This window comes from Neltuma alba, unplaced genomic scaffold, assembly GCF_004799145.2.
Source record: "Neltuma alba isolate B1F8T4 unplaced genomic scaffold, ASM479914v2 tig00012312_pilon, whole genome shotgun sequence".
NCBI lineage: Eukaryota > Viridiplantae > Streptophyta > Magnoliopsida > Fabales > Fabaceae > Neltuma > Neltuma alba.
Window position 1 is genome coordinate 106,751 of NW_021636823.1, and position 123,827 is coordinate 230,577.

At 34.3% G+C, this 123,827-nt stretch overlaps 4 protein-coding genes, 1 long non-coding RNA gene, 1 other non-coding gene and 1 pseudogene across 9 annotated transcripts; 6 read left to right on the top strand and 1 right to left on the bottom strand.

The window, feature by feature from the left end:
* The first annotated feature begins 8,666 nt into the window (after positions 1 to 8,666).
* Positions 8,667 to 94,462, top strand: LOC114725935 (antifungal protein ginkbilobin-like protein 1). The gene is made up of 3 exons (XM_028912493.1): positions 8,667 to 9,076; positions 10,282 to 10,306; positions 94,301 to 94,462. The coding sequence occupies exons 1-3, from the start codon at positions 8,676 to 8,678 to the stop codon at positions 94,460 to 94,462; spliced, it is 588 nt and encodes a 195-aa protein (XP_028768326.1). The 5' UTR covers positions 8,667 to 8,675.
* Positions 53,731 to 53,836, bottom strand: LOC114725946 (small nucleolar RNA R71). Its single transcript, XR_003738458.1, has one exon. It is a non-coding gene; the product is annotated as a small nucleolar RNA R71 (small nucleolar RNA).
* LOC114725940 (putative cysteine-rich receptor-like protein kinase 16) lies at positions 78,953 to 85,797 on the top strand. 2 transcript variants are annotated; one of them, XM_028912500.1, is made up of 8 exons: positions 78,953 to 79,022; positions 82,593 to 82,789; positions 82,875 to 83,005; positions 83,577 to 83,702; positions 84,019 to 84,146; positions 84,292 to 84,508; positions 85,132 to 85,288; positions 85,407 to 85,797. In XM_028912500.1, exons 3-7 carry the CDS (start codon positions 82,879 to 82,881, stop codon positions 85,155 to 85,157), a joined length of 624 nt encoding a protein of 207 aa, XP_028768333.1. In that variant the 5' UTR covers positions 78,953 to 79,022; positions 82,593 to 82,789; positions 82,875 to 82,878; the 3' UTR covers positions 85,158 to 85,288; positions 85,407 to 85,797. The 2 variants fall into 2 exon arrangements, with proteins under 2 accessions (XP_028768333.1, XP_028768332.1); XM_028912499.1 differs by lacking the exons at positions 85,132 to 85,288; positions 85,407 to 85,797 and having other exon boundaries at positions 78,954 to 79,022; positions 84,292 to 84,603.
* Positions 94,463 to 94,464: 2 nt separating the features above from the next.
* Positions 94,465 to 111,622, top strand: LOC114725936 (probable LRR receptor-like serine/threonine-protein kinase At1g56130; annotated as a pseudogene).
* LOC114725941 (plasmodesmata-located protein 8-like) lies at positions 102,680 to 104,809 on the top strand. Of its 3 annotated transcripts, none has more exons than XM_028912501.1 (3): positions 102,680 to 103,222; positions 104,445 to 104,638; positions 104,760 to 104,809. In XM_028912501.1, exons 1-3 carry the CDS (start codon positions 102,828 to 102,830, stop codon positions 104,783 to 104,785), a joined length of 615 nt encoding a protein of 204 aa, XP_028768334.1. In that variant the 5' UTR covers positions 102,680 to 102,827; the 3' UTR covers positions 104,786 to 104,809. The 3 variants fall into 3 exon arrangements, with proteins under 3 accessions (XP_028768334.1, XP_028768336.1, XP_028768335.1); XM_028912503.1 differs by having other exon boundaries at positions 104,519 to 104,638; XM_028912502.1 differs by lacking the exon at positions 104,760 to 104,809 and having other exon boundaries at positions 104,519 to 104,723.
* On the top strand, positions 106,965 to 107,305 carry LOC114725944 (uncharacterized). Its single transcript, XR_003738457.1, has 2 exons — positions 106,965 to 107,005; positions 107,225 to 107,305. It is a non-coding gene; the product is annotated as an uncharacterized LOC114725944 (long non-coding RNA).
* Positions 111,623 to 117,286: 5,664 nt separating the features above from the next.
* On the top strand, positions 117,287 to 117,938 carry LOC114725945 (cold-responsive protein kinase 1-like). The gene is made up of 2 exons (XM_028912504.1): positions 117,287 to 117,374; positions 117,584 to 117,938. Exons 1-2 carry the CDS (start codon positions 117,306 to 117,308, stop codon positions 117,809 to 117,811), a joined length of 297 nt encoding a protein of 98 aa, XP_028768337.1. The 5' UTR covers positions 117,287 to 117,305; the 3' UTR covers positions 117,812 to 117,938.
* Positions 117,939 to 123,827: the final 5,889 nt, after the last annotated feature.

A 123,827-nucleotide genomic window follows, 5' to 3' on the forward strand; every position in this document is an offset into this window, starting at 1 on the left:
ATTAAAACTAAGAGTAAGATTACAGTAATACCCCTCACTTTTATTTTTTTAAAAAATAAATATTAATGGTCGCTAGAGTTCTGGCCACTGATGCTCAGGTGGCCGCCGCCAGAGGTTGGACCTTTGGTGGCCACTACTGTTGTAATATCTTGAAATTTTCATAATTAATTAATTAATACTTATATTAATTGTTGTAGCTTGAGTATTGAACGGAACTTGGAGATAGATGGTAACAAAGGTTGCGAAGGAGGTTAGAGATTCCAGGTTCAAACTTCAGCCTTGTTTAAAGGAGAATATATTTTTGCTCAGTTTTATAGGAAAATTACTTAAATACCTTTATTAAAAAAAATAGAGAGATTGTTGCGTTATTTTTCCCCCCTCTTCCGGTGCTTTCACTTCGACGAGAGAAAGGAGTAACTGAGGGAATGACTCATGAACTTTAAACCCTAACCCTCCACTCTCCCTCCTATGGTTCGTCGCTCCTCCCATCATTCCTTGCTATCAAAGTTGCCGTCACCGACATGGCATTGTGATTCTTTTGGCTTGCTTCAGTTCTGAATTTTTTCCAGCTTTGCTGTACCATCTTTGTTGCTTGCTCTAATCGATTTTTGGTGGTTAGAAGGTTTGGAGTTCGTCTTTTCTCTTACTCTTGTCTAACCATTGATGCGATCTTTATCTTCCTCTCCTCTAGATTCTTAGTTTGCTACTGTCGGTGATGGAGATAAGTTAATTCTCTTGCATTTTATTCCTCTGTTTTGAATTTAATGTTTATAATTGTGTTAGGCTGTGAAATTTTCGGTTTGTTGTGGCTATTATGAAGTTTATTAAGGTTGGAACAGTGGATTAATATGCTTGGTCATCTTGTTTAATTATTACTGCATACAAGGTGTTTGTAGAAATGTTTGGGGAAAAAGGTTTGCTTAGAAGTCATGCTTTATCTATTGAGCCAAGATGCTTGTTCGGTGGATGAGTTTGAATGATTACATGATCTTTGATGGATTGAAAGATTGATGACAATGGTGAATTGTGGGCTGTAACGTGAGTAGTTGGAGTTTATGCTTGCAATGTTGATGGTATTCAAGTAACGGGGGAATTGAAGATCAACCTAAAAATGTGATTTGTCATTTAAGGACCAAGTTAAATTGCTCTCTTGTGCGTTGGGTTTAATTAGATGAGGATGTTATGTTGAAAATGGCACCCAATACGGTAAATCTTGTGGCATAAATTTAAAAGTGTAATGCCCATCCTATAAGAGCTATTGGAATTTGGGAGTCAAAATAGTGAGTTCTATAGTTGTTAGAATTTTTATTTAAGATGGTTCTTGAAGTTTTATCTATCTAGTTATTGTGAAAACTTTTATATAAATTTTGACTTGAGTAGTAATATTTTTGTTTTTGGACTTTAGGGGATGGAGGAGAGTTCCTAATATGGACGTGATTAAATTTAAGTATTATTGTGGAAACTTGTCAGGTGAGCGAATAGCATCCCATTATTATGGTTTTTTAAAAAAGAGAGAGAGAGAGGGAGAGAGAAACTTTTACTGCTTGTTATTAATCTAGTTAAATTATCATTTTTGCTGCTAAATAGTTTATCCAGGAAATTTAAATTAAATTTTATCATTTTTCAATCTTAATTATTTAATGTCTTAATGTTTTGTTGTTTAGAGAAATACTTTTGCTTCTTATGTTGAATAAATTGCCACTTGTGATATGTTAATCAACATTTTGTAATTAACAAATATTTATGCTTGGAACTTGAACAGGAGTTTAAAAAATATTATTTGAGAATCTTCATGCTGGGATCATTTGTTAAAAAATTTTTTTTTTTAAAAGATTCCATTATTAGAAAACTTTAGATATATTTTTCCTCTGTTAAGTTAGTGATGAAGTGATCTCATGCATGCTTGTGAGGTTTTCTTGGAGGATCAGACACAGAACACTGATCACTAACAGTAGTACTATTAGTCCTTGGCACGCCATGGAAATCTCGAGCTCACTTGATATTCTTGGGCATCATTCCCGCACTTGTTTCGTGGCTTCGGTTACACTTGTTTCGTGGCCTCGACTGCACTTGATTTGTTACTCACCCTTGTGGACTGTGTGTCCATGCTTGTATTCATGGCTTCAGGCCGCACTTGTTATCCCATTCTCTTAAGGTCCTATGAAAAGACAAGATTTGAAGAAAATAATAATAATAAATAGAATGATGTTTTATATCATTTTCATGTATCAAGTTGTCCTATTATGAAGTTTGATTTGATTTAATTGTTTAATGAGTTCAGGTATATACTTACCCTTTTAATTTAGGATTGTATACTATAGAAATTTTAATTCTTGCCATTTATCTGTCAAAGTTAAATTTATTTTATTTAGTTCCTAATATTTTATTAAATATTATAATAGGATGTTATTCACCGGTAGATTATTTTTGGCTTCAGATAGCACCGCGGACCCTATCCCTCTAGCTAAGCAGTAAAGAGCCTTAGTGAAGATCCATAACCCATGAATCTATTTTGAGTAGTTGTTAACTAATGTAAATCTAAGAGTACACTTATGTGTTTAATTTTATAGTTACATGCTCCACGGAATCTATAGGTAGGTCCTAGTCTTTCAGGATAAATTGGCATGTAATTATATATATACTTGTGCTGGGGAGTAGAGCTCCAAATACTGTTTTAAACTTGAAGGCCATTGTAGAATTTTCGGGAAGTCTAATTTACTACGAAGACTTTGCCGAAATTTCTACAAACGGTTTATTATTTTGATTACATGATTTTTTTTTTATAGTAGATGTTAATTGTCTATGAAAGAGAAGGCTCAGGAATGTGAGATTTCTCATATTCCTTGCTGATTACCTCCAAAAAATTGGGGTTTAATAACTGTAGCTCCGTTGGCTAGAAGTTTTTTTTAAAAAAAAAAAGATGGTCAAGGGAAGGTTTGTACAGTTGAACTCATGACCTTTTAGCACACAAAAAGTGATGTAACCACCAAGCTAAGCAAGTCATTCAATCATGTGATGCAAATAAAAATATATATAACAAAACAAATGTAAGTGTCTAAGTATAAGTGAACAAGTGAAATTCGACAATTTACAAGTGAAATTCAGCAATTTATAATGAAAATTTGGCAATTTACAAATAACATAATAAAATTCACAACCCCAAATGTAGGTGTTTAAGTGCAAATGAGTAAGTAGGATTTGAAGATTTACAACAAAAGTTTATGGATTTACAACCTAAATTTGACAATTCACAAGAAACACAAGAGAATTCACAACCAAAAATATAAGTATTGAGTGTAAGTGAACAAGTGAAATTCAACAATTTACAAGTGAAATTCAGCAATTTACAACAAAAATTTGGTAATTTACAAATAATATAATGGAATTCACAATTCCAAATGCAAGTGTTTAAGTACAAATGAGCAAGTGAAATTTGAAGATTTACAACAAGAGTTTATGGATTTACAAGTAAAATTAAACAATTTACAAGTGAAATTCAGTATTTACATTTGCTTGGCTTGATAGTTACATCACTTTTGGTGTGCCAAGAGATCATGGGTTCAAACCTTTCCTTGACCACTTTGTTTTTAAAACAAAATTTCCAGTCACCAGAGCTACAGTAGTGGCCACTAGAGGTCCAACTTCCAGCGGCGACTACCTGAGTGCCAGTGATCAAAACTCTGGCAACCATTAATATTTATTTTTTTAAAAAAATAAAAGTGAGGGGTATTATTGTAATCTTACTCTTAATTTTAATTTCAGCTTAGTCCCTTTGTCCTACAGTGATATTTCAGAATGTTTTGGGGGCTGACTGATATAAATTGTCAACTGCGGTCCTTAAATGAAATTTTCCCTATTTTTATTGTTTGGGTGATGATCTGGTTTTCACTTTGTCCGTGAAAGAAAGAGTTATGGACTTTCCATGTATCTACAAAGGATGAATCCTGATCTGTTTTTCTAATTTTTTGAGAGAATTTGACTAATGTTTTTTTTCCAGGAGACATAACTGGTGCAAGCAAGTTGAAAGGTGCAATTCATTACAGTTACATGGATTTGAAGTACGCAACTAGAAATTTTAATGTAGAAAATAAACTTGGAGAAGGAGGATTTGGTGCAGTATATAAGGTAGCTATATCTTTTGATTATTAATATTTTCATCTAGATCATGTTCCCCAAGTAAGGATTTTCCTGTGTGAGTTTTATGTAGTGTTGTAAAAACTTGTATTTATACGCAAGGAAAATTAAAGGGACCACATATAACACTTTTAGGGAAATTCTTAATCATCATGAACAGGGGACTCTGAAGAATGGGAAAGTAGCTGCAATCAAAAAGTTAACTTTACGTCATTCCAATAAAGTGGAGGGAGAATTTGAGAGTGAAGTGAAGCTTATAAACAATGTTCATCATCGAAGTCTTGTTCCACTTCTTGGATATTGCAGTAAGGGTGATGAGAGAGTTCTTGTTTATGAATACATGAAAAATAACAGCCTTGACAAATTCTTATTTGATAAACTCCTGTGAACCTACCAAAATTGATGTCCTGTTCTTTAAGTACAAGCTGCTCGATGTCTTCATAATATTAAGACATGTGGATATATTTTCATTTTCGTATAATTGACTCTTCTAACAAGCTTATTCCCAGATGAGATTAAAAATTATTGAAGCATTTAGTAAAAGTCTATAGGTATTTCCTCTAGAAACATCTAGAGGATCATTTTTAATTCTTTCTTTGCCATGAGTAAATTTGTTAACAGGTAAAATGAAAGGTTCTCTTGGTTGTAAGCTAAGCAAGGATATAATATAATTTTAGGCACTGTAAGGGGTTTGGCCTATCTACGTAAAGAATTTCACATCCGTATTATACAGAGATATAAAGTCCAATAACATCCTCTTAGATGATCATCTTCAACCTAAAATTGCTGACTTTGGGTTGGCAAGAATCTCACAAATATCATTTTAGCACGAAATTTGTAGGAAAATTGTAAGTTGAAATAATTATATTTAGCTAATTTTTTTTTACTTTAATCACAATATATGCATGCAGCAGATAAAATATATGTTTAGGTAAACACAACACTCCTATCACATAGATAAATGATTTTAACATTTTTCTTCTTTTTTCCTGTAATTAAAACGTCGATACTACATGAAAGAGTTTGGTGACATATGGGATAAGAGAAAAATTATGGTTTAATTATATTTTTAAAATATTTGGATTATTTGGACCTATCATCATTTTAGGATTTATTTATTTTTATCAGTATTTTAGTTTTCTTATTATTATTAGGATTAGTTGTTATTATTATTTTTCTTCTTCTTATTATCATCATCTCATTATAAGTAGTTCTAGGGTTTTCATTTTACGGAGACTTAAGACTTTGGATTGAAATTTCAGAATGCAATTATTTTCTCTCTGGCGTCCCTTCTCTGCTTCCCTTTTCTCCTTAATTTCTTTCTTTTTCTATATTGTTTTACATCAGAATTCATATCTATGTTCCACATGACATAGTATTATGTTTGTTCCATCTATTTCCGATATTGTTGCCTTGAAATTTATATGGTTGTGTTTGTGTTCTTAATTATAACATGATGAATTATGTCGTAAATACTATTTGTTAGAGGATATGCAGCACCGAAATATGCAATAAATGAATAATTATCTGAGAAGGTTGATATCTAGAGTTATGGAGTTGTAGTTCTAGAGATTGTCAGTGGTCAAAAAAGTAAAAAATTGAATGTTAATGGTGAGGCCGAAGGTGAATTCCTCCTTCAAAAGGTAAAAAGATTTATATAAGCATTTAAAAATACTATTTTTGAAGGAGGTTTTGACGTGGAAATTCATTTAGGGTGTGTTTGGATGAAACCAAACCGTGGTTTGGAAAAGTGATTCTGGAGAATAGATTCTGTGAAGAATAGATTCTGGAGTGATTTTGAAAAGTGAGAGTGTTTGGATAGTTGTTATCAGAAGCACTTTTTATATACACAAATTACTAAAAAAAAAGACATAAGTTAATATGATAATTACAGAAAAATAGATTTTATGATATATTTTAATTTGAAGGAATAAAATTATTAATAATATATTTTTTACCAACATAATTAATAATACATAAGATAATATAATTAATATGTATATATATTTATAAAATATAAGATTAAATATGTTTATAAAAAAATATGTTTATAAAAAAAATAACAAGATACATATCCTATAGGCTCTCACACTCTCCCTCTTTTCTCCAAAAGCAAAATTTTTTTGCTTTTTTCAAAACCATGGTTTTGGAGTCAAAACCATGGTTTTGACCCAAAACCATGGTTTGGTTTTTGGGATGACTGTTTGGGTAGTTTTTTACCCAAACCATGGTTTGGATCCCCAAACCATGGTTTGGGCAAACATCCAAACGGTGCCTTAGTAAATCAACACATATACTGCTTTTGGGTTAGACCTTTTGAAATAGGTATTTTTTCTTTAATAACTGAGATTGGATTGCTTTGCACCCAAGCATCAGCGACAATACGGCCGACAATGTCCGAAGTGGTTGCCTTGCTCCAAGACAAATATTTCTCTGGTCCTTAATATAAGACTTATTTACCTAAATTGGTTAGATTAAGAAAGTTAGTTAAGTTAGTTAATTATAAGAAATATGACATGTTTTTCCTAATATACCATAATTATCTTCCTTAATATCCTTTCTTTCTCTTCTACTTGATTATGGTTGAGAAAATATCTATAGGGATAATTAGGAAAAACTGATAAATATAAGAAATAGGTCTTACATTTAGAACTAAAATTAACTCAATAATTAAGTCTTATATTGATGACTAGAGGAGTATTTGTTTGAAAATATGAGACCAACTATGCCTTTCTTCGTTGAAACTAAATAAGGGCTCATGAAACGAGCTATTACTTCTCCATGATTATGGGGGCGTTTGGCTGGAGAATAAAAGTAAATTTATGGAATATAAAGTAAATATGGAAGAGAAATTTTGTCTTGATTTGTATAAAAGCAATTTTTAAAAGTATTTTTTGAATTATATTGTCAGAAAAATACTTGTTTGTATGTTTTGAAGTTTTGAGTGTTGAGACCCACAGAACGGAATACGAACTAACATCAAACAAGAAGGAGAATGCTTGTCCTACATTCCATTATTATATTCTTCAATATGTGTTTGTAATCATATATGAATCCGTAAAAATTATATGTCAATTGATAATTTTAGTGTACAATTTCGAGTAAACTACATTAATCTAACTTAACGTTTTGGTTAATGTACATATGACAACCTCTTCTTTTTTTTCCTTCCAAATCCAATTTTATTTTAAATGATGATATGAATGTTAATTTTTCTACAATACACGACTTTGCGAGCGAGGTTATTTATTCGTCTTTATAGTCATGTTAAGAGTGAAATAACCGTATCATATCGGAGTTTAATAACAAGTTAATTGCCTAATTCTTAGTGTCAAGAAAATATACTAACAAGATGCACTATTCATAAGTTGTGAAAACATGGATTATTTTTTAAATTTTGTATAATTATTTACTTAAAACGAAGTTTAGTTTTGATATGCAGGTGGTGCATTTAAAAAATTCGTGATAATCTTTTTAGAACCTACTTGCTCTTTGCCACCTGGATTTTCATTATGGGCTGGATTTAAAGTCAGTGATGGTTTATTTTCTGTTTTGAACCATGGGTATTCAGAGCAGATAACGATGGAGAAGACTTTCTGAAACAGTATTAGTACTGATCATGACACACCACCAGTAAAATGTTAATGATAACTTTTTGCTAGTCGGTGTTGGAAATTTTCAAGTCTTGTCGCCTTTTTTGAAAAGGCCGTGTGGCCTAAGTTCAAACCCAAGCTCCGCAAGGCAAGGTGGCACAAAATCTATACACGCGTCGGTCAAAAACCTTTGATAAATTGCTTGGCCACCCCCACACAAATTGCTGTTGCGTCCTTCAAGACTGTTTAAATTTAAGAAACATGTTGAAAAACAGCTCTTTCCCACTGATATTAAGGGGGTGTTTAGATAAACCCAAACCATGGTTTGGAGAATAATTTCTGGAAAATAAATTCTGGGAAGAATAGATTTTGAAAGAATAGATTTTCTGAAAAAGTGATTCTAATAAAGTGAAAGTGTTTGGATAGTTGTTGTCAGAAGTACTTTTTTATATGTAGAAATTACTAAAAAGAACATAAGTTTAAATGATAATTACATATAAAATATATTTCATAATATATGTTAATTTGAAATAATAAATTTGTTAATAATATATATTTTGGTAACACAATAAATAAGACATAAATAATACAAATAATTAATAATTAATGTGTGTATATATGTTTATAAAATAATTAAATATGTTTATAGAAAAATTATTTATTTTGCCAATAAAAGATATTATGATTTCTTAAAAATTTTAAACATGAAATACCAAAAATTTTTTAACCGTTGGGAGCTACTGGGGAGTAATTATTATTACTCCAATAACATTTTTTATTGCTTAGAAGCTAGTGTTAGGTAGCTTATTTTAAAACTATGATTTCCATGGCCAAAACCTTGGTTTTGTCTGAAACCATGTTTCAAAAAAAGAGCAGGTGTTTTGCTGATTTTTTCCCAAACCATGAACACGAACCCTCTTCGGAGTGCGAATCAGTCCCAACAAAAAGATGCTTCAACGTCCTAATAATCTCTTTCTTCTCCTGGTGACCTTCTTCGTATTCTGGTCAGGCTGGACTCTAAACGGCGTCGTTTCAGACCCAGAGACCATTCTTCTGAACAGTGGATGCAGCCCGTTCTATGAATACGTCCTGTCCAACTTCTCGACGTTCAACGAAAACCTCAACACAACGTTTAGAGAAATCCGAGGGCAGATCGTGACTCAGAACGAGTACTTCGCGACGGCGCAGCAAGGGGGCGGAAATAACCCAGTTTCCACTCTTTTTCAGTGCAGAAATTACCTCTCCATCCCCGACTGTGCCGCCTGCTTCGACTTCGCTTCTGTTCAGATCCGCAACTGCTCCGGCGGAGCACACGCTGCCCGTGTCGTCTACGACGGCTGTTTCCTCAGGTACAAGATCAGACTAACCCACCTGATTCAATTTTGACTTCCCTCTTGAAACAGTGCAGGCTTAGGCCTTGGATATAAGATGTTTATTGCGTGATCATCGAGTAGTTTGTGACTGTGTTGTGAGGTTTACGACCGTGTTTTCTTTTTGGTTTTGTCTCTATTTGCATTGATTAATTAAACAGTAAAGACAAAGGAGAAATAAAACTTTGGTTAAGTATGATTACTTAAAATAGATGATAATATGAAATTAAAGTTTAATAACAATAGATTTAGAGGGGATCTCCAAAAAAAAAAAAATCATTGAATTTCAAAATTTCAAATCATTCTTATTTACTATAATTTAATAATAATTGACAACATTTAAAATTTTAGAAGTATGTTTTTGGGGATTTTTTTCCCATAGATTTACATATTTCTCATTTTAATGATACGGTATTAATTTGATTCATTAAATTTCTTAAAAATTTATTTACATATTTTTTTAGCGTTGGTAAACATTTCATATGAAAAAATTTATAACTTGCAAGGTTTTATTGATATAATTGATGAAATAAAAAGTTGATGATTTCTCAGGTAAATAATTTAATAGACAAGATTTAACAAATCATAATCAACAAGTTGTCAAATTTATCACCACACACGTCACACACGCAATACACACGCAATAAGTGAGTATAAATGCTCAACTGCCATTAGATCCCCTCTGCTGGCGGGTCCATGTTACCTAAATCAGTCTATAAATAATTCAATCTAGAAATATCAATTTAAGTCAAACAATTTTAATAATTAATGTTTTGATAAAAGCACAAGGAGAAGATTAAAGATAACAAAAGGAAGACTAGAAAGAGAAAACTATTAAGAATAAGAAAGTAGGAGCAGGACACAATTCAAAATGGCTTATGAGTTCGGGAAGCGGGTTAATTAGAATACCAGACGCTGGCAAGACAAGACATAAATTTGGTTAGAATTATAGAAAGCTTTATATGAATTGTGAGTTAGAGTCTTATTCCTTGAATAAATTTATGGATAATTTATTACCTATTAGAGACAAATGTATAAAACCTAAATTTACACTCTGCTTATTACCAAAATCATAGCTCCTATATTTAAACAAATGTACCACATCAAGTAGGTCAATAACTAATCAATGCAATTTTATAGTGATATTGGAAAGATGATTTGGTATTACTTTGTGGTATGCTAAGGCATGAGACGAGTGCCTTCTTTGACATATTTTGAATTTGAATTTGGATATTCAAATATATCTTTAACTTATAATATTATGATTTCTTGAATTCAAATCAGAATCAATCATAATTAATTCTATATATATATATCTAATATATATAATTTATACAATATAAATTAATTAAATTTATATCGTAACTAATTGGATTTGATTCAAGATTGAAATAATGCCCTTAATTTGTCGCCTTAGGATTACTCCAAAAATTAATTGAATTAATACAATATAGTGCACAATCCGGATCGTATTCATTGTTAGGAGCCGAAAACGAAATCAAATCCTAGTAAATAAATACACGTAACCTAAACTATAAAAAGGATTTTTATTTTGGTGAATTGCTAACTAAATGTCATGAATTGAATTGAAATTAAAATATTTTTTTTTTGTTTTTTTGTTTTTATATGAAATTGATTAAAATGAATGATGGTGAAAGAGATGAAAATGACACACACGAATAAACAATAATAATAATCAATCATCCAACTTAACAGCATAGGCAATCCTCACTCCAATAGATGTGGAAGTTAAAATAATAAATTAAGAATTATAATTAAGTGTTTAATCCAACAACTGGGTCACATCGAATTGCCACAAAATATTTTTCAAAATCCTAAATTACTAATTGCAATCAGAATAGTAAAATAGAATTAAAGATGCTAAAAACTAATGTTTAATTAAACTCTTAAATCCAAAACAACAGAATTAAAGCTAGCAAGAGACATTACAATCCAAGATTCCAATCTACCTCAAAAAATCACAATATATTAACTCCGAAGTCAATGTAAATGTCATAACCACAACATTATAATTAAAATTAAAGCTATAAATAGCCCAATGTCAAATGTTAAATAGTAATCCAGCCATAATAATCTCCAAATATAATCAGCTTAAACAATACAAATTTTTCAATAATCAAAATAACTATCCTAAGACCTAAGAATTGTTTAACAATTATTGGACCAGAAATTAAAGTAACTAAAAACTCCCCTATCCGAACTTCTGTTATTGTTACTGGATTAGAGAATTGTGAAACTCTAGCCACGATTTGCATGAAAAACGCTGCTACAGCAATCTTCCACATCGAAGATGATGATGAAATTTGATGGGGAATCAAACAGAGTTCGCTGGCGGTGATTCTCTATGCCACCTCTGGTCCTTCATTCTGTTTCGTCGAGAAGAAGAAGAAGATTAACGCGATGGTGATGTTGGATTTCGGTGAATATGGAAGATGATGATTCGAAGTGAAGAAACATAATCTGGAGGTATGATCGCTGTCAAGCTCTGGTCCTTCACTCTCAGTCGCCTCTCTCTCCTTTGTTCTCCCTCTCTTCTCTGCCGGCGAGCTTCTCTCTTCTTCGTTTGCTGTTTCGCCCTCGCTGATTCTCTCTACCACCAGAAAGATTCAACGGAGACGCATATTGGTGTAGACAGATCAAGCTTCTCTCGCCTGCCTCTGTCGCAATCCTGTTCGCTCCTTCTGCCGTCGCTCTCTGGTCTCCCTTTTCCTTTGGTTCTGTCACACCGAGAAGAAGAAGATGAAATCGATGGTGATGATGGTGATGAATCGATTCGGATTGATGGAGAAAAGGAATTGGCCGAACATGGGTGAAGGAATTTGGTGAGAATGAAGAGATGGAGGGAGGTGTTGATGAAGACGAAGAATTGCTGGTTTTTGGATTGATGGAAGAGGAAGGTTTTTGGCGAGAGTGGTAATGGAAGGATATGGGAGAAGTTTTTTGGCCGCCTCCCTGATTCCTCGTCTCTTTTCAGTCAAGCATGGAATAGGAATGGAGGTACAAAACTAAAGCCTTGTTTGGCTAGGGGAAATAAGAGATAGGTTTAGGGTTAGCTAAAAGAGTGTTTGGGATAAGTGTAGGTAAAATAGAAAGAAATTAAAATCTTTATGGCATAGAAAATCTATGAAATTTTGGTTTTCTTGGAAAATCTTTTCTTCCCCAACACAAAGTGATTCAACTTGCCCAAGTTCCTAATTATCACCTGAAAAATAATTCAACTAAATGCAATATCATATAATCCTCAGGACACAAATAGTTAGGAATTACAAATCACATAATTATTACCAATTAATAGCAATTAAGCATATAATTCCTAAAATGTCATAAGCATTCAATTAAACCAAATAATCATGATTTAAGCCATAAAAATGTCCTAAAACCCATAAAATAAATCATGAAAATACATTAAAAAAAAGGATTTGTCAATTTCTCCACATTCAGCCTTTTGCACTCCTGGGCAAAATATCAGCAAAGAAGAATCCAACAGAGAGACTCAATGCAAGCAAACATAAAATTGACTAAGCATGAATGTGCAATTAAGTCAAGCAACCTTTATTCCTAATCAATCAATAATCATAGAATACTTCATGCAAAGAAATTAATACAAGAAACATAGCAGGATAAAGGAAGAGAAACATAATAGAGCTCAAATAGAGTATAAGTGTTTTACTCATCTCTCAAATAGGAAAAATTTCACTCAATCCACCTAGATTAGCACTTACCATAAGCTTGTAGAGATTCTAATGTCTCCACCACTAACATATCTTAGACTTATGATCAAGGGGATTTGAAGGGTTGTAATGTTGGAAAGCAAGGCAAAGTAAATGAAATGAACTAACAAGTGAAATGCATGAGTAATGAAGTATCAACTCAGAATGAGCTAAAGTACAATTATGAAGGACACCAATATGCAGATTTTAAACTTTTGAAACAGAAATCTTTGCTCTTTAAACCACCATTAAAATGCCTTATTTCAAATTTTATTTTTTTGTTGCAACTTATTTTCTTTTTCTATGACTTTCTTTCTTTGGCTTTTTTTTTTATACATTTTCTTCTCTTTATTGCCTTTTTCTATTTCTTTTTTTTCCTTTTTTGTTTTTCTTTTAATATTGGCATCCAAATCCAAGAAGGTAAAGATATAGGCATTAATGATGTACTTTTTAAAGTGAAAAACCAAGTGCAACTCATGCAAAACACTTGCTAAAAAACAATGAATAGAATGAAAGTGAAGGCTCAAAGAAGTGAACAAGGGTTAAATGAAGTACCTTGTGTTTAGATAAAGGGTTTAAAAATGAATGCCTCTATCATCCTCACAAATCTAGGTATTAATGTAGCTTTGAAAAAGAATCTAGACAAATTCTAGACGTTAACCAAAAGTAGGTAAAAATCACACAAGATGAGAAAAATACACGGCTCAAAAATCCTTCCACTAAGGCTTTTCCCAAGATGTTTCCTCCTTAAGGATCAAACTATGAAACAAAGTTAATAACACTGCACCAAAGGCATTCTACTATGCTAACTGGCAAAGAACAGAAATTACTCAAATTAAATGCAATTAAATTCAGCCATGCAACATTCACAAGCATTGTGCAAAAGGATTTAAAAAAGGGATGTCCAAGGATTACAAAAGTCAAGTCAGCAGCAGAGAGAACAGCAGTGCAGAACACTGAGGCGAGTGAAAACAAGAGGACACAGAAAGCAACAGTGAAATTCCCAAGTAAGAATCAATCTCAAATCATGCGATACAATTCAAAAATCAACTAATGAGGCAAAGAAGAGAGCAATTACAACAGCAATACTTAGCAAATAAGAGCAAATCCAAAGGCAAGTTTTGTTTTTTGTTTTTAAATAAGCTCAACTAAAAAACGATCCCTCCCCCACACTTAAATTTTGCATTGTCCTTAGTTTAAAACCCAAGGGCAAGGTAATGACAAGAGAAAAAGAGGCTCAATAGGGGAGTAAACAAAAATAAGGCTACATTTTCTACTAGACCAGCTCCCCCAGACTTATCTTTTTTAATAATTCAATTAAGCATAATTAATCAATGCAAAGTTAGCAGAAAATAAGTGAGGAAAAAGACAACCTTACTCTTAAAGCACCTCAGACTCTTCAAAGAGAAATTCTCATCAATAATGAGAAACATGAAGTTTAGAAAAAAAGATTGCTCTTGATGATTGTACTTTCTTGGTGGTGGCTCAGGGTCAATTGAAAGAGGCACAAAAGCATATAGTGGAGTTTGGTGCCGAGAAGGTCCCTTCTAATTATGCGCCTACACAGAAAATAAGCCAGCATCAGTACCAAATCTAATAATAGAGATGTGAACACCTAATTTTATCCGAGTCCCACAAAATTACTAAATTAAAGAAAAATAAAAATAAAGGATTAATATCCTACTTGATTCTTTCTTAGAGGTTAAGTTTGAGAAGTCCACCATATGGCAAATCCAAAAAGGAAAATATCTCTCTTACAATAAATGGCAATAAAATAAAAGATAAGAATTAAAAGCCAATTTAGCAAATGTAAGGTGGACACATTAAGGAGAGAAATAAGAAAAATCAGAAAATACAAATAAAGATTTCTCATTTAAGATGATTAGCTCCCCAATTTAGGAATATATTTTGGAGTTATGATAGTAAGAAAAAACAAAAATTGAAATAAGAAATCATAATTTGATGATAATTTGGTGCTCAAATAGGAAGTTGCATTATGAGTCACAATTAATGAAATTTAAAAAATCAAAATTAGAGAAAAATTAGAAAAAACCTAAGTGGAGCCTATAAATAGGAGAGTAAGGGTTACAGGATCTAGGTCAGAATTTCCCAGTAAAGAAAGGAGGCAAGGTAGAGTGCTCTTCTATCATCTTATTTCATTGCAATAAGTTGTTTTGGAGAGAAAGAGAGAAGACCTAACTAAAAAAGAAGTCCTTTTTCCATCTTCTTCTTTCTTCTACCCAAGGAAAGTCTACGCTCTTGTCATTGTTATCACTTTTATAAGCTGGAGTAGTGATGGCTAGAGGGTTGGATCTAACATCATTTTAGTTAATCCTTACTACTCCCCTTTCTTTTTGGATTTATTCAAAATATGTCTTTATCTATTTATTCCCACATGTACTCATTTCAATATCCACTTTTTTTTTTTCTTTTTTAAATTTTCATTTTATTTTATTTATTCTATGTTTGGTTCATGCCTTCTTACCAATATGTGTATATAATTTTTATTTATTGGCTTATTATATAATGTATTTTTTTTTATAACCAATTGATAAGTAAGCATCAAGTATGAGTTTTCATTTCCATCTATTATGCTTAACTTGAGTTTCATATTGACTTTGTTTTTGGTGTTCTTTTTTTTTTTTAAAGTTTTTTCCTTTTTAAAATCTTTACGATGTGAGATTTTTAGAACCTCTGTAGGTATCTAGATTAAACCGTGTGAGATTATGAGAGTCTCCGCAGGAATACCAATATGGTTGTACAAATTTTCCTTTTGAAATAAAAAGAAAGAAAATAAGTTTGGCACCATCTTTATAAATAAATAATAGAACAGAAATTTTCTTTTATATACAAGTAATCTCAAAATGTTTTTTTAGAACTGTGTGAGGTTTTTAGAACCTCCATAAGCTCGAATGATTATTCTCCTGTGTAAGGTTATGGGAACCTCCACAGGGAGGGTAATCCAAAATTTCTTTCAAAAAATAATTTTAAAATAAAAATAAAAAACTTGTTTTCATATATTAAAAAAATACAAACCCACCAAAAACACTTTTTTTTTTTAATTGAATAAATATTTTCTAAAAAATATCAACCAAGTGACACACATTTTTGCCCTCGAACTACATGGGCTTTGATCCCTCTAAAGGGTACGTAAGCTCTAGATTCTTATCCTAGACCAAATCCAACTTTATAAATGATTTTTTTTTTCATTTTTTATAAATAATTGTTTTCTTTTTCTTTTTTTTAGAGTAATTAAAGTATAATTAAAAAGGCTATATTAATTTTGAGTAGTTGACTTAGGGTAACCGTTCTCTTGAACAGGTGTTGTGGGGTGCCTAACACCTTCCCCATGCATAATCAACTCCCAAACCCTATCCAGTTTTCGTAGACCACATATTTTTAGGTTTCCAAAATTAATCTTTTAAAATTTTGGTGGCGACTCCTCTTTCCTTTCCCTTTTACGAATGACCAAGATCCAGGACCGATAGTTTGGCGACCCCGCTAGTCACATTTTGAGAGTCAAGCCTATTTAAGTTGATTATTTAAAATGATATGGCCTAAATTGTATTGTTACTAACCTTTCTTTATTTGTTTATTTATTCTTTATTTATTTCTTATATTTATATATTACTTGTCTTCTATTAATGTGTTTTTTTATTTGTTTCCTTATTGTTTTTTTTTTGTTTATTTATTCTATAATCTGATTAACAGATGAGAGTTGGGTAGAATCTAGGCCAACAAGTTTATATGCTCTACACACACTGAGCACCTACATTATTTACCTCACACACATATTGGGCCCTATACTAGGGTCTGTGAGCAACTTAGTAAGCAAAAGTTTCTAACGGTTTCCCTATGGGGTTTTCAGAACCCTCAGAGGTTACTGTGAAGATTTCATCTTAGCTGTTACCTATTTAATAGAGTTGATCCCTGTGGAACTTTTGAGTTCTTAGAGGGTCAACCTCATTAAGTAGGGTCGTCATCTTTATGATGAGGGCAACTAGGATACCTTTACCTGTGAGGATTAAAACAACCCTAAAATCAGTACATGTATTAGGAGAAAGTTAATGACCCACCCAATTGGTTAGTACATTCCTCTCTTAGAATAAACCCCTAGCCTAGGATCCTTCCTAAAATAAGACAATAGGGAGCAAATTCATTTTTTTTTGATGCATCATCATTATCCATGCATAATTAATGTTGCCCTAGGATTAAGCGGCTTACTGTCGCTCCATCTGAGTATGTATCTCATATCACTCCGCATATAGATACATCATGATGACGATGCATGCATTAGATAACTAACCCTAGTCTAAGGGTCTCTGACCCTAACAGATCATGAGAACATCACATTCATCATTTTAGAAATATCTCCAAAAGGGATCACATTCAAAGCATATCTTGACACTCCATTCTTTCTCCATTCTTTTTCTTTTCCAGGATTGGCAAGTCATCTAGTAGTTGTGAAAAGTTGGCATGGGGTTTAATGGCACAAGAATTGAGTTTATATCAAGCCCCCCACAAGAAAGATATACAAAGGAAAGGATATTAGGCTAGTTGTAGAAATCGAGTTAGTACACCTAAGCCGATTCATTAAGGGTTCAATCAAGTTGGGCTTTAAGAACAAATACGGTAATATCCTCAATCTGTTATAAGTACTAGTGCATAAGGAGGCTTTAGTAGCATTGGGCTAGTATTGGGATGCCTCACTAAGATGCTTCATATTCTCCAACTTCCAAATAACCCTGACCATTGAGGAGTATGGAGAGATCCTTAGGATGCCTATTTAGAAAGACAGTCAAGTCTATCAATATCAAAGGCATTTACCTTCCTAAGGGGGATAACAAAGTTATTAGGAGTTCACACAAGTGAGATACGAATCATTTACCCTAGACAAATCATGCGAATTGCTAGAGTTGATATGGAAGCTCGCTTGACACACCTTGCAGCTCAACAAGATTAGGAAAGCTTTTGCAAAATCTTTACATTGGCTATTTACGGTACCATTATTTTTCCTTCATCAGTTGGGTTGATTGACCTTGGGGCCATCAGTGTCTTCCAATCGGTGGAGTATCATCGAGCCAATCCAATACCTGCGATCTTGGCATAGGCCTACATTTCGTTATCTCATTGTCATATGAAGAGAGGCTGGTGGATGAGATGCTGCCTCGCAATGCTTGATATATGGATGTTAAGCCACTTGTACAGTAAGCAGTTACTTTTCAAAAAGAGGGATGATAAACATAGCAATCCACTCACTTCATTCAAGAACTTACCAAGACTCAATGAAATGAATCAGAATGAGTGGAAGATTACCTTTTTACAATTGACAGAAGACTCCCTTTTGTGGAAGATAGATTGGTAGGAAGGCAACGATGTCATCTATTGTTGTGGGGACTTTCCAAATGTGCCTCTCATAGGACGTAGAGGCTGTATTAATTATAATCCCTCAATAGCATTAAGACAGCTAGCATTTTGACAAAGGGTTCCTTTTGAGAAAGAAGTATAGGCCATACACCTTCTCCACAAGAAAGACGATACAAAGATGATGTGCCAAAGAATCAAAGAAGCTTGGGGTAAGGTGATGTATAAGGGAAAGACTGAGCTTGGGAAACGAGAAATAGGTGTAACACAAGACTATAAAGTTTGGCTGAAAGAAAGAATAGAAGGGGTTAATCTTGTTTGTGCCCCTCAAGATCCCTTATTAACAAACAATGCCCAAGCAGTGAATAAAGAGTTGGCAAAGCATTTAGAAACAAGAGAGTGAGAATTAGAAGAGCTTGCTGAGATGGACTTAAGAAGCAAACAAAATCAAAGCCAATTGGAGAATGAGTATACTGCTCTTCAGGAAAAATTGGCAAAAAAGAGAAAGAGAAGAGACTTAGATGAGAGCTCAAGAATTATGTAGCTAGAGAAAGAAAATGAGAACTTAAGAAAGGCCATGCGGGAAAATGAGAAACAAATAAAGAATAATTGAGCTCGACTAATGAGGATGGCTAAAGAAAAAGAGTCACTCAAAGATAATGGCTCACTTAAACTTAAGGAGTTACAACAAGAAGTTGACAACCTTGCTCAACTCTTAGAGAGCAAGATGAATGAATTAATTGCCATACAGGGAAGCACAGCTGAAACAACTCAAAATCTCTTGAGTAAGTTGAATGAAGAAAGAGAGAGTCAATAAGATAGGAGACCCTCTATCATGAGTAAATGAATATGATAAAGAGGTATAGGGAGCTTATTAATTTTGCCACTACCAACATCCTAGAACTCATCAGAGCATTCAAGCGCGCAAAAGGCGTGATTAGCCCTCTAAATTCCCTTGAAGAAATATTTGAATTTTTCAATTTATGTAACCAAATCATGGGAGAATTGAAAAATGTAATGAAATTTTGATATTGTCAAGAACTTATTATTGAATAAAAGAATATTTTGGCATACACTTCAATGTTCATTTCTATACCTGTTTTTATGATCATCAATCAAATCTTAATTTGAATAGGATTCAAGATCCTTTCTATCTAACGATAAACTCCAAGTCTCCCGGTAGAGTAATGCGTTCTTAGAGGAGATTAGAGGTATTCTATGAACTAATAGTCTACTATGAGATTATAGGACTCAAGGTCCTTCTTAATGATCAACTATAAAGTAATGCATTCTTGGAGGGGGGCTAATGATAATAATTAAGGTCTTAGGTGTGATAGGATTCAAGGTCCTTCTCATCTAACGATCAACCCTTGATGTCCTTGTTGAATAATGCATTCTCAGAGGAGTCTAGGGGGTGCTAGAAAATCCCTATGCCAATGTGACTTCGGATGACTCGCCGCAACCCAATAAGGCATAAACTTAGTTAATCTAATGTAAGATTTTGTTTCCCCCCTTTCTTATCAGGTGATTCAACATTGCTCCATCCAAGCATCCTAACCAAAAACCCCCTACGCATCCTTATAATACACGTTCTCGTAGACGACAAATGGCAGCTAGTGCGAACAAGAATGAGGCTCTAAATAAATGCATGTCACACATGGAAGTGAACACCTAATTTTGTCCAAGCATGACAAAATTACTAAATTAAAGAAAAAGAAAAAAGAATAGTAAAAGACTAATATCCTCCTTGATTCTTTCTTGGAGGCTAAGTTTGAGAAGTCCACCATATGACAAATCAAAAAAGAAAAATATCCCTCTTACAATAAATGGCAATAAAATAAAAGATAAGAATTAAAAGCCAATTTAGCAAATGTGAGGTGGACACATTAAGGAGGGAAATAAGAAAAACCAGGAAATAAAAATAAAGATTTCTCATTTAAGATTATTAACACCCCAGTTTAGGAACATATTTTAGAGTTATCATAGTAAAAAAAATAAAAACAAAGATTAAAATAATAAATCATAATTTGATGATGATTCAGTGCTCAAGTAGGAAGTTACATTATGAGTCATAATTAAGAAAATTTAAAAAACAAAAATTAGAGAAAAATTGGAAAAACCCTAGATGGAGCCTATAAATAGGAGAGTAAGGGTTAGAGGATCTCAGTTAGAATTTTCCAGTGAAGAAAAGAGGCAAGATAGAAAGCTCTTCTATCATTTTATTTCATTGCAATAAGTTGTTTTGGGGAAAAAGAGAAGACCTAACTAAAAAAAAAAAAAAATCCTTTTTTTCCATCTTCTTCTTTCTTCTACCCAGGAAAGCCTACGCTCTTGTGATTGTTATCACATTTATAAGCCTGGAGCAGTGATGGCTAGAGGGTTGGATCTAACATGATTTTAGTTAATCCTCACTACTCCCCTTTCTTTTTGGATTTATTTGAAATATGTCTTTATCTATTTATCCCCACATGTACTCATTTCAATATCCACTTCTTTCTTCTTCTTCTTCTTCTTTTTTTTTTTTTAAATTTTCATTTTATTTCACTTATTCTATTTTGGTTCATGCCTTTTTACCAAGATGTGTATATAGTTTTTATTTATTGGCTTATTATACAATGTTTTTTTTTTTAATAACCAATTGATAAGTAAGCATCAAGTATGAATTTTCATTCCTATCTATTATGCTTAACTTGAGTTTTATGTTGACTTATTTTTTGGTGTTCTTTCTTTTTGTTTTCAAAAGTGCTTCTCTTTTTAAACTCTTTACCGTGTGAGATTTTTAGAGCTTCTGCAGGTATCTAGATTCATTGGTAAACTGTGTGAGACTATAGGAGTCTTTGCAGGAATACCAATATGGTTGTGTAAATTTTTTGAAATAAAAAGAAAAAAAAATAAGTTTGGCACCATCTTTATAAATAAATAATAGAATACAAATTTTTTTTTATGTACAAATAATCTCAAAATGTTTTTTTTAGAGCCGTGTGAGGTTTTTAGAACTTCCACATGCTCGAACGATTATTTTCCTGTGTAAGGTTATGGGAACCTCTGTAGGGAGGGTAATTCAAAATTTCTTTCAAAAAATACTTTTAAAATAAAAAAGCTTGTTTTCATATATTAAAAAAAATACAAACCCACCAAAAACCTTTTTTAAAAAAATTGAATAAATATTTTCTGAAAAATACTAACCAAGTGACCCATATTTTTACCCTCAAACTACGTGGGTTTTGATCCCTCTAAAGGGTACGTAGGCCCTGGGTTCTTATCCTAGGTTAAGTCCAACTTTATAAATAATTTATTTTGTTTTCTTTTTCATTTTTTATAAATAATTTTTTCTTTTTTCTTTTTTTAGGGTAATTAAAGTATAATTAAAAAGGCTATATTAATTTTGAGCAGTTGACTTAGGGTGACTGTTCTCTTGAACAGGTATTGTGGGGTACCTAACACCTTTTCCACGCACAATCGACTCCCGAACCCTATCCAATTTTCATAGACCACATATTTTTAGTTTTCCAAAATTAACCTTTTAAAATTTTGGTGGCGACTCCTCTTTCCTTTCTCTTTTACAGATGACCAAGATCCAGGCACGATAAGAGACATAGAGAGATTTCAAATAAAGTGAGTATTTTATGATCTAGGCTCTCCAAGTAGTTATACATCTAAGAAAGTTTATGATACTCACATTAGTAGGAGTCAAATAATCATTTAAAATTTCAAAACACTCAGGTTCATGTGACGTGGAAATTGAAGAATTCAACTAACAATTATTGGAGTACAACGCATCACTATCACGTTTACCAGAAGTGGGAGGTAAAAGCATGGAAGCAGAAGAAGATTCATGCAAAATACTACTATTGACACATGTAACTAAATCAAGAGGCAAATCAGAAGATAAAACTTGTTGGAAACTCATCTACATGCATAATTTTGTCAGTCAAAATTTCAAAGTCTTTCTCAACAACATTAGAAGCTACTAACTCAATGGAGCTATCATGCATTTGACTCTCAAGGCCATACTCATTCTCACGTTTATCATCAACAATGGCACTAAAACAAGATTTAACATTTTTAATATTCCCATGCTTATCAATAACAGCACTTCCAACACTAGAAAGAGAAGCATGATTGGCATTTGAATCATCACACAAAAGAACATCTTGATTCAAATCATTACCACTAGAAGCAACAGGTTGGGTATTAGCATTTTCAAAAAGATGAGGGGATTCACAAATAATTTCTTCATCCACCTCAGTATCTCTCACATTATCTAAAACTTCTAAAGGCATATCAGTAGTAAGAGGAGGCTTAATCTCCTCAAGAATGGGAGTATTATTACCTAGAGTAAGTGACAGCTCCCCTGAAAGTAGGAGATGCTCTTGCTTCACCTTAGAACTTTGTGTGATTGCACTAGATATAGGAGTTTGGAAATTATCCACAAATAAGGTAGCATTTGACTCTTTCTTTGAATATGCCACCCACACATTTTCAGGCAATAAAGCTCCTTCTCCTCCTCTTGTTCTCTTCTATAGCATGTGGTCAACAAATGCCTTGATGAAGTCCACTATATCCTCTAATTACTCTTCTATCTCCTTTCAATTTCCGTACATTTCCTTATACATGGATAACTTCTCGTGTTGAATCTTTACTTTATCATACATCCATCTTAGAGCATGGGTTTGGTCATCCATGTTTGGTAATGTAAGGAAAGCATCAAATCCAGAAGGTTCCGAAACAGGGGGTTGGGGTAGAGATTTATGGTATGAGGAGAAATATTTATGTGAAGGGTAAGTAGGTGTAACGTATGAATGACGGAGTTGGAATGAAGGCTCTTGGTAATATGAAGCGGGTGGCTCTTGGTGGTATATATATATGATGGAGATATATGATTAAAGTATGGTTGGTAAGGTTGGAGTGACGAGTTAGGTGATTGATGTAGAGGATAGTTCATCCAAGAGGGGTCATAGGTATAGAGTTGATTAGGCATTTGAGACTCTAGCTAAATTTGGAAGGAATCCAACTGTTGTAACAACGCTTCAATCTCTTGAGAACATATTGAATTAGAAGGTGCTTCAGACTCTAGCTGAGCTTGGAAGGAGTCCAACTGTTGTAACAACTCTCTTGAGAACATGTTGAATTAGAAGGTGCTTCATTCCACATACTATTTCCTGCCAAAAAGTAAGAATGAGAGGGTAGATCATGATTGATATTAAACCATGCCATGAGTCACACAATCAATTCCCAACAAAAACCAACCTAAAGAAACTCGAAACAATCTTAAAAAGCAAAAAAAAAAATTAGAAAACTAGCACAAAATCTCACAAATATAAAAATCTAGAAACATTCCAAAAAAGAAAGAAAATTAAAAAAAGTGGGGAAAACCCTTGAGTTTGGCCAAAATTCACTGGGGCTAACAGTACAACTATTAGTCTTGCTTAGAATGCCCAAAACCTTTGGAATATCAATTTTTAGAATTTTTTAGGCGAAAATGTTTTAGATAAGGCCACACAAATTCTAACACACAAAAACACATAAAAACACACAAGACAAATAAGCCACTAAGCATAGCAACAAATTTAGCCAAAAACCAATGATTTGCTCTTCCAACTAGCCCAAGTAAGTAAAATGACAGAATTTGACAGCAAAGAGTCAATGACAACACTTTTTGACAATGAAATCAAGCTTGTGACGGTAATAAATTTATAGAAATGCTAAGCTCAAGCATGCCAGAATTCATGGAACTTTCAAATCTGGAAGGTTTAACAGAACGTCCAACAATGCTTCAAGTAGACTCAAAATGATAATGCTCAAAATAAACCAGAAAGTCTAATTGCAATTCATAACAGCATCGCAATATTATTTTTCATAGCAATGAGCATCAAATGACAGCAAATAGGTTCAGTAACTATCAACCCAAAGTGCAAGATTCAACTGTCAGCAAAAATGGGTTTCAAGTAACAAAATCCAAAATGATCTAGTTATGTGATGATAGCAGAAAATTACTACTAAAGTTAGCAGCACAATCTCAAAGCTTGGCTTCAAAGACAGCACAAAATATGAGAAATATTTGCTGTGAGTTATGCAGCAAGATAACAATAAAAATTTAGCCTCACACAACACCAAAATTCACTAGCTAGAATTCACAATGATAGCCAAATTCCAGCAAGCAAAAATCAATTAAATTCAGAGTTTTAAAGCTGAGGGCATCAAAAAGGAATAGCAAGAAGTCTAAAGATTCAGATTCAATTCAATGATTTGGACTTCAAAAATCAACGCTGCTGGAAAGGTAGTTAGGACATAGACTAGACTAACTAAGACAAACAGAACGCACTTGAATCCAAACTAGAATTTATTAGCCTACTCAAACTCAGTTAAAACAATCGAGAAACTTGCCCTGATGGGATTTTGGAAAACTCAGGCACAAAATACAGCGTGCATAAAGAAATTGCAATGACCATAATCAAGCATTTGATAGCAGTAGTAAAATTATTTTCAAAACTTAAAAACCTGCTAAGACACCAATCACGTGTAGTAGATTGTAATGTGGGTCAAAATCCAGTGAACTCAACGCACAAATTGCAACAATTGAATAATTAATGCACTAAGCAAGTCAGCTTCAAACACAATATTCAAACCTGGACAGATTCCAAAAAATGAGCAGAACACTTTTGGCATTTAGCACCGAACCTAATGGCTTAAACTGTCCTTTGCTTCCAAATGATGCAAATTTTTAATCAAAGCAAGTGCAAGGAAGCCCAGGCAATTGCACCTAAAAACCAAAACTAAAGTCTAGAAAATCAATGTTTGGTTGTATTTTTGAAAAGTTTTTCTATGCTTAGAAAATGCTATGAAAAACTATGAACCAATGCAAACTACCTAAAGATGCAAAAACTAACTAAATGCAAAAACTAAAAGGCTCAAGGACCAAGTCAACCAAAGATTGACACCTAGTTACTAGGGAACCAATTTCTTGGCTCCCCGGCAACGGCGCCACTTGAAGAACGAACCGTTAGTTGCAACACCTTACCTCTATATATACTAACAGGGTCCATTTAACATCTGTGAATTACTAGATGCCAGTGTTCTATTATAAAAATGACAGAAATTTTTTTTATTTGAATACTAACAAGTGATTCACACACCCGAACCCTGCTCCTGCAGCTCATACGACAGACACACAGATATAAAATAACACTACATATATATAAGTAGTTATACTGGCCATTCAGGACAATGACCTTTACCTGAGCACCAGCAATGCATACCTCCTTATGGAGGGTACAAAATAGTATAAATACTAGCAAGTAAAGGTTACTTGCTCTTAAACATCTGATAAGTCAGATAACTAACTATCAAAATAATTATACTATATGTACAAAAGTAGCAGGCATTCCTGCTCTTCATACAATCCCACCTTCAGCTCTTACAACTTCTTTACCCTTAGAACTGCTTGCCCTGGCTGTATAATATAGGAAGGGAGGGTGAGATTCGAACGAATCCCCATAGTAGTAATTTCCATCAAACACAAATGCAGATTACATAAAGCATGCAAAACAAGCCATATGGAACATAACCTTGCAGATATGCATAAAAAGCATTTCAGTGCAATGACACATAGTCAGATTCATTAGCTGAATGCGCAATCAACGACACATAAGGCCGGACATACATTGGCTCATAAGGCTGGATAAATAATGGCTCATAAGGCCGCGCAAATAATGGCTCATAAGGTCTCATATCTTTCAGCTGCACGTGATCACGGCTAATAACGTATGCAAGGAATTAAGGATTACATGTTCATATGCCTTTGAATAGCAATATGGCACAAACAGACATGCAGCAATTATACACAAGTGTAAGGTAAGAAAGAACTACTACCTTAACCTTCTGCTTCACAATCAAACCTTACTTGCTTCCTTTCTCTTAGCTTCTTCGATGGGCTTTTGCAGATATCAAAACCTATTATATTAGTAAGGGTAGGTTAATGCTTGATCCAACATAATTTATAAATTAAATAACCCTCTTTAATTCCCAATCTCTTTCAATCTCTACCCTTACTTAATAGTTAGTCATCCTGGACAATTTCTCTTATTTAAACTATTCTCCTTGGAAGGTTTTCTTCCTTATCTCAACCCATACAGTTACTTTACTTAGTAACTGGTCATCTTGGTCAAAAATACTATTTCTATTTATTATATTTTAAGGACAATGTCTTGTCTCAGATGCATTTGCTTTCAAGTCTACTTACTTGAGTTTCAATCAAGTAAAATGTCCGAATGACTTTGACTTACACGTACACATTTATAAATACACGTTCAATCTCCCTTGTTAGAAATTTAGTCAAATAACTCAATCATTTGAATCCCCACTAAACCATTCATAATTCGTTTAAACACTTGAATACCTTCCAACATTAAACGTTAGCCCCAAATATTTGGATTCAATTCAAGAAGCTCAACCTCTTTCTTAACAAGCTTGATTTTCCTTAAGCAAATTCCTAGCTTAACTTTATTTAACTTGACAGCACACGTGTATACATATTTAAGAGAGCTCACAAATCCTCTGAATCCTTTCAAAAACAATAACTTGATTCTATAAACATTCTTTAGTCAATTACAATTCCTCTTCACCATTTGCAAACCTTAAGAACACAAATTTCCTTCTTGTTCCTTGAGTAGCTTTAGGATATCTAAAACCAATGTTTAATCTTCTAGCTATCAAGCATAAGCTAGGTCCCTATTAATCATTTCTTACTTCATTTGATAATTCTCTAACTTCTTCCTAATGTATACCTTTGAAATAATTTTCAAACACTATAACTACTAATTTACCCATTTAAAATTTCCTTATCTTAACTCATTTCCAATCTAACTCTCTCTCTCTCTCTCTATATATATATATGTACATGTATATATCATTAAACAGTAACATTGTTTCCAAACTTACACTCTCTAGCTCATCTATTTTCAGATTCAAAATTACTAACACACGAAGACATATATAAATACTACCTCTGGTCCTTAATATAAGACCCCATTTGACTTTTTGTTTGGTCCTAATTATAAGACCCCAATCCATTTTATCTCTTATATTTATGCATTTTTTTTCAAGATAGTCCTTCTAATAATAATAGTTCTTGCTAATACACTTAATTAGTAAGGATATTTTAGGAATGACAACACTTATTTATTACAAATAACTAACATAACTTACTTCCTTAATCTCCTCAAATAAGTCAACTGGGTCTTATAATTAGGACCGGAGGTAGTATATTTTACTTCATTCTCCGCTGCACACAAAACCTCAATCCATAATCCCTACTAAAAATTTTCTAACAATAGGGTTGACTTAGGATAAAGAAGTAAGCCTTGTTCAAACCCACATATAGAGCGTCTTTCCTTCAAATCCAAAAGACCCGATGGATACCCCCCATTCAAACAGCAATATAACGTATATTCATATGATCCTATATATATATATATATATATATATATTTAGGTGAACCGAAATCACAACTGTATATATATTTATATGTCATCAACCTTTCTTTTCCACTGAACCCGAAACCAAAACTTGCAGGCATAACAATCTCCATTCGGTAAACTTCAAAAACAGAGCAAAAGCACATGTATGTATCTACACACATATACATACATACTTATACCGAAACTATACACACACACACACAATAGTTGGCCAACACGGAGCATATATATATATATTCTACTCCAGCACGTTACAACCCCCCAAGACAATAACACACATAAGTATATATATATACGTTTTGCATCTTCCTCGGTCCCTTCCTCTAAACCGTAACCAACCTTAAACAAAAGGTTCTCCCCCTGTTTAGAAACGGAAAAACCAGACTTCCCAAAGCTTTTAACCCCTGTTCGGCCAGCAACAAAACAGAGCAAGGAACCTACATGCAAGCCGATTAATATATGCGTACATACTTCTCCTTCAACCCATGCAATCCGACCCTCAACACTAGCAGAAATCAGATGCCATTTCCTTGATTCATTAAACCCAGAACCAGAACAAGAAACCATACATGCAAGTCGAAAACACGTTCAGTTATCATCATCAAGCGCTTCTCTTCGACCCTTCTCATGATTTAAATTCGTTCACAGCTCTCACTCACTTAAATCCCCCCAGAAACATCGACCAGTGAAGAACTTAAAGTGGGAAAACGATTTCAGGGACTTACCTTGACCAAGAATCACGGTTGCCTGTGAAAATCTCTTCCTCCGATCACCTCTTTGTCGGCTTCAACTTCCTCAAGTTACTCTCGGTCTCTCAGCTCTGTCTGTCTCTCTCTCGTGCTCTCTCTCTTGTTCTCCTTCTCTTTTTTCTTCTGGACACCGAATGAGTGAAATGCAACGGGTGTGATCAGCTAATGCATGGAGGAGTGAATTAGAACACGTGGATGACCAGCTGTGTAACGGAGAAAGAATTCAGATGTCTTGAGGAGAAGGCAGCACGTGTTTACAGCATTTCTGGACCATTTTGCCCTCCCAAAATAATTATTTCTCCAATCCTATCCCTCCTCCTATTTTTCTGAAATATAAGATATATCCAGAAATTAAACCAAAATATTATAAATGGATTTTTCTTATCTATTAGCTTCTTTGACCCATAAAATAATTTTCTTAAAAATTTCGGGTCAAAAGTCAACTCCTAACTCTTTTTCTGAAATTTCCAAGAAAATAGCTCTTAATTTCAGAAATAAATCCTTAATCCATTTTAAGGATTTTATGCCTTAATTATCTTCTTTACTATCTCAAATGATCATCCTAAAATTTTCAGATTAAATATAAATCTCTAACTATTTTTCCATAATTTTTAGAGAAAATAAACCATTTTTCTCTTAAAATTATCTATTAAAATTATTTAAGCCATTTTTGGGGAAATACCTTTTCCAAAATGTCTGTAAACCTTAAAAATCAATATTCCATAATTTTCCCCACTTTATTTGGCAAATAAATAATTATAATAAAATTTCTCTTTTCTGCTCATCCTAAGTCTTAAAATTCGGAGTGTTACATTAGTCACCTTAGGTCCACTTCAAAAATTAACCGAATTAATGCAATACACCGCAACATCGGGTCGTATTTACTTTAGAGAGCCTCTAAAAAGATCCTAAGTAACTAAGTATGCAAAAGATAAAGAATTGACTTGGAAAGTGATTGATTTTCTTTTTAACTAACTAATTGGCAAAATTTAAAAGGATGCAATAAAAGTAAATAATTTTTAGATTTTTAGTTTATAAATGGATATGAATGAAATAAACAAAGAGAATTAACAAGTGATAACAAATAGAAAAGCAATCTTCTAGCACAATGATTAAGGCTATCATTACTTCAATTAATTTAGGAGTTAGCTAAATTCAAAAGACTCCAATGGTTACCCCTTAGACTCAGTCTAATTGGAATAATCAACACCAAGCCACCTTGCATATTAATTACTCACAATTAAATTGTTTCAGCATAATTAGCTGAAAGAATCAAGGAAAAGCAATTAACATTTTTAGTTTAATAACCAAGCCACCATAAATTACCACTGAATATTCACAATTCTGCACATTTTGTTTTAACAATTGTATTGTGATGCAAAAAATTGCTTTTCAAAACAAAAAACCAATAAGCAGCACTTTGTTAAGCATAACCAATAAACATGCAATCAGAAGTTTTGGAACCTATTTTCCTCTTTTTAGAATTAGGCAATAAAACTTTTGCAAGACACCCCCATATTTTTAAGTATTTGAGATTAGGCACAAATCCTTTCCACAACTCATGGGGTGTCCTTTTAGTTTTCTTATGAGGTATTCTGTTCTGTAAAAAACAAGCAGATAACAAAGCCTCTCCCCATAAGTTATCAGGTGCAACAGAACTCACAAGCATAGCATTCATCATTTCTTTTAAAGTTCTATTTTTTCTTTCTGTAACACCATTAGACTCAGGTGAATAACGAGGAGTTATTTCATGTATTATTTCCTCTATCTGACCTAACTGTTTTAATTCTTTTATTAAGTTGATTTTCTACTTCTACTTTGTACAAACGAAACTTTTAAAATGCTTCATCTTTGTTCCTCAATAAATATATCTTAATCTCAAAAAATTATCAATAAAAGTAATATAGTATCTTTTACCTCCTTTAGTTTCAACTTGTTTTAAATCTCATAAATCAGTATGAATTAAGGACAATAGTTCAGTTTCCCTTTGTGTAGAAAAGTGTGCCCTCTTAGTTAATTTAGTTTCTACATAGACTTCAAATTTGTTTTCAATATCACCTTTTAGTTCTGAAATTAGTCCAAGGTTCTGCAATCTTTTAATATATGATTTATTAACATGTCCTAATCTAGCTTGCCGTAAATCAAAAAAGTCAACCAAACAGAAGAAGATGCATTTTCATTAATTTCAGCAATACTTAAAACAAACAAACCTTGATTACAATATCCCTTCCCAATGAGAACATTATTCTTAGTCATGACAACCTTGTCAGACTCAAAAGACACTCTAACCCTAGCTTTCCCAAGTAGTGCCACAGAGACTAAGTTTGCCCTAATGTTAGGGACATACAGCACATCATTCAATGCTAGAGTTTTTCTTGATGTGAGTTTCAGCATCACTTTCCCTTTTCCCTGAACCTTGGCGGTTTAGGAGTTAGCAAGATAGATGGGGTCTTCCCCTTCTTCAAAGGAGGTAAGCATTTCTTTATTTGTACAGATGCGTTTAGTGGCTCCTGAATCCACTACCCATTTCTGCATATTGGTCACAATGAGGGCTTGAGAGACCACTGCAACTATGACTTCATTATCACTACCATCATCTCCTTCAACCAAATTCACATTTGGCTTAAGAGGATTATCATCCTTTTGAGTAGCCCTTTTTCTGCATTGCGCCGCATGGTACTATAGCTTTCCACATACAAAACAATTGCCTTTCGTTTTGAACTTAGGGTTAGAATCCTTGGATTTGTAATTAGATTTCTTACTTTTATTATTTTTGTTTTTGGGATCATACCTCTTGGATTGTGGTTTCAATTCCATCAGGTTGCTTTGGCAGTCTGTCCTTTCCCTTTGCAACTTGTACAACCTTTCTATTTGTATCTTCAATTATTATATGGTTAATAAGATCTGACAGGGACAACTACTTTTGTTTATGCTTTAATTGTTATTTGTAGTCACTTTATGTTTCTGGTAGCTTCTATATCAGTATGCCAACTGCGAACTCATCTAGCAAGTTAATTTTCTCAGCACAAAGCTCCTTCAGCAATTTATAGTACTTATTAATTTAGAGCTTAATGTCTTTCTCGTTGGTCATCTCCCATTTGTAGAAGTTCCCCACCATAAATTTCTGCTTACCAGCATCCTCAGCAATGTACTTAAGGATAAGAGACTCTCATATCTTGTGTGCTTCCTTATAGACACAGTACACATCAAACATATTGTTAGATATAATAATGATAAGAGTGTGTCTGCAAACCTTATTAGCATGCATCCAAATATCTTTTTAGGCTTGAACAGCATTTGGGGTTGGTTCAGACTGAGTAAGAGCAGCAGCTACACTACAAGAAAATGTAGAATTAGCAGCGGAACATTTCTAGCGGTTCAACAAAACCGCTAGAAATTCTGACATTACTAGTGGTTTTTAGAAAAACCGCTGCAAATTACCGACGGTTTGACCATTGCCCGTACATTTCTAGCGGTTACCACTTAACCGCTAGAAATTTAGAGCTAGAAAATTTCCCGGGTTTTGGCGGGAACTTGGCGCCAAATTTGTAGCGTTTATTTTCTAGCGGTTCAGGCCAATAAACCGCTAGACACTGAAAATTTCTAGCGGTTGATGCATGAACCGCTAGAAATATTTTTAATTGCCCGAGGAGTTTAGAAATTTCTAGCGGTTTTGGACCAAACCGCTAGAAATTCTGCCAATTCCCGAGGCACATGTGACCGTTAGGAATTTCTAGCGGTTCGGTCCAAAACCGCTAGAAATTTCTAGCGGTTCTGGACCGAACCGCTAGAAATTCTCGGTCTATATAAACCCCCACCCCCACTTTCACTTCTTTAATCGTTCTGGAAGCGAAGCTCTGCTGAATTTTCTCCACAAACATATTCGAGTTCTGATTCAGTTGCAGATCCTTATTTTCAGGTAAAAATAGTAATTTATTGATAAATAATTTTTATTTTATGTTTTATTTTATTTAATTTATTATGTTGTAGCTTATAAATAATTTTGCTTTTTATTTTATTTATAAATAATTACTATTTGTTGTTATTAGAATGACTCGTCGGCACGGGAAAGACCCAGTTGATCCTGAGAGAGCTGGACCCAGTGAGGTTCATCATGATGCTGGTGAGCCATTCCCCAGCATTCATGACTACGATCTCAGCGAGGAGGATATCCTCAGTTTTATGGAGCAGGATGATGTTGAGCGGACTGAGGAGGCTCATTTTACTGGGGATGAGCAACCCCATGCTGATGCTGATGCTGCTGACGAGGAGGAGGAGGAGGAGCAGGATCAGGGGAATGAGTATCCCCAGGCTGCGCAACGTCCTGCTCTGAGATGTCAGGCTGGTTATGAGGTGGAATTTGTCGGTAAGTATTTATTTAACTTTTTAAAATTTTGATCAGTATTTAATTTATATAGAAATTGTATTAATTTATTGATATATAATTTATTTCTTAATTAAATTTTACAGACACTGAGGGGAACAGGTCCTATCGGAGGCTGACAGCCAGAGAGCTGTCTATGATGACGAGCGGACGAGTGGTTGTGCCGCTCAATGAGTTGGGCCAACCGACGAAGAAAGGTGGCCAGTTGTACAACAAGTACGTGCGCCTCCTTGGTCAGCAGTGGACGCTGTTCCCCATCTACGTGCAGGACTGGAAGAAGATCACCTCAGACAAGAAGCAGCAAGGCTGGGAAATGATGAAGGTAATATAAAATTGTTATTTATAATTTTTTTTAATTTAAATAAATGATTATATATTTTGTTTTCAAATAATTTAATTGTTTGATTATAATTTTTTATTTATTTAATTTGTTTGTTATTTATAATATTTTTAAAAGTAGTTAAATGAATATATATATTTTTTATTTAAATTATTTAAAAGTAGTTAAATGAAAAAAATTTGTTATTGATTTCATTAATTTATACTTATAATAATTTTAAATTTAGTTGAGTAAAAATATTTTTTCATTTAAATTACTTAATTGTTTAATTATTATTTGTTTTTGATTAATTTATATTTTATTTATAATATTTTTAAATTAGTTAAAAAATAATTATTTGTTTTTTATTATTGAAATTGCTTAATTATTTGTTTATAATTTGTTATTTAGTTAATTTATTATTTTAATCATAGAGTAAATTTATTCTGGGGGAGGAGTTGAGGGCTGACACGATCAAGAGGCTTGGGATGGCATGGAAGAACAGGAGGGCCGACCTGTGGAGGGAGAAGAAAGGTGACGAGACGAGGCTCCTCCAGGAGATACTGGCAGATGTACCTGGTGGAGTCCCGGACCAAAACTGGTCCAGTTACGTCTATTTTAGGATGATGGCTGACCAGATGGTATGATAATATTGTATTAATTATAATTTCTTTATTTTTTATCCGACTTGACTCATTTAATTTAATTTTTTTACATTTTGCTTCAGGCTCTTTCTAGGAGAAATGCTGGGAGCGTCAGGCATCAGACGATACGTCATAGGGCTGGATCCAGGAGCTTTGCGATCACTTATGACGAGATTGTGAGTACTTGAAATAAATTTATTAAATATGTATATGTATTTAATTTGTAACTAATTATTTCTTTGATTTCATTTACAGAGGGAAAAGATACGGCAGGAGCGGGGATACACGGCCACTTATGGCGAGATGTGGCCGATGGTGTATAGACCTCGAGACGGGCGTGCGTCGGATGAGGTTGAGGAGATAGCAGTAAGTAATAAATTAAATATTAATATAATATCACAGTGTAGATATCATTATATTATAATTAACTTCTTTATATTAATTTTGGTAGGCACGGATGACTCAGGTCGATTCCGAGTTGCGTGAGTCTCAGGGGTCTGCCTTGGATCCCACCGCCTCACTTTTAGCGGGTCGTGGCCGGCCGCAGCACCCTGGTCGAGTTAGCGGGCTTGGACTTGGACCTACACCGACTAGGTTGCCCCGCTCAAGTGGCACTGGCCCTTCATATACTGCTGGGAGTTCTCATGCGAGTGCGAAGCGGCCGGGTTCCTCATCCTCAGAGGAATTGCGAGAGGAGCTCAGACAAGAGTTCGAGGCCAGGATGGAGGCCAGGATCGTGGAGCGTGATCGTCAGCTGCAGGAGCGTGATCGTCAGCTCCAGACGCAGCTTGACCAGCTCTTGGCAGCTGCTACGGCTCTGCGTCATGTGGTGGTCAGTATAGCTCCAAACATCTCGATTCCTGAGATCCCCGACCTACACCTGCCACCAGTCCCGCCCCTACCCCCCCATCCGCTAGTCCAGTCCCAGCAAGTTGAGCGGCCTGCCTACCCCCAGCCGGAGGATCCAGTAGAGGATGATCACGATGATGCTGCTTCTGCCCCTCACCCATGATTTATCTTGCTTTCATTGTATGGGATTTTATTAGAATTTTGATTTTACGGTTTTATATACTATTTAGATATTTATTTAAATTTTATATTTATTTGTTTACTTTATTTATTTATTTCTATAATTTTATTTATGTCAAGTATTAATTAATATTGAAATATTTATTTATTACAACATCAACATTACAATTTATTAAACACGTTAAACATGTTAATTAATCAAAATAATTCTATAATCATTTATTAATTTAATAAATATTTATTTTTTAATGTTATTAATTTATTGTGCAGTATTTCTATTTAATATTTAAAAATAATATCAAGTGAATTTTATTACATCGTGAAACTTTCTAGCGGTTTTTATGAACCGCTAGAAACTTACCTCCTCTTCTAGCGGTTCATAAAAACCGCTAGAAAGTTACTACGTAATTTTCTAGCGGTTCATAAAAACCGCTAGAAAGTTACTATGTAATTAGTAATTTTCTAGCGGTTTTATAACCGCTAGAAATTTCAAAACCGTTTGGAGAAAAAATTCCCGTTAAACCGCTAGAAATTTCTATCAGTTTGTAACCGATATTTTGAATTTCTAGCGGTTAATAACCGCTGGAAAATGAAACTTTCCGTTAAAACCGCTACAAATTTGTAGCGGTTTTGTAACCGCTACAAAAAAATGACCGTTCCACCAGCCTCCTTTATAAGCTGAAGCACTCCAACTGAATTCCATTTTAACTTCTCTTTGAGCTTCCTGTGTCATATTTTCACGAAATTTGAGCATTATTAGTGATGGATAGGTCGTGGATCAACTTGCACCGGTCGACTCCGCAATACTTGGCTGGTCTAAACTATTTCTTGGATTTTGCTTTCGCCAATGCTGCCGTAAATGGTAAGATTCAGTGTCCCTATCTTAAATGTAATTTCAAAAAGTGGCATCCCAAAGATATTGTTAGGGAACATTTAATCTTTAAGCCTTTTCCGTGAGAGTACGTATTTTGGCAACTACATGGGGAACGGCTAGATATGGGTGCTGAGTCAGTTCCAGTAGTTTCACGGATGGGAGTTCGAGTGGATGAAGCCGATGCCGTGAATGATGCTGTGCGTGATGCTTTTGGTGTTCACGAAAGCTCGAATCCCAACGAAGATGAAGTAGAGGGACCTCAACCGGAGTTTCTAAGAAACGAAACTGCTCGGGAATTTTTTGACCTCATGACCGAAGCTGACAAGCCTCTTTATTCTGGGTGCACAAAGTATTCGAAGTTGTCATTCTTGGTGAGGCTGTATCACATCAAATGCTTGTGCGGTATGACTGACAAGGCGATGTCCATGTTGCTGGAATTACTGGGAGATGCTTTCCCCCAAGCTGAATTCCCTCCATCTTTTTACGAAGCAAAAAAGATTATTAACAAGCTTGGCTTGAACTATAAGAAGATAGATGCATGCCCAAACGACTGTATGCTATACTGGGGAGATGATGCCAACAAAGAGATTTGTATGAGATGCAAGACGTCACGCTATAAGTCGGTACGGAAGGGCAAGAAGAAAAAGAAGAAACCGGCCAAAATTCTCAGGTACAAATTATTACAGCGTGTTACTTGTTCCGTCTCTAAATATTCGATATTTGAAATTCTTAAAACAATTGATTATGTCATCAATTTTTTTAAATTGAGTCGATATTTAGTATTTACATATTCGGTATTTTAAATTTTTAATATATTATTTTCTTAGATACTTTCCTTTGAAACCACGGTTGCAAAGAATGTATATGTCATCAAAAATGGCTCAGCATATGAGGTGGCACGCGACTGAGGAAAATCTAGATGGTAGGTTAAGGCACCCACGAGACTCGGAGGCGTGGAAAGCATTTGATGCGAAATTTCCAGACTTTGCCAATGATCCTAGAAATGTACGTCTTGCATTGGCAACCGATGGTTTCAATCCCTTCGGAAACATGAGCACAAGTTACAGTATCTGGCCGGTGGTGTTAATTCCATACAATTTACCACCTTGGATGTGCATGAAGCAGAGCTCCTTTTTGCTTTCCATGATCATTCCTGGCAAGAAAGCACCAGGAAATGATATTGACGTATACCTGCAACCGTTGATACACGAATTGATCGACCTATGGACGAATGGTGTTGAGGCATATGACTCACATGACAAGCAACTATTCAATCTCCGTGCAGCCTTGATGTGGACAATAAGTGATTTTCCCGGTTTGGAACTTTGTCTGGCTGGAATGTGCATACTGGGTTGGCCTGTCCTAAGTGCAATTTTGATTCTGTGCCATGTCGCCTTCCACACAGTCGCAAGTGGTGCTTCATAGGACATCGACGGTTCCTTGATTCCAAGCACAGACTTAGATTGCAACGGATTCGCTTCGATGGGAAACAGGAGAAGAGAGATCCTCCTGTTACTTTGTCTGGTATGGATATTTTACGGCAGTTAGAAGATGTTCATGTCGAGTTTGGTAAGAGTGTGGATCCCGAACGATTGGGACGACGATCTCGTGGGACATCTGATACGCAACCTATGCAATGGCGGAAGAGAAGCATATTTTTCACTCTTCCTTATTGGGAATCTAATTTGCTACGACACAGTTTGGATGTTATGCACATTGAAAAAAATGTGTGCGATAATGTGCTATATACGTTGCTCAATGAAGCTGGAAAGTCCAAAGACCATCTCGCAGCTAGAAAAGATTTACGGGCCTGGGGAATTCGTGAAGAGGCTTGGCCTGATGAAAACGACAAGTTTCAGCCAGCTAAATTCACCTTGACAAAGCATAACAAGGATATCTTCCTCTCGACGTTGAAGAACATAAAAGTACCAGATGGATATTCTAGCAACATCTCAAGGTGTATCGATCTGCAGGCTCGAAAGGTTACTGGGTTGAAAAGTCATGACTCTCATGTTCTTATGCAACAGTTACTTCCATTGGCCTTGAAAAACACACTTCCTTCTGATGTATCGGTGGTTTTGGTAGAATTATGTTCATTTTTCAAGAAGTTGTGTGCGAAGGTCTTGGTAGCGGAAGAGCTTGATCAGCTGCAAAATAAAATTATTCTTACACTTTGTCACTTGGAGATGATATTTCCTCCATCATTCTTTACTGTTATGGTTCACTTGACTGTCCACCTTGTTCGAGAAGCAAAGGTTGCTGGCCCAGTTCACTATCGATGGATGTACCCTATAGAGAGGTACTAGATTATCTTTTATTCCCGCCTCTTTAAATTTCACATTGTTCTTTCATTTACTCGTAATTATTAATGCAATTTTAACTTACAGGTACTTGGAAAAATTAAAATCATATGTTAGGAATAAGGCATGGCCTGAGGGGTCAATAGCAGAAGGTTATTCCGGAGATGAGGTCCTAACTTTCTGTTCGAGGTACTTTGATGACATGGAGACATCTTTTAACCGCCCGCGTCGCGTAGATGATTCTCCTCCTGGTCCTTCCACGTCAACTTTATTTCCTCCTGTTGGGAAACCAGTTGGAGGATATGAATTCTTCAGACTCACTCCTACAGAGAAACTCCAGGCACACAACACGTTTTGATAAATTGCAGCCAAGTTGAACCCTTCATGTAGTAAGTATATATATCATATAAGCTCACTAGCTTTTACACTTTATATTTGTTTCTTACTGACTCTTCTAACAAATTACACTTTACTATAGTGAGTTTAGGAGTTATCTCAGGCGTCAGCTACGGGGCCGTGCGCGTTCTGCTGACATTGATAAAAGAGTCCACAAAGAGTTTCCCAGTTGGTTTACACGTCGAATACGTAATGACAACAGCCCATACACAGATGAATTCAAAGCTCTTTCTCTCGGTCCGTTAGACCATGCATGAAGGTTTACCGCGTACAATGTCAACGGCTTCAAGTTCTGTACGGTTGGACATGATCAGGGATTGCTCACACAAAACTCTAGAGTTTGCGGGACATTCAGAACGAGATGTTATGCTAGCAGTAGTGATGGCGATATGCGCTTTGGAGGCGTCACTTACTATGGAAAGCTAATTGACATTATTGAGTTGAGTTACCAGCTTTTCACCGTGAAACTGTTCAAGTGCTCCTGGGCAAATACGACAACTTCACGGGGACTCGCTACTGACCATTTGGGCATCACCTCAGTTAATTTCTCTAGACTTATTCATACGGGGGCATCTGAAGATGATGAGCCATATATCCTTGCTTCTGAGGCACACCAAATTTACTATGTCGAGGACGAGAAACATAAAGACTGGAATATGGTCGTTCACCTCAAGCCACGGGATCTTTATGATATGGGTGATGGTGACATTATTTACGACAGTGAACCCTTCCAACCCTCGAATTTTGAAGACTTCTTTCCTCAAGGAGATGATAATTTGCCAATTATCAAGTACACGTCTTTTCTTAAATTATTTAAATAATTAACTACTAATTACTAATTTTTTCCAAATACATTATAAATTTAACAAATTTTTTTAAAATGTGTCCTTTCAGGCCGGATGATGATGGAGAATAGCAGCATCCAAAATAAATTATTAAAAAAATTTTCCGTCCATAAATACATATGTATAAATTAAAATTCGTACAGTTTTTTTAAAAATAAAAAAATTTTCATTTGTAGCGGTTAAATAACCGCTACAAATTTATTTTACAAAATTACATTTGTAGCGGTCATTAACCGCTACAAATACATATCTATAAATTAAAATTCGTTCAGATATTTCAAAATAAAAAATTACATTTGTAGCGGTTATTAACCGCTACAAATATATATCTATAAATTAAAATTCGTTCACATATTTAAAAATAAAAATATTAAATTTGTAGCGGTTATTAACTGCTACAAATATATATCTATAAATTAAATTTCGTTTAGCTTTTTAAAAAAAAAATTTAATTTGTAGCGGTTAATAACCGCTACAAATAAAACCGCTACAAAATACTAGCGGTTATATATACGTTAGAAAATGAATAACAGCTACAAAATGCAAAAAAGCGCTACAAAATCACCGCTACAAATGTGTCGCTGATCTCTATAAATACCATATCTTCTCTACATTTATTTACTCCATCTCTTTTCTTTCCTCTCCTATTCTTCTTCACAATTCTTCTTTTTTCTTACTATCTCATATGGTGGTTTCTTTCTCCTTACTGTATGGTAAGTGAATTTTATTTTATAATTCATTGTATCTTTTATTTGTTATTAAAAACTAATTTACTAACATATTTATTTCTCCTTTTCTTTCAGATTTTTCTTCTCCACACTTGTCATGCCCTCTTCAACTGATTCAAATACTCCTCAACCTAACACTATAGGTTCAATATTACAAAATATATCATCTTCAATTCAACTATCTTATTAAATATTCAATTAAATTATCTTATTAAATTAAATTCACTTCTTTTGACACATTCATAATTTAATTACATATTGTTTATTACAAAATTTAAATATATAAAATGTAACATATAACTAATTATACAAATTAACAAAAATTCTTCAACATAATTTATTTAATGGTTTTTAAAATTATTATATGAAAAACCAAAAATTTTTTTTCTGGCATGGTAAACATTTCTAGTGGTTACGAACCGTTAGAAATATTTCGTCAAATTTAAATTTTGCGCCAAAATTTCTAGCGGTTCAAACCGCTACAAAATTTTTTTGCTGCCATTCCAAAAATTTAATTGGCGGGAAAATTTAATTTTCCAAAAATTTCTAGCGGTTCTATAACCGCTAGAAATTTCCGCGCACTACTGAAATCATTTATTTCCCGGCAAAATTGATTTGGTTTAGCATGTTTCTAGCGGTTATAAAACCGCTAGAAATTTTATTCTGGGCACATTTTCTAGCGGTTTCATAACCGCTAGAAATTTTTTCTTGCGCCTGTTTTTCTAGCGGTTTTGTTAACCGCTACAAATGTTATTTGTTGCGGTTAAAACCGCTAGAAATGTATCACTCTAACCGCTACAATTGATATATTTTTTTGTAGTGCTACTCCATGCATGTCAAGGTCGGAGTAAACTCACTCTTGCCATTGCCTAAAGTTCGTTCCATCAAATGTCTCTATTTTTGACGTGTCAAGGGATGACCTAGGAATAAGAACTGCTGTTGGGACAATAGTGACTGAGGCAGCATCATTGTCATTCTGACCAGCAGCGTTGCAAGGTTGTTCCATGATATTTAGCTCTTCAGATTGTTGGCAGTAGCACCTGCAAAAAATGATTAGTCCGAATCACGTCCTACGAATGCTGTCCTTAAGAGCTATTTTGTGACCACTGGTAGATGAGGAAGCGGCACTCCCTAGGATTAAACGAACTCCTCCTATAAGAACAGGATGAACATAATAGCAGAAGGTAAAAAATAGACTTAGCCAGGCAGCAGAAATTTTAGAGGAGGAAAGAGGTGCACGAAAGCCCAAATGCAAGATGCATGAGCTTCTGTCTTAAAGCACCTTATATAAGGCTCAACCCACTGCACCATTGAACATAAATTAATCATGTTTAAATGTGATTAATATCACCGTTTCGGATGTTGCAGGTGCTTAATGCAGTGGTTTCTGAATGTTGGGTGATTAAGGCATGTTGATATCAGTTTAAAAGAAAACCGTTGCTGAAATTAAAATATAATCCGTTCAGGTAGAATTAAAGTCTTTATGTTTTTAAGGATTTAAAAAAAAAGGCAATAAATCATGATCATGCCTTGTCCGCCTTTAATTCGCTGTTCGCTGACTACCTTAACCGCAAGCGAACAGGTTGCAAGTAATATAAAAAATATCGTTCCCTCAGAGACTAAGGCTAGATGGGTTAAAAATCATAATTGTGTTCTTGATTAGGTTAAGTGAAACAAAAGTTGCAAGGGGTTTGTGAAATAAAAATAATAAAACAATAGTTTAAATCAATCTGAGATCAACTTGACTTTGAGACAAATAAGGGACTAGGGTTATTTTTCACTAAGATACTTTATAAAAATGGATTAATCACTTCGTAAGTAGTAGTAAACAATAAGTTCAGTTAGCTAGGGTTCGCAGAATTGGTTAAGCTTTCTCAAGTCAAAACCAAATTTTTGCAATCGCAGTAAAACATAGCAATCTATTGCATTTGTTTGGAAAGGTTGCACTTTGAAAACCAAAACCCCTTTTAGGCTATGCTAGATTAACAGATACATCTCTGTTCTATCAACAAACGGTCTATTTACTAAGTTAAATTTTTAGACTAGCACATTTTTACCAAAGTTCACAGATTAATTTAACTTTCTGAAGTTTAAACTAATCAAATAATCAATCCCAATGATGGCTAGACACAAGAAAGCATTAAGCTCAAGGGCAAAATAACTGAACATTATCATTAACACTAAAGAGATAGTTAAACCAAGTCTTAATCCATACAATAGATCAAAATAACCCTAGAAAAACTTATTTAGCTATACATGTTTAGTAAAAAGCTACAACTATAAGAATAGCTAGTAGTCATTACAGAAACAAGAAGGGATGAAGAAGAAAACCCAGGAAAATTGAGGAAAAAGCTTCAAATCTCTTCTAGCTTCGAGCCCAAAGATCCCAGGCCTCCAAAACTCCAAACCCTAGCAGAGCAAGCCTCCAAAATTACCCCAAAGTCAAAGTGTCTCCAAAAAACATCAGTTCCCCCATGTATAAGTGATGCACACAATTTGTGAATAATGCAAGTGCACGTGTCGATCAAGTAATAAAGAGTAAGCATAGAGTATCGTTCCCACAGAGAATTAGACAAAATAGTGTTTAGGCACTAAAGTTCCTATTTTCAATTAAGTTAAGCAAGCTGAATTATGAACGATCGGATAAAAAGAATAAAGACAAAAAAAATTCAATATTAAAGGCAACTTAGAGTTACTAATCCCTTACTAGTTTCATAGACTTTTGCTTTTTATTTAACTAATTAGTCTCAATGTTAATTTAGTTAATCTAGAGTATTTATAGCTAAAAGTGTCTTTCGATCTACTTATAACCCTCTCCTAAGTAATAAGGTTATGTCTAACTCAAATACTTAAGAGGATAAAATAATTTCACTCTTCATCAATTATATGGGGCTCCTAGGTATATTTCTATCCTACTCGCAAATCAGATAAAAATCTAATCCCATATTACTCAATCCTAGAGCCTACTTAAGATTTCCTTCGTCAAGGCTAACCTCAGTGCTCAAACTCATATTTAATGGTGGCCAAACATTAAACAGATATATTAAACCAAGATCAAGTAACCAAAATTAACATCAAGCATAATTCATTAAATGAAAACAAAGTCTAATCCATACGTAAGTTCATAGCTACTCTAAGTCTAGAAGAAAACTAGCCACACATGCCTAAAATAAAATCCATAAAAATAAAATTCAAACTGAAAAGAAAGAGTTCAGATTCAACAAAAGAATAAAGATGGAAAGAGGAAAACAAATCTCTGAGAGGTCCTTCTCTGCTGTCGCTAGAAAGAGAATTGCCACCTTTGCTTGCTACCTCCAGTCGGCTCGTCCCAATTCCTCGCTGCTGTCACAGTGGAACTAAGACTTACGATTTGATTCCACACTGCTCTCTCTACTCGCTGCCTTTTCCTCGTCCTTTAGCTGCTGTTGCCAGAAACAGCATGAAGAATTTGAGATGCCCTCTTGTTGCTATCCCCAGTTCCTATTTATAAGTGTTGCGCATCTTCTCTCCCTTGAATTGAATCCACCGCCTCCTATCTATATCTATCTGTATATCTCCAATAGAATATAATATATTATCTTATATCATGATGTTGTGCTTAATATCACGGTTCCTTGTTTCCTTCAATCAATATAATACAATATATTATATTTGACTCATTCCTTGATTCTTGATCGGGACCCACGGCTTCTTCTTTTCTCCCCTCTTCACGCCTTTGATTCTCATATGTGAAAATATATATATATATATATATTATTTGCTGCATATGTTGCTCCTTTTTGTCTCATCTTTTATTTGTGATATTTTTTCTCTCAACAATTTTATATCTCATGCATTAAAAATAATAAAAGATTTGAGTAGATTTTATGCAAAATCATCTTTTATCTTATAATTAATTTAAAAGAAGATACATTAATAAAAGATGATTAAATAGGTATGAATTATCCACAGATTTCACTAAATATATTTCAAAATCTATACCTATTTAATTATAAAAATAATCATTATCAATAAGCCCTAATTTTTAAGTTACAACTCAAAAAGTACAGCTAGAAGGGGCCAGACGCCACAACAGATGTGGTCATCCATCGCAGCGGATATCACAGAATGGGGTCTCTCAAAAAGGGTTGCGCGCTGCAGTGGATGTGATCAGGTGTCGCGGTGGATTACACAAAATTGCACTCCTTGGGACAGATGGGGGCACCGCGGTGGATGTGATCAGGCGCTACAGTGCCTTACACGGAATTGCTTCCCCTCATTTTTGTTTGAGCTGCCGTGGCGTTTGGCTTCATACGCCGCGATGGTTTGTCCTTTTTTAAGCTCTTCCACTTGTAATCTCTCTTCCTTGCTTGCTTCGGGCTTTTTCCTGCACAAGTAACTTCCAAAACATATAAAAGGGTACTAAAACAAATTGAATATGTAAGAATTTTGAGAGGTTATCACACCTTCAAACTTAAACTTTTGCTTGTCCTCGAGTAAAACAATAAACCAGCAACTGAACAAATTGCACATCAAAGATTATAGGAATAGCTATATCCTCATCAAATGCTTAAAGAAATATACAAAATAGAAAATTACTGAATCACCTAAAGAAATAAGTTTTATGAGCTTAAAACAAACTTTCAAAGATTTTGGGGTGTGAGTGTTTGTACAAAGTCAAAGAACATCTCTAATGACAATGTCCCAGTAGAATGTGAAACTTTAGCCAACATACTGACCTTCAACCACACACTTTCATAAGCCTAACTCCTTCTCCCTCTACGCTTACAACTCACCCCACATAAATTTGAAAACAAAAGGACTTTTAGGCTTGTAACGTGGCCAAGAAGTAATGGTTTAGGAAAGAAAGGAAGAATAGGGTATATAAATACTTTGAGACAAATAGATGCTTGTAATCAGAACTTATTTTAACCACTTCAATTCCCCTAAACTTATACCAAAATTTATTCTCTTCTCACTAAGCTTTCATGGAATTGTACTAAATGTTTATATACCGTTCTCTTTTTCTTTTTCTTTTTCTCTTTCTCTTTTTGTTTTGTTTTGTTTTGTTTTTCTTTTTTTTTTTAAGCTCAACATTAAAAACCAGTAACTCACAGCTTGGTTTCTAACACTTTGAATTTTCAAAATGTTTCCATTACCCCTGCCAACCTTTCACAATTTCAGCATCTCATCACACTCCTTATCCTTCCAAGTTCCATTTATCTCAAAGTTAGGAATGTCATGGCTTTTCTCTATTGGTTTTGGATTAGGAAAAGGTTAGGGTTTAAAGCAAAATGTAAATATATATTTTTAAGGGCTCAAAATATGGGTGTAAAGGACAAGATCTTTAAGGTCAGCTTGAAAGGCTCAAACGCATTTGAGAATTGCCTTAATCATTTTCCAAATTCATAGAGAACAAACCATAAACTTTGAGAAATCAGGAGAAGGTTTTGAAACTATTTAGTTGAAATAAAAGTATAAGGGCTAAATTATCCACTCAACCTCAACACAATCACTTGAAATGTCTTGCCCCCCTTTTTGTGCATTAGTTTCTCCAAAATTAAAGAAACACAGGTTTTAACCTCACAATTCTAGCATCAAAGAGCAATTCACAACTTCCTATCAAGCATAGTAACTAAGCATTTTGTTCAATCATTGGACCATTCATACATTTTTAACTAACAACTCGTCGCTTCAGCTCATCTTTCATAAAACCAAACGAGCAAAAATTTAAGATCACAAAATTTTCATTGTTTCAGCTGTTTTCCCTTTTTCCTCAAAATATTTACTCAATAAAGCGACCTTTTCAAAACTTTCAAAACTTTTCAAAATTAACCCTGTTATCATCTACAAAAATCCTATTATCCATAAAAATCAACTCCCACCCCTAAACTTAAAACTGACAGTGCCCTCACTATCAAAATTACTGATAAGGGTTAAGTGAAGGTCAGGGCATGCAATCAAAATTCAAAAACAATATATATGTTGCATGAAAGGTCAAAATTGGCTTTCTTCCTGTACAAGTATAGTAGTATGCACAACTATCAACAATATCGCTATCAGATAACCTCAATTAAATCAGGTAACCTCAATAAAATCAGTAATTACTATTATTATCCACAGATTAATCAATGAAAATATTAGTCAACTATCAAAATATTCAATCAGTTCTTAGCAGTTAATGCAGTTATAAGCAACAATGACAGACACTGTTTATTAACCACAATCAATCCAACAGGCCATCAGTAGCCTTTTTAAAAATAGCAAAGCAAATAACAAAACACTAAAAAGATAAAGTTATAAGAAACTCAGAACACAAAGGAAAGCACAAGAAAGAAAACAAGTAAACACATCAACATAAACCGTCCCGGCTAGTCATCCTCCTCCTCAGTCTACTAAATCCCTGATCCTCATCACCCTCTGTACCTAGATCGACAGCCATATCATCTCCCTCACCAAGACCAGAATTAGATGCCCCAACTTCATGTTCCTCTCCAGGTGACCCTTCCTCATATTCAGTCTCAGTGTTCATACCTCCAACATCCAGTGCATCAATGTCCAGTTTCTGTGCAATCTGGACCAATAACTCCTCCATGCGCCTCTGTCTACACCTCCTGTGACGTATCTCTCTGTCTAATTTCTCATGAAGGAGGTCCAAGCTCTGAGCAGTCGGGTCGATACTAGCATTGGCTTGAGCTTCCTGTTCGCTCCTATACTCCTCAGGGAACTATTCAGCGTATATTGCTTTAGTGATCCGCTGCTGTTCTCGTTTAGGAACCAAAGTGGAGTAGTTGAATTTGAGAGATGGCTTGAACTCTCAATCTGTCTCTCTCTATTCTACCCCCTTTTTGTTAATAGATCTAAGATCAGATGGGGCATGATAAGGTTGATGTTATGGGCTCTCCTAGCATCCCATATAGAATTAAAAATCAGCTGCTCAATCTTTACCTTTTTTTTTAATCATAAACAGATATATTAAAAGGGCTAGATTTCTTAGGGCTTCACTCAGATGGCTGGTTGGCATAATATTCCTTGTGACATCATGCAACCAGATTTTGGCCTCAGGTATCATGTCCTTAACGCAAAATATAAGCCTAGCCCCTCTTAGGTCTCACCCACTTTTCCTCTTCTGCACCAGTGAGGGTCGATGAGATTTCACTTAGAGGGATTTCCTTTTGGTTGTTGAGATACCACTGATATTGGCATTGTTCAATTTCAGGCAGCTGATAGTAATCTCTGATGTGCTCTGGAGTAATGAGCACATGGTGCATTCGGATAAACATTTGATTACTCAAATTGGTAGCCACTCTAGTGTAAAATTTCCTCACTAGCTTCTCATTCCCTATAATTTTGGGTCCAATAAACTCCAAAAGCTGTGGCTTCCTCGCTTTCTCGTAAAACCCAAACTTATTCATGCATGGAAATCCCCATTCTTGATGTAACGGTCTCCTGTTAATCAGTTCCTTGATAGGGGAATCAAAGGAGGTAGCACGAGCTTTCTTCTTAAGGGCTATTTGGTTGTTCCCTACATAAAAAGAACAAAACACACCACACACAAACTAAGCAAATAATGTAACATCCTGAGTTTTATCGGGTTTTAATAACCTCTTTTGGTTGATTTTAAGGATAGATTAGTGATTTAATGTTGATCTTGGTGTTTGGGTTGGATTTGAGGTATGTTGGAGGAATAGGTGAACGTACCCCTCTCAGGGTAACTTCGCCACGGCGAACCGGGAGTTCCAGGGGGGATTGTCTTTCGGGCAGGTTTGGCCGCGGCAAAGTCATAGGGATACCACGGCGAAGTTGTTCAGGTGAGCGAGGCTTCCCTTTCGGGAAGGTTTCGCTGCGGCGAAGGTGAGGGTATACCGCGGCGAAGATTTTTCTAGGCGAGCGAGAGTTTCCTCTCGGGAATCTTTCGCCGCGGCGAAGTCGGGTTTTCAGGCGACTAATCCCTCTCGGGATTAGTTCGCCGTGGCGAAGGAGTCCGAATCTATATAGTCACGGGAGGGGTTCAGTGTGCGAAATTTAGAAAATCTGAAGGAGGAGAGAGGAGCTCTGCTGGGGTTTCGGTGTTGAGGCTTGGGAAAGACATTTCTAAGGATCCATTACCTCAAGTAAGTGATTTTAACCTCTAATCTACTTTCTTTCTTCGAATTTCTGAGGATTTTTAGTGAAATCCTAGAGTTTTCTAGTTTGTTATGGAATTGAGGTTTTGACCGATTGTTTTGAGTTTAATTGATTGCTTTGGGTTAGTCTAAGTATTTAATCGGTGTAGTTTTCTTGGATTTGAAGAGCTTTGAGTTTTTGGAGCTAGGGTTTATGAGATTGGGAGGTTTGTGATTGAGGATGATAATGTAGAGGTTGATTTTGAGTTTTGTGAATTGGGTTATGTTAAGGAGGGTTAAATTGGATGTTTAATCAGTTTAGATTGTTATTAGAACTTCAATTGTTCAAATAGGATGTTTGGGTGTAGAATTCCTATAGTGGGTCCGTGAGGTTTGAACTCTAATTGATGCTTGGAAGGGGATTTGATGTTTTAATGGACTTTTATGACTTTGGAGGGTTGTTTGGATGGTTATACCCTTTTAGTTTGGTAGGGTTTTGGTTGAAGCTAGGAATTTTGTGTTCCCAAGTGTTGTTTTGGCCACATTATTAGTTTGAAAGCTAATATATGATGGTTGTGTTTGTGTGCTTGTGTAGACCGGTTGTGAGTCTTGTTAGTGCACGGGGCCACATTGTTGGTTGTTATTCCTTGCTCAGGCGAGAAGTAACCACTTTCCAATCCTTTGTACATGCTTCTGTGGTATTGTGAGTAGATTTATGTTTTGTACCCCGAGTAACAATTATGTTCAAAGTGTATGTTGTATATAAAAAGGAAAACTGTCTTGTGGGGTTTCGATTAATAATGAATGAATCTTGGAATTGTGAAAGATATGCCACTGAAAGAAGTTAATTATGAAATGTTCAATTACTATTTGACTATGGTTTGAGCATGATGCATGAATTGGGAATTGGTGAGAGTTTTTGATAGTCACTACCACGTGGTAAGGCCTCCATTAATGCATAATGGTTGGCCCTTTACGTCCCCCATAGTGAGGGATAGGCCTTTTGGCTCCCTACGTCCCCCAGAGTGAGGGATAAGCCTTTTATGGCTCCTTACGTCCCCCATAGTGAGGGATAGGCCGGCTTCGGCTCTTGAAAATCCCCCAAAGTGAGGGATATGGTTGATGGGAATTGCATCATTACACTTGCATGAATTGTTGTGGCTATCATTTATAATATTACTTGTGAACTGCCCCACTTGACACCTCACGAGCACTTATTTAGTAGTACCTGGAATTGGAAAGGTTGGTTACTGGGACGTTTGTCTCACCCCGTGGTTTACAATGTTTTCAGGTGAAGGTTCTAGTCGAGTGCCATCGGGAAAAGACGCAGAGGCTTGAGCTTGGTTAGCTTTAGGCCTCTAGCCTTTGTATATGTATGGCTAGTGTATATATATTGCCACATTTAGGGTCCTTTGAAATATTTTGATTACCCGGCCTTATTGTAAACTGGAGAGAATGTTATCTCCTTATTTTGGGTTGGCCAGAGGCCATTTATAGTATCTTACAAAACTCTGACTTATTGTCTGGGAAACCATTTTGGATGGGCTGATGTGATGTATGTTGTTACCCGGGACGGAGGCTCGAAGGCCCAGTAGATGTTAACGAATGATTCTTAGTTGCATGCAACAGAGTTTGAGTTTGAACCGAGTTTAAATGTTAATTTCTAAAGTTATGCAATTTCTTTCTATTATGGTATTTCATTTTAACAGATTTCCTTTTCTACCACAGTAGTGGTGTTATAACAAGTTAAAAATGTTTTGGGGTAAGGGTTTTACAAATAACACACCACAAACACAAAACAACTGAAGAAGAAAACCAAAGCTATCCTAAAAAGGCTCTCCCCTAAACTTAGATCAAAGATTCAGATGGAAAGTCAAAGCTAAGCAATCCTCAAGCAATCCTAAAAACACACTTTTGCCCTTACTTAAGTGCTTTCTAAGCTCAAACCACTAGGATCCTCAAACCAAACAAAGTTCACAAGGATTTTACAAAAAGTACTTCAAAGATAGGCATCCATCAGTACATGCCTATTCAGGGTGTGTTTGGATGAAACCAAACCGTGGTTTGGAAAAGTGATTCTGGAGAATAGATTCTGGAGAAAATGGATTTTTTGAAGAATAGATTTTGTAAAAAAGTGATTCTGAGAAGTGAGAGTGTTTGGATAGTTATTGCCAGAAGCACTTTTTACATATGGAAATTACCAAAAAGGGTATAAGTTAATATAATAATTATATAAGGGATATTTTTATAACATATTTTGATTTGAAGAAATAAAATTGTTAATGAAATAATTTTTACTCACATAATTAATAATTTATAAGATAATATATACCAAAAATCTTACCAAAAATTTCTTACCAAAAATCTCATCTTTAACCCCACTTTCATTCACTCCCTCCTTCTCATGTCTATTTTCTACTCTATATATATCTGGTTTATCAAATAATTTCATTGATCCCACCCACCGCCCACTGTATTAATTCTTGAATTTAATGCCTGAGTTTTTCAATAATTTCATTGACCGCATAGTTCGTTGAATTCCAACTAGAGAGGGGGGCCTTTTCATGATCCGATTCATGAGGATAAGCTTGCTGTACCGTTCCCTCCCTTGCTTTCGTACTGCTACTGAATTATATGAGATCCTATAAGATTGAATCTGCATGTCACTGTTATAATACGCCGGCCATTTCTCCTCCTGTTAATTTTCCTTCCCTCTCTCTCTCTTCCTTACTCTCTGTCATTTAACTTTCGCAGTTTCTGGCTTTTTCTGCGCTTTGTTTTAGCACTTCTCTTCTGTCCTATAAATGCAATTTTTCTCACCGGCACCTTCAAACCGTGGCTGGACGGTGACTTCTTCACCGGCGATGACTCATTCTGTGAAGGAGGAAAGGAAGACCGTGGACGAATGGGCAATGAGGACCGACTGGGGAAGAAAGCATGAAAGAGGAGAGGAAGAAGAGTAATTATTTGAACACGCCTGATAATTGGAGCCTTTGGTCATCTGTTGAGGGGCCCACCGTGATTTTTCAGTAATTGGAGGCAAGAAGCAGATCAGAGTAGCTTCTGATAAAACCATGGTTTCACCGGTTGAAACCATGGTTTTACCTGAACCAAGGTTTGCTTATTTTATTTGCCTGTTTGGATGACATTTTGTGCAAACCATGGTTTGCAATGTCATCCAAACAGGCCCTTAGATTGATTTCAAAATATGCTGCCCAAGGAGTCACTTTTAGAAACAGAAATTTTTAATATCAAGTAATTCATTTTCACAAGAAGAATACCGATGCAAATTGAATCACAAAGACTGTACAAGCACTATTTGAAAATTTTCACTACTTGGGCAATGTGAAAGTATGATGTGAAAGTTTTCACAAGCACCTGAAGGATTTCAAATGATAGACGATTTCATAAATGAATGTAGTAAGTTTTCTTTTCAACAATTGCCCTAACTCTAACCACAGGGATCTCAGAGAATCAAAATACCCCCACCTATAGTTCAAACATCACACTTAACCATAATGCACAACCCTATCAGCACCCTTCCCTACTCTCAAACGAAAATAACCTAAAGGAAAAGAAAAAGAGAAGGAAAGAACAAACCTCTAGCTGATAAAATTAGTTCACACGAAGAGAAGAAAAGTAAGAGAAGATGTAGATGATAACTTCTCAAAATTCTTACTTATTCAACTCATTTTAGCACTCTTTTATATGTTTTGGAAGCCAATTTTGTAGGAAAAAGCTTGAAGCGAGCAAGGAAGAGAGACCAGAAGTTGAAAAGGGACCAACCGTCACAGCGTATGAAGATAAACGCCACGGCGGCTTTAACAGAGAGGAAGGAATGCAGTTCTGTGTAAGGTGCCGCAGCTCCTGACCATATCCATTTCGACGTGCAAGCTATCCCAAAGAAGTCCTTGTTCTGTGTAATCCATCACGGCCTAGCTCACATGCTCCGCTGCACCAAGGTTGCTCCTAGGAAACCCATTCTGTGTAATCTGTTGTGGCATCTGACCCCATGCAGGTATGCGTTTTGAGTTGTAACTTAAAAATTAGGGCTTATACATAGGGAGACAGATGTTTTTCTAGATATACTTTGACTTTGGGACGATTTTGGAGGGTCGCTCTGCTAGGGTTTGGAGTTTTGGAGGCTTGGGATTTTTGGGCTCGAAGCTAGAAGAGATTTGAAGCTTTTTCCTCAATTTTTCTGGGTTTTCTTCTTCTTCCCTTCTTGTTTCTGTAATGAGTACTAACTATTTTTATAGTTGTAGCTTTTTACTAAACATGTATAGCTAAAACAATTTTTTTGGGGTTATTTTGATCTATTGTATGCATTAAGACTTGGTTTAACTATGTCTTTAGTGTTAATGATAATGTTCAGTTGTTTTTACCTTGAGCTTAATACTTCCTTGTGTCTGGCCATCATTGGGATTAATTATTTGATTAGTTTAAACTTCAGAAAGTTAAATTAATCTGTGAACTTTGGTAAAAATGTGCTAGTTCAGAAATTTAACTTAGTAAATAGATGGTTTGTTGATAGAACATAGATGTATCTGTTAACCTAGCATAGCCTAAAAGGGGTTTTGGTTTTCAAAGTGCAACCTTTCTAAACAAATGCAAGAGATTGCTATGTTTTACTGCGATTGCAAAAATTTGGTTTTGACTTGAGAAAGCTTAACCAATTCTACGAACCCTGGCTAATTGAACTTATAGTTAACTACTACTTGAGAAGTGATTACTCCAGTTTTATGAAGTATTTTAGTGAAAAATAACCCTAGTCCCTTAATTTCTTCATATTGCTTTAAATCATTGTTTTCCTAATTTCATTTCACAAACTCTTTTACAACTTTTGTTTCACTTAACCTAATCAAGAACACAATTATGATTTTTTAACTCATCTAGCCTTACCCTCTGAGGGAGTGATACTTTTTATATTACTTACGACCTGTCCGCTTACGATTAAGCTAATCAGTGAACAAGTTTTTGGCACCGTTGCCAGGGACTAATAGCAAGATTGTTTGTGGTTGATTGTCCTGATTATGTGATTGGTTCCGCTTAAGTTTTCTTTTAGCATTTGTAGAGATAGATATAGATAGAATAGTAGTATATATTTTTCTTCATTTCATTTGATAAGTTTGATAGCTTGTGTTTGATTTGACTTCATAGCTACCTCTTAACGCACGCAAAGAAACCTGAAAGTTATCTTAGAAGAGGTTACTGAAGAAGAATCTAGTTTAAGGGAAACTGAGAACATACTGGAGACTCAGCAACGACCTTGGCTGCTTTTACCACTGCCACTTGAACCAGAACTACAAGAAAACATGGCAGAACAAGATGAAAATGATTGATATACTCTGGATGACTATTTGAATAGGCAAAGGCAGACTTCTCATTCTAGTATTTGACTACTAGACATTCAAGCCAGAAATTTGAAATCAAGCCTGTTCTGATTCAACTACTGGGGATGATTGGTACTTTTGAAGGAAATTTAAATGACGATCCTAATAAGCATTTGACCAATTTTGTAGGGGTTTGCAAAAACTTCAAGCAAAATGGAGTTTCTAAAGATGCTCTGAGGCTGAGATTGTTTCCCATGTCTTTATCTCAGAAGGCCAAAGCATGGTTGAATTCCTTGTCAGAATACTCAATCAAGACTAGGGATGAGCTGGTTGCAAAGTTCAAGGCCAGATTTATTCTAAGAGGTAAACGAGCTACACTAAGGGGTGAATTGCTTTCTTTTGATCAGCATCTAGATGAGTTATTCTATGAGGCTTGGGAGAGATTCAAGGATATGTGGAGACATTGTCCAAATCATGAGCAAAAGAAATATGTTCTAATGGAAGCTTTCTAGAATAGGTTGAATGATCAGATGGTAACTATGCTCAACACAGCTTCAAATGGTAGAATTAGAAAGATAAAAGTCAACGAGCTATATCAACTGTATAAAGATGTGGCTTCTAGTATGATGCAATAGTATAACAAGAGTAGACTAGAGTTTAGGAGATATAAGGAGCTGAGTTGCTCATCATCTAGAGATATTGCATTGTAACTTGAAGATTTTTCCAAAAGATTTGACAATCTGGAACTGTAAATTAAGAAGGGCAACGCTATAGGAGTTCATGTATTTCAGGCTTCGGGGTATACTTGTGACCACTGCAATGAGGAATATCATTCTGATTAGTACCCTTACACCTTGGAAATAGTCAATTATATGAATAATGTGTAGCGAATATCTCAAGGAAGTCCTTACTCTCAAACCTACAATCCAAATTTGAGAAATCATCCAAATTTCTCGTGACGGAATGAGCCAAGTTTGAACCCACCACAAATATTATCATCTGGTGCTAAATAAATGGGGCCTCCTGGTTTTCATGGCCAACAACAGCATTAACCACAACAACAGCACCCTCAGAAGGAAGAATTAAAAATTGAGAAAATGTTTGCTTAGTTATTAGTGAACCAAGAATCTGTAAAGGCTAAGAATAAGGTGACCTTCGCAATCCACAAAACTACTATCAAGAATCTCGAGGTTCAGATAGGTCAATTGGCCTCACAAATGAATGTTCTCAAAAGAAATAGCCTTCCAAGTGACACCATTCCCAATTCAAAGAGGGATGGTAATGAGGAATGTAAAGTAGTCACCTTAAGTAGTGGCAAGGTCCTCTATGGCAGTGTTAGTTTGGGTAGAGTTGCAAAAGAAGCTCATAATAATATAGCAAGGGATCTTGATAATGGTGAAGAAAAGCATGAAGAGGCCATCTCTAAGGATGTCAACAAGAAGAGAAAGTAAACTGAGGAGGATATAGCGGATGCGGTAAAGGACAAGCGTGTACCTTTTGATGTTACGGAATAAAAGAAGACTAAAATGCTAACCTCTCCTCCTAAATATGTACCACTGCCACCCTTTCCTCAAAGACTCAAGAAACAGCAAGAGGATAGTTAATTCAAGAAATTTCTTGAGATGTTCAAACAGCTACACATTAACATACCTTTAGTAGATGCTCTAGAACAAATGCCAAGGTATGTTAAGTTCATGAAGGATGTTCTGTCAAAGAAGAGGTGGTTTACTGAATATGAAACTGTAGCAGTGACTAAGAGTTTCACAAATGTCATCAAGTAAATTCCACCTAAGCAGAAGGACCCGGGAAGTTTCTCTATTCCTTGTCATATTAGAAACAAGTTCTTGGGGCAAGCTTTATACGATCTGGGAGTTATTGTAAATCTAATGCCGCTCTCAGTTTTCAATAAGTTAGAGTTGGGTGAAGCTAGACCTACTACAGTTACTTTGCAGCTGGTTGATCGAAGCATGTTGTATCCTAGAAGGATCATTGAAGATGTGTTGGTTAAGGTCGATAAATTCATATTCCCTGCTGACTTTATTATGCTTGACTTTCAAGCCGATAAAGAGATGCCTTTACACCTGGGGAGACTGTTCTTGGCAACTACTAGAACCCTTATTAATGTTGAAAAGGGGGAATTAACTTTGAGAGTTAATGATGAACATATAACATTCAACATGCACCATTTGATGAAAGCCCCAAGCCGTCATGAGTAGTGTTCTTTTATAGACATCATTGATCAGATTGTACAAGAGGATTTTAACAAGTTAATGTTTGAGGACCCTCTTGAAGCTGTGTTGTGGGCGCTCAAAACAGATGATGCAGAAGTAGCGGAGGTATTAGCATTGATGAATGCCTCCTCTTCTTACTCTAAGGGCCGAGCACACTTTGAAACTTTAGACCTTTCATCATTAGACAGACCAGATTTAAGGCCATCTCTTGAAGAGCCTCCAACACTTGAACTTAAGACCTTGCCATCTCATTTGCAATATATCTACTTGGGCTTTGATAATACCCTACCAGTGATTATTTCTTCTAATCTCACTGTGCAACAAGAAGAGCAATTGGTGGAAGTCCTTAAGGCTCATAAAAGGCCATTGGATGGACAATTACAGATATTAAAGGTATTAGCCCTTCTACTTGTATGCATAAGATCTTGCTGGAAGACAAATGTAAGGCCTTTGTTGAACATCAAAGAAGACTTAATCCGATCATAAAGGAAGTGGTGAAGGAAGTTTTTAAGTGGCTCGATCTAGGAATCATTTATCCCATCTCTAATAGCTCTTGGGTGAGCCCAGTCCAATGCATGCCCAAAAAGGGCGATATGACTATAGTGGCTAACACTCACAATGAGCTTATTCCTACTCACACTATCACGGGTTGGAGAGTATGCATAGACTATCGGAAGTTGAATGCTGCAACTAGGAAAGATCATTTCCCTCTCCTCTTTATTGATCAAATATTAGATAAGCTTACCAGAAGGGAATTCTTCTGTTTTCTGGATGGGTATTCTGGCTACAATCAGATTGCTATTGCTTCAGAAGACCAAAAGAAAACAACCTTCACCTGTTCTTATGGAACCTTTGCATTTAAACGTATGCCTTTTGGGTTGTGCAATACACCAGCCACGTTTCAACAGTGTATGATGGCCATCTTCACAGACATGATTGAGCACATCATGGAAGTATTCATAGATGACTTTACAATCTTTGGTGATTCGTTTGAAGAGTGTTTAATCAATCTAGCAAGTGTTCTATAGTGGTGTGAAGAAACTAACCTTGTCCTCAACTGGGAAAAGTGCCACTTTATGGTGAAAGAGGGTATTGTGTTAGGTCATCGAGTGTCTAAAGATGGACTAGAGGCTGACAAAGCAAAGATCTCTGTTATTGAACAAGTTCAACTACCAACGAATGTAAAGGGTGTGAGAAGTTTCCTAGGACATGCTGGTTTTTATCTTCGTTTCATCAAGGATTTTTCTAAGATCACAAAGCCACTCTGTGCTTTACTTGAAAAGGATGTAGAGTTCAATTTTGATGATTCATACTATAGAGCATTTGAAGAATTGAAGAAGAGACTTGTTTCTGCGCCTATAATGATGGCCCCGGATTGGAATTTTCCCTTTATTGTGATGTGTGATGCAAATGATTATGCTATGAGTGTAGTACTTGGGCAAAAGAAGGATAAGACTTTTCACCCAATTTACTATGCGAGCCATACAATAGATGATGCTCAAGAAAACTATACCACCATAGAGAAAGAGTTACTTGCTATGGTGTTTACATTTAGGAAGTTTTGATCATACTTGGTGGGAGCTAAAGTCACGGTGTATACCGACCATTCAGCTCTTAAATACCTCTTCAGCAAGAAAGAGTCAAAGGCAAGACTGATTAGATGGGTACTTCTACTGCAAGAGTTTGACTTAGAAATTGTCGATAGAAAGGGTACAGAAAATCAAGTTGCTGATCATTTATCTAGATTGAGTATTGATGCTCAAATCAAAGTGGACAAGACCATTAATGAAACCTTTCCTGGTGAGCAACTTTTTACTATAGCCCATACCGCGGAGCCATAGTATGCTGATATTGTTAACTTCACTGTGTGCGACATTATTCCCTAAGATTTGAACCATCATCAGAGGAGAAAATTCCTACATGATGTCAAATTCTACCATTGGAAGGAACCATTCTTGTTTCATCATTATGCTGACCAACTGTTGAGAAGATATGTACCAAAATGTGAACAAGAAGAACTTCTGCAATGCTATCATTCATCTGAATATAGAGGTCACTTTGGGGGTAACAAGACTGCTACAAAGGTCTTGTAATCGGGATTTTTCTGGCCCACTTTGTTTAAAGACTCTTGCGTATTTGTGTTGACTTGTGATCATTGCCAATGGATGGGCAATATATCAAAAAGAAATGAAATGCTCCTGAACAACATGCTTGAGGTGGAATTATTTGATGTGTGGGGAATTGACTTCATAGGACCATTCCCTAAGTCCTTCAAAAATCAATACATTTTGGTAACGGTGGATTATGTATCAAAATGGGTTAAAGCTATTGCCTCCCCAACAAATGATACCAAGGTTGTTATCAAATTCCTGAAAAAAAACATTTTCACCCGGTTTGGAGTCCCAAGGGTAACAATTAGTGATAGAGTAAGCCATTTCTGTAATACTCAATTTTGAGCTTTATTAAAGAAGTATGGTGTCAAACACAAGGTTGCTTCGGCTTATCACCCATAGACTAATGGCTAAGCAAAGATCTCTAATCAAGAAATCAAGAAGATATTGGAGAAGACAGTGAGATACACTAGAAAGGACTGGTCTTTTAAACTGGATGATACTTTGTGGGCTTGTCAGACGGTATACAAAACGCCTATTGGCATGTCACCCTATAGACTGGTATTTGGAAAAGCATGCCATCTCCCTATTGAATTGGAACATATTGCCTGTTGGGCTATCAAAAGGCTCAACTTTGATGCAAAGGCTGTGGGTGAGAGGCAACTTTTACAATTAAATGAACTTGAGGAATTCATATTCAATGCCTATGAAAGTTTAAGACTATACAAAGAGAAGACCAAGAGACTCCATGACAAGAAAATCCTTCCTAGAACTTTTCAACCTGGTCAACAAGTTCTATTGTACAACTCAAGGCTCAAACTCTTCCTTAGAAAACTAAAGTCTAGGTGGTCTGGTCCGTTTATGGTTGTGAAGATTCATGGCAGTGGAGTGGTGGAGCTGGAAGGAAAAGACGAAGAGAAGTTTCAAGTTAATGGATAGAGACTGAAGCACTATTAGGGTGGCCCGGTGGATCATCAAACCATCACCTTCCCTTTATTAGAGGAATCTTAAGCAGCTGAAAAGTCAGGTTGAAGACTATAAATCAAGTGCTACTTGGGAGGCAACCCAAGCTCTAAACTTGTATTTTGTGTTATTTATTGATTTTTGGTCTTATTTTAGTAGTTTTATATTTGATCTTTGTTTTTGTAGGCCTGAAGGTTTAGTCCTCAAACTTTGGAGCTAAGTAAGAAGGAGTGGCAGATTTCTAACTAGCATAACCAGGGAAGTGCACCTAACCTTAATCTCAAGCATTTACCTTGACCTCATTCTTACATTTGGAATATCAAGTGCCCCTGACTGAAAATTCTTTGATATTGTGGCTTTGATTGATTACTTTGATTATTCTGGAGCTTGTGTTATTTTGAGACTTGTGGGTATTGTTTTTGAGTAGTTGTCTGTGTTTTATTGTTTCCTAAGATTATGTTTATGTATGGTATTGTTTTATTGTGTGTTATATGTTTGGAAGTGGTAGGTCTAGTTAGTGTTTGGTGCTTGTTCAGTGTATGCCTATTCTGTAATAGCCGCCATGGCATATGTACTAATCCGTCGCGACAGCCTATCCTTTCTTAGTATCGTTGTCTCTGTAATAGGCACCACGACGTCTAAGTTTTTGTTGTTGACTTGTGTCTCTGTATAACCCGCTGCAGCATATGTGTTTATGAGCTATGGCGCCCTGCTCTCATTTAGAGCCACCAATTCTGTTTGAGGCGTCGTGGCTTGTATGAGAAGAGGCCGTGGTGCCTGTGCCTTTTTCCCAGCAATTTCAGTTTTGCTTGCACTGCGGCACCCTCTTATGTTCTGCAGTTCGTGTTTTTTGAATTACCTGTGTTACCCTTTGTTTTTTCCCCTTAATGCCCACTTTGCCCCTGTGAATTTGGACAGTTTTGAGGTTAAATGCACTATTTTTAATTCTTAAATCCCTAACCCTAAGGTCTTTTTACCCTCCCTCTCAATTTCAAAATAGTTTCTTTTCTTCCTTGTATATTCATTCCCTTCAGTCGAGATTGTAATCTCCCTTATAAAGACCCATTACACATTTCGCTCCCAAGTCTCTGTGCCTTCTTCATCCACCTTCGACTTGGCCTCCCCTTACCGCCAGTTTCTCTCCTACCCTCTCTCACTACCGCAAACCCTTTTCCCTCCAAGTTCTCTTACTATCGTCCTCCCTCCCCCTGTTCCTTAGGTTGTTCATGTGGATCTCTGTGCATCATCTGAGGTTTGTCCTTGCCTCTCTTCAGTTTATTTCTTTTTCTGCTTTCATAGTTAGGCATTGTGGTTAGGAGTGATGGTTGAAATGTCAATAAGGGGAGTTGTTTCTCTGAGGTTGCCTTGTGGTTAGAATTAGGGTTAGTTTCGAAAAGGTTTTCTTAAGAACCTTTCTTTAAAAATTCATTGGCCCTATTTGAAAGCGAAAATGAAGGATGTGGCTTGATACTAGTTTCTTTGCTCTGGTGCTTGTGAAATTATACTAGTGAAATTATAACACTTGTGAAACTGTTTAATTGTGGCTTAAAACTGGCTTGAACAATAAAATTTCAAATGATACTGGTTCCATTGCCCTAGTAGTGTTCTGAAACTAAAAACCCACTTGAACTGCTTTTCTTTTTGAGAAATCAACTCGATTGGAAGGTTAAGTTGATGTTTTTACTCTAGGTGCTTGGGCAAGATCTTTTGGAAATTAGATTGAATTGCCTATCTTTGAAACCTTTTCATAAAACCTTTGTGAACTTCGCTTGGATTAAGGATCTTTTATGGCTTGAAGTTAGGAAAGGCTTAAGTAATAGTGAGAGTGTGTTGTTGGGATTGCTTGAGGTTTACTTTGACTTTTGATCTCACTCTTTGATCTAAGTTTGGGGAAGTTTTTTAAGGTTAGTTCTATTTTTCTTTTCAGTTGTTTTGTGGTTGTGGTGTGTTATTTGCTTAGTTTGTGTATGGTGTGCTATGTTCTTGTTGTACAGGAAACAACCAAATGGCCCTCAAAAAGAAAGCTCGTGCTACCTCTCCTGATCCCCCTATCAAGGAGCTAATTGAAAAGAGAGGGTTGCATCAAGAAAGGGAATTTCCTTACATAAACAAGTTTAGGTTTTACAAAAAAGCAAGGAAAGCAAAATTCTTAGATTTGATTGGACTGGAAAACGTGGGGAATGAGAAGCTGGTTTAGAAATTCTATGCGAAGGTGGCTACAAATTTGAGTAATGAGATGTTTATCCGGTACCAACATGTCATCATTACTCCAGAGCGCATCAAAGATCACTATCAGCTTTCCACTGTTGAACAATGCTAATATCAATGGTATCTTAGCAACCAAAAGGAAATCCCTCTCAGTGAAATCTCATCGACTCTCACTAGTGCAGACGAGGATAAATGGGTGAGACCCAAGAAGGGCCAGGCTTACATTCTATGTAAGGACATGACACATGAGGCTAGAATATGGTTGCATATTGTCACCAGAAACATTATGCCAACCACTCATCTTAGTGAAGCCCCACAGAATCTGGCACTTCTGATATATCTGTTTATAATCAAAGCAAAAGCAAATGTAGAGAAGTTGATCTTCGATGCCATATGGGATGCTAGCAGAGCCCACAACACCAATCTCATCATGCCTCACCTGATCTCGAATCTGTTAACTAAAGCAGAGGTAGAATGGAAAGAAAAAGATCAAAAGTTCAAGCCAGTTTCACCATGTAACTACTCCAATTTAGTGCTTGAACGAGAACAGCAGTGTATCACTGAAGCCATGTATGCTGAATAGTTCCCTGAGGAGTATATGAGGGAATAGGAAGCTCGAGCCAGTGCTAGTATAGACCCGACGACTCAGAGCTTGGCCCTTTTCCATGATAAATTAGACAGAGAGATACGTCACAGGAGGCATAGACAGAGGCATATGGAGGAGCTGTTGGTCCAAATTGCACGAAAACTGGACATTGAGGCGCCGGATGTTGGAGATACAAGCATTGAAACTGAATATGAGAAAGGATCGCCTAGAGAGGAACATGAAGCTAGAGTATCTGGTAATTTTTTGGGTGAGGGAGATGATATGGATGTTGATCTTGGTACAGAGGGTGATAAGGATCAGGGGGGTCAGCAGACCGAGGAGGAGGATGACCAGTCGGGGCCGTTTGCTGCTGCTGTTGTTGCTTGTTTTGTTGCTTTTGCTTTTGTTTGTGTTCTTTCAGTTTCTTATGGCTTGCTCTATTTTGTGTTTTGTTATTTGCTTTTCTGGTTCTGAAAAGGCTACTGATGGCCTGTTGGATTGATTGTGATTCTCTAATAGTATCTCTGATTTGTGCTTATAACTGCATTAACAACTGAGAAAAGATTGAATATTTTGATAGTTGACTGATTTTATCATTGGTTAATCTGTGAACAATAATCATAATTGCTGATTTCATTGACGTTATCTTATAGTGATATCGTTGATAGTTGTGCATACTGCAATACTTGTACATGAAGAAAAGCCAATTTTGACCTTTCATGCAATGGATATATTATTTTTATATTCTGATTACATGCCCTGACCTTCACTTACCCTTGTTGACAGTGAGGGCACTGTCAGTTTTAAGTTTAGGGGTGGGGTTGATTTTTGTGGATAACAAGGTTAAATTTGAAAAGTTTTGAAAGGTTGCCTTGTTGAGTAAATATTTTGAGTAAAAAGGAAAAACAGTTGAAATAGTAAAAATTTTATGATCTTAAATTTTTGCTCGTTTGGTTTTATGAAAGATGAGCTGAAGTGATGAGTTGTTAGTTGAAAATGTATGAATGGTCTAATGACTGAACAAAATGCTTAGTTACTATGCTTGATAGGAAGTTGTAAATTGCTCTTTGATGCTTGAATTGTGAGGTTAAAACTTGTGTTTCTTTAATTTTGGAGAAACTAATACACAAAAAAAGGTCAAGACATTTCAAGTGATTATGTTGAGGTTGAGTTGATAATTTAGTCTTTATACTTTTGTTTCAACTAAATAGTTTCAGAACCTTCTTTTGATTTCTTAAAGTTTATGGTTTGTTCTATATGAATTTAAAAAATGGTTAGGACAATTTTTTAAATGCGTTTGAGCCTTTCAAGCTAACCTTAAAGATCTTGTCCTTTGAACCCATATTTTGAGCCTTTAAAATATATATATATATTGCAACACCTAACTTTCTATATATAAATAGGATCATTTTAACGTCTGTGGATCATTAACACCAGGTTTCCGACCTGGGAAAAGACAAGGAATTTTTCCCCCCTTCAAACATTGGAATCCGTCGATCAAACATTTCAAACCTTTAGAATAACTGAAGAGTGGTCCACAATCAACCCTGCTTTCAACTTAGTCTATTATCACCTAGAATCATTTCATACTGTGCAATCTCATAATATTATATTAAAAATATAGTAACCATCTTGGTTAACAATACATACCTACACCCCGCAATGCTCTCCTCCTTGTGAAGGATACAAAATAATATTTACATAAAGCAAGTAAAGTTACTTGCCCATATGACACATATACAATAGTACAAATATTAACTTATCAAAATATCATACTTCATAAGTACAGAATATAGTAGAATATAGTAGGCATCTCTGCTCTTCAACCACCTTCTTCTTAACCAACCTCCTTATCCTTCGAGCTACTAACCTTTGCTGTTCATCATGAATGGGAGGGTAAGATTCTAAAGAATCTCTATAGTAGTAATTTCCATCAAATAAATGTGCAGATTACACAAAGCATACAAAACAAGCCAAAGTGGAACATAACCTTGCAAGCTAATGCAGTTAAGCATTTATACGCAATGAGAGATAGACAAGCTGAATAAATAATGTGCAAATAATTGGCAGATACTGCCCCATGTCTATCAGCTACACGTGATGATGGCTAAATAATCCATGCAAGGAATTAAGGATTACATGTTCTCATGCTTTAGACAACAATATAGGAGAAGCAGACATGCAGCAATCATACACAAGTGTAAGGTAGGAAAGAACTATTACCTGGTCTACTTTCCTCCAAATCAAACCTTACCGTTCTCCTTTCTTTCTGCTTCTTGATGGGCTTGAGCAAATGCCAAAACCTATCATATTCGTAAGGGTAGATCAATATTTAATCCACCTGTAATTCATAAATTAAATAACTCTCTTTAAATCCCAAATCTTCTTTAATCTTTACCCTTACGTAATAGTTAGTCATCCTAGACAATTTTTCTTATTTAAACTATTCTCTTTGGAGGGTTTCCTTCCTTATCTCAACCCATACAGTTACTTTGCTTAGTAACTGATCATCTTGATCAAAAATATTATTTTAGCTACTATATTTAAGGACTATGTCGTGTCAATGCCGGCTCCACTTCATTTGAAGTTTCTAAACTCAATTTAATAACCTAAAATACTTGTTCAACATCCAAAGATACTAAACAGTAACTATATATTGAGTTTTTATAACAACACATGCCTATACACTTGTGCATCTCCAATGATTCACATAACCTTGCACTTGATCTGGAAGCATTTTCCAGAATTAAAAGCATACTCCCACATGCATATATTCTCCCATAGCCTCATAATCCTCTTATACAAACTTTAATCTATGCCAGCATATACTCCAATCATTTGAAATTTTTATTCATTGGTTAGTAACCTCAAGCAATCTCAACCATAAATTTTAAATCAACTTCTCTATCTTTCATAATCTGGGAATTATTCCCAACTTCAAGACTATCCTTTAAAACTTAATATAATCAATCTTCAACTATAATTTATATAACAAAATCACTATTTATTCTGTGCATACCTCAAACAAACCCTATGCTTACGACTTCAATTCATAACCCATAATACCAAATTCCAACTTAACAATCCATTATTTTATTATTCACCGACTATATTCCCTTATTTTCCCATTTCCTAAATTCATGAAAATCACCTTCAGTAGAATTAATTCCTTTTTAATTTCAACGCAACCATTCAGGCCTATCACCAAATGTTTACTAACATAATTACTGCTTCAACTTCATATTAAAACTCCCCCTCTAAAAAGCATATATTTCCTATTTAACGTTCTCATTGTAAAAATATACAACAAACCTCTCGGTCAACACCCAAATGCTCACACTTACTTCCACAATCACCATTTCTTAATTAATCCTTTCCTATTACCCATAGTTTATTCACACACTTGCTTCAAACTCGCTTAGAATCCTTGAGTTATCTATTTGCTTTTGTTATACGTTACACAGCCCCATTTAAAATCTGGAATTTTCCATATTCAAAATACATTTCTAGAACTAGCCTCAATAATCACAAAAGCAAAATAAACATCATCCAAGCTTATATACATTTATGTACATATATCCTTCTCTCAATAACCAGTGAACCCGAAACCATTTAACTATGCAATTTCCGTTCCTACAAACATGACCGAGACGCACATATACAAATATATGTATAACACATTTATCTAAAACGTGTTTTGCTCTTTCCATTCCTATAAATCGAACCACTCATCTCTTACTCGTATAGTATTCTCCTACCCATTAAACCATGTTCTCAAGCTTGTTTTTTGCTTTCGACTAGCGCTCAGCATAACCAAACCGAAATCTTTCTCATTACAAGCATAAATCTGATTCTATCTTCATGAACTATATAATCTCTGTTTCAGTCAAGTCAAAACAGAGTAAAAATCCCACATGCAAACCATTCAACACACTCCATCAACACAACCCATTTTCACCTTAAACCAGCGACCCACTCCCTTGCTCGGACAGCAATAAACAGAGGAAAACAACACATGCAACCAGTCACACAAGCAACCCACTTCACGCTTATACTTCTCATTTCTTGCCTTCATCTACTGAAGCCGACACACACCCAAAGCTTAGAAACACAGCACACACAAGCACCTTCAGGATCCCACGGCGCATACATACATATATATATATATATATATATATATATAAGAAACGTCCTTCTCCTCCCTTTAACCTCTGTTTCGATCCACATAAACAGAGACGAAGAGGGAAACCTTCAGACCGAAAGAGACGCATGAAATTTTCGGACTGACATGCAGTCTTCAACCCAACATGCAAGATCAAAAACCAGTATCAAATACCTCAATCTAGCTATAGGACATGAACCCATCGGTCCTCCTCTTCATTTCTTCACTTTCTCTCACTAAAACGTATCTCTCTCTCTTCCATCACAGCCCAGAACATGCAGATAACGGAAAGGAAAATGGTGAAGATTGATCAGGAGGCTCACCTTGCAAGGTTAATCGGTTTGCATGTGACCCAAGCACCTCCGATTACTACCTTTGCCTTCGGCCTCCTCCGTCGCCGTCTCTATTTTCTTAACTCTCCTCGCGCTCCCTCTCTATTCACCACGGGACGCAGAAATGAAATGAAAGAGGTGCATGAGTGATCTGATGATTAAAAGGGCAAGGTACACGTGTGATTCATGTGAGAAGAGGAAATTACCATTTCGCTCTTCATCTATTTCCTTCCTCTATAATTCTGAAATAATGAGATAAACCCAGAAATTATTCCGCCATGTTTTATATGGATCTTTCTTATCCATTAGCTTCTTTGACCCATAAAATAATGTCTATAAAAAGTTCGGGTCAATAATCATCTCCTACCTATTTTTCTTGAATTTTGGAAGAAAATAGCCTTTAAATCCAGAAACTAATCCTTAACTTAATGCCTCAACTATCATCTTTACTATCTCAAATGATTATCCTAAAATTTTCAGATTAAATATAAATCTCCAAGTATTTTTCCATAATTTTCAGGAAAAATAAACTATTTTTCTCTCAGAATTATCTATTAAAATTATTTAAGCCATTTTTGGGGAAATAACTTTTCCAAAATATTTCTAAACCCTAAGAATCAATATTCCATGCTTTTCCCAATTTTATTTAGCCATTAAATAATTTTAATGAATTTTCTCTTTTCTGCTCATCTTGAGACAGAAAATTCAGGATGTTACATATTTACATTTCATTTCAAACCCTAACCTCTTTCTAACCCAAAACCAATTGAGAAAACCATGAAATCCCTAGCTTTGAGATAAATGGAAGTTGGAAGGATAAGAAGTTTGATGAGATGTTAAGATTTTGAAAGTTAGCACGGGTAATGGAAATATTTTGGAAATTTAAAGTGTTAGAAACCAAGCTGAGTTATTTCTTTTAATGTTTTTCTTTCAAAAAAAAGAAGAAAAGAAGAAAAAAGAAAAAAGAAAAAGAAAAAGAGAATGGTATATAAGTATTTAGTACAACTCCATAAAAGCTTGATGAAAAGAGAATAAATTTTGGTACAAGTTTAGGGGAATGAAAGTGGTTGAAATGAGTTCTGATTAAGAGCACCTATTTATCTCAAGGTATTTGTATACCCTATTCTCCCTTTCTTTCCTAAACCATGACCTCTTGGCCACGTTACAAGCTGAAAAGTCCCTTTGATTTCAAATTTAGGTGGGGTGAGTTGTAGGCACAGAGGGAGAAGGAGTTAAGCTTATGAAAGTATGTGGTTGAAGGTTAGTATGTTGGCTAAAGTTCCATATTCTGCTAGGACATTGTCATGAGAGATGTTCTTTAACTCTATACACATACTCACACTCCAAAATCATTAAAAGTTTGTTTTAAGCTCATGAAACTTGTTTCTTAGGCTGATTCAGTAATTTTCTATCCTGTATATTTTCTTGAGCATTTGATGAGGATATAGCTATTCCTACAATCTTTGATGTGCAATTTGTTACTCAGTTGCTGGTTTGTTGTTTTACTCGAGGACGAGCAAAGGTCTAAGTTTGGGGATGTGATAACCTCTTAAAATTCTTACTTATTCAACTTGTTTTAGTACTCTTTTATAAGTTTTGGAAGTCAATTTTGTAGGAAAAAGCCTGAAGCGAGCAAGGAAGAGAGACCAGAAGCTGAGAGGCTAAAAAAGGACCAACCGTCGCTACACATGGAGACAAATGCCACGGCAGCTTTAATAGAGAGGAAGGAATGCAGTTTTGAGTGAGACGCCACAGCTCCTGACCATATTCGCCATGGCACCCAAGCTATCCCAAAGAAGTCCCTGTTCGGTGTAATCCATCGTGGCCTATGCTCACATACGCTAACGCAAAGGTTGCTCCCAGGAAACCCATTCTGTGTAATCTGCTGCGGCGTTTGACCCCTCACGGCTATACGTTTTGAGCTGTAACTTAAAAATTAGGGCTTATACATTGGGAGACAGATGTTTTTCTAGATATACTTCGACTTTGGGGCAATTTTGGAAGGTGGCTCTGCTAGGGTTTGGAGTTTTGGAGGCCTGGGATCTTTGGGCTCGAAGTTAGAAGAGATTTGAAGCTTTTTCCTCAATTTTCCTGGGTTTTCTTCTTCTTCCCTTCTTGTTTCTGTAATGACTACTAGCTATTCTTATAATTATAGCTTTTACTAAACATGTATAACTAAATTAGTTTTTCTAGGGTTATTTTGATCTATTGTATGGATTAAGACTTGGTTTAACTATTTCTTTAGTGTTAATGATAATGTTCAGTTGTTTTTACCTTGAGCTTATTGCTTCCTTGTATTTAGCCATCATTGGGATTGATTATTTGATTAGTTTAAACTTGAGAAAGTTAAATTAATCTGTGAACTTTGGTAAAAACATGCTAGTCCAAAAATTTAACTTAGTAAATAGACGGTTTGTTGATAGAATAGAGATGTATCTGTTAACCTAGCATAGCTTAAAAGGGTTTTTGGTTTTCAAAGTGTAACCTTTCCAAAAAAATACAAGAGATTGCTATGTTTTACTATGATTGCAAAAATTTAGTTTTGACTTGAGAAAGCCTAACCAATTTGCGAACCCTGGCTAACTGAACTTATAGTTAACTACTACTTGAGAAGTGATTACTCCAGTTTTATGAAGTATTTTAGTGAAAAATAACCCTAGTCCCTTAATTGTTTCAAAGTCAAGTTGATTTTATATTGCTTTAAATCATTGTTTTCCTAATTTTATTTCACAAACTCTTCTACAACTTTTGTTTCACTTAAACTAATCAAGAACAAAATTATGATTTTTAACTCATCTAGCCTTAGTCTCTGAGGGAACGATACTTTTTATATTACTTACGACCTATCTACTTGCGGTTAAGCTAATCGGCAAACAGCAGAAGCAATCTACATGAAGATGATGGCAATATTTTTAAAGGAGGATGAACAGATTGAAGGTACTCTGGAGGGGATGGGAAGACGATGGTGAGAGAATATGGAGGAGAGACTATGATAGAGATAGTAATGGGGCTCGATGGTGGGTTTTGAGGAAAGAAGAAATTAAAGGGGAGGGAGGGGAAGACTAGCAATGAAGGAGGGAGGGCTTTGCTGTCGAAATGGAGAAGGGGTTGATGAGAGAGAGAAAATGAGGGAATATGGGTAATATGACAAGGGGTCGAAATGGATTCATTAGTTGCCAAAGAAGAAAGAAGAGGAGAAAGGTAGAGTCAAAAGACATGAAGGTTAGGGTTTAAAAAAAAACTGCTAACATGAACTAAAGCCAAAAAGAGTCCAGATTCACAGGGGCAATATAGGTAATCTGACAATAAGAAGGGGTAACACAAGTAACTCAAAGAACTGTGAACTGCAGAATACGAGAGGTCGCTGCGACTCATGAGGACTTTTGCCGCAGTGCCTTAGACAAAAGTGGACGAGTTGGGGAAAAAAGTAGGCGCCGTAGTGATTTCACAACTTCATCGCGGGGGTTGTTACAGAGATGAACAGAAGAGGATAAACTTGGACACCGTGGCATATGACACAATGTGCTACGGCACCTATTGCAAAAACAGAGTTCCAATAGAAAAGGAGAGATTGTCGTGGTGTATTATCCAAACAACCGCGGCTCCCATCACAGAGAAACACTCCATAAAGGACAACAGTCACCGTGGCACATGGATGCATACGCCGCGGCGCTTAGACAAACCTAACTAGACTAAGCCACCAACACACAACTAACAGGACCTATAACTTCCAAACACACAACACACAAGGAAATAACACCAAACATAAGCATAAACATAGGAAACAACAAAACACAAAGAACCACATAGAACAAGACCCACAAGCCTCAAATTAGCACAATATCCAGAACAATCAAAGTGACCAATCAAAGCCACAATATCAAAGAACTTTCAGTCAGGGGCACTCAATATTCCAAATGTAACAACAAGATCAAGGTTAATGCTTGAGATTGTATTAGATTGAAATCAGCCACTCCTTCTTACTAAGCTCCAAAGTTTGAGGAATAAACATTCAGGCCTACAAAAACAAAGATCAAACATAAAACTACTAAAATAAAATCAAAAAGCAATAAATAACACAAAAGACAAGTTCAAAGCTTGGGCTGCCTCCCAAGTAACGCTTGGTTTATAGTCTTCAACCCGACTCTTTAGCTCCTTATGATTACTCAGCAAACAAGATCGTGGAAACTTGACAATCCACCTTTCTACCCCAATAATGCTTCAACCGATGGCTATTCACATGAAATCTCTCACCAGTGTCATTTTCTAGCTCCACTGCACTGTGGTTGGTAGCTTGTACCACAATGAATGGCCCTGACCAGCGTGATTTGAGTTTGCCCAGAAATAGTCTCAATTTTGAGTTGTGTAGTAACACTCTTTGCCCAGCTTTAAAGACCTAAGGTAGAATTTTCTGATCATGATACTTCTTCGTTCTCTCCTTATAGAGCCTTACACTTTTATAGGCATTAATATGAAATTCCTCCAGTTTGTTTAGTTGAAGGAGCCTTTTTGCACCAGCAGCTTAAAAGTCAAGATTGAGCTTTTTTATGGCCCAATAAGCTCCATGCTCCAATTTCATAGGCAAGTGGCATGCTTTTCTAAACACCAACTGATAAGGAGAAATCCCAATCGGGGTTTTATACGTTGTCCTGTAGGCCTAAAGAGCATCATCCAATTTCAATAACCAATCTTTTCTTGTTGCAACTACTACCTTCTTAAGAATGCTTTTGATCTTTCGGTTGGATATTTCAGCTTGGCCATTAGATGGAGGGTGATATGTCAAAGTTACCCTATGCTTTACACCATATTTCTTCGTCAGAGCTTGAAATTGATGATTGCAAAAGTGAGAGCCACCGTCACTGATGATAGCACGGGGTGCTCTAAATCTAGTGAAGATGTTTTTCTTTAGGAATTTGATCACAATCTTAGCATCACGGATACACAAACCGTAGCTTCAAGCCATTTCAAGACATAGTCCACAATGACCAGAATGTACTCATGATTGAGAGACTTTGGAAGAGGGCCCATGAAATCAGTCCCCCATACATCAAAGAGTTCAACTTTCAGAAAATTATTTAGAAGCATTTCATTCCTTCTTGATATGTTTACAAGTCGTTGACACCGATCACATCATATCACAAAGGCGTATGCATCTTTAAACAGTGAAGGCTAATAGAAACCACTTTGAAGGACTTTGGCAGCAGTTTTCTCTCCTCCAAAGTGCCCTCCATAGGCAGAAGAATGACAACACTCTATAATGTCTTGCTACTCAACTTTCAAAATACATCTTCTTATCATCTGATCGGCACATCTTTTGAATAAATAAGCCTTTTCCCACAAGTACATCTTTGCATCGTGAAGAAATTTCCTCTTTTGGTAGAAGTTAAGGTCTAGTGCCAGAGTTCCACAAACTAGATAATTAACCAGATCTGCATACCATAGAGTAGTCAGTCATCCATAAAGAATGAGCATTCATCAGGGAAAGCTGTATTAATCTCTTAGCAGTAATCATGTTGAGCTTCAGTACTCAACTGAGACAGATGGTCCGCCACTTGGTTTTCAGTGCCCTTACTATCAACAATTTCCAAGTCAAATTCTTGAAGCAAGAGGACCTAGCGAATCAGGCGTGCTTTGGAATCTTTCTTGGTAAACAGATACTTCACAGCAGAGTGGTCCGTATAGATAGTCACTTTAGTGCCTACAATATAAGAGCGGAATTTTTCATAAGCAAACACCACTACCAGTAATTCTTTTTCTGTAGTAGTATAGTTAAGTTGGGTATCATCCAAGGTATTACTTGCATAATAAATGGGATGGAAGACCTTTTCTGCTTTTTATCCTGGTACTGCTTCAATGGTAAAATCACTAGCATCTGCCATAATGATGAAGGGTATCTCCCAATTAGGTGCCACTAAAATTGGTGCTGATGTAAGCCTTTTCTTCAACTCCTCAAAAGAGTTCATACAAGCGTCATTGAACTTGAACTCCCTATCTTTCTCTAGAAGATTACAGAAAGGCTTAGTGATTTTAGAAAAATCTTTAATGAAACGATGGTAGAATCCCGCATGAACCAAGAAATTTCTAATACCCTTTATACTTGTTGATGGAGGCAATTGCTCAATAATAGATACCTTTGCCTTGTCAACTTCTAAGCCCTGTTTGGATACATGATGACCAAGGACAATGCCCTCTTGTACCATGAAATGACATTTCTCCCAATTCAGAATTAAGTTGGTTTCTTCATACCTTTGCAAAACAGCCACCAAATTATCTAAGCAACAATCAAAAGAATCTCCAAAAATAGAGAAGTCATCCATGAACACTTCAATTGTCTTCTCGATCATGTCAGTAAAGATAGCCATCATGCACCTTTGGAATGTTGCTAGAGTATTGCAAAGACCAAATGACATCCTTTTAAAAGCAAACATGCTATACGAGTAAGTAAATGTTGTTTTCTCTTGATCATTTAGGGCTATTACAATTTGGTTGTAGCCTGAATATCCATCCAAGAAATAGAAGAATTATTGCCCTGCAAGTTTATCTAGCATTTGGTTAATAAATGGTAGTTGGAAATGGTCCTTTTTGGTTTCCGCATTTAACTTTCGATAGTCCATGCAAATTCTTCACCCAATCACAATACGAGTTGGTACTAGCTCATTTCGAGTGCTAGCCACTACAGTTATACCGCCTTTTTTAGGGATGTATTGAACTGGGCTCACCTATGAGCTATCAGAAATAGGGTATACTATGCCAACAGAAAGCTATTCAAGGACCCCGTTCTTGACTACCTCTTTCATAACTGGGTTTAATCTCCTTTGACACTCAATGGAAGGTTTGTGACCATCTTCTAATAAAATCTTGTGCACGCACAAAGAAGGGCTGATCCCTTTAATGTCAGTTATGGACCACCCAATCGCTTTCTTGTGGTTCCTCAAAACCCTTAACAGCTTCTCCTCTTGCAACATGGACAATTAAGAAGAAACAATCATAGGTAATATAGTAGAACTACTCAAGTAGACATACTTGAGAGGAGGAGGTAAAGTCTTCAACTCTAACACCGGAGGTTCATCAACAGAAGGCTTTAGCGGAGAGCTTAAAGCACTAGTCACATCAAGAGGCTCAAAAGTCTTAGCTTTTCAATAAGGAAATGCTGTAATACTCATCATTTCTGCATACTCTTCAACCTTGCCATCAATACTATATATTCAAATTCACCAAATCTCTTCTTCTTAGATAAGACATCCTTGAGAAACTTAGCATACTTGGGCATCTGCTCTAATGCTTCAACAAACAGGATGTGGATGTGCAACTACTTGAATATGTCCACAAATTTCTTGAACTGGACATCTTCATCCTTCTTCCTAAATCTTTAAGGAAAGGAAAGTGGCAGCATCTGTGTGGTAGGGGAGGAGGAGTTGTCTTCCTCTTTTTATCATCAACCATTTCACCCACAACATTTTTCCCTCGAACGACATCATTAAGATTTTATTCTGTTTTTTTTTCTTTTCTTGCCCTCTTCCTCTTCTGCTATAGCACCCTTCTCTGAAAGCTCATTTGTATCAAGGTCAGTTACCACACTGTTAGTGATGTCTTTGGTAGTCCTACTAGGCCTTAGAATGTCTGGTAGTTGCTTTCCACTCCTCAAAATGATAGCTTTACACTCTTCATTACCATCCCTTTTTGGATTGGGAATTTTGTCGCTTGGAAGGCTATTTCTTGTGAACACATTCATTTGTGAAGCCAGTTGACCCATTTGAACCTTAAGATTCTAGATAGCAGTTTCATGGAGCGCGAGGCTTACTTTATTCTTAGCCTTTGCAGATTCTTGGTTAGACAATAACTGAGTAAATATTTTCTTGATTTTGGATTCATCCTTCAAAGGGTGCTACTGTTGTGTTTGTTGCTGTGCTTGCCCATGAAAACCTAAAGGCCCCATTTGTTTAGCACCAGATGATAATATTTATGGCGAGTTCAAACTTGGCCCATTCCACCATGAGAAATTTGAGTGATTTCTCAAATTTGGATTGTAGGTTTAAGAGTAAGGACTTCCTTGTGGTCTGTGCTGCATATTATTCATATAATTGACTGTCTTCAAGGTGTAAGGGCATTGATTAGAGCGATGTTCCTCATTATAGTGGTCACAAGTATAACCTGGAGCCTGAAGTGCATGAACTCCTACAGCATCGCCCTTCTTAATTTGCAGTTCCAAATTGTTAAATCTTTTGGAGATCGTTTCAAGTTGCGATGCAATATCTCTAGATGATGAGGAACTCGGCTCCTTATGTCTTCTAGACTCTTGCCTCCTCTTGTAATACTGTTGCATCGTACTAGAAGCCACATCTTTATACAATTGATATAGCTCATTGAATTTCATCTTTCCAATTCTACCATTTGAAGCTGTGTTAAGCATAGTCATCATCTAGTCATTCAACCCATTACAGAAAGCTTCCATTAGAACATATTTCTTTTGCTCATGATTCAGACAATTTCTCCATATATCCTTGAATCTCTCCCAAGCCTCATAGAATAACTCATCTGGATGCTACTCAAAGGAAAGTAATTCACCCCTTAGTGTAACTCGTTTACCTATTAGAATAAATCTAGTCTTGAACTTTGCCATCAGCTCATCCCAAGTCTTAATCGAGTATTCCGGCAAGGAATTCAACTATGCTTTTGCCTTGTGAGATAAAGACATGAGGAACAATCTCAGCCTTAGAGCATCTTTAGTAACTCTATTTTGCTTGAAGTTCTCATGCACTTCCACAAACCTGGTCAAGTGCTCATTAGGATCATCATTGAAATTTCCTTCAAAAGTACCAATCATCCCCAGTAGTTGAATCATAACTGGCTTGATTTCAAAATTCCTAGCTTGAATGTCTAGTAACCGGATACTTGAGTGAAAAGTCTACCCCTCCTTATCCAAATAGTCATCCAGAGTGTACAAATCATTTTTATCCTGTTCTGCCATGTTTTCTTGTGGTTCTGGTTCAGGTGGTGGTGGTAGAAGTAGTTGGGGTCAATGCCGAACCTCCGGTATGTTCTCAGTTTCTCTTGAACTAGATCCTTCTTTAGTAACCTCTTCTAAGATATAGTCAAGATTTCCTTGCATGCATCAGGAGGTACCTGCGAAGTCAAATCAAACACAAGAGTATCAAACTTATCAAATGAAATGAACAAAATAAATACTACCATTATATCTATAATTATCCCTACAAATGCTAAAAGAAAACTTAAGCGTAACCAATCACACAATCAAGACAATTAACCATAAACAATCTTGTCGTGAGTCCCCGATAACTGCGCCAAAAACTTGTTCGCCGATTAGCTTAACCATAAATGGACGGATCGCAAGTAATATAAAAAGTATCGTTCCCTTAGAAACTAAGGCTAGATGAGTTAAAAATCATAATTGTGTTCTTGATTAGTTTAAGTGAAACAAAAGTTGCAAGGGGTTTTATGAAATAAAAATAGGAAAACAATTATTTAAATCAATCTGAGATCAACTTGACTTTAAGACAAATAAGGGACTAGGGTTATTTTTCACTAAAATACTTCATAAAACTGGAGTAATCACTTCTCAAGTAGTAGTTAACTATAAGTTTAGTTAGCCAGGGTTCGCAGAATTGGTTAAACTTTCTCAAGTCAAAACCAAATTTTTGCAATCGTAGTAAAACATAGCAATCTTTTGCATTTGTTTGGAAAGGTTGCACTTTGAAAACCAAAACCCCTTTTAGGCTATGCTAGGTTAACAAATACATCTCTGTTCTATCAATAAATCATCTATTTACTAAGTTAAATTTTCAGACTGGCATGTTTTTACCAAAGTTTACAGATTAATTTAATTTTCTCAAGTTTAAACTAATCAAATAATCAATCCAAATGATGGCCAGACACAAGGAAGCATTAAGCTCAAGGTAAAAACAACTAAACACTATCATTAACACTAAAGAGATAGTTAAACCAAGTCTTAATCCATACAATAGATCAAAATAACCCTAGAAAAATTGATTTAGCTATACATGTTTAGTAAAAAGCTACAACTATAAGATAGCTAGTAGTCATTACAGAAACAAAAAGGGAAGAAGATGAAAACCCCAAAAAATTGAGGAAAAAAAAGCTTTAAATATCTTCTAGCTTCGAGCCGAAAGATCCTAAGCCTCCAAAACTCCAAACCCTAGCAGAGCAAGCCTCCAAAATCGCCCCAAAGTCAAAATGTCTCCAGAAAACATGAGTTCCCCCATGTATAACCCCTAATTTTTAAGTTACAGCTCAAAATACACAGCTGTGAGGGGCCAGACGCTGCGACAGATGTGGTCATCCGCTGCGGCGGATATCACAGAATGGGGTTTCTCAAAAAGGGTTGGACATCATAGCAGATGTGATTAGGTACTGCAATGAATTACACATAATTGTACTCCTTGGGACAGATAGGGGCGCCATGGTGGATGTGATTAGGCGCCATGGTGCCTTACACAAAATTGCTTCTCTTGATTTCTGTTTGAGCCACCGTGGCATTTGACTTCATGCGCCACGGCGGTTTGTCCTTTTTTAAGCTCTTCCACTAGTAATCTCTCTTCCTTGCTTGCTTTGGGCTTTTTCCTGCACAAGTAACTTCCAAAACATATAAAAGGATGCTAAAACAAGCTGAATAAGTCAGAATTTTGAGAGGTTATCATTCGCGGGGGGATCACCAGATTTCCACTGCATTGGCCTCCAGTGGCCCATGATCGTGCGCGCGAGATCCTCCTTCTCCTCTAGGCCCATTCACTAGCCCTAGTATTTATGGACTTGTGCTTTCACTCTCTTGAGCAATGTGAGACTTGTTCTCTTGACACACCCGCACAATTTCCAGCAGAGAGAAATGCTTGCAGGATTGATAAAGTGAAGGAGATAAGGAGAAGGAGACGACTTAATGAGGGGATTGTTGTCTTCTTCATTCTACCTTTAACTACTTCTAATACTTTGGCTATGTGACTTCTTTGCTCTTTGTAGGCTATCATGAAAATGGAAAATTGGCTAAGGCTTTTCCAGGGTGACACTGCCTTTTACTCTTCCTCTACATAGCAGGAGTCTGGGAAGTGGCAGGCTATCCATGGCTCACACCTTTTTCTTTTTTTTTAGCTGAATCCATGGCTTACACTTAAAAACGAAGACTAATAAGTCCTTATGCAAGAACGATGAATAATTTGTTTCTGTTCGCTTGATAGAAGCCGGATAAATTTTTATTAAAAATAGCTTGTGTAGAGTAATCTATAAGTCTGGAGCCACTAATAAGTCGTCTTAGGAGGTGACTTGGTGGAAGAATTGTCATACATATTGACATTGATACAAGGGTGATTTGACTATTAGTCCATATTGCATGACTTTCTGGATTAGCGGTGAACAACTGTGATTTTATATGATTATAATTTTTATAAGTGACGCTAGTTAAAAGTGATATTAGTTAATTGTGATTTCTGTTTGGGTTCTTTTATAAGTGACATTAAGAATGTGGATTATGTTTAGATTTTATTTATTAAAATAACTTATAAATATATAATTACCAAAAAGCAATAAGCGTATATAACAGAAATATAATTTAATATAATTATTATAATTAATTATTATTTAAATATAATTTTAATTTAATAATCATTATTAATAAGGGTAGATAGAGGATATCCTAGTTGCTGAATCTCTATCCTGATTTTCAATGGCAAAAGCTACTTTCAGTAGCTTATGCTCAAATGTGCGATTGGGACTGAAATTACGATTTATCAGAATTTCAAATACTTTAGCCAAATGGGATAAATAGGCTTTATAATCACTTATTTGAATTTGAAAGGACTTATTTAAACTTTGACCACTTAACCAAATATTTACACACGAGTCCCTTGACATGTATCCATATAGTCAATAAAATTTGAAGGACTTATTGTATTAAATTTTTTAAAAGAGAATTATTTGTAATTTTGAGGGATTTATTTGTAATTTTTCTTCAATCACTAATGTTCATGATTCGTATTAAGAAAATTAAATTTTTTTTGGCCAAAATATTGCAAGAATATAAGTTTTAAAAATAGAAACGTCACCATGGGTAAATATTTGAATAGTCTCTCGTGACTTTCCAGCATCATGTGATGTGATGACTTAATTTCTTAGTTATCTTAATTATTACCTAGAAAATTCGTACAAGTCATTAGGAGACCCAAGAGCTATTCAACACATTTTTGGTGAAAGGAAAATGAAATTATGAAGCTTTTGTTTTCTTCCCGTTTACTACGGGTTGCTGAATACTAACATATAATTTGGTGTCTCTATCTAGTTTTGAAATTTCCTAGTCTTCCCCTAGTTTATAGACTTCTGCCACATTAAAGTGTGCGTGGGAGTCACACAAACTTCCATAAATTGCATTGTCATACCTTTTGACAAATTGCTATTGCATCCTTGAACAATTTGAAATTGAGTAAATGCGAATGAGAAAACAACGAGAGGAGCCACATGGCTGTCGTGTACTACCAGTTGCTTCTTCCTTTATAATTTTTTCCTGATGGAATTCTCATTCCTCCTCCGTCCTTTTCAAACTCCAATCAGTGCCCCTCCCTTTGGTCAATATCCTCCAAAATACGCCATTGACGTACCCAACATGACCTCTCTTTCCTTCTTCTTCATCTTCGTCCTCTCCACTTCCAAGCATATAATTCCTTCCAATCCATCTTAACAAGGGATGCGTCAACGTAATAATCTCCTTGTTCCTTTAATCACCTTCGTCTTCTGGTCATGGTGGACGCTTATTAACGGCGCCATTTCGGAGCCACAGACCAATCTTCTAAGCGCAGGCTGCTCTCCATATATTAACCAATTCGCTGTGACTAACTTCTCCGTCTTCAGTGAAAACGTCAACAAAACGTTCCGACACATCAGCAAGCAGATTGTGGATAACAGTAAGCACTTTGCCACGGCGCAGCAAGCCAGCACAGAAAACTCGGTTATCGCCCTTTTTCAGTGCAGAAACTACATCTCCATTCATCACTGTGTTGTCCGCTTCGACGCCGCCACCAAACAAGTCCGCGAATGCGCTGCCGAAACACAAGGTGGCAGCGCCGTCTACGACGGCTGCTTCCTCAGGTACAACTAGTCCGCAAGTTCTTCTTATACAATCCTTGTTTATTTTTTTCCAGCCACCAAGTTTGAAGTCTGACCTTTTGATTTTAGTTGTTTATAATCTTACTTTTGCTTATGGAGGATGCCTTTTTCTTTTCTGAATTGTATATATCATAGAGATAATGCATTAAATTAATTGCTAGCATTATCATAGTGTTGACATTGGTTAATTAAGCTGTAGCAATAGAGACCCCACCAAAAAAAGAAAAAAAAAAAAAAAACAGCGAGTCATGGCCCAAGGAGCAGGATTTGGTTTGGATATCACATGTCAGTAGAGAGGTCCAGTCACAGACTTTGATATAACAAAGGCCGAAAAAGAGTTGAGAGACAAAGGGGAAAATAAACTTTGATTAATTTTTATATAATGTTTGATATTGATACGAGTGCGATCTGACTATTAGTCGATAACTCATCAAAGTTTGGCTGGTTAAAAGGTTTGGTCTAAATTTTGGCCCAAAAAAAAAAAGGTTTGGTCTAAATAATATTTCGATCTATTTAGGACATAAGGAAAATAAAATAAAATAAAAAGGCTGAAAATTACTAAATATTAAATAAAGAATGTCAACAAAAATTTATTTATATTTACAAATTTAGTGTTTTCAATACCAAATAAAATATTGTTTTGATTTGAGATTTGGCGATTTTTAATTTTTTTAATCATTTTTCAAAAAAAAAAAAGTAGTCCTGTAACATTTATCCATGTATAGTCAATGAAATTTGAAGGATTAATTGGTATTAAATTTTTTGAAGGAAAATTATTTTTACTTTTGAGGGACTTATTTGTAACTTTTCTTCCATAGCCAATGTTCATGATTTATATTAAAAAATTAAAAAAAATTTCGCCAAAATATTAAAAAATAATGAAACTATAAGTTTTAAAAATAGAAACCTCGTCATGGATAAATATTTGAGTAAACTCTGATGACTTTCCAGCATCATGTGATGTGATGGCGTAATTTCTTAATTATCTTAATTATTATTAGCCAGAAAATTCGTACAAGTCATTGGGAGACCGAAGAGCTAGTCAACACATTTTTGGTGAAAGGAAAATGAAATTACGAAGGCTTTTGTTTTCTTTCCGTTTAACTATGGGCTGCTGAATACTAAAGTATAATGTTGGTGTCTTTATCTAGTTTTGAAATTTCCTAGTCTTCCCCTAATTTCTAGACTTCTGCCCCATTAAAGTGTGCGCGGGGGTCACACAAACTTCCAGAAATTGCATCTTCATCCCTTTTGACAAATTGCTATTGCATCCTTCAAAAATTTGAAAATTGAGTAAATGCAAATAAGAAAACAACAAGAGAAGTCGCATGGCTGTCGTATGCTACCGGTTGCTTTTTCCTTATAATTTTTTGGAAAAATTAATCTGCTGATCCTTGTAGTTTTGATATATTTATAACTCAATTCTTATATTTTGATTCGGGACAACTTAGTTCTTATAGTTTTGATTCGATTATAATTCAGTCCTTAAAATCTGACTTGTGACAACTTGATTTTTGTAGTTTTAGTCATTTTGAAATTTAGTTCTTATGTTTTTAAAAAATGAAATTATCTATTTACTAAAAAGAAGGATTAAATTATAAAATGTTAAAAGTATAAAGACCGAGTTACAGCTAGTCAAACTTTAAGAACTGAGTTATAACCGAGTAAAACTATAGGAACTGAGTTATACCAAACCAAAGTATAAGGAATCAAAGTATAAGGCTTAAATTACATATAAGTAAAAATTATAGAGACCAAAAAGATTAATTTTTTCTAATTTTTTTCCTGATGGAATTCTCATTCCTCCTCCTACATTTTCAAACTCCAATCAGTACCCCTTCCTTTGGTCAATATCCTCCAAAATACGCCATTTACGTAGACCAACATGACCTCTCTTTCTTTCTTCTTCATCGTCGTTCTCTCCATTTCCGAGCATATGATTCCTTCCAATCCATCTTAACAAGAGATGCTTCAACCTAATAAACCCCTTATTCCTTTAATCACCTTCATCTTTTGGTCATCGTGGACGCTTATTAACGGCGCCGTTTCGGAGCCACAGGCCAATCTTCTAAGCACAGGCTGCTCTCCATCTATTAACCAATTCGTTGTGACCAACTTCTCCATCTTCAGTGAAAACGTCAACAGAACGTTCCGACACATCAGAGAGCAGATTTCGAATAACAGTAAGCACTTTGCGACGGCGCAGCGAGCCAGCGTAGAAAACTCCGTTTTCGCTCTTTTTCAGTGCAGAAACTACATCTCCATTCATCACTGTGTTGTCTGCTTCGACGCCGCCGCCAAACAAGTCCGCGAATGCGCTAACGAAACACAAGGTGGCAGCGCCGTCTACGACGGCTGCTTCCTCAGGTACAACTAGTCCGCAAGTTCTTCTTATTCAATCCTTGTTTATTTTTTTTCCAGCCACCAAGTTTGAAGTCTGACCTTTTGATTTTAGTTGTTTATTATCTTACTTTTGCTTATGGAGGATGCCTTTTTCTTTTCTGAATTGTATATATCATAGAGATAATGCATTAAATTAATTGCTTATCATAGTGTTGACATTGGTTAATTAAGCTGTAGCAATAGAGACCCCACCAAAAAAAAGAAAAAAAAAAAAAAAACAGCGAGTCATGGCCCAAGGAGCAGGATTTGGTTTGGATATCACATGTCAGTAGAGAGGTCCGGTCACAGACTTTGATATAACAAAGGCCGAAAAAGAGTTGAGAGACAAAGGGGAAAATAAACTTTGATTAAGTTTTATATAATGTTTGATGCCATAATTAATATATGTGTTGGCAAAAAAATGTATGTGTGTGTATATATTTATATAAAAATAAAATTGATAACCGTTTATTTGTAAATTTTGATTATATTTAAGTTGTCTTTCTATTTCAATCAAAACTTTTGAAATTTATGTATGTAAAAATCAGTTGATTCTAATTAACAACTCCTTTGTAAAGGGAAAAAAAATAGAGAAAAACATATGCTTGTCAGACTTCCTCAATTATTTTTATCATTCCATAAGTTTAACTTATTACTTGTTATTCTATTATTGATCTATCATTGTTACTGATATCCGGTAGGAAATTTTTATGAAATTAGTTGTCGTCACTGTCTTAATTATTATTGTCATTTGATGAATTAAAGTTATGAAGTACGAAAAAATTATTTTGCAGGTATCAATACTTTTTTTGAATTTTTAATTTGGTGCATATATATTTTTCTCTTTTGATTAAATCCTTTAATTTTACTATGTGAACAGAGCAAAGTTAAGGCCATTTCAATTTCTTGTTTTCTCATATTTCAAATTAAGGTCATTTAAGTGATTTCATTATAAATTTTAATTTCAATGATTAGGCCATTTCGGATTTTGAATTAGAATTTGAATAGCTGGGGAGTATTTTTATATCTTGCACTAATTATAAGTTAATAGGTACATTTTGAGACAGCTTAATTAGAGCAAAACTCATATTGAACTTGGAAAAATGATACGATCTATCCTTTTGAGTATTGATCAGGTACGACACCAAGGCTTTCTTTGACCAAACAACGGAGGATTTTAATGCCGCATCATGTGGAAATCAAACTGTAGCAGAATCCTCTACATTATTTACCTCACTTGTGCAAAAAGTGCTACGGAATCTCCAAATAACAACACCCAAAAAGCAAGGATTTGTCATGGCGACAAAAGCACATTTGCCTGCGAATAATAATGGTGCATTAACTATTTATGGCTTTGCTCAGGGTACTCAAACAATCACACAGAGAGGGTGCGACGATTGCTTGAAGGCTTGTTATAGTAATATGCAGATTTGTCTTCCCAATTCGGATGGTAAGGCTTTTGCTGGTGGGTGCTTCATGAGATACTCCACCACTTCCTTCTTTCCTGATAACTACCAGACGATTGATATCACCCCCTTGGAGAAACAAGGTATAGTTCACTATTGGATCAAGGATTACGCACAATTTAGGGAAAAATGGTTATGACACACCTAAAAAATCTGACAAGTAATCAGCACATAGATATTATTGTCAATTATTATACTGAAACTTGTCATTTCAGACTACTCATTTGTTGTAAGACTTTTTTAATTATTACAAGTTCTAACGAATCTGGACATAGCAACCCCAAGAGTCACTGGTTTTTATGCAGCCACTAAGACGCCTGTGCCTAACAGTAATGGCTCACACATTTATGCCATTGCTCGATGTATTGAGACTCTCACACAAGTTGGCTGCCAGGATTGCCTCAACATTGCCTTAAGAAATTTCCCGATATGTCTTCCCAATTAAAATGCTAAGACTTATGATGCTGGTTGTTTCACGAGATACTCCACCACAGCCTTCTTTGCTGATAATCAAACCATTAATATTAATCCCTTCTTGAAAGAAGGTACACACACACTCACTCTCTTATAAAAGCTTGGAATTACTTTTCCAGTGAGATTGACTTGTGTCTGTGTCTGAGTGTGTGCTTATTTTCTTTTTCTTGTGACTTGCAGGGGGAGGTTCAAGGAAGAAAAAGGCCATTACTGGGGGAGTGGTTGGAGGTGGATCTTTTCTTTTGATTCTCCTCGCATTATTTGCTTTGTACAGACGATCAACGTCGTCGAAGAGGATTCATAGAGGTAAAAGGCAAATTGGAAAGACTTTAGTATTCAATTGGAGATCCATGATTTGACGCCATATATATGCTTTGTTTTTCAGCGATATATATAGTTTTCTCCAAAGGAAAATGCTATGTAGAGTATGAAAGATGAATCTCTTGCTGATTATATTTATTGGGAGACTTATTGTAATGATTTATTAATGTGGTGCTTTTGCCACTTTTTCTCTTCAAATTAAAGAAAACGTTGTGGACTTTAATTCATTCTATGAAGAAAGGAATCGCTAACTGCTTTTTCTTGATTTATGAAGCAACTTGATAAATGTTTTCCTTGACAGGAGACATAGATGGACTAAGTAAGTTGAAAGGCCTGATTAATTTTAGCTATAGGGAGTTGAAGTTTGCTACTAAAGGTTTCAGTGCAAAAAATAAGATTGGAGAAGGAGGATTTGGTGCTGTATATAAGGTAACTGTAGATTGAGTTTCAATATTTATCTATATCATGTTTCAAAGCAAGGATGAATATAATGCACTACTTTCGTTAGTGTTGTAAATAAGCAAAACTTATGGCAACGCCTTCGGGATTGACATTCTTAATCTTCATTCATAAGCAGGGTACCTTGGAGAATGGGAAAATAGTTGCTGTAAAGAAATTAAATTTGCACCAGTCTAAGAAGGTGGAAGAAGAATTTGAAAGTGAAGTAAAGCTTATTAGCAATATTCATCATCGGAATCTTATTCAACTTCTTGGATATTGTAGTGAAGGCAATGAGAGAATTCTTATTTATGAATATATGAAAAATACCAGTCTTGACAAATTCTTATTTGGTATATCTTATTCGCCAACAAAACTTATTTACAGTTCTTTAATCTTAAGCTATTGGATTTCTTTGTAAAATCATGACATGTGGACATATTTTCAACAAATATATCACCAATTTCTATGAAAACAATTCATTTGGTATGTCATGATTTCATTCAAGAACCCCCATCTCAATGTCTTGTTGTATAGTTTTTAATATAAACACTATTCTTTTTCCTCAACCCTTTAAAGTGCTTAAATTGTGAAATAGGTGAAAACAGAGGTTCTCTTGGTTGGGGGCAACGGTATGATATAATATTAGGAACAGCAAAAGGTTTGGCTTATCTACATGAAGAACTTCATGTGTGCATCATACATAGAGATATAAAGACCAACAACATTCTTTTAGATGATGACTTACATCCAAGAATTGCTGATTTTGGCTTAGCAAGGCTTTTACTAGAAGACAAATCAGATCTTTATACAAAATTTGCTGGAACATTGTAAGTCAACATAATAAAGAATTCATATTGACGACACACATGATGCAACATTTACATTGTATATGTCTATTTCATATTCAAAATATTGTTCTTGCATTAATTTAATCCATCATCACCTACAACATAAACACGATGTATGTTTACAGAGGATACGCTGCACCAGAATATGTAATTCATGGTCAATTATCAGAAAAAGTTGATATTTATAGCTACGGTGTCGTCATCCTAGAAATTATCAGTGGTGAAAAAAACAATAAATTGCAGATCCATGGTGATTTTGAAGGTGAATATCTCCTTAAAAAAGTAAGTATATGTCTATGATTTATAAACAAAATGGCAGTTTCATTTGAGAACATGAAGGACTAATTTAACCACCCACAGTTTTTCTTCTGATTCCATTTCCCTTTAATTCACTTTATAGGCTTGGAAACTATACGAGAGAGGCATGCACATAGAGTTGGCGGATGATACCCTGGGCCCTAATGATTATAATGTAGAAGAAGTGAAGAAAATCATAGAGATTGGTTTGCTTTGCAGCCAAGCATCTGCTGAATTAAGGCCATCAATGTCTGAAGTAATTGTTTTGCTTCAAGGCAATGACTTATTAGGGAATATGATGAAACCCACTATGCCTATCTTGATTGAAACTTAATTTTAGGGTTCCCTGTGACCCATCTCTACCATTACCGCTTCCTTTATACCAATTGGCACGGACTTCACATTTTTTACTATCAGCAGACTATATTGTTCAAGAATGTATGGTTATGGGTGACTTATAATTTTGAATCAAAAATGGAAAGAATAAGATAAAAGACCTCAGCTTGCGTCTGGTACAAAAACGTAACATCCCACCCTGCGTCCTCTTGTTCTGTCAAGAAATCATGTCTTTTTTACTTTTTGGCAATAAGACAATCATGTCTTTTTTTCTTTTTTTTTGGTAACAGACAATCATGTCTTTTGCTAAATAGAAGTTTGCGCCATTCAATAGTGAGAGCAACATTGCAAAGTTTTTATAACTTTGCACTATAGAAAAGTTTTAGTTATCAAATGCTCATGTATAACTGAAGGGAAAAAAATATGCTTTAATCCCAATAAAATTTTATTAAAATTTTAGAAGTTAATCACTACTACAAAAATATCTATTTTCATCTGTTTTGAAAATCAGGAAAAAAATTATTAATACTCATCTATTAAGACAAAACAAACAAGTATGAGCACTTATACTTATCTGTTACATCATAATAGACGAATATGAGCACTCATAATCATCTGTTGGCTTTGAAACAGATGAGTATGAGCTCATCATTCTTATAAAAAGTTTTCTGCAATGCCCTAGCTCATTCTCATGACACACACAGCGACGCCACGTGATCGAACAAAGCTTTTTCTCTCCTCCAATTCCTTGGCATCGCAAATCATTATTCTCCGTTCTCAGCATCAACTTCCTCCTCTTCTCTTCTCTTTTCTTCTCTTCTCTTTTCTTCATGTTGCATGAGACTGTCTCCCCATTCTCAACTCAGTGTGCCAGTCTTCTCCATTAGAAGCTTGCACACTATGATCTCTCCCCATTCTTAGCTTGCATGTGACGTGCAACACAACTCAGCTGGGTAAGTTATTTTACGTGTAGCTGTTATGTTGTATTGAAAGCTGAGTGATTATTTAGGTTGGGGGTGTTGAAAGCATTGAATCTAAATGTTGTGGGTGTTGAAAGTTTTTTGGTTTAAATTGATTGTTGGTAAAGAATTGAATTTAGGCAGCATTGAGTATTGATTGGGCAAAGCATTTAAAGATTGAAAGCTTGGTAAACTTGTTAAAGTATTAATGTACATAAGGTGTTACGAAAATATCTATGAGAGGAATTTGGTTGGAATAGGATAATGAATTAAGTATTCTCAAAATATTAAGGATTAAAACTTAAGATGAAGATTATTTAATCTTCATGTTGAATTTTACAAAGTTATCAACGCTATTTAAACATATAAATTACATATTAAGTTCAAGAAAAAGAGGATAGCGCCTTTAATTTTTGTTTAGTACAATCAGAAGAATGCCAGGATTATTAAAAAAAGAGCAAACATGTATTAATGTCATTAGACTATAAGGCTTCGGCCATATAAAAACAAGTTGCATATGAATATATTAATTTGAATATGGTACTGTGAACATTAATTGAGCTAGCGCAATATTTATTGGTGTTTAGTGAGTGTGAATCCATTATATTATGGATAATTATTATGTCTCTCTCATGATAAATAATATTGTGTTGTACACACACAAGTATGGTGAAAGATTACAATACTAGAGAGGACCATACATATATCTATGCTCATTGTTCCTCCATGTGAAACTCCCACAGAGACACAGACGCACATATACATCACAGACTTCACAACTTAGAAAGATGAGAGTAGGAAAGGAAGAGAGAGAGGAAAGTCATTGCTGAGAGAGAAGTTGTAACTGATGATGATAAAGCTTCATTGTTGTTTGAGACAAAGGAAGTCCATTGGAGAAGTTTACAAGCTATTTGCATGCATCATTCTTGCAGGTACACACACACACACACATATTCTTTTCTTCTACGCCATCTCTTAAATTGACAATATATATTTTACTGTGTTTTCCTTTTTTTTGTTTTTTTAATTTCACAACCTAAATTTAACTCTACTTCTTGCACCAAGATATTTATCTTTACTCGTATTTTTCCCCCCTTCTCTTCTGTAAAAATTAGCTTCTAAGATAGAGTAACGGGATCTTGCTTAATTCTTGTTGGTTATTTACAAGCTTTCTTACTTGACTTTTTATCTTTTATTTTATTAATGCATTTTGATTGTTATCCAACAAAATTGTTATTTTACTAATACTTAATAATTTATTTAATTTTTTCATGCTAGCTAGTTCGCATGTTTCTATTTCAGGTTCATTATATAAACTTGTGTTAGGATGTTTAATTAGGATGTTATTGTGGGGTGCTATATAAAATTGTTGTCATTGTTTTCATCCTTAAAATTGTAGATTAGTTGTATGGAAAGTGAAATGATTTAATTTTGTTCCACTGAATTGCTGTCATTGTTGTTGAACTACTGTCTGTTTTGGTTTTGCATGCTCTTTCTACAATTACAGGTTATATCAAAATTGACAATATAAATAATTCACACTTCATTTAAAAATAATAACAATAATATTTTCGTCTGTATTTTCGCTTATTCTAGGCATAACAGACGAAAATAGAGATCTTTTTTGTCTATTTTTAATAGATGAATAAATATCTACTATCTACGTCTCTTTTATCAATGTCTCTCCATAAATAGATGAATAAAAAGCTTCTAGAATAGACAAAAATGGATCTTTTTATAATAGTGAATGATAGATTATGTAACACTTCTTTTATATATGTGTGGGCGTAATACCTATTGAATACAAATATTAATTGCATAATGGTGAAGTAGAGGGTATATTATTAGTTATGAAAAATGAAGAACAACTTTAAAAACTTTTTAGGGTAAATTAATTACATAAAACTCAATTTCTATTTATAAATCCCTAACCCTGAAAACTCATAAATGTATTAATTAATTTTATAATTTTTTTCACATTTTCCCTCATTAAAAGAAATGGTGTTAAACATATATTTTATAGTTTCTCTCATCCATTTACTTTATTTCTCTCTACATTTATTAACTCAATAGGGGTAAAAAAATTTTGGCCTTGAATAGGGGTAAAATTGGAAAAGATTCATTAATTACCCTACAAGTGACTTATATTTAAAAACAAACTTTCTTCCTATAAGTGACTTATAAATAGGAATAGAATAATACTTTGTTGCGAATATAGTATTATGCATGTGTATATATATACTCCCTATTATCCTTTTTATAAGATTATTTTAACCAAATTACACGGTTTGATAAAATTGTTAATTGTTAAATTAGTTAAAACCAATAGATATATAAAAATTAATTTTTTTTCAATTATACTATTATTTAATGAGGGGGTAAATAAAAAAGAAAAATACTAGTAATAAGATAAATAATGAAAGTTAATGTAGTATGATTATATAAGGGAAAGATGGGGAAAGAGGATGAAAAATTAAAAAAGGGAAAAATTGATAAAAACTTATTTAACGTTGAGATAGCCCGAAATAGGATCTTATAAAAAGTGCCAAATCAATTTAAATTTTGAGATTAAAAATGGGGGACATGAGGGAGTGTGTGTCTATATATATATATATATATATATATATATATATATATGAAATGACTTTGAACCACAAAAAGTCAAAAGGAGACCATATTCATTGCAAATAATAGAAAGTACGCCGAGAAAAGTTTTTCTATCTCCGCCAACAACCACTAAATCAAGAGGGCGCGCCAATTAATAAATATGCTTGGTGGTTTTCAGTTTTAAAATTTGCATTCACCATTGTTTGCCTTGGAGGTATTCATGGGAAATGGAATTAAGACAACTCCATTCCAGTCCTCCCTGATAATTGGGATGGGACAGGGACTTGGATTATAACAACTCATGGCAAAAACTTTACAAAGAAAATGGATGAAAATTAGTTTAAAAATTGGAAGTGACGAAAAAATTGACCGAGGAAAAAGCTTTCTCTATGAAAGAGGGAAAATATATAAACTCAAAATATTCACCAACTAACAACATATAACTTATAAAAAAACTTATAAATTGTAAACAACAGTAATAATAAAAATTAGAGAAAATGATTAAAAAAAAGAAGCCTAAATATATGAAATGCCAATTAAGGTATCTAAGACTTCAAAATGATAAAAAGGGAAGTATCTTAATGTTATTTTTCCGATCATGTCATTTCAACAATTTTTCCTTGAGTTTTATGCACATTTAGATGTATTTGTGCATATTTTGGCTTTTATCTTTGTTATTTTTGAGCTCATAAAATTTGTTATCTTTTTAGGGTTATTTTGGATTAAGAATTAAAGTTTCAAGCCATTTGAAAGTGCTTTGGGAGGATCTAAAGATCAAGCTTTTTTAGGAATTATATTATTGTCGTCAAAGAAGAACAAATAGAGGCCAAATCATAGGTGGAGCTCTTTATTTGAGTTAGAAGAACGAAATTTTTCAAAGGCAAAATGTGTTGCGGCACACTCTAACCTAGTTATGGCCCAACTAAAATAAAGGCAAACCCAAAACAGCTCAAGGTTTGTAAGCCATAGCACATTTGCTGACAGCAAAATGCACAGTAGGATCAAGTAAAAAATTTCTATATTTTAAAGCCCCAAACTCATTATTGGCCATTATTATTCACTTTTGAGTGGTTCTTGAGAGTATTTGGTTGTGCTAGGATTTGCTTCTTATAGGGGATTGACCTAAAAGTTACAGTTTTGAAGGGATTTGGGCTTCTTTCCTTGGTTTTTCCTCTCCACTTGCTTTCTTTACTCTTATTCCACGTGTGCGTATGTAATATATTTTCATGGGTTTGTTGAGTATATGTGGCTAAATATTTTGATTCTAGGATTATTTTAAACTTTTATATGGATTAAGTACTCATTTTCCCTATACATTTGTGATTGATGATATGATTGTGTTGGTTTTACTCCATGCTTAATGCTTCTTGTTGATTGGCCACCTATAAGATTATTGGGTCCACTTGATTGATCCTTAAGAGGGCTAAGTTGAGTATAGAACTTGAGTTTAATCTTGTGACTAACTCAAAATTTTCTTGTTGAATGGATGATTTTGTTAATGAGATAAAGTTATATTTATTAACATCACATAGTTATATAAGGTTTGCAATAAAAATTAGGGCTTAATTAATTAATGAAGAGATTAAGAAATTAATTGAGCTAAACACCTATTTGGAGATTTGAGAGAGCACCTATAGGTGCTAGGATAATATTTGATTAAGAAGCAAGTATAATAAGGGGTTTGGTTGAGTGTTTATGAAATACAAAGGGGATAAATAATTCTAGATCCCTTTGAATGAATCCTGGAGTTGAAGAATTACCTTTTTTTTTTTGGTTAATTTCTAATTTTAAAAATATTTCTTTTTATCCTCGGTATCTGTTTCACCAAATTAAACAAAAATGTGATAGTTAATACTTGACTGGTTTTGAAACTAAATCTTCGTGAGAATAACACTTTACTCGTCACTTTATTATTCATCTATGATTATAAGGGAGAATTAGTCAGGAGGACCTAGAAAAAAAATTTTATTCGAACGGATCTTAAAACTTATAATTATTTAGTAGGACCAAATATTGAAATATAAAATTAACGATACAAAATTACCCCCTCAGCCCACGTTCTCTCCTCCGTCTTCCTCTCTCTCATTGCCATTTCCATATACAGCGACGAAGCCTTTCCAGGTGAAATCATCTTTTGCTGGCAGATGGATTAAGGCAAAAATGGTGTCCGAATTAATTTAATTAGAGAAAGTTAAGACGATGGTATTGAAAACATTAACCAAGTAGAACAAATAAAACGAAAAGTTTATTTCAAGGATTAAGGCAAAAATCTTATCGAAATTTGGATCGCTTCGGGAAGGTAGAGATGATCTCATGTTGGTTGTTAAGCTAGCAAGTCAGTTCCACCCTTTTCAATGACACCATGAGTTTCATCTGTGATTTGCATTGATAGAGAAGATGCGCACAGGGGTACACAGAGAAAGAGAGGGAGGGAGGAAACCGTTTGACACTAATCGCGGGTGAGAGAGAATGAATGGGGTTTGTTGAGGGGGTAATTTGGTATTTTCAAATGTTTATTTTAGGAAAAACAACATCTAAGAAAAAAAAATACTAGTAACTAAAGATAAGGAAAGCGAAGGTTTTATTCCTTCACTTTTTTTTTTTCAAAAACCATACTATGATTACATCATTTATATATATTTTTTACTAACTATATGTATCCTCCGGCCAAATACTTTCAACTTTCAAGTACTAAATATGAACATATTTTTTTAGTAAGAATTTATTTACTTTTTCTACTAAATTCAATTGTACTGTCTTGGTTATATCATTTATATTATGTATAATAAAAATAATTTGAATTAACATAATTAATTTTTTAGAATGAAATTTGTTCACTATAAGTATACTCTCTGAATTTAGTTTTGAAAAAAATCACAAAAAAAGTATCTGAAAATTAAAAAATTACATGCAGGAATCTGTTCACACAAATTTGTGTGATTTGCTTATTACGAAAACTAATACCACTGTTGTAAACGTCTCATGTACAATTTTTTGTAATTTTTCCTTTGGTTTTTTTTTTTGACCAAGGAATTTTTCCTTTAGTTTTTATCCATGCACTTAAAATTAAAAAATATAAATAACATGATATTTGAGAATTTGTGATGATCTTTTATGACCTTTTTATTGCCACCTGGCTGTTCATTTATGGGCCGAACTTAGAGTTGGTGACTTTTCTGTGCCAGTCAATGTTGGAAATTTCCAAGTCTTCCGCCACTTTTGAAAAGGCGGTGCGCCTTAAGTTGAAGGCAAGGTGCCACAAAATCTATACGCTTGTCGGTCCCAAAACTTTGACCATCACCCCCTCACAAGTTGGTGTTGCGTCCTTCAAGAATGTTTAAATTCAAGAAACATGCTAAGCAGCAGCTTCATCCCACTGATGGTATGTGCAGAACGTGCATGAACCATCTTTGAACCAGTCTCAAACAAAAAGATGCTTCAAGGTCCTAATAATCTCTCTCTTCTCTTAGCGACCTTCTTCATATTCTGGTCAAGCTGGACTCTAAGCGGCGTCGTTTCAGATCCACAGACCCACCTTCTGCACAGTGGATGCAGCCCGTCCTACGAATACGTCCTGTCCAACTTCTCGACGTTCAACGAAAACCTCAACACAACGTTTAGAGAAATCCGAGGGCAAATCGTGATTCAGAAGTCAGAACAAGTACTTCGCGACGGCTCAGCAGGGCGGCAGAAATAACCCAGTTTCCACTCTTTTTCAGTGCAGAAATTACCTCTTCATCCTCGACTGTGCCGCCTGCTTCGACGTCGCTTCTGTTCAGATCCGCAACTGCTCCGGCGGAGCACACGTTCCCCGTGTCGTCGACGACGGCTGTCACCTCAGGTACAAGATAAGACAAACCCACCTGATTCAATTTTGACTTCCCTGTTGAAATAGTGTAAGCTTAGGCCTTAGATATGAGATATTTATTGCGTGATCATCCAGTAGCTTGTGACTTTGCGTTGCGAGGTGTACGACCGTGTTTTCTTTTTTGTTTTGTCTTTATTTGCATTGATTAATTAAGCAGTAGAGACGGAGGAGAAATAAAACTTTAGTTAAGTATGATTACTTAAAGTAGATAATAATATGAAATTAAAGTCTGATAACAATAGATTTAGGGAGAATCCCAAAAAAATATTATTGAATTTTAAAATTCCAAATCAGTTTTATTTATTATATTTTAATAATAATTAATAACATCTAAAAAGTATATGAAAACACATTTTTGTATTCATTCTTGATTTGAGATTTCAAAATTTTAGAGGTATTTGTTTGAGATTTTTTCATAGAGTTGCACATTATCATTTTAATGATGAGGTAATAATTTGATTCATTAATTTTCTTTTAAAAATTTGTTTACATATTTTTTAGCGTTTATTAGCATTTCATATGAAAAATATTTATAACTTGCAAGATTTTATTCATATAATTGATGAAATAAAAAGTTGATTATTTCCCAGACAAATAATTTAATTGACAAGATTTTAAGAAATCATAATCGACGATGAGTTGTCAAATTCATCAACACAGACGTCACACACGCAATAAGTGATTATAAATGCTCAAATACCATTAGATGCCCTCTGCTGCTAGCTGGTCCATGTTACCTAAATCAGTCTATAAATAATTCAATCTAGGAGTATAAATCTAAGTCAAACAATTTTAATAATTAATGTTTTGGTAAAAGCAAAAGGAGAAGATTAAAGACAACAGAGGAAGACTAGAAAGAGAAAGCTATTAAGAATAAGAAAGTAGGACCAGGACACAATTCAAAACGGCTTGAGTTTGGAAAGCGGGTTAATTAGAATATCAGACGCTGGCAAGACAAGACATAACTTTGGCTAGAATTATAGAAAGCTTTATATGAATTGTGAGTTAGAGTCTTATTCCTTGAATAAATTTATGGATAATTTATTACCTATTAGAGACAAATATATAAAACCCAAATTTACACTCTGCTTATTACCAAAATCATAGCTTCGATATTTAAAGAAATGTACTACATCAAGTAGGCTAATAACTAATCAATGCAATTTTATAACGATACTGGAAAGATGATTTGGTATTACTTTGTGGTATGCTAGTGCTTTCTTTGACCAGACGACAGCGACTTTTAATGCCGTTTCATGTGGTGGGAATCAGACTAAAGGAGACCTCTACATTTACTTCATCTGTGCAACAAGTGGTAATGAATCTTCAAACGGCAGCACCAACCATCACCGGCTTTCATGCAGCTACCAAAACCCAAATGCCGAATAATGATCCAATTATATATGCCTTTGCTCAATGTATTGAAACTGTCACACAGAGTGGTTGCTCCAATTGCTTAAACGCTGCGTCTAGCAATATGCCAACTTGTCTTCCCAATTCAGATGGTAAGGCTTTTGGTGATGGGTGTTTCATGAGATACTCCACCACTTCCTTCTTTCCTGATAACCAGACCATCTCTATCACACCCTTGAAGAAACAAGCTACGTACGCTTCATTATTTAAAGGTTTCAATTTAACACAGATACTATAAATTCAATCTTCTTATGTATGAATGTAAATCTCCTGCTTACATATGAGTCATATATATCTCATATTAGCATACCTGTCTAATAAAAAGTTGTCTTATGAAGGCATATTTAACTAACAAGAAACTGCTGACTCATTTGAAAATGCAATGGATCTCTCTTTTCTACTATATGTGCAGGTTCAAGCAAGAAAGGGTATATTATTGGTGATGTTGTTGGAGGTGTAGCTTTTCTTCTGATCCTTTTTGCTTTATTTGCCTGGTTCAAACGACCAAAAATTTCCAAGAGAGTTCGTACAGGTAAATTACTTGGAAAGTCTCCAGCAATTATATACATTTGCCAATATAAGGAGATACATTGGCTTTCACTTTTTCCATGAAAGAATGTAGACTTCCATCTCTCTGATGAGAACAATTCCTAACTAGTTTTATTTTAAAAACAAATATATATTGATATTGACCAATTCCTAACTAGTTTTATTTTAAAAACAAATGAAAAATATATATTGACCGATGTTCTCCTGAACAGGAGAGATACCTGGAGCAAGCAAGTTAAACCGCCTAGTTACTTACAGTTACAAGGATTTGAAGTTGGCAACCAAGAAATTTAGAGAAGAAAATAAACTCGGAGAAGGAGGGTTTGGTGTTGTATACAAGGTAACTTTACTTTGATTTTCAGCATATTTACGTATTCAGAAAAACACTTTCATGATCAAAATTCTTATATCATCATTTTGTCTTGACTAGGGTACTCTGAAAAGTAGGAAGGTAGTTGCAATCAAGAAATTAAATTTTCGCCAATTCACAAGGATGGAGGAAGAGTTTGAGAGTGAAGTGAAGTTGATAAGTAATGCTCATCATCTAAATCTTGTTCGACTTCTATGATGTTGCAGTGAAGGACAAAACAGAATTCTTGTTTATGAATACATGAAAAATAATAGTCTTGACAGGTACCTGTTTGGTAAGTTCCTATCAACACACAATAATGATGTCTTGGTTTTCAAGTAGTAGTTATTATAATTATTCATAACTTTTTGAGGTGGATATATGATTTTTTTTTTTTTTAAGTTAACCACGTATCATTGACGCCCTTAAGAAAAATTAGTCACGTCATAATCTTATTGAAGGACTTGGTAATCTTCTAGATCTTTCTGCAGTTGAAACAGAGGATGACTTTTATGTAAGCCCCTCCTCTTTAATCATTCCCTTCAAATTAATTTGTCTAAATTTGGAAAATAGGTAAAGAGAAGGGTTCTCTCAACTGGAAGCAAAGGTGTAACATAATTTTAGGAACAGCAAAAGGGTTGGCTTATCTACATGAGGAGTTTAATATTTGTATGATACATAGAGATATAAAGACAAACAACATCCTTTTAGATGATAATCTACAGCCTAAAATTACTGATTTTGGATTGGCGAGACTTTTGCCTGAGGACAAATCTCATCTTAGCACAAAATTTGCAGAAACATTGTAAGTTGACATAAAATTTGTTTAATTTTCTAAACCTCTACTATTGTTTATAAATTATTGAAGATAAAATCTATGTACAAGTCAATGGAACACTCCTATCACTCCTCTAAATAGTTTTAATTTTTTTTTCCTTTTCATATAACATGAATGGTTCAAAAAATCTTTTGTATTGATGTGGTACATGCTGCATTCCTTTTATGTTGCATATCTACATTTCATACTCTCATGGTTTCTTAATATTTGAAAAACGATTGCTCATATAAATGTTTTCTTAATATTTACGTGTTTGTGGTTTAGACAATTGTTCTAATAGTTGTAATTTAATATTGTGCATTTGTCAAAGGATACACAGCACCTGAATATCTTATTCATGGCCAATTATCAGAAAAAGCTGATATCTATAGTTATGGTGTTGTAGTCTTAGAAATCATTAGTGGTCAACAAAGTAAAGAATTAACCATCAATGGTGATTATGAGGGTGAATTCCTTCTTCAAAAGGTAAGAAAAATTCTAAAAATTTTCCAAAATGCAAATTTTTTTTAATAGAAAATTTAGATTCAAGACTTCTTTAACAAACTTAGTTTAACTCTTTCTGCTAAAGCTATTAGTTCCTTCTTTGAGAATTAAAAATAAATATTTGAGAAAATATTAACCTTTGTTCTGCTCTGCCTGTTATATCCCATCTTATGTCACTTAACTTTAACTGTCAATTGTTAGGCTTGGAAATTATATGAGAGAGATATGCACCTAGAGTTGGTGGACAAAACCTTAAGCCCTTTTGACTATGATGAAGACGAAGTGAAGAAAATGATAGGGATTGGTTTGGTTTGCACGCAAGCATCTACAGAAGGAAGGCCAATGATGTCTAAAGTAGTTGTTTTGCTCCAAAACAAGGATTTGTTAGAGAATAGGAAGCCCACTATGCCTATCTTGATTGAAACTAATTAAAGGTATATGGAAATACTTCCTCTAATCACACACACACACACACACACACACACACACACACACACACGCACGAGGCATTTTTTAAACCTTTTTTTTTGTTCCCTTTTATTAGTCACTTTATAAGATTGTTGGAGCATTATATATTTTTCATTTATGCCTTGTAATGGAGATCATGATGTAGATATAGTAAAAGAAGGTAAAAATTAATATGATATAGTGGAATTTAGTGTAGTTAATAATAATATTGAAAATTATATTAATTTTATGGCAATTTTAATGCTTCTTTTTGTATGCATAAATTAGGTAAAATTGACTTACATTTAGAATCGAAGAAGTATATTTCTATCTATACTATATTTTTAAATCCAATACTAGTAGTGCCTTGAATTATGTAATATGATAAGCATGATAATTTTACCTTTCAAGAATGTGGAGTACGATATGGATGACATAGAATTAATTACCATTGGTGGAGTATAGTTGTTGAATATGGAGTAATGGGAAGCTTCTGGGATTTCAATCCAACTACTGGGTGCAAAATGTGTAAGCCTACATTAGCACGAGTTCATGAGCTGTATTATCAAAGTTCCTTGGTAAGTACTTAAAAGATATTTCCCTAATTCAAGTATCCAACTGAACTAAGTCCCTTAAAAAAGACTTAATAATTGAAATTCTCCTTTTATTTTAATAATGACTAATTTTAATTTATTTACGGCCTTTTATTTTAGGTGCATTGAGGGGGTTTAAATGTTACCATTTCAACATGCATCTCAGGCAAAGTATCTTTTACTCGTGATGCAAATGCAATGCACAAAATAAATAATAACTTCAAAGTTTCCGAAAAATTGTACGTCGATCTAACTAACTTCCTCCCACACCCTCGTCTTTTAATTTAACGTTTAAGCCTTACTAAAAAGTGAAGAAAAAGATTAATTAAATGAATGAAAATTTAGCGTCCAATAAAATATGTTTAACAGATTAAAAGAAGGAAGTACCCATGATTCAAATAAATACTACTTGTTAAGACATCCAGGAGTCAAACTCTCTAATCATGTAAGTTAAAGAAAGTGCATCTATGAATATAATTTAAGGAAGAAAAAGGGATAATTTCATCATCTTTTTTTTTTTGAAAAAAAAACTTTTTTAACTCTCAATATCTCTGTTGCCTAGTGAATACTGACCACGACACTTCATAAAATTCAAAATAAATCCAATTCTCTATCATTACATTTTGCGGTAGTGGAAGTTGACTTCGTCTTTTCAAATATCATTCCTTTTTTGCATAATTATTTTTTACAAGATAAGTTGCACACATTTAAAAAAAGCTACACACATTAGAGATAAGTTACACACATTCTATTTTATAGACAGAATGAAAGACCTTTGCACATATATAACTGAAAATATGTTTCATAATGAGTTACGCCTGCATATATAAATATTTTAAATACTTTTAAGCTATAAATATTTTAATGGGGATTTTAGAGAAAATAGTGTTCAGACAAATTTTAGATACCGTTAGGTAATAAATATTTCAATATATTTTTTTTAGCAATTTTCTCCACAAAAAAAGTACATATTTTCCTATGTACGGACCACACCTTATCGAAACCGATCCAGTCAATTGACTCAGTTATATCCAAATAGTATTCAAGTGAGTGTAACAAAAGAGCACCACAAGATTGATCGGAAGGACAATAATGTGCCACGTCGATAACGAAACTACAAAAGAACGCGTCTCCCCTCTGACCCGGCAAATGCTTGGATAATTGGACCCGCTTTCTTTTTCTTTGACCTGAAAACGACAACGCTTTCACAGTCCAAGCATAAAACACCGAACAGCCCCAAAACAGAAACTTGCATTCTGTGCTCATGAACGGCTAGTGCTCATCCTGAAATCTCCGCCACTCACATTGAATTTGTATGATTCACATTTAATTTAATTTTATTATTTTGATTTTATTGTTTTATTATTTTAATGAGTGTACAATTCAGTTGGCAAAAAGAAGTGTGCAATCTAAAAATAAAAAGACTATTTTCCAATTGTCAGCACATTTTCAAAAAAATAAATTTATTATTTAAAAATATCAAATTTAAAGCTTTAAATATCATCATACAAAATATGGACCCGTATAAAAAAATATAATAAGAGGAAAATTCATCTTCACACTGCATGCATCAACACTGCCATGGCCAATTCCCTGTAATAGTGGCCATACGAATAGATGTCCAAAGACTGGTTCGGTTGAGCTCAACCTTTCTATTACCTAGGGATAAGTAAAATCAAACTGTAACTGAAAACCAAACTGAACCGAACTGAATTCAATTTTGATTTTTTGATTCAGTTATTTCGGTTTTTGGTTATATATTTGATTTTTATTTTTTTTAACAATTCAATTTCGATATTCAGTTTGGTCAGTAGAAAAAAATTTTGAGTTATAACCGAAAAACAGAAATAAATATATCATATTTTTATATTTAATAAATATTATTATAATAAATATATGTGTGAGTATATGTGAACTTTTTAAATATATTTATATTCAATAAATATGGTTATAATAAATCAGATTGAATGATTAAATATTTATTAATTAATAGTTGTAATTGTGTTTTATTATTATTTTAATTTAAACTTGTACCAGGTAAAAAGAAAGGTTCTCTCAGCTGGAAACAACGATATGATATAATTTTAGGAACAGCAAGAGGATTAGCTTATCTACATGAAGAATTTCATATTTGTATCATACATAGAGACATAAAAACTAACAACATCCTCCTAGATGGTGACATGTAACCTAGAATTGCCGATTTTGGATTGGCAAAGTTTTTATCAGAGGGCAAATCTCATCTCGGCACAAATTTTGCAGATTGTAAGTTGTAATGCTTGCATTTTATACCTTGTATTATATATACAGGAATCAGAGCTGGAGGTCACCGAAAGAATTATTGAAACAATATATATATTAGTCTATAGAACACTCCTCTAACACCTATAAATAGTTTAATCGATTATTTTTCTTCCATGTATATAGCATGAAAATGTGTTGCAATTCTTTCTGTTGCATATATATATATTTCAGATATTGCTAACATGTTTGTGTTTGAGCCATTATTTTGATCAATTTAAAAATGTTATGCATTTGTCAGAGGTTATACAGCACCTGAGTATGTAATACATGGCCAATTATCAGAGAAAGTTGATATATATAGCTATGGTGTTGTAGTTTTGGAAATTATAAGTGGTAGAAAAAGTGAAGAATTAAGAGTTGATGGTGATGCAGAGGGCGAATTCCTCTTTCAGAAGGTAACAAAATTTGTATATCAATTTACATGGGCAATTATTTTTAGAGTTAATTTTTTACTTCCAAATTATTGTTTGTAATTTTTGTAAAATTACAAATACATACCCTACAAAAAATGAATACCAAGTGAGTCCCAAAAAATTTCGATTTATTGTAATTTTTGGGACCTGATTGGTAGTAATTTTTTTCATGCAGTACCTATTTGTAATTTTAATGGAAGGGAAACATTATTGCTCTTGATAAGTTAAAATATTCAACGCCCTTGAATATTAATTTAAGGGCAAAAATGTCCTTTAAACTATATTTTTACACACAAATTTAGACAAAGCACAATTTTAATAAGAGTAAATGTGCAATTTTACCATTTCTTATGTATACCCAACACTTTGATCTTTTAAATGGTGCAATTTTACCGATGATTTTATTTTTTTAGTAATTCAACACCTTGATGTTATTTTTTTAAGTTTCATCTAGCATCCTAATTTTATCTTTTTTACAATAACATTCAGCACTTTAACTTATAATGCATTCAGCGTCCTAAGTTTTATATTACCTTTTTCTTACAACACGTAACATAAGTTTCACATTGCCTTTTCTAACCCTATATCTTTGCATTTCATTTGAATCCCACTTATTAGGCGTGGAAACTATATGAGAGAGGCATGCACTTAGAGTTGGTGGATAGTGCCTTAGACCCTAACGAGTATGATGTGGAAGAAGTGAAGAAAATCATAGAAATTGGTTTGCTCTGCACTCTAGCGTCTCCTACAATAAGGCCAACAATGTCTTATTAGAGAACATAAGACCAACTATGCCTATCTTGATTGAAACTAACTAAAAGCACATGGAGAAACCTCTACCACTTTCTCTTCCTCTATGTCCAACGCCTTGAGTTCTATACCGTCAGCATAGTAACAGGATTTTTCAGGGATGTGTAATTATGAGTGACTTCGAGTTTTGAATCAAAAAGTGGAAAAAGCAATAACATGAAAGGAGGAGAAAATAGAAAATCAATGCCCTTCATTCCCTATTCTAACATATGTGAATTACAATGTACAATTTTTAGCGAATCATATATTAATCTTTCATTGTTCTTTAAATTTTAAAAGTGATACCAAAATTCCAATTTAATTTCATTTTTAATTAATGAAGTTAAAGTTTGGAAAAATCCCAAAAAAAAACAACTGTTGAATTTTAAAATTTTAAATTAAGAATTACTACAAAAATGTATTGTCATTTGCTTTTCAAATGTAGCTATTTTTTTACGAGTGTAATAACTAATATTGATTTAAAATTTTAAAATTCAACAATCACTTTTTGGAGTTTTTTTTTTTTCAAGTTTTCTACGTGATATGACCATTTTAGTGAATTTACATGCTTGTTTTTGTCTTGACGGTCACGTTAAGAGTGAAAATGGAAATCCGATAGATGTCATAGAATATCAACTGAGAATATAAAGGTTGAGTGCCGAAAATTCTTTTTATTAGCTCATTTTAAGAAAGTGATAACTAATTATTTAGTTGAATTAATAAAATAGATAAGTAAAATATTTTTGTTATATATTAATATTTCACTCTTCATTAATAAAAAAAGAAGTAATATTTTTAATATTCAAATCCCCACTAGAAAAAATACCTATATTTAATTCCTGACAATGCTTCAAAGAGAATTATTTATGCTTTGACAAAAAAAATCCAATATCCTCGTTGGCCCAAAAAAAAAGGGATACAGTATCCTTCCAGGGGCCCGACGTCAACCCCGGCCCACATTATGACGACGGACCCCAGTATCACGTGATGACTTCATTTTTCAATTGACTCCAAAATTCGTATATTACTGCACAAGCCATGGGAACACACCGTCAACACATTTTGGTGAGAGGCGGTGAAACTTGGTTTCTTCCCTTGTCCTTTCCTTTGGAATGGTCACCATTTGCCCCATTGGGACCAGCGACGACGCCCACTGATCAATCACCATCCTTTATCACTATATGTGTGTGTGGGTGTTAAAAGATCAGACATCAAAATCAAATTAAAGTGAGGGGGAAACTGTATAATTTACTGTGTACAATAACCCCACGTTACGGATGATTTTACGAAATAGGAGGAAACTGAGGGAAAGAAAACGATGACCAAATGTGTTGAAACAGCTGATCAGATGCCTCTGATCTTAAGCCACATGGCTATCTTCGATTTCCCTTAAATGTATCAGTTTCTTTCTTCCTCATTAATTCTGTGATATCATTCTCCTCTTCAAACACCAATCTCTAATCTCTCATATAGTTCATACATCGCCAGATCCAACTTGACCTCTCTTTCCTTCTTCCTCTTCATTATTCTGTCCACCTGCAGCCAACCTCTACACACACGCATATAGACATAAAACATGCTTCTTCAACCTATTTTCCTTTCTGTAATCTCCTTCGTATTCTGGTCGCGTTGGACACTTCACGGCGTCGTTTCGGATCCACAGGCCAATCTTATGTACACCCGCTGCTCACCATCTGCCAACCAAGTGGTCTTGCCCAACTTATCCATCTTCCATGAAAACGTAAACGCAACGTTTCGAGAGATCAAAGAGAATATCGTCTCTGAGAACAAGTACTTGGCGACGGCAAGGAAAGCCAACGCAGAAAACCCTGTTTCCACACTTTTTCAGTGTAGAAACTATATCTCCATTCCCGACTGTGTCGCCTGCTTCGACGTCGCAGCCCGGCAAGTCCGTAAGTGTCCTCCGGCGGCACAAGGTGCCGGCGTTGTCTTCGATGGCTGCTTCCTCAGGTACAAGTCGTCCGCAAATGAAGCTCCAGTTTGACCTTCCAATTTTGAATAGAAATTAAGCTCCATTTGACCTTCCTATGTGGAGATGATTTTTTTTTTACTTGGGGGCGGGGGTATAGTCATATAGATAAGATATTTATTCATTTTGATAACCGAGGGAGTGGTTTGTGTGGTTTACATTGATATATGCTAATTAAATAGTAGAGAAAATAAAGAAAATAAATTTTAGTTATTACTCCCCGTTTTTAGTGTAGGATTTAATTTGTAGTTCAAATTGAATTAGAAACTAAATCTTACTAGTATATTATAACTTAGATATATTTTTTGTTGAAGGTGTGATACTAAAGTTAGCACAGACAGCATACAAAGATAAATAAATGTAGTTGATGATAAGAAATTTCCAAATTTTAAAATTGTTTTAATTAGCAAAAATTTTAATTGCATTAAAATAATATAAAATTAAAAGTTGTTTGAGCCCAAAATAAAAACACTTTTTTATATACTCGTCAATTGATCAACCCCAATTACAAACATCTTATTAGAATTCACAACTTTATTGCAATAAATCTACCCCTACCTTTGATCCTAGTCATTTAGAAATGACCAGGGTGAGATTCTCCCATAATATCTACATTACATAAGGTTGGATACCCGTGAGAAAGGACATTAGTTAAAACTGATCCACTAGAAGGTTACAGAAAATTCCTTACATTCTCTGAATCCACAGTCCACATAAATAGCTGAAAAAATAATGCAGCCTTCAATCATTGTGGCCACCTATCTAGACCTTGGTGCTCATTCATAGAACTAATCGTAGGTCTCTTAACCAGCCTGAATCTACCTGGTATATAAAAAAAAACTTAATTTTATATGTTGTGATTTTAGGTCTCTTCTGGAACATTGTTAGAGACAATATGTATATTAAGTTGCTCATATTTCTTATGTCAAGGTCTTTAATTATATATAACAATATGTGTCCTGTTTTTTGAATTGAATGTTAATATTTCAAAAATAAAACACATAGCCATGGCATAATGAATATTAAAAACTTGTTCTAAAGTTTTTTCTTTTGGTTAAAATTATGACTTATTCTCCAAAAGTTGATTCAAGCACACCCCCAATCCATTTAGAAATATCATCCTATTAGTTTGGCATGTAAATAAGATAACCCTTACTAATCCTGGAAAATTGATATGTTACGTTATACATTTTGTTAATTGAGGTACGAGACCAATGCCTTCTTTTGGAAGACAACGGAGGATTTCACTGCCGTATCATGTGGAAATCAAACTGTAGGAGAATCCATTACATTATTTACCTCACTTGTGCAACAACTGCTGAAGAATCTGCAAACAACAACACCCAAAAAGCAAGGGTTTTTTGCAGCCACAAAGATAGAATTGCCTGATAATAATGGTACAACTGTTTATGGCTTTGCTCAATGTATTGAAACTGTCACTCCAAACGGCTGTTTCAATTGCTTGAACACTGGATATGACAATATTATGGCCACTTGTCTTCCCAATTCGGATGGTAGGGCTTATGCTGATGGATGTTTCATGAGATACTCCACCTCTTCCTTCTTTCCACATTATTAACCAGCCCATTGATATTACTTCCTTGGGCAAACAAGGTATGGCTCTTGAAAGATTTTAAATATATATATATAAATAATATTATTGCAGCATGACATTTGATTTGCTTGTGTACTAAAACCCCAGCATCGATTAAGGGATTTTATTATAAATAAAATTACACACAGAATTGCAAACATTGAGAATTCTCTAAGGGTTCATGCAACTTTTTTATTCTTTCAATCTTTTCCCACTATTTTATTAGGTTCCATTTGAATTTTTTCATTTATCCAATATTGGAAAAATTTAGTACAATCTTTCATAATTTTTATAATTATTATCTATTGTGCTCATCGTGAAGATATCTAGTTGTGAACATTTATCTTTTAAACTACCTGTTTCTCTCATCGAAAACGATATAAGTGCCAATATTGATATTGACATATGTCTTTTTTACCGATAAAACGTTATTGATATGTGTTATTTCTTTGTACTTTTTAGAGGAACATTTAATATGCAAAAATTATGACTTATTTGAAAACGAGTTATCTAGTCTTGTCTTGTAGGTTCAAGTAAAAAGGGGGGCCGTCATCGGGGGAGTTGTTGGAGGATTTACTCTTGTTATGATCCTCATGATATTATTTATCTGTATTAGACGATCAAAATACTCGAAGAGAATTCACAGAGGTAGACATACTTTCATCTCTATGAAGGGATGGATCCTAATTGGTTATTTCAGTTTATGAAGATACTTTGACAAGTGTTCTTCTTATCAATAGGGGGCATCACTATTGCAACTATGTCGAAAGGCCTGATTTCTTACAGTTATAAGGATTTGAAGTTGGCAACCAAGAATTTTAGGGAAGAAAATAAACTGGGAGAAGGAGGGTTTGGTGTTGTATACAAGGTAACTTGATTTTTAGCATATTTACATATTCACACACAACACTTTTATGATCAAAATTCTTATATCATTTTGTCTTTACTAGGGTACTCTGGAAGGTGGGAAAGTAGTTGCAGTCAAGAAATTAAATTTTCGCCAATTCACAAGGATGGAGGAAGAGTTTGAGAGTGAAGTGAAGTTGATAAGTAATGTTCATCATCTAAATCTTGTTCGACTTCTAGGATGTTGCAGTGAAGGACAAAACAGAATTCTTGTTTATGATATATGAAAAATAATAGTCTTGACAGGCACCTATTTGGTAAGTTCCTATCAACGCACAATAATGAAGTCTTGGTTTTCAAGTAGTAGTTATTATAATTATTCATACATAACTTTTTGAGGTGGATATTATTTTTTTTTTTTTTTACTTAACCACATATCATTGACGCCCTTAAGAAAAGTTACTCACGTCATAATCTTATTGAAGGACTTGGTAATCTTCTAGATCTATTTGGAGTTGAAACAGAGGATGACTTTTATGTAAGCCCCTACTCTTTAATCATTCCCTTCAAATTAATTTTTGTAATTTGGAAAATAGGTAAGGGAAGGGTTCTCTCAACTGGAAGCAAAGGTGTAACATAATTTTAGGAACAGCAAAAGGGTTGGCTTATCTACATGAGGAGTTTCATGTTCGTATCATACATAGAGATATAAAGACTAACAACATCCTTTTAGATGATAATTTACAGCCTAAAATTGCTGATTTTGGATTGGCGAGGCTTTTGCCTGAGGACAAATCTCATCTCAGCACAAATTTGCAGGAACATTGTAAGTCAACATAATTTGTTTACTTTTCTAAACCTCTACTACTGTATATAATTATTGAAGATAAAATCTATGTACAAGTCAATGCAGCACTCCTATCACTCCTCTAAATAGTTTTAAACATTTTTTATTTTTTTTCTTTCATATAACATGAATGCTTCAAGAAATCATTTGTATTGATGTGGGACATGCTCCATTCCTTTTATGTTGCATATCTCCATTTCATACTCTCATGGTTTCCTAATACTTGAAAAGCGATTGCTCATATAATGGTTTCTTAATACTTGCGTGTATGTGTTTTAGACAATGTTGTAATAATTGTAATTTAATATTTGCATTTGTCAGAGGATACACAGCACCTGAATATCTTATTCATGGCCAATTATCAGAGAAAGTTGATATCTATAGTTATGGTGTTGTAGTCTTAGAAATCATTAGTGGTCGACAAAGTAAGAATTAACCATCGATGGTGATGATGAGGGTCAATTCCTCCTTCAAATGGTAAGAAAAATTCTAGAAATTTTCTAAAATGCAATTTTTTTTAAAAGAAAATTTAGATTCAAGAATTCTTTAACAAACTTAGTTTAACTCTTTCTGGTAAAGCTATTAGTTCCTTCTTTGAGAATTAAAAATAAATATTTGAGAAAACATTAACCTCTACTTTGCTCTACCTGTTGTACCCCATTATTTCATTTAACTTTAATTGTCAATTATTGTTAGGCTTGGAAATTATATGAGAGAGATATGCACCTAGAGTTGGTGGACAAAACCTTAAGCCCTTTTGACTATGATGAAGAAGAAGTGAAGAAAGATAGAGATTGGTTTGCTTTGCACTCAAGCATCTACAGAAGGAAGGCCAATGATGTCTGAAGTAGTTGTTTTGCTCCAAAACAAGGATTTGTTAGAGAATAGGAGCCCACTATGCCTATCTTGATTGAAACTAATTAAAGGTATATGGAAATACTTCCTTTAATCACCCCCCACACACACACCCACACACACACGAGGCATTTTTTAAACCTTTTTTTTTTGTTCCCTTTATTAGTCACTTTATAAGATTGTTGGAGCATTATATATTTTTCATTTATGCCTTGTAATGGAGACCATGATGTAGATTGGTAAAAGAAGGTAAAAATAATGTGATATAGTGGAATTTAGTGTAGTTAATAATAATATTGAAAATTATATTAACTTTAATGCTTCTTTTTGTATGCATAAATTAGTTAAATTGACTTACATTTAGAATCGAAGAAGTATGTTTTCTATCTATGCTATTTTTTTTTTAAATCCATGCTAGTAATGCCTTGAATTATGTAATATGATCAGCATGATAATTTTACCTTTCCAGAATGTGGAGTACGATACGGATGACATAGAATTAATTACCAATGGTGGAGTATAGTTGTTGAATATGGAGTAATCGGAAGCTTCTAGCATTTCAATCCAACTACTAGGTGCAAAATGTGTAAGCCTACGTTAGCACGAGTTCATGAGCTGTATTATCAAAGTTCCTTGGTACGTACTTAAAAAGAAATTTCCCTAATTCAAGTATCCAACTGAACTAAGTCCCTTAAAAAAGACTAATAATTGAATTCTCCTTTTATTTTATATAAATGACTAATTTTAATTTTTTACGGCCCTTTTATTTTAGGTGCATTGAAGGGGTTTAAATGTTACCATTTCAACATGCATCTCAGGCAAAGTATCTTTTACTCGTGATGCAAATGCAATGCACAAAATAAATAATACTTCAAAGTTTCCCGAAAAATGTACTTCGATCTAACTAACTTCCTCCCACACCCTCGTCTTTTAATTTAACGTTTAAGAGCCTTACTAAAAAGTGAAGAAAAAGATTAATTAAACGAATGAAAATTTAGCGTCCAATAAAATATGTTTAACAGATTAAAAGAAGGAAGTACCCATGATTCAAATAAATACTACTTGTTAAGACATCCAGGAGTCAAACTCTCTAATCATGTAAGTTAAAGAAAGTGCATCTATGAATATAATTTAAGGAAGAAAAAGGGATAATTTCATCTCCTTCTTTTTTTTTTTTTTGAAAAAAACTTTTTTTACTACTTCAATATCTCTATGCTGCCTAGTGCCTACTGACCAGGACACTTCATAAAATTCAAAATAAATTCAATTCTGTATCATTACATTCTGCAGTAGTGCAAGTTGACTTCGTCTTTTCAAATATCATTCCTTTTTTTGCATAATTATTTTTTACAAGATACGTTGCACACACTTTAAAAAAAGCTACACACATTAGACATAAGTTACACACATTCTATTTTATAGACAGAATGAAAGACCTTTTTGCACATATATAACTGAAAATATGTTTCATATTGAGTTACGCCTGCATATATAATATTTTAATACTTTTAAGCTATAAATATTTTAATGGGGATTTTTGAGAAAATAGTGTTACAAATTTTAGATACCTTTAGGTAATAAATATTTTTCAATAGATTTTTTTATAGAAAGCAATTTTCTCAAAAAAAGTATATATTTTCCTATGTACGGACCGCACCTTATCGAAACCGAGCCAGTCCATTGACTCAGCTATATCCATATAGTATTTAAGTGAGTGTAACCAAAGAGCACCGCAAGATTGATCGGAAGGATAATAATGTGCCACGTCGATAACGAAACTACAAAAAGAACGCGTCTTCCCTCTGACCAGGCAAATGCTTGGATAATTGGACGCGCTTTTCTTTTCTTTGACCTGAAAACGACAACGCTTTCACAGTCCAAGCATAAAACACCGAACAGCCACAAAAGAGAAATTTGCATTTTGTGCTCATGAACGGCTAGTGCTCATCCTGAAATCTCCACCACCACTCCATTGAATTTGTATGATTCACATTTAATTTAATTTTTATTTGATTTTATTGTCTTATTTTTTAATGAGTGTGTACAATTCAGTTGGCAAAAAGAAGGGTGCAATCTAAAAATAAAAAGTTATTTTCCAATTGTCAGCACATTTTAAAAAAAAAATAAATTTATTATTTAAAAATATCAAATTGAAAGCTTTAAATATCATCATACAAAATGGACCCATATAACAAAATGTAATAAGAGGAAATTCATCTTCACGCTGCATGCATCAACACTGCCATGGCCAATTCCCCTGTAATAGTGGCCATACGAATAGATGTCCAAAGACTCGTTCGGTGGAGCTCAACCCTTCTATTATCTAGGAGTAAGCAAAACCGAACCGTAACTGAAAACTAAACTGAACCAAACCAAATTCAATTTCGATTTTTTGGTTCAGTTATTTCGGTTTTTGGTTTATATTTGGTTTTTATTTTTTTTAACAATTCAGTTTTGATGTTCGGTTTGGTTAGTAAAAAAAATTTCGGTTATAACAAAAAATAAATATATTATATTTTTATATTTAATAAATATTATTATAATAAATATATGTGTGAGTATATGTGAACTTTTTAATATATTTATATTCAATAAATATGGTTATAATAAATATTATTATAATAAATCACATTGAATGATGAAATATTTATTATGTAATTGTGTTTTATTATTATTTTTAATTTAAACTTGTACCAGGTAAAAGAAAGGTCCTCTCAGCTGGAAACAACGATATGATATAATTTTAGGAACAGCAAGGAGATTAGCTTATCTACACGAGGAATTTCATATTTGTATCATACATAGAGACATAAAAACTAACAACATCCTCCTAGATGATGACATGCAACCTAGAATTGCCGATTTTGGATTGGCAAGGTTTTTTATCAGAGGGCAAATCTCATCTCAACGCAAATTTTGCAGGAACATTGTAAGTTGTAATGCTTGCATTTTATACCTTGTATTATATATACAGGAATCAGAGCTGGAAGTCACCGAAAGAATTATTGAAACAATATATATATTAGTCTATAGAACACCCTCTAACACCTATAAATAGTTTAATCGATTATTTTTCTTCCATGTATATAGCATGAAAATTTGTTGCAATTCTTTCTGTTGCATATATATATATATATATATATTTCAGATATTGCTAACATGTTTGTGTTTGAGCCATTATTTTGATCAATTTAAAAATGTTATGCATTTCTCAAAGGTTATGCTGCATCTGAGTATGTAATACATAGCCAATTATCAGAGAAAGTTGATATATATAGCTATGGCGTTGTAGTTTTGGAAATTATAAGTGTTAGAAAAAGTGAAGAATTAAGAGTTGATGGTGATGCAGAGGGCGAATTCCTCCTTCAGAAGGTAACAAAATTTGTATATCAATTTACATGGGCAATTATTTTTAGAGTTAATTTTTTACTTCCAAATTATTCTTTGTAATTTTTGTAAAATTACAAATACATACCCTACAAAAAATGAATACCAAGTGAGTCCCAAAAATTTCGATTTATTGTAATTTTTGGGACCTGATTGGTAGTAATTTTTTTCATGCAGTACCTATTTGTAATTTTAATGGAGGGGAAACATTATTGCACTTGATAAGTTAAAATATTCAACGCCCTTGAATATTAATTTAAGGGCAAAAATGTCCTTTAAACTATATTTTTACACACAAATTTAGACAAAGCACAATTTTAATAAGAGTAAATGTGCAATTTTACCATTTCTTATGTATACCCAACACTTTGATCTTTTAAATGGTACAATTTTACCGATGATTTTATTTTTTTTTAGTAATTCAACACCTTGATGTTTTTTTTTGAAGTTTCATCTAGCACCCTAATTTTATCTTTTTTACAATAACATTCAGCACTTTAATTTATAATGCATTCAGCGTCCTAAGTTTTATATTACCTTTTTCTTACAACAAGTAACATAGGTTTCACATTGCCTTTTCTAACCCGATATCTTTGCATTTCATCTGAATCCCACTTATTAGGCGTGGAAACTATATCAGAGAGGCATGCACTTAGAGTCGGTGGATAGTGCCTTAGACTCTAACGAGTATGATGCAGAAGAAGTGAAGAAAATCATAGAAATTGGTTGCTCTGCACTCAAGCGTCTCCTACAATAAGGCCAACAATGTCTGAAGTTGTTGTTTTGTTGCAAAACAAGGGCTTATTAGAGAACACAAGACCAACTATGCCTATCTTGATTGAAACTAACTAAAAGCGCATGGAGAAACCTCTACCACTTTCTCTTCCTCTACGTCCAACGCCCTGAGTTCTATACCGTCAGCATAGTAACAGGATTTTTCAGGGATGTGTAATTATGAGTGACTTCGAGTTTTGAATCAAAAAGTGGAAAAAGCAATAACATGAAAGGAGGAGAAAATAGAAAATGAATGCCCTTCATTCCCTATTCTAACATGTGTGAATTACAATGTACAATTTTTAGCGAATCATATATTAATCTTTCATTGTTCTTTAAATTTTAAAAGTGATACCAAAATTCCAATTTAATTTCATTTTTAATTAATGAAGTTAAAGTTTGGAAAAATCCCAAAAAAACAACGGTTGAATTTTAAAATTTCAAATTAGGAATTACTACAAAAATGTATTTTTTTACTTTTCAAATGTAGTTATTTTTTTTACGAGTGTAGTAACTAATATTGATTTAAAATTTTAAAATTCAACAATCACTTTTTGGATTTTTTTTTTCAAGTTTTCTACTATGACCATTTTAGTGAATTTACATGCTTGTTTTTGTCTTGATGGTCACGTTAAGAGTGAAAATGGAAATCTGATAGATGTCAGAGAATATCAACTGAGAATATAAAGGTTGAGTGCCGAAAATTCTTTTTATTAGCTCATTTTAAGAAAGTGATAACTAATTATTTAGTTGAATTAATAAAATAGATAAGTAAAATATTTTGTTATATATTAATATTTCACTCTTCATTAATAAAAAGAAGTAATATTTTTAATATTCAAATCCCCACTAGAAAAAATACCTATATTTAATTCCTGACAATGCTTCAAAGAGAATTATTTATGCTTTGAAAAAAAAATCCAATATCCTCGTCGGCCCCAAAAAAAAGGATACAGTATCCTTCCGGGGCCCGACGTCAACCCCGGCCCACATTATGACGACGGACCCCAGTATCACGTGATGACTTCATTTTTCAATTGACTCCAAAATTCGTATATTACTGCACAAGCCATGGGACCCCGTCAACACATTTTGGGGAGAGGCGGTGAAACTTGGTTTCTTCCCTTGTTCTTTCCTTTGGAATGGTCACCATTTGCCCCATTGGGACCAGCGACGACGCCCACTGATCAATCACCATCCTTTATCACTATATGTGTGTGTGGTGTTAAAAGATCAGACATCAAAATCAAATTAAAGTGAGGGGGAAACTGTATAATTTACTGTGTACAATAACCCCACGTTACGGATGATTTTACGAAATAGGAGGAAACTGAGGGAAAGAAAACGATGACCAAATGTGTTGAAACAGCTGATCAGATGCCTCTGATCTTAAGCCACATGGCTATCTTCGATTTCCCTTAAATGTATCAGTTTCTTCTTCCTCATTAATTCTGTGATATCATTCTCCTCTTCAAACACCAATCTCTAATCTCTCATATAGTTCATACATCGCCAGATCCAACTTGACCTCTCTTTCCTTCTTCCTCTTCATTATTCTGTCCACCTGCAGCCAACCTCTACACACACGCATATAGACATAAAACATGCTTCTTCAACCTATTTTCCTTTCTGTAATCTCCATATTCTGGTCATGGTGGATACTTGACGGCGTCGTTTCGGATCCACAGCCACTCTTATATACACCCGCTGCACACCATCTGCCAACCAAGACGTCTTGCCCAACTTATCCATCTTCCACGAAAACGTAAACGCAACGTTTCGAGAGATCAAAGAGAATATCGTCTCTGAGAACAAGTACTTGGCGACGGCAAGGAAAGCCAACGCAGAAAACCCTGTTTCCACACTTTTTCAGTGTAGAAACTATATCTCCATTCCCGACTGTGTCGCCTGCTTCGACGTCGCAGCCCGGCAAGTCCGTAAGTGTCCTCCGGCGGCACAAGGTGCCGGCGTTGTCTTCGATGGCTGCTTCCTCAGGTACAAGTCGTCCGCAAATGAAGCTCCAGTTTGACCTTCCTATTTTGAATAGAATTAAGCTCCAGTTTGACCTTCCTATGTGGAGATGGTTTTTTTTTTTGGGGGGGGGGTGGATATAGTCATATAGATAAGATATTTATTCATTTTGATACCGAGGGAGTGGTTTGTGTGGTTTACATTGATATATGCTAATTAAATAGTAGAGAAAATAAAGAAAATAAATTTTAGTTATTACTTCCCATTTTTAGTATAGTATTTAATTTGTAGTTGAAATTGAATTAGAAACTAAATCTTGTATTATAACTTAGATATATTTTTTGTTGAAGGTGTAATACTAAAGTTAACACTGACAGCATGCAAAGATAAATAAATATTTATAGTTGATGATAAATAATTTCCAAATTTTGATTTCATGAAAATTTTCTTATATAAGAAAATTGTTTTAATTAGCAAAATTTTAATTGCATTAAAATAATAATAAAATTAAAAGTTGTTTTGAGCCCAAAAAAAAAACTTTTTTATATACTCGTCAATTGATCAACCCCAATTACAAACCAACTTATTAGAATTCACAGCTTTATTGTAATAAATCTACCCCTACCTTCGATCCTAGTCATTTAGAAATGACTAGAGTGAGATTCTCCCATAATATCTACAGTACATAAGGTTGGTACCCATGAGAAGGGACATTAGTTAAACTGATCCACTAAAAGATTAAAGAAAATTCCTTACATTCTCTGAATCCACAGTCCACTTAAATAGCTGAAAGAATAATGCAGCCTTCAATCAGTGTAGCCACCTATCTAGCTCTTGGTGCTTATTCATAGAACTAATCGTATATAAACAGCTTAATTTATATGATTTGTGATTTTAGGTCTCTTCTGGAGCTATATTAAGTTTCTCATATTTTTTATGTCAAGGTCTTCAATTATATATAACAATGTATCCTGTTTTTTAATTAAATGATAATATTTTAAAAATAAAACGCATAGCCATGACATAATGAATATAAAAAACTTGATCTAAAGTTTTTTTCTTTTGGTTAAAATTATGACTTATTCTCCAAAAGTTGATTCAAACACACCCCCAATCCATTTACAAAATATCATCTTATAAGTTTGATATGTAAATGAGATAAACCCTTACTAATCTTGGAAAATTTATATGGCATACATTTTGTTAATTGAGGTACGAGACCAATGCCTTCTTTTGGAAGACAACGGAGGATTTCAATGCCGTATCATGTGGAAATCAAACTGTAGGAGAATCCATTACATTATTTACCTCACTTGTGCAACAACTGCTGAAGAATCTGCAAACAACAACACCCAAAAAGCAAGGGTTTTTTGCAGCCACAAAGATAGAATTGCCTGATAATAATGGTACAACTGTTTATGGCTTTGCTCAATGTATTGAAACTGTCACTCCAAACGGCTGTTTCAATTGCTTGAACACTGGATATGACAATATTATGGCCACTTGTCTTCCCAAGTCGGATGGTAGGGCTTATGCTGATGGATGTTTCATGAGATACTCCACCTCTTCCTTCTTTCCACATTATTACCAGCCCATTAATATTACTTCCTTGGGCAAACAAGGTATGGCTCTTTCAAAGATTTTAATATATATATATATATATATATATATAGAACAAATATTATTGCAGCATGACAATTTGATTTGCTTGTGTACTAAAACCCCAGCATCGATTAAGGGATTTTATTATAAATAAAATTTACACAGAATTGCAAACATTGAGAATTCTCTAAGGGTTCATGCAACTTTTTTATTCTTTCAATCTTTTCCCACTATTTTATTAGGTTCCATTTGAATTTTTTCATTTATCCAATATTGGAAAGAATTAGTACAATCTTTCATAATTTTTATAATTATTATCTATTGTGCTCATCGTGAAGATATCTAGTTGTGAACATTTATCTTTTAAACTACCTGTTTCTCATTGAAAACGATATAAGTGCCAATATTGATATTGACACATGTTTCTTTTTTACCGATAAAACATTATTGATATGTGTTATTTCTTTGTACTTTTTAGAGGAACATTTAATATGCAAAAATTATGACTTATTTGAAAACGAGTTATCTAGTCTTGTCTTGTAGGTTCAAGTAAAAAGGGGGCCGTCATCGGGGGAGTTGTTGGAGGATTTGCTCTTGTTATGATCCTCCTGATATTATTTATCTGTATTAGACGATCAAAATACTCGAAGAGAATTCACAGAGGTAAACATACTTTCATCTCCATGGAGGGATGGATCCCTAATTGGTTCTTTCAGTTTATGAAGATACTTTGACAAGTGTTCTTCTTATCAATATATAGGGGACATTACTATTGCAACTATGTTGAAAGGTCTGATTTCTTACAATTATAAGGATTTGAAGTTTGCAACTCAGAATTTTAGTGAAGAAACTAAACTAGGAGAAGGAGGATTTGGTGCTGTATATAAGGTGCATAACTTTATTTTGATCTCATGTATTTTAATAATTGTAGATCATGTTCTAAAGGAATGATGTTTTTAAGTGAGATTCATGTAATGTAAAATTAAAGTTAGATTTCCAATGGGACAGAGGAAAAACTTATATAACTATTTCCTGATTGGAATTTTAAATCATCATGAATAGGGCACTCTAAGGGATGGGAAAGTGGTTGCAGTCAAGAAGTTAACTTTACTCCCACTCCAAGAAGATAGAGGAAGATTTTTTGAGTGAAGTGATGCTTATCAGTGATGCTCATCATCCGAATCTTATTCAACTTTTGGGATGGTGTAGTAAAGGCCGTGACAGAATCCTTGTATATGAATACATGAAGAACAATAGTTTGGACAGATTCATATTTGGTATCTTGCATCAACTAACAAAACTTATATATAGTTTATTAAGCATTTGTTTGTTATGCTTCTTAATTAATTAGTAACACTATATATGACTCGTGAATCGTTTACTCAACAAACAGGTCATTACTCATATGTCATCATTTTAATATATAACTTAATGCACACATACACGCACATCAATTCCCTGTGGTAATATTTTGAGAATCATTTTTGCTTCGCTCTTGTTCTTCTCTAGCTATTCTTTTTAATATGTTTCAATTTTGTGAACTTGGCAAATAGGTGAAAAGAAAGGTCATCTCAACTGGGAGCAGCGATACGCTATAATTTTGGGAATAGCAAGAGGCTTAACTTATCTCCATGAGCAATTTCAAGTCCGTATCATACACAGAGATATAAAGACCAACACATTCTCTTAGATGATGATTTACAACCTAAAATTGCTGATTTTGGATTGGCAAGATTTTTACCTGAGGACAAATCTCATCTTAGTACAAAATTTGTGGGAACATTGTAAGTTAAAATGAAAAAATTTCTATAATTTCCTTAACTTTCTATTATATTACATAGCTAGGTTGTCTATCATTTTGATAAAATCTATGCTTAAAAAATAACAACTCTTCTAGTAGTACACCTACAAATAATGCTAACCTTTCCAATTTTGTCTTCATAACATGAACTTGCAAAAAGAATATTCATAGGTATGTCAAAATGATCCAATATTTGCATTGCACAACTCTATTTGAGATTTGTTTGGATAATATTTATTTGCCCCTATTTGAGCTAGTATAATATCAATTATATCATTTAAATATTATGTATTTTTTAGAGGATACATGGCACCAGAATATGCAATTCATGGTCAATTATCAGAGAAGGTTGATATTTACAGTTTTGGTATTGTACTCCTTGAAATCATGACTGGCCAGAAAAGCAAAGCATTCAAGGATCATGGTGATGCTGAAGATGAATTCCTCCTACCAAAAGTGAGAAATTTGCTATAATTATCTAAGAAGAGTTATTTGAAAAGACTTAGATGTAGGACTTTTTTAACAACTCAGCTTAACTCTTTTGAAAAAAGTTCCTCTTTTATGTGAAAAAATCTACTAATAAATGTTTCTAAAAATTAATAACGGAAGTTTCCTTTGTCTTTTCTACTTGTTTTATTCCATTTCACCTTAATCCCACTTGTTAGGTTTGGAAACTATATGAGAGAGGCATGCACTTAGAGTTGGTAGATCAGGCCTTGGACCTTACTGACTCGGAAGCAGAAAAAGTGAAGAAAGTCATAGAGATTGGTTTGCTTTGCACCCAAGCTTTTGCTGATTTAAGGCCAACAATGTCTGAAGTGATTGATTTGCTCCAAAACAATGGCTTATCGCATATGAGACCCTCTATGCCCGTCTTAATTATAACTAGTTAGGGGTCAATGGAAGACACCTTTTTACCTTTACTATTTCCTGCCCATCATCAAATGTTATTGTGCTCACTTGTATAGTACCAGAAAGATTGTTGGAATGTATCTAAAATAAAGAGATGTATTTTTTAAATTTACAAATTAATAATTTATATGAAAAATTGTGTAGGGAATTAGAATGCTAAAAGTCACCAAAATCATGTTTCTTTAATTTTTAAAGACATGTTATGATAGGTCACAAGTAGGACATAATATATTTTACGGGCTATTTGCAAAGGAGGGATATGTGTGATACTCTATGTAAGCAAATATAGTTCCAATTAATTTAATTAATTACACTTTGTCGTGTATATATATAATTATATATTGAAAAAAATAAATGGTTTGCTTTTGTCATTTTATCGTATTAATAAAACAAGGACGACTCGTTTGACTGGATCCCACCGGGGGGCGGGGGATATTCATTTTATCTTGTACGATGGATACATGTATGATATCAATGACAAACTACGTTTTGGTCTAAAATCCAGGCCCGCAATATTTTTCATTTCCCTTATTTAATATTCCTCCCACATTTATCCTTATTAATTTCATTATTTTCCTTACTTTATTTGTCGAAACTTCACTACAAACTATATTTATATAGAGTAAAAGTTGTGGCATTCTGGTTTTTAATCAAGGATTTAGGGTTGATCAAACTTGAATTTAATCTGATCTTTAGGTGTGTTAAAAGTTTTTTGAGGTTTGTAAGATATAAGGGTAAGCTAAAGGGCGTTTTGAAACAGTTTTGGGGCTTTCTGTATTCTTTACTACGGCAAATGTCATTGAAATGAAGTCTTTAATTTGTCACCTTGGGATTACTCTAAAACTAAACCAAATTAATGCAATAGAGTGTGCGATCCGGGACGTATACACCTTAAGGAACATCTAAAAATTTCTAAGTAACTTAGTATACAAAATAACCTAAATATGTATAATAACCAAAATAAACTATGACATAAATGGATTAAGTAAGTTGGAAGGCCCAATTAATTTAAGTTATAAGGAGTTGAAGTTTGCTACTAAAAATGTGAGTGCAGAGAATAAACTTAGAGAAGAAAGATTTGGTGTTGTATACAAGGTAACTATATATTTTGGTTTTCAATCTTTTGATCTATAGGTCATGTTTTAAAGCAGGGATGTCTCTAAAGGGATACTTGCATATAGAGTTGTACAATGAGAGAAACTTCTAGCAATGATTGACATTCTTAATCTTCAACATAGGGTTCGTTGAAGAATAGAAAAGTGCTGTGAAGAAATTATTACTTACTTCTCCGATCCTAAATATAAAACCCATTTTGTAGTATAAATTACACTACGAATGGGTTTTATATTTAGGACCATAGGAATACTTTATGCCAATTTAAGAAGGTGGAAGAAGAATTTGAAAGTAAAGCTTATAAGCAATGTTCATCACTGTTCATCACTGGAATCTTATTTGTTTTTTTGGATATTGCAGTAAAAACAATGAGAAATTTCTTATTTCTGAATAAATGAAAAGCACCAGTCTTGACAAATTCGTGTTTGGTATATTTTGTTTGTCAACAAAGATGATATGCTGTTCTTTAATCTTTAGGTATCAAATTTTTCAGAGTAATTAATTGGCAAGTCTTTATAATTTCACTTAATTTTTAATTAGGTCCTTGTAGTAATTTTTTCTTTTTTTGTCAGGTCTTTATAGTTGTACTTGTTTTTAATTCCTGTTGTTTTTTCTTCCCATTTTATCTAGTACTTATAGTTTCATTAGTTTTTAATAATATCCATGTAGTTTTTTTTTTTTCTTTTCATCAGTCACCTAAAACTATAAAAGACTTTATAAACATCAAGTAGAACTATGAGGATGTGATTAAAATACTATAGAGACTTGATTAAAAAGAGGAAAAAAACTATAAGGACATGATTAAAAATTAGATGGAACTCCAAAGACTTGCGTATTAATTATCTTGAATTTTTTTAATATAAAATGATGACATTTGGATATATTTTCGACGGACAAATATATCCCTAGCTCCTCCAGCAATAATTCATTCACGTGTCATAATTTCATTCAAGAATTATCAAAACCTTTTTTTATGCATAAATGCTATTCTTTTTTTCAATGGTTTGTAAATTTTTGAAATAGGTCAAAATAAAAGTTCTCTTAATCGGAAGCAAGGGTACACTATAATTTTAGGAATAGCAAGAGGTCTAGCTTACCTGCATGAAGAACTTCATATTCGTATTATAGATAGAAATATAAAGACTAACAACATTTCAACCAAAAATTGCTGATTATTTGGCTTAGCAAGACTTTTACCTGAGGAGCAATCTCATCTTAGTAGAAAATTTGCTGGAACATTGTAAGTCAAAATATTTGATTTTTGTGATATTCTAAGAATTCAATTGGTAGCACACATGGTACAACACATTACCTTGTACATATCTATTTCATATTCAAAATATTGTTCTTGCATTAATTTGAGGCATCAACTACAACATAAACATTATATATTTTTTATACTGTACTAGAATATGTAATTCATGGTTAATTATTAGAAAAAAACTGATATTTATAAATATGGCACTATAATCCTAGAAATTATTAGCAGTGAACGAATTAGGAATTGAAGATTCATGGTGATTTTGAAAGCGAATTCCCCCTCAAAAAAGTAAGAAAATTCTATGATTAATTAGAATTGGCAATTTCATTGGAGAAAATTTGATAATGCAGGACTGTTTTAACCATTCAAAGTTTTGCTTTGTCTTGTTTGTCCTTCTTATTCACTTGACAGCTTGGAAGCTATATGAGAGAGGCATACACATAGAGTTGGCGGATGATACCTTGGATCCTTATGATTATAATGCCGAAGAAGTGCAGAGAATTATAGAGATTGGTCTGCTTTGCACCCAAGCACCTGCTGAATTAAGGCCATCAATGTCTGCAATAATTGCTTTGCTCCAAGGCAATGACTTATTATAGAGAATACGATGAGACCGACTGTGCCTTTCTTTATTGAAACTTAGTACTGGCTAGGGGTCCCTGTGAGACGTCTCTCTACATTTGCTGCTGCTTCCTCTACAGAAACGTCCCACGCTGCTTGCTCTGAAACTGTTGCTCATCAAGCATGGATTGACGCAGGCAGTTTTCCAGTTATGCAACATAAACAATATTTTTGAAAACCTTGATCTGAAATGGCTCTCTATAATCACAGAATGAGCTTTTATGGACACTTGACATGTAAAGACATAAGCTTAGCTTGGTCTTCTACTTTTATAATATATTTGTACATATAGGAATAGAAATATGCATAATTGCTTTTTCCTCATCCTACGTAATCCATATCAGATTAAAATTTCAAAAATTTACAAATTCAAAAAAATTATCATTGAAAAGTTACAAATTAAAAATTTTCTAGACCATCCGTATCAAATTTTAAATGGTCCCAATTTTATTCCCTCGATTGATTTTCATATGCTTATCTCAATGATGAGTACCACTAAATTAGAATCGGTGATTATATATAATCTTGAAAATTATATGTGAATTGATCAGATTAATTATATTTGACATTTATTTTGTATTAAAAATAATAAGAATTCAATTCAATCCAACTTTATTTTCTAATTAATGAAGTTATTTTTTTATAGAATATGAATTTTTAAATGAAATTAATTACTTTTCCTTTACGACCATATTGAGAATAAAACTACAATTACATGCATGTCATTACAGGAGGAAAAAAAGAACTTTAAAGAAAAACTTGACAAAGAGCATGTTATACAACACAAAAGGCAACTAAGGAAAAAAAAAAAGAGATTTACTTTTTGAACCACACCTTATATGGATTCTCTGACATAATATATTTTAGGGCTATTTGCATATGGGGCACAACTGGTATATGTAACCAACATCATGCCAATTAAATTCATGAATTACACTTTGTCATGAAAAATGAGTATTTTACTTTTATCATTTTATCGTAGAAATAAAACAGCGACAAATAATTTGAATTAGATTCTTATTCATTTTATTTTATACTATGATGGATGCGTCGCTACATACTATATAGTTATTTCAAAATTTAATTTTTATCAAAAAAGAAAAACCATTTGCAACTCCAACGAATTGCGGAGCGATCTATGATTCCCTTTGCGCGCTCGGAAAAGCGGGGCATTATTTGAAGTCTGTCATTCCCAAACACGAAGCCCACAATTTTCACAATGAAATGGGTTCAAACTTAAATCAAGAGCCCAACTCGAAAGTAAAGAAAGTATTCGAACAATGAGGATTGAAAGAGCTCATTAATTTTTCTCCTAACAGGAATTAGATCTAGTAAAAAAAAATAGTTTCTAGTAACATGACGAAACCAAAGTTTAAATTTTTGTTAAGAGATCTATTCACGGTTAGTGGCTGATAGTGCTTCAAGCAAGATTGACACTAAAATGAAAATACATGGATTTAGCAAGAAAACTCTGTTTTTTTTAATCAAATATAAACAACTCACTATTAAAAACTAGGAAATTTGTGATGGATTTTTTCAAAATATTTGTAACTAACCAAAATCCATCGCCAAAAAAAAAACAATGGACTTGCCATGAATTTGCAATCAAAAAATGTGAATTTCGTTACAAAAAAAAATTGTGACCGAAATCTGTGATGGACTAGTCTGTCTGTCCCAACTCGCTTAAAAAGTCCAATCCTACCAAAAATAAAACAGATGGCTCGAAGAAATATTAGGTATCTTTGGGTGGGCCCGGGCATGGGCATGTAATGTCGCCCTGCCCAAAAGATATTTGTAATTGAGTATATTATAATAATACATAGTTTAATATTGTATTGTATTTTGGAAAAATCTAAAACAAAAATGATTGTTAAATTTCAAAATTTTAAATCAATATTAGTTACTACAACTCATAAAAAAATAACTCTATTCAAAAAGCAAATGACAACATATTTTTGTAGTGATTCCTGATTTAGAATTTTAAAATTCAACAGTCATTTTTTTTTGGATTTTCTCTGTATATTTTTGCCAAAAAAAATCTCCCTCTTACTGTTTCCATTTCCCATAGTAACCATATTCCTGCTTACTGGTTCGTTGCACATCTGATCTCTCTTCATTTTTTTCAAGTCATTTAACTGATCATCAGCTTGAGGTACTCTTGTTAGACTTATGCAGATTTCAGTTTTTTAACTAAATTAGTGACTTCATATTTGGTGTAACTATATGTTATTTAGCCAGCATTAAGTGCTCATTAATTGACACGTAATTGGTATACACTACACACAGTGCTTAAAGGACTTTTCATGCTTCTTTTCATAAGAAAACTCTGGGCAGAACACTAGCAATTAACTCAGGATTGTCGTCAATTTGAGACTTTCTAACTAAAGAGATTAATTAAGGCGATAATATGTTGATGTAGATGCACAGAAATTTGCGGATGACGATGCATGATTTTCTGTAGGCAACATGAGTATTGGAGATAACAATAGACTATGAGGTTGCCTTGTTAGATTGTGAATGTTATGTAATTATTGAAGTATGAATATTTGTTAAGACATATAGCAGTATTTTAATTTCAAGACTCAATTGTGAACTTCAAAATTAGAAATTATTAACACAAATGATAACCCCAAAAGGCAAATAAATGATAATTAATTTTGGTGATAACCACTAAATGATGAGGTAAAAGCTTGGCACTTTAGTCGGTTGAAGATCCTAAACTCTTCCTAAGCATCTTAATGTTAGCTTCTTGGGTCGGGCACCTACGAAAGAGTTGTGCAATTAAGGGAGCATATACCAGTTGCGTATCCACTTTCTTTGCATGAATCTTTTCCTCAAGCTTAGAGTATAACTGTCCAGTAGGATGAAGAGATTTCTATACCCCATCCATCAAGTCATCTGAAATGAACATTCCCTTCAGGAACAAAAGTATGGCCCTAAGTTCTACCTCACCCCGTAAAAGTATAACATCATCAGCACAAAATTAGGATTGTTAATCTCAT

Bases quoted from the DNA above. Each gene is read 5' to 3' on its own strand.
- LOC114725945 (XM_028912504.1), top strand. From the start codon at position 117,306: ATGACTGGCCAGAAAAGCAAAGCATTCAAGGATCATGGTGATGCTGAA. The intron at 117,375-117,583 runs GTGAGAAATTTG...CCCACTTGTTAG, and splicing joins ATGAATTCCTCCTACCAAAA to GTTTGGAAACTATATGAGAG.
- LOC114725940 (XM_028912499.1), top strand. From the start codon at position 82,879: ATGCAGATTTGTCTTCCCAATTCGGATGGTAAGGCTTTTGCTGGTGGG. The intron at 83,006-83,576 runs GTATAGTTCACT...TGTGACTTGCAG, and splicing joins CACCCCCTTGGAGAAACAAG to GGGGAGGTTCAAGGAAGAAA. The intron at 83,703-84,018 runs GTAAAAGGCAAA...TTTCCTTGACAG, and splicing joins GTCGAAGAGGATTCATAGAG to GAGACATAGATGGACTAAGT.
- LOC114725935 (XM_028912493.1), top strand. From the start codon at position 8,676: ATGCTTCAACGTCCTAATAATCTCTTTCTTCTCCTGGTGACCTTCTTC. The intron at 9,077-10,281 runs GTACAAGATCAG...TGGTATGCTAAG, and splicing joins TACGACGGCTGTTTCCTCAG to GCATGAGACGAGTGCCTTCT. The intron at 10,307-94,300 runs ATATTTTGAATT...GCTTTCTTTGAC, and splicing joins AGACGAGTGCCTTCTTTGAC to CAGACGACAGCGACTTTTAA.
- LOC114725941 (XM_028912501.1), top strand. From the start codon at position 102,828: ATGCTTCTTCAACCTATTTTCCTTTCTGTAATCTCCTTCGTATTCTGG. The intron at 103,223-104,444 runs GTACAAGTCGTC...TTGTTAATTGAG, and splicing joins TTCGATGGCTGCTTCCTCAG to GTACGAGACCAATGCCTTCT. The intron at 104,639-104,759 runs GTACAACTGTTT...TTCGGATGGTAG, and splicing joins AGAATTGCCTGATAATAATG to GGCTTATGCTGATGGATGTT.